This window comes from Panicum virgatum, chromosome 5K (assembly GCF_016808335.1).
Source record: "Panicum virgatum strain AP13 chromosome 5K, P.virgatum_v5, whole genome shotgun sequence".
Lineage (NCBI taxonomy): Eukaryota > Viridiplantae > Streptophyta > Magnoliopsida > Poales > Poaceae > Panicum > Panicum virgatum.
The window spans coordinates 34,349,953-34,490,567 of record NC_053140.1 but is presented as its reverse complement, the minus strand read 5'-3'; the positions used below and the strand labels follow the sequence as shown (position 1 = coordinate 34,490,567).

The following is a 140,615-nucleotide window of genomic DNA, read 5'->3' as shown; positions in this document are numbered from 1 at the left end:
AATTTAAGGTAGCTCTTTACCAGCCCATATCCAGTAGCTTCTGTTCGAAAACTTGAACCAGACCAGAAGATTTTAGGTCCTGTAAAATTTCCCTGCATAAGCACGACAGTTGAAATCTACAGACAAGAGGAAACTGATAAACCAAAGAAGGAGAAGCAGAAACTAAACAAATAGCCTCAGATAAGGCAGAAGGAGCCACAAAAAGTTCAGTTATAGGTACACTCTCCAGATGACAATGGCACAGTAAGAAACATTAGCTCCCCCACCCCACATCAGCTGAATTTGATTACATCCAAACTCCAAAAAACAAATGTTTGATTGGACAACTGCCCCATTGTTGCCGACAGGGAGACAAATTATCAAAAGCAAGAGTAACAAAATTTTGCAATAACCTAACTAGGGAACATTAGTCCCTTTATTTTGTTTCTTTGGACAATAGTCCTGATAGTGATTCTAGATGTCTAGTGACACTAACCAGGGTAAGAAATATAAAAGCCACCTGCAGCAGCAAATGGACATCATTATTTTTTATATCATTAACTTCAGAACAGCCAGTGTACCTGAAAATGACCAGAAAGGCGTCTATACTGCCCAAAAAGGTAACCCATTTCCCTTGGACCAACACCAATGTCTTCAGCGGGAAAATCCTGCAAAAATATGTTCAAGTATGAACTACTGATATAGACTAAGAACTGTCACTGATTCATTAACTAGTATAGAAATGGATAAATCTAGTGGCTGGGTATCATGTTTGATTAGCAAGTACCTGATCAGGACCCAAATATCTATATAGCTCATCCATGAAACTTTGACAAAAACGCATTATCTAGCATGAAGAAGGTTCAGATTTGCATGCGATAAAAAATATTATTGTACACAGGAAATAAAGTACAGAACACATACCTCATTATCACTTTTACCCTTTGGATCAAAATCACTTCCTCCAGCAGCACCTCCAAGTTTATACAACGACAAAGAATTCTTCAAAGTCTGTATAGAAGAAAAAGAATGTTGGAAAGGCATGTTAAAGTACTACCATAAAGAATACAAACATCAAAACTCATATAACTTGGTCCATCTGCATGCTATTGAACACTATCTTCGTTTCTAGAACTGCAGAAGTGAATTGCATGGGTTGGGAGGAACTTATGCTTCCAGGATTAAGTAAATCACACCCATGGCTTTAGAGGCAAATGTGACTTAGCCAAGGTTGCAAGTATACATTAGTGCATGCACTTGCATAGTTTTGCTATTAAGTGGTATTTCAATGCCATTCATTACGTTGATTTCAATATTGACTGTCATGTTAAAACAAAAAAAGAATCAAAATAACTAACATAACTATAATATGTTGTAGCACAAAAATTAATTAGCATGAATAGTGCATTTTAGACAAGTATAACATTACATGTTCAAAGGCCAGAAACTTTGCCACACTTAAGCTCATGGATGGGTGAAACCGGAGACCACCCCTGCATGGACCTAATGCCTGACTGAATTGCACACGGAAACCTCTATTGACATGTGCTTCACCTCTGTCATCAATCCATGGCACTCTGAAGATAAAGCATCTCTCAGGTTCCAACAAACGCTCCAAAATTTGAACATATCTGAAACATTTACCAAATCAAACCATGTTACATTCGAAGTTTAGGCGTATTATTTCTGAGGAATAGTGAGGGAGAGTTGAAAAGTTACTGAGTGTTCTTCACCAAAACTGGTTCCAAGGAATGAACCACCTCCTGGATCGATTGTATAAATTCAGCTTCATGGGGATCCCTCCTTAGGACAGATTCAAGTATTGATGCAGCTGTTTTCGACAAAGCTGGAATAGACAATGCCAAAATACAGATAAAAATTTGAGAGTAAAGTCGTATATCATGGAGTTGTTGATCATTTCAAGGGGCGAGATAGCATAGTGTTATTTTGGTTTGATAGAAAATGGAGCACACTGAGATACAGGACACAAAGAAAATGGAAGCGCAGATGATATCAGCATATAGCATGTTAGTTACTAATAAATTATAGTAACTTCAAGGAAAACTGATATTCCACTCCTTAGAGAATGGAACCTGGAAAGCATTACTTGCTTCATGCTATATGTTCATTTTCTAGTAGAACATAAAAACACTTGCCAACTGTGTATTGATGGCACAGAATCTAGCATTTCCTTAGGATTGGACATGCTACACATAACATAACATGATAAAACATGTCGCGGCAAAGTTTATCTTGAAAATCATGTTATCTACTTCTCACAATGCAGTATCCAAGATTAAAACTGCCAGTTATATATTTTGGAATATCAAAATGATAGGCTAGTTTTAGGAACAAATTTATTACGCATTGCCAAGTTTTTACGACTGTTCCCAGGTGAAACAACAGTATAATTGCAGACTGGAAGCTTATCTTTCAAATCATGTTATCTACTTTTTACAATGACACATGATTAAAACTGAAAAGTGTATTTCCTCAAATACCCAAATGATATGCTAGTTTTAGGAATAAATTTTACTACACACAGCCTAATCTTTAAAGCTGTCCACAAGTGAAACAGCAGTATAATTGTGAGCTTGAAGATTATCTTGAAATTCGTGTTATCTGCTTCTCACAATGCAGTATACACAATTAAAACTGAAAGTTCATATATTTCCTGGAATATCCAAAATTCCAAATGATAAGCTAGTTTAGGAACAAATTTTATTACACATTGCCTACGCTTTACAACTGTCCAGAGGTGAAGCAGCAGTATAATTGCAAAAGCTGAGTCAACAAGCCGACAACACCAACCTTTGACATAGACCGGTCTCTCGATCTCGGGGGGCTGCAACTTCTCCTTGGAGGCCATCTGCAACCGAAGGGCCTCCTTATGCAGCAAGCTATTGTTGTGCTCCTCAAGCGCACTCATCTGCATGTTCCTGCTTCCCTCATTGCCATACGGGTTGCGCCTGTGCTTCCGGCCATACTCCTTGCACACCGAGCAGAAGATCCTGGTGGTGTTGTCGTGCACGGCGACATAGGCCCACTTGTAGGTATCCGCCCACTCCTCCCGCCATTTCTTCACCACCTTCTTCTTCTTGGTGTGCGCTGAAGGCCGCCGGAGCTTCCCGTCATGCTCCTCCCCGTGCGCCAGTTGTGGCTGCGGCGCCGGAGGCTGCGCATGCCCATCCACGGCGCCAGAGCATGGGATAAGGAGGCTCTTGTGTTCGTCGGTGTCGTGGTGCCCGGAAGCGACGGCGACGAGGTCTGCGCCGGAGAAAGAGGGGTCGTCGCCCGGGCCGATCTCGAGGTCAATCTCCTCGCCCATGCCGCGCACCATGAGGTGGTGCTGGTGCTGCCGCTGCGCCTGCCGCAGCAGGTTGATCTCATCCATCGCAGAGTTCATGCACGCGCTCGCTGCAACATGTGGTGAGGCGAGGCGAGAGCGAGGCTCAACTCGCCGCCGGCGCCAGCCGGGAACTGAGGAAATCCGGTTCCGATTGGCGCGACCGGAATGGGGGATTTTGGCGCTAGGGTTTTGGGAATTGGCGGGTCCGGTGGACGGAGAGAAGGCTGGTGCCGAAGATGGCTTCGCTCAAGCGCGGAGGAGGAGGCGTGGGGGCATCCGACGACCGCGGCGGAGACAGCGCCCGGCGAGAGCGAGCCGAAAATGCTGCGGCGGCCGCTGGGCGAGCGGCGGGGCTAGTGTTCCGACAAGGCCGCAGCAAACGGTTACACGACAATGGCCGCGGCCGTGCGGGATCTGCGAATCCTGACCGTCGGTTGCCTCCAAACGGTCGAGATCTGCCGGTAACCTAACGGCGTGTTCTTGATGAGTTTTGATGTCAACTTATGTAAAAAAGTTTACGGAAAAGCTAAACTGAAAGGGCTCTCGGTTTACTCTTATCGTGAGACCCCTCTCAATTTGATAATCCGAGGAAGGAAACAGACGAGGAATGCCGAAAAAGGGAAAAAATAAAAAAAGTAACAACCGACGATCTCCTTCGTCTCCGGCGGGTTGTGCGCGGGGCGGTCGGCGGCGGGGTAGAGGTCGGTGGGCTTAGGATTCGTGTTAGGGTTTGAGGGTTCGGGTTGGAGGAGCTTCCATTGCTGGCGGCCTAAGAGGATGGCTGTGGGCAACGGCGGACCGTCCGATGGAGGAGGCGGGGTGTGGGCGGCGAGGCCAGCGGCGATGACACTGCCGGTCGTGTGGTGGTGGACAACCGATGGGCAGGATCGGCGGGAGGGGGGGTGGGGTTGGAGGGGAGGGCGAGCGGTGGAGGTGATCGGGGAGGGAAGGTAAGGGAGGGAGGAGGACGGGTTGGACCAAGGCGGTCCTCCCCTGGCATCGCGGCGAGGAGGCGACGCCGGCGAGGGGTGGTCGGCGGCAGGGGCGGCGGGCCGGAGGGAGGCGGAACGGAGGTGGAAGACAGAAGAGAAGAAGGGAGCGCTCTCGCGGAATGCTAACCCAGAGAGGCCCCTCCGCCGCCTAGTTGCCTCCAAAAGTTTAAGTGTGCAATTAAAAAAATTTAAGTGTGAGAAAATAAAAGGTGTTCTCGGAAAGCGCGACGGATGTCTGGATGCCTCTGCCGCCACGACTATACAACGCTTATGCCATGAAATCGTAATTCATCGCCTAAAGCACGGATTTACTCACGGCCCAATAGCCAATTAGCCTAATAAATATTGGACAACATGTTGTATTAATTTGTCGCACGCTGTAGTAGTGTGATATCCTGATTTCTTAGGATGGGATCTCAAAAAGAAAAAAGATTTCTTAGGATGGCGCTACCATCATGAAACACAAACCTAGTCGCACATGGCCGTATGCAAAGTTGTTTGAGCATACACCTAGATGTGCAAACATGCAAACCAGATGTACTTTCCTTTCCTTTTCTTTTGTTTCTTTTTCCATGATTTTTTCTTTTGTATTGATTTCCTTCCTATCCATTTTTACTATGTATTTCCAATGATCCGGTAGATTTCTCTTTTCCATTTCATTTTATATGTTGTTTATTTTTATTTTCTCCATTGTCCTCTATTTTTTGATGAACTAAGTCTATGAATACTATAAATATAGTAATACTTAATATTTTTTTCTTATATTTTCTTATGGTTGGCCCCTTATTCACTTAATGATATTTTTATTTTATTATTTTTCTTTAACTATTTTTATTTAGTTATTGTTTCTTATCTCTTTTATTTAGTCTTTTTGGCTGAGTCCACTGGTAGACTTCTTTCTCCCTCCTTTTCTTTTTTTTCTTTTAGCCCTAATAACTTTTTTCTTTTTCTATATTCATTTTGTATTCTTATTTTAATTTTAATTGAAATTTTTTATTTGGAATATTTTTCTTGAAATATTTAATTTTGATTTGATTTGTTTGTGGAATATTTGTCTGTGAAATATATCATGTGCAAACCAATCTCTCCGTGCAAACTATAGAAACTTCAATCTGGGCCATCAGATCAACATCCAAGGAGAGGAGCGTAGAAAGATGGGAGGGGGGATTTGCAAAAGTGTGATTACCCAATCTAAGGGTTGGTCTAGATTGTAAAATTACCCAATCCTCCATACCCCTTGGATGTTGATCTAATGGATTAGATTGAAGTTTTCATAGTTTACACGAATAGATTGGTTTGCACCTGATACGTTCCCATTATATATAGCATGTGTTGTTTAAAAACTTTTTCTCACAAAGCATATGTTCTACTTATGAAGTACGGTGATGAAAAGAGCTGACTAATTTATTTTCCATACCGACTCATTTGATACACGCATATGAGCATAATTCTCTATGCAAAATTATTTATCCACATGCAACAAATTTGTTCGCAATGCCAAATTATTTGTTCTTGCTCTAGACTAAATTGTTCGATGATGCCGTCTCATTTGTTCGCTATATTTATTTTTCATTGTTTGTCCTATATAATCAAATATTCATGATGTTCAATATTTTGTCCGTAATATATTATTATTTGTTCATCATGTTTAGTTTTTTATTCACTAAGAATAATTATTTTTTATGTTGTTAAAATATTTGTTCCCAGTAGTCAAAATTAATTATTTAGTATTAAAAATTTAATTTTAAAAATATCATTTAGATATAGGCAATTGTTGTCTTATTTTGAAGATCTTATCGTAATGAAGATAAACGAAGGTATCAGGCGCAGAGAGTCCGGCGCCGAGACCTCGACAAAAGGGACTTGGTGCTCAGGCTTCGACAGGACAACAGGGGGCCGCCACAAGCTCTCACCGCCATGGGAAGGACCGTACATAATCGCCGAGGTGCTCAAACCCGGCACGTACAAGCTGGCGAACGACAAAGGTGAAGTCCTCACCAACGCTTGGAACATACAACAGCTACGTCTCTTCTATCCTTAGAATTTCGAGCTATTTGTATATCGTTTGTACTCGCATTTTCAATTTCCCGAAATAATAAAAAAAAGTATGCTTTACTTGTTTATTTTTGGAAACCTTCCGGACCCTCGAGGGCTCGGATGCGCACGAACATTGAGGTACGCCTGGCTTTACCCTCGGCAAAGCCAAGCCTCCCTCGGGGGCTACTATGGGGGGAACCCCGAACGTCCCCAAAAAATTGCCAACATTTTTTCAAAATATTTCCATCTCGCCCCTAAACTTCTCGTATCCTCGGAAAAACCGACGCGAGGCGTAAGCAACTACGGTACGGGGCCGGCCGAGTCGTGGGGCCGCCTACGCCTCCGGGATACGGCACCCCCTCACCACCCCACGCCTACGTTGCTTATGAACGCGAAATTCCTCGCAGAAGTTTATCTAAGTCGCATACGAGAACACGGAAATAAAGTAAAGAAAACATAGGCTCGAACGCACAAGGCCTTGATGGGCCACACAGTCGATTCAACGAATCTATTACATGGGCTTCGAGGCCCAGTTTTCCTACATGCTACCATCCCCCCTTGCGGGTCTTCAGTGGCGTCGAACTCGGCGATGGGAGGGATGTCGGCTTCGAGCTTCTCAGTGGAGGTGGAGCTGGGCGACCATGGGGTCGGTCGGGTCGTACCGGGGTCCAGATCCAGCGGGCGGGGCCTGGTGGGAGGAGGAGGCGCCGTGCTCGGGGTCGACGGGCAGCTGGCCGGAGGAGACACGGAGGAAGTGCTCCGCTTTGTCAACCCGGAGAGCGAGGGCGTCGGCCGTGTCGCGCTTGCGCTCCCAAGTGAGGGCAGCCACGCGGACCCGTTCCTGGGCCGCCGAAGCCTCCGACTTGGCGGCGAGGAGGGCCGCGACGAGAGCGGCGTCGGCCTGCTGCCCACGGAGGGCGGCGGCGGTGAGCGACGCATCCTCGGGCGCCATCTCGAGCCCAGGGCCCCCGCGCCTGGTGGCGGAGTCCTGTCTGTAGCAGCACTGAGAGAGACTCGGTCCTGGGGAGGGAGGAGTCGACGGTCAACTTCCCCCGGGCGACAGTGGTTGGCTCCAGGCTTCGTGTTGAGAGAAAGCCTTGAGCCGACATCACGCCGCCGCCGGGGATCCCTGGCGGATGCTTGAGAGAAAACCTTGAGCCGACACTGGGATGGCGCAGGGCGACACGCAACAGGCGTCGCCCCCGTGCATCACCGTGCCGGCCCTGAGGCGTCACAGTGGCGACGCACAGCAGGCGCCGCTGCCGTGCACCGCCGCACCGAGGGCGCTGGTGCCTCAGCGCAGTGACATGCGGTGTAGGTGCCGCCATGCCTCTCTTCATCTTATCACCGCCGTTGCAGAGGATGAGCTCAGCCTTAGAAGTTTGGAGATCTAGCCAACGCCAGCTTCTTCCCCATGGACGGCGCCAAATGTCGTGGGCTTTTGGGGGTACCCACAGCCGGGTGGCGGAACGCACCCGACTTTTCCCCGAGGGGGAGTACTCGGGGAAGTGCTAACCTATTAGGCCGATCTAGCTTCGGGGCAAGAACGCAAGAACACATGAATTTAGAGTGGTTCAGGCCGCCGGAGCGTAATACCCTACATCCACTAAGTGGTGTACTGCACTAGGAATGAATGAGTCTATCCTCTGCCCCCAAGTCTCCCTTTGGACTTGAGCCTTCCTCTAACGGGCATCTCCCTTTTATAGAGCAAGGAAGGACGCGTACACAGGCGTCGGACCCCGACAGGTGGGCCCAACAAGGATGTATATTTTACTAGACAGTAGTGGTGCTACAGTGATGGAGAATCTCTTGCCGGATACACTTCATCGTCCTGTAGACTCTCTGGCCGAGGGGGGGTCTTCTCCTATCTCATCGGCGAGGCGCCTGTTGAGGCAGTGTAGGTTGCGGCGTAGACTGTTGGGTCTACCGTGTAGGCGTTATGATACTCCGTCGCCGAGTTGTCATGTCTAACTGGTGTAGCAGACTGACGTGCGTGGCATGAGTGGCGCCAGCGGCTGTACAGTGTACCTTGGTAACGCGCGGTCAACAGTACAGCCTGGCGAAAGTCTCCTCGGGCTCTGCTGTGTCAGAGCGCTCTTAACGCCTCCCGCATTGAATGTGGTAGGTGGCCAAGTCTTCCCGAGGAAGCTCGGCAGCCGCACGCGTATCTGCGTCTGCGGACACGTGGCGGCTCCGAACCCCCCAGGCGGGGTGTCTGTTCCCTCCCGAATAGGGGTCCGGATAGTTTAGGGGGTCGCGGACCCCGTGGGGGGTCCGGGGCCCTGGCCGTTTTGGCCCTGAGCGCTTTCTTCTTCAGGACACGTGGTGACACCGGACCTGTCCCGAGCGGGAAGCAGGTCCGGGGCTGTTGATCCGGTGAGACGGGGCTGGACCCGGGAGATCCGGCTGCTCAGCTCCTTAGGGCGTAGTTACGGTTAACTACACGATTCTTGACATAGCAAGAGGGGGTATTCCAGTCCTGAGGTACCGACAATGAGAGAAGAACACTGAAGCTCCACCAGAAGGATAAAAGTGAACAGCAAAGTAGGAATTATGAAGGTTTGGACTTGCTAATATCTGCTTTGGAGCAGCTCAGCGCAGATGAGCAGCTGGTGACTTCAAATTAATGTGGTTCCTGGTTATCAGCATCTTCACTGCAGTATATCCTAGAGTCGGTTCTTTTGCTCGGCAAGAGGATTGCTGTTCTGAAATTTGAAGGATTTGTTGTTTGAAGAACCCTGCCTCGGGATCAGAAGGCTCTGACAAGGGCAGTCAAGACTCAATAAATTAGCTACAGTCCTCTCATTGAACTTGTTATCGACAGTTTCTGATGAAACATACAAGGATCTTCAAACAGCAACTGCGTGGTAGATGATAACAATTCTGTAGGATACTGGTCTTGTTTATCTTTCTTTTTGCTTCGTTTCACTTGCATGAGGTGATACTTGACTCAAACAGTTGTACTGGTGTCAGGACTCCAAGGGATGTTTTGAGGGGGGAAACTTCAAGGCGGTTACAGTTTTGCCCCTGTTTTCCCATGTTTTGAGTGCCATTGGTGATTTTGCCCGTGCTTTGTGTGATTTTGCCCGTGCTTTTTGATGAAAACGAAGCTACAGTTTGCCCCAAATCTGTTAGGATTTAATAGTGTTAATTAAATATAAAACAAAAAGACAGATATGCCTTACGTGATTTTGCCCTTCTTTTAACATCAATCATTCCTAAATCCCTGACAGTCTCTAACAAGCAGGCCCCACTGGTCAAAGGAGGCCTGGCCAGCCAAAACCGAGCCATGGCCAGCCTGGGCCCTAGGGGCCATGGCCGGCGGGACGGGGCGGCTTGCGGCCGTGCGCGCCCAGGCTTAGGCGATCGAGCGTAGGGTGGCAACGGTCGTCAAATTTAATCTAAATAATTTAAAGATTGAGTTTTAATTTTATATAATTTTGAGTTAAAAAATATAATGATCAAGTTAGGCTATGAAATGACCACTAAGTCCAATCATTACCACCCCTAACTGCACGTGTTGGACCGCCGTGTGAGCCACGAGCACTGTGTGGACGTGAGAGCTCACGCCAGTCTGCCTTTGAGCGTGCCTAAGCCGTTGTCGCTGCCTGCTAGGGTTCTAACAAGGAGAGGAGGAATCATGAGAGTTTGGAGATGGAGATGAGAGTTTTTGGTAAGATTAGAGGTACTACGGTCTTTTTTTCATTGTTCTGAATATTTTCCAATTTATTTTATGTTTTTTAAGGCCATCCAACTAACTAGGTTAAAAACAAGGGTGAACACTACCTTCGATTTTAGAAAGTATGGGTAAAACACAGTAAAAAAATAAGAATAAAATCACTATTTGACTTCAAAATAGGGGCATAAACGTCAACACCCCTAACTTGTATCATATAGTCATATATGTACTTGTAGGAGCAAATTTGCAGGAAAATCTCCAATTCGAATGAGAAAAAACATATTCCAACATTTTCCCATGCATTCTTAAGGCCATAGTTACGCCTTTAGAGCATCTCCAGCAATAACTCATAAATTAGATCCTCTAAGTGCTAAATGGAGGTTGCCTATATTTCATAGGGGCTTCTAAATTTGCTTCAACTCTAGCAATAATTCTTAATTCTTACTTATAATAGAGGGCTCCCTAGAGGCCCCCATAGAAATAGAAATGGAGGGTGGATGAGAGGATTTGAAGGTCTCCGCAAAATAGAGGGTATGTTGAAGTGCAGCTTTTTTGTTTAACCCTCTAAATTTATAGGGGGGCTGTTTAGAGGATCTGCTAGAGTTGCGCTAAGTCTCAACTATTGATCTCTCTTTACCTTTCTTTATGAGGGAATCGACAGCAGCACTGCCCTTCATTAACAAAAGTTATCTAACCACCGGAGCACGACAGGACTAAACTACATCAATCGCAACTCGCAAGATGTTACAAACTTTAAGAACTCACAGGAAATGATCACAGCTCCTGACTCCGGTAAACTACTTGTCACAGGAAACCAGATAGATGTCTCCTATGTTTCTAAATTGGGGTTTTGACGTTCTTGCCTCTGTTTCTAAGTGAAAAGATGATTTTGCACATATTTTTTCAACTTTGCGAATTTACCCTTACGTTTTGGAAACGAAGGTAGAGTTTACCCCTATTCCGTGAGAGACAGGTAACGGTGTTAAAATTGCTTTGAAAGACTAATTTGTCATTGCGGATTTGTCGCTACTACTATCTGAATTTGGTGATTTTACTCTTGTTTTGAATAGAATAACATTTTACATGTCTGAAATGAACTTTCTCTAACAATTTCAAACCAGATTTTTATAACTTGCAAAAATAATAAAAATTTGATAAATTCTTCAAAAAATTTGCAGCAACATGACTGTTGACGCTCACTAACGACCATTTTCAGGTGTCAACTTGATCAGAAAATCATGAGAGTTTGTATTTCTTACACGCATCTTTATCCAAATAAATTCCTAAACCACACTTTACCTTTAGAAATATGCAAGATATATTTTTGAGCTAATATGCAGGTTGTAAGCATACTTTGGCCCGACATAAAATCGCAAAAAATATCAAAGCGTAGAATCAGGTTCAAATGGACCAAGTGTAGCCTAAGAACCAAAGCAAATCCAGTTAAGACAGGCTGTGCCACAACTTTTGAACAAGCAGAAGCCCAGACAAGCCTAACCCCCAGTAGTTGGGGGCCATTGGTGCCCTGGTCGGCCGGCCAGACCAGGGGCCCCACCGCCTCAACGTTGCCACGTGGCGCTTCCTCACTGGCTCCCAATGTCAATTATGCAAGGAAGAGCTGCATCCCGACTGTGGCTCCCTCCTATAAATACAAGGGGAGGGGGTAGAGATTACACACACACACACACACCACACCTTCCAAGAGCTCTCTTGCTTAGTCTATAGGTTTAGTGGAGTTTAGGAGAAGTCTAGGAGTCATCGAGTCCCCGGAGTTGCTTGGGAGTTCTGGTATGGGTTCATCTCTAGTTCTATCTTATAATATTCGGTCGTTTGTAATAGAATTAGACTATGGTTACCGATATCTTCTTTAAGTATGTTCAAAGTTATCGAATATATACTTAGTGATTTGGTTGCGTTATCATACGATGCTTGCATTGCATGATCACCCTGTGCTTGCGATGGTTAACATATTGGCCTTAGAACTCTGTCAACTGTTCCAGTATTCGTATGTTTGCTCTAGTGTGATGTCTGTCCATCTAGAGGGTGGGAGCTCCGCGCGGGATGCTAAAGTATCACTTACTAATGTAGACGTGGTGTCTAGACTAGATAAGTGTTGCTAGATGTCACACTTTTCCATGGATTGAGAGATAGCCGGCAGGTGGTGACAGCCATGTCGGGGCCCTAGTAATCCTCCACGTTCGCATTGGGGGTAGGAGGTATATAAAGCCGCCTAGATAAACGGGCTTCTCCCGTCTATTGGAATTAGAGGCCAATTACGATTTATTTTAATTCGAAATATGAGAGCATAAATCATGACTTTTTCATAGATAAAAACCAGAGCATGATCCAATTTGCTTGTAAAAAAAATAACAAACATGAACAAAAAGTTCAGGAAGTACCTAGTGGCGGGGCCAGTTCCGAAGGAACCGGATGCGCCGTTACCCGACATTGCTGGTCGAGCCTGTTCGATGTAGCCGATCAAAGTTGATGCCATGCAGGAGTTCGCAGTGCAGAGACGACGTCGGGAAGTAGACGATGTAGCCGTTGCAGCGAGCAGTCACGCAAGTGCGTTCCCCAAAAACTTGATCGCTCCTCTACTCCTCGAGTGCAGAGTCTCGGTGAGGGCGCAACTTCGGAGGCCTGCTCTTCCGGCGAAGTCCGTGCACTCAGATCGCCGTAACGGGGAAGCAAAAAGGCAGCACAACGGTGGAGCTTAGTGTATTGTACATGTGGAAGACAGAGAAAGGATGCCTCTCTATAGGCCCCAGGCGTGACCTTTGGCTGCCCGAGTTAATGCCATGAAAAGGCACCGTGAAAGGCCTTTGGCTGCCTAGCTTAATGCCATGAAAGGGGGCATTTGGCTGCCTAGCTTAATGCCATGAAAACTAGTAACTCCCAGCCATTGAAATGCCCGTTACTACATTTGATGACAATCTTTCAATGGCCACTATCACAATTACTAGTCACTAACCACGGGACAACACCCTTCTCAATTTCCAATGCGGTACTATTACAATTGTAACTACCCAAAATCATGTGCCTTGGGATTTATTGATCATTTTTAATAGGCTCTTGGCCTATTTATTCTAACATCATCAGCTAGAGAAGCGGTCTCCCTGTTGTACTAGTTTAATCTTTAACAATCTAATCATAAGATAGCGTAGATATAGTTAGCCTAGCACATCTGATTTGAGCTCTAACTTCTGCCTTTCTCCCTACCTATTGCATCTTTTGTTTATTTATCTCTGAGGTTAGTTTGTGTGTGTGTGTCACACTACCTCCTACCATATTATCTATCTTACCCCTATTTATGCAATTGAATATCCAATCTAGAGATCAGTTCATTAACTAGCCTATGTACTTCCATTCGCCGCCTTCCCTGCGGAAATATAAATGACACCCCGGTATACACCCGGGTAAAATGCTACAGCGGTATTCCGTGCGCTTGCGGATTTATTCGTGGTTCATGAAATACCTGCCTCCCCTTGGCATCTGCGGGTGTCATCGCTGACATTCAGTAGTGACGTTGGTAGGCGCCAACAATGACACAACATGATAAGTCCAAGTTCACATAGCTTGCATAACACACACATATATATGTCCACCAAAAGCAACAGATTACATTTCAGCATGTCCAAACATAGGCACCATCATGTTCATATCAGATTCCATCACTCAAGTCTAACAAAATCTAAGTATTGGAGAGCTTATACAGGTCAAATGACGAGCATCACATCTGAGAATCAATGCCTAACAATGCAACCAAACTCCTTGTCGATCTACCTCTTCCCCTCGCTCTTCCTCCTCCTCTTCCCCTCCATGGTTCAGTTGTTCTTGCTCTTCCTCTTCCCCATTGCTGTCGTTGCCTCCTCCTCCCCTGTCGCTGTTGTCGCTGCCTCCTTCCCCATTGCTGTTGTTGCCTGTCACCCGCTCCCCCCCCCCCACCCGCCTGCAGCCCGCTCCGCCCCCCACTCACCTGCACCACGCACCGCCTCCACGCAGGCAGGCCGTGCCGCCCCCACGCGTAGGACACACGCAGGCAGGCCAGGGAGGCCGTGCTGCCCCCTCGCGCAGGATGCAGGCAGGCTGCGCCGCCCTCACGCGCAGGCAGGCCGCCCCCCCCCCCCCCCCCCGCACAGGCGGGCCCGCGTCGACCCCCCACGTGCCGGAATCGCGCTAGCGCAGCGCCTGCTCCCTCATGTAGATCCGCCCGCCTCCTCTCCTGCTAGGGTTTGCCTGTGAAATGAGAAAGGATAGAGATAAGAACAGAGTAACGGGTATAAGCGTCTTTTCCTATAGCCATTAGTTTTTCTCTAATTTATTTTAAATGTTCTATTGGACGTAGCCCTGATGATGTTAAAAGGAGGGGCAAACGGAGCCTTCGTTTCAATAAAATAGGGGTCAAATCGCACAACTCAAAAAAGAAGGGCAAAATGACCATTCGAGTTAGAAATAGAGGCAAGAACGTCAAATCCCCTTCGAAATTATATCTTCTTTGGATTTAAAATTATTAGGACACCATGCGCTGTTGTCAAATATTAGTTTGCAGGAAGAACTCTTTCTGTGTTGTACAGTGGGTGACATCGGTTGTCCAGAAGATATGCCACGTGGTTGGAGTGGAGAGCAAAAAATGTAGTTTCTAACTTTCTATATATCAGTTAAAAATCCGTACGGGTAGAGGTGTCCTTTTTTTATATATATTTTTGGTTTTCAATGCATCAGTGAAAATTACTGTAAGTGTCAGTGGAGGAAACGGGGGTGGGGGTGGGGTTGAGGAGATCAATTTGGAATAACTGTGAAAACGTTGAATTTTTTTTAAGAAGTACTCTCCATTTTAAGTTGTAGTTCGTTTGACTTTTATTGACTCCAAATTTTGATCATTCATAGTATTTAAAAATTTGTGCAAAATATCACTTCTTTTGTTGTGGGTTATTTTATCAATACAAAATCTTCAAGAATGACTTAAATTTCATAATATTTGCATAAATTTTTTAAAGAAGATGAGTGGTCAAATTTAGAATAAAAAAATCAAACGAACTACAATTTGAAATAGAGGTAGCAGAGAGCATCCTTGTATGTGTGCATGTATGCATGGAGTCATGCAATGGCAAATTCGCATTGGAAGGAACCCAAGCCCAATCTGGCTCTATGCAGAGGCGGGTGTGATTATATATATCACCGGAGGCGATAAAACCAACAACCATCAACCGAAGAGTATGTCTCCATGGAGCGATTAGATGGGCTGTTAGCCCAATAGACTTCATGGAAAAAATAGCATTACGAGTAGTACTCCCACAAGAGGAAAGAGAATAAGAGATGCATGCATGCAAGTACAGACAAAAATTAATGACATCACGCACATACAAAGGAGTTTCGAACTAAAAAATCTATAATCTTAAAATATATACCCACATGAAATTCAGATTATATAATGCCAGCGTCCAGAACATCAGGGCCCTGGTCACCGTCCTCCTCGACCCCATGTCCTCCTACGGACGCTGGCAGGACCAGGTCCTCCTCACCCTCCGCCGCTACGCCCTCGACGACCACGTCCTCGTCGACTCGCCGATCGAGACGCGGGACATGGTGTGGCTGCGCCTCGACAGCGTCGCCCTGTCCTGGATCTTTGGGACCATCTCCCTAGATCTTCAGGACCTCGTCAGGACCCACGGCGGCACTGGGCGACAGGCCTGGGTGGCGCTCGAGGGGTAGTTCCTCGGCAACGCCGAGTTCCGCGCTCTCTAGCTCGACGCCACCTTCTGCACCTTCGAGCAGGGGGACCTCTCCGTTGGTGAGTTCTGCCAGAGGATGAAGGGCATGGCCGATGCTCTTCACGACCTCAGGTGTCCGGTGTCCGATCGGGTCTTGGTGTTCAATGTCCTGTAGGGCCTGAGTAGCACCTATGACCACCTGAAGAGCTGGATCGCCCGCTAGAGGCCCTTCCCCTCCTTCCTGCAGGTTTGGGACGACCTCACCCTCAAAGAGATCACCAGGGGTCTCGCGCCCGGATCGTTCTCGCCCACCCCCACCGCGCTCGTCACTGCTCCACCGGCTTCCTCCGCCGCTCCTGCCACCTCCCTCCTTGGTGCTGCTCCCGCCGGGCAGACCGGAGGTGGGGGGCGTGGACGTCGGCGGCGGGGGGGGGACGGGGTGGTGGTGGCACTGGTGGCCCTACTTCTGGGGGTTCTGGTGCCGGTGGGGACCGTCGGGGCGCACCGACTCCGGCTCCCGCTCCTACCCCTGCCCCTGGAGGTACGCTCTGGCCATCCTTCAGCAACCCATGGTCAGGCTGCATCTCGATGTGGCCGTTCCAGGGTCCGGGCGGGGGGCCTCATCCTCAACTCCAGCCGGCGGCCATGTTCACCAGCGCTGCTCCACTCTTCACGTCGTCCTGGACCCCACCCGCTCAGCCCAGCCAATAGCTGACCTGGCCTGGGGGGTGGGACTAGGCAGCTCTGGCGCAGTCCTTCAGCACAATGGGGCTGACGCCGCCGGTCAGCACCGAGTGTATCGCCGACTCGGGTGTCTCCTTCCACACCACCCCAGACGCCGGTATCCTCTCTTTTGTCCGACCCCCACACCCTTCTTGTCCTTCCATCATGGTTGATGATGGGTCTTGTCTTCCTGTCACCGCTGTGGGTTCTGCTCCTCGTCTTCCTAATGTTCTTATTGCTCCTCAGATGGTTCACAATCTCTTTCCATTCGTCAGTTTGCTGCTGACAACTCCTGTTCTTTCGAATTTGACTCTTCTGGTCTTACTGTGAAGGATTCGGCTTCCCGGCGTCCGCTCCTCCGATGTGACTGCCCGGGGCCCCTTTACACTCTTCGGCTTTCTGCTTTCGCTGCTCCGCCTTCGGCTTCTTCTTCTTCGTCTGTTGTTTTTGCCGTGACACCTTCTTACACCACCTGGCACCGCCGGCTTGGACACTCTGGCCACGACGTTTTGGCTCAGCTCAGTTGTAGTACCGATGTTCCATGTACTAGGGCTCCTGCTGAGCACCTCTGTTATGCGTGCCAGTTAGGTCGTCATGTTAGACTTTCTTTTTCTTCTTCTTCGCATGTTGCGCATGCTTTTGATCTTATTCACTATGACCTGTGGACTTCTCCTGTACTCAGCATGTCTGGCTACCAATATTATCTGGTCGTAGTGGATGACTTCTCTCATTACTCTTGGACTTTTCCTTTGCGCGCCAAGTGTGAGACCTTCCCCACCCTCCTCCACTTCTTTGCTTGGGTGTCCACTCAGTTCAGCCTCACCGTTAAGGCCGTCCAGTGCGACAACGGGCGTGAGTTCGATAACTCCACCTCCCGTTCCTTCTTCCTCTCTCGGGGTGTTCAGCTGCGTATGTCTTGTTCGTATACCTCTCCTCAGAGCGGCAAGGCTGAGCGGATGATTCGCACGATGATGACGCTTTGGAATAAGGTCTCTCCGGCTTTTCCCTACCTCGACGACGTCCGTTCTGGCGCCGACGATGGCAAAGTGAGAGTTAGTTCTGCCAGATCTGAAGGTTCTCTCCAGATCTTTGCAGTTGGTGTGTCAATCAGGAGTTGCAGTTGGCTGTCCTTTGTTGTGGCGATTTCGACCTCTTCTTTCGATCTATTCTGCGACAAGATCCGGTTTCTTCAACCCTCTATTTTGGTGGTGAAGGATTGCAAGCTTGTGTTGCTTGGGGTGTTCCCCCAGCCGATGTTCTTTCAGCGGTTGCTAGATCTCGTTGCAAGCAGCGAGTGGTTTTTGCGGTCTTCAAAGGCTTGTGTGGCGATGGCGTTTGCAGATGTCCCTTTCCCTTACTGCCTTTTTAGTGTGATTTTCAAGCTCCGGTGGACGACGAACAATCGGATGAAGAAGACGACCAGAGAACTCTTCGGTGTAATTTTATTTTCTTTATGTCGTCTTGTGTCAAGTTGTCCTTCTATTGTACTACCAATTGTTTTTCTTAATATGAATCAGATATGAGACACCTTTCTGGTGTCTTACTCAAATAATAATAATAATAATAATAGCATTTTTGCATAACATGATGCATGTTTTGCATAACTCTGGGTATACATTTTATTTTTGGTGAGCATATATTTCATAAATTTTTTCATAGTGGTATGTTAATCAGCACTTTTGATATTGTTACAGTTATGGGAAGATCTTAAAATGGCTTGTCAAGATATTATTCTCCTAGCAAAGAATCTATCGAGCCTTACAGAAGACTCCTATGAAAAGCTGGTAAGTATTTGATGCATGGGTTTTTTTTATTGACTTCCATTATGCTTTTCATATTTCCCTTGAAATTTCTGAATGACTTTCTCATTTTGTGCTTTTAAATTCCAATAAAAATGTCGTGAATATCAGATACATTTGTTTAATTGGTTCAGTTTTGTCTTGCTTGTACATTCATTGCATTGAAATCTGGAATCTGGTATTACATTCTCTAGGTTGGAAGAGAGAGGGGATCAACTGATGGTCAGCCCAATGTGAGTGCTTTGTTGCCAACCTTTTGCTATCTGTATTGGATCTGCGGTTTAAATAATGCCTTCCCTCACCTTGTTCAACATTACACTACCTCCATTGCAGGGAGCTACTGTGACCAGCTCAAAACCCCAGAGCTTAGTTCAATCAGATGCGTTGGTACCCTCAACCTCACAGGGCAACCAATTGGATCAACCAGGACCTTCGGATCTCTCTGATGTTCATAGTACCTGCAACCAATGTGGCAAAGAAGCAAGAGGTGGGAGCATTCTCAAATGCAGTAGGTGCATGCTGTCTTGCCACATTTCATGTATTGAGCCTCATGATCCATCCATTTCAACTGGAAGCTGGTGTTGTAAAAACTGCAGCACTACATGTATTGAACCAATTGAAGGTGACATGGTCTTAGCCAATTACGGTCCAAATTGCTTGCATGGAAATTGTGTTGTCTGCGATAGGCTTGAGGTGTGCAGGTCTCCAGAATCTGAAGATGCACCTAATGATAACTCAAGAGCAAATGGTCATTTCCAGTGTGAACTCTGTTGATGACCCAGAACAGACAGAGATTGATACAGGTGGCTCATGCAAGATATGTGGAAAACCTGAAGAGGATGACAAGAGGTTCTTGATATGCAGCCACATCCACTGTCTATACAAGTACTACCACATTCGGTGCCTGAAGTCCAAGCAGATTGCCAGCGATGCTCAGCGGGACAAACCGTGCTGGTACTGCCCATCTTGCCTTTGCCGAGTTTGTCTCTCTGACAAAGATGATGACCTGACCATTCTGTGCGATAGCTGTGATGAGGCTTACCATCTTTACTGCATAACGCCTCGGCGTACTTCAATACCCAACGGGCGGTGGTATTGCTCATCGTGTAGTGTGGAGAGAGCAAAGGAGGGAATGAGAAAGTATGAGTGTCGTGGGCTTTTGGGGTACCCACAGCCGGGTGGCGGAACGCACCCGTCTTTTTCCCGAGGGGGAGTACTCGGGGAAGTGCTAAGCTATTAGGCCGATCTAGCTTCGGGACAAGAACGCAAGAACACACGGATTTAGAGTGGTTCGGGCTGCCGGAGCGTAATACCCTACATCCACTGAGTGGTGTACTGCACTAGGAATGAATGAGTCTATCCTCTGCCCCCAAGTCTCCCTTTGGACTTGAGCCTTCCTCTAACGGGCGTCTCCCTTTTATAGAGCAAGGAAGGACGCGTACACAGGCGTCGGACTCCGACAGGTGGGCCCAACAAGGATGTATATTTTACTAGACAGTAGTGGTGCTACAGTGATGGAGAATCTCTTGTCGGATACACTTCATCGTCCTGTAGACTCTCTGGCCGAGGGGGTCTTCTCCTGTCTCATCGGCGAGGCGCCCGTTGAGGCAGTGTAGGTTGCGGCGTAGACTGTTGGGTCTACCGTGTAGGCGTTATGATACTCCATCGCCGAGTTGTCATATCTAACTGGTGTAGCAGACTGACGTGCATGGCGTGAGTGGCGCCAGCGGCTGTACAGTGTACCTTGGTAACGCGCGGTCAACAGTACAGCCTGGCGAAAGTCTCCTCGGGCTCTGCTGTGTCAGAGCGCTCTTAACGCCTCCCGCATTGAATGCGGTAGGTGGCCAAGTCTTCCCAAGGAAGCTTGGCAGCCGCGCGCGTATCTGCGTCTGCGGACACGTGGCGGCTCCGGACCCCCCAGGCGGGGTGTCTGTTCCCTCCGGATAGGGCTCCGGATAGTTTATGGGGGTCCGGGGCCCCTGGCCGTTTTGGCCCTGAGCGCTTTCTTCTTCAGGACACGTGGTGACACCGGACCTGTCCCGAGCCGGAAGCAGGTCCGGGGCTGTTGATCCGGTGAGACGGGGCCGGACCCGGGAGATCCGGCTGCTCAGCTCCTTAGGGCGTAGTTACGGTTAACTACACGAGTCTTGACATAGCAAGAGTGGGTACCCCAGTCCTGAGGTACCGACAGTGGCCCCCGGGCCCACCTCGGGAGAGGTACGAACCCGCAGGTGGGGCCAGGATCATGACGCAATGCTGATTGCGTTGGCGTGCCCATGTCGAGAGCGAGTGCTCCGGACCCCTTCAAGGTCATTGCACTTGTCGCCAGGTTCTGGTACTAGAGTGCTCTCCATAGTGCGGCGAAGATGCAGGATTAGGGTACGGAACCGAGCTAAGCGGACCTCGAACTGCCCAAGGTGCAAGCACTACTTCCCCGGACCCGGCTTCTGGCGACCGTGGCGAGCGGTCTCCGCCGGAGCGGGCCACCGGAGTGGACTTGGAGCAACCGTGGCGAGCGGTCTCCGCCGGAGCGGGCCACCGGAGTGGACTTGGAGCGACCGTGGCGAGCGGTCTCCGCCGGAGCGGGCCACCGGAGTGGACTTGGAGCGTTGCTGACGATCCCATGAATTACGTCACCGGGTCTTGCAGCAAGGTGTAGGAAACCAAGCCTTATACTAGAAAGGAGCACGGGACCACTAGGGACAGCAGACTCGGATACTAAGGGACTCGTAACAGGGCAGTGAAGTACGTAGGCTTAGGGTACATTACCAGGCTAAGCTACGCAGAACTTCTCTACCCCAGGATACGGGCACCACTTCTCCTGAGCAGGTCCCTAGGGGTCCGAACTGCCTTCCAGCTAGAAGGGGTGTCCCAACCTGACCACAAACCAGCAACTCAATTTGGATTGTTAGCAACTAAAGAAAAAACTCCGTGCGGGAGAAAGAAACATGCAGGTTGAACAAACAAGTGCTATTAGGTTAAAGTAAAGATAGGACTGAGAAAGCAAATCTCCTTTATTGCTTGACTCGTGGTGTACATTAGATGTCGGGATTACGAGGGCGGACCTCTACCGCTCTGGACCACTTGCTGGTGTCGCCTGTTTGTGCGATGAAGCCAGTGATCGGGTTTACAAGGACGGACCTTTACCGCTCTGGAGCACACGTAGGCACCAAATCATTACAAAGGAGAAACACACTCAATCTTATCTAGTGATAACCTAAAGCCGTCGCCCCGTAAGACGTGCACGTTGCTGGTCGTAGTGGAGCTGCTATCTTGGGAGCTCTTCTGAGTCGTTGGGGCGATGGCGCCCTGGACGCGCTTGTACAGCATCATCCAGCATCACCTCGGGAGCTTGCAGGGCTCCTCCCAGCACAAGAATTGTCCTACGCTCAGATGGCATGGGAACAAATTCTTTGGCTTTGAATGGGAGTGGCCCTGCCGTTGCCAGCTGTCGCCGTCTGCCGTCGGAAGCCGGCCCGATGACCGCTCATCCACTGCTGGGTGCTCGTTTGGATGAGCACGGAGCGTATAGAAGGGTGGTCGTTCGCCGGCTCGACCTTGGTGCTTAGCAAATTTAATGTCCATGACACTCTTATGACACTCCCACTGAGATTGACCTAAGGAGAAGAGAAACTTCAACTAAAGTTGGACATTATCAACCCAGCTAAGAAAGGCCTGTCGTTTGTCTTCCTTGATTCTGTGAGCTTGTAGTCTTGCCTCGTCTATAAAGTTTGTAAACCAGCCTCGGACCGTTGGTCTTGTCTTTTCCCTTCAAAGATTAGATTGTTCCTTTGCTTCCATATGTGTCAGGTGGCTATTATGAATACTATCAGCTTCCACCCTTGAACAAGCAAAAGAACCAACTACAGCTGGTAGTAAGTTCCAGTCGTATGGATAGATGATACACCCAAGAAGGTGCTACTATATGATATATTGCAAACATTGTTTGCGTGAATTCTGGTCCTAGACTCGTAATAGACCAAGAATGACCTATGCTGCATCTGTTAAGTGCACATAGCTATATATAAGTTCACATAATCTAGGGTTAGCTACCTGATATGAACTTGGTTAGGGTAGATGGATAGCTTTTATGATTTCCTCTTGCTTGCCATATACAGTTCATCCTTTAATAGCCATGGCTCATGAAACCTAACAAACTAACCGTTACGAGATAAGGCCTAATGAATACTCCCTCCGTTTCAAAATGTAGGTCGTTTTGATTTTTCTAGATTCATAAATTTTGCTATGCACCTAGACATACATTATATCTAGGTACATAGCAAATACTATGAAGACCAGGTTGCCGCCCAGGAAGACGGCTAGGTCTCCTGGTCGTCCAAGCGGCAGCCGGTTGTCTCCCGATCCAGTGCTGAGGTAGAGTACCGGGCTGTCGCTAACGGCGTGGCGGAGGCGTCCTGGCTACGACAGCTCTTGGCGGAGCTCCACAGCCCGCTCGCCAAGAGCACGCTCGTCTACTGCGACAACATCAGCGCCGTGTATCGTCTCCTCACCGGGTACCACCGCCGCTTCATCAACGGCTACGGCGCGCTCGCGGCCCCCCTCACAACGCTGCTGAAACGGGAGGCCTTCCTGTGGTTGGCTGAAGCCACGGCCGCGTTCCAGGCGCTCAAGGCGGCGCTTACCTCCGGGCCGGTGCTGCACATGCCGGACTTCTCTGAGAACTTCGTCGTCGACTGCGACGCGTCCGGCTCCGGGTTCAGTGCCGTGCTGCACCAAGGCCAGGGCCCCATCGCCTTCTTCAGCCGGGCATTGGCGCCACAGCACGCCAAGCTGGCCGCCTACAAGCGCGAATTGATCGGCCTCGTCAAGGCGGTGAAACACTGGAGGCCGTATCTGTGGGCGCGTTCATTCACCGTGCGCACCGACCACTTCGCGCTCAAGTACCTGCTGGACCAGCGTCTCTCCACAATTCCACAGCACACGTGGGTGAGCAAATTGTTCGGCTACGACTTCACCGTCGAATTCAAGCCGGGCAGCCAGAACGTGGTCGCCGATGCCTTATCGCGCCGCGAGGAAGACGCCATCGAGCTGCAAGTTCACGCACTGTCCAGCCCCGACATCGAGCTGTTCGCTGCGTTCCGCACGGAGTGCGCGACGTCGCCGAACATCCTGGCCAAGCGTGCTGAGATCACGAGCGGCACCGCCGGAGCATCATGATCCTTGGTGGACGGTTTCGTCATGCACCGAGGGCGCATCTTCGTGCCCACGTCCTCGGCGATCTGGCCGCAGATCCTGGACACCGCACATGATGCCGGTCATGAAGGTGTGGAGAAGACCCTGCATCGGCTTCGGGCGTCCTTCTACAACCCCCATGCCAACCGCCTGGTCAGGGATCATGTCAAGAGCTGCTCCGTTTGCCAGAGAAACAAAACGGAGCACCTCCATCCGGCGGGACTTCTACAGCCGCTGCCGGTGCCGACGGCGGTTTGGCAAGACATTGCCCTTGATTTCGTAGAGGGTTTTCCCAAGGTGGGCGGCAAATCAGTGGTGCTCACGATCGTCGATCGCTTCTCCAAGTATGCGCACTTCATCACGCTTGGGCACCCATACACGGCGACCTCCGTTGCACGGGCGTTCTTCGATCAGATTGTTCGCCTCCATGGAATCCCGTGCTCCATTGTGAGTGACCGGGATCCCGTGTTCACCAGCTCCTTTTGGAAGGAGCTCTTCCAGTTGGCCGGCGTCAAGCTCTGCCTCAGTTCGACGTTCCATCCCCAGACGGACGGCTAGTCGGAGGTGACTAACCGTATCCTGGGCGTATACCTTCGCTGTTTGGCAGGTGATCGCCCTCGCAGTTGGCTGCGCTGGCTGCCGTGGACGGAATTCGTCTACAACTCCTCCTTCCAGACGGCTCTCAGGGCGACACCATTCGAGGTGGTTTACGGCCGCCAGCCGCCGTCCATGGCCTCCTATCAGCCAGGCGTGGCCAGAGTCACGGCGCTGGACAAGCAACTCCAGGACCGGGATGTGTTCCTGCAGGAGATCAGGGAGCGCCTCTTGCACGCGCAGGACCATATGAAGCAATACTATGATCAGGCCCATCGCGACGTGAAGCTAGAGATCGGTGATTGGGCGTGGCTTCGTCTGCATCATCATGCAGCGTCCGGCATCGTCGACAAGAGCGCTGGGAAACAGGCGCCCCGCTTCTACGGCCCCTACAAGGTCTTGGAGCGAGTCGGCCCGGTGGCGTATCGTTTGCAGCTACCGGCTCGGGCGAAGATTCATGACGTGTTCCATGTGGTGTTCCTGAAGAAACATCAGGGACCAGCGCCTGCTGCTCCAGTACCGCTACCGCCGGTGGTCCACGGCCGCGTCGTCCCTACACCAGCAGCCGTCAAGCGCGCTCGGCTCAATCGGGGCGTCTGGGAGCTCTCTGTCCACTGGGTCAGCCGGGACGCGTCAGACTCTACCTGGGAGAAGCTGGAAGATTTCAAGGAGGCGTATCCGGAGTTTCAGCTCGAGGACGAGCTGTTTCGAAAGGAGGGAGGAAGTGTTGCCGACGCATTTGTGGGCATCACGTACAGGCGCACTCGGCTCAAGAAGAAGGATTCTCCAACGACTTCTAGTGGCTAGTTTAGTTCCTTTTGTTAGTCTTTTTCAGAGTTTGTTAAGGAAGGGATAAACATTCGTATTGATAGGAGGTAGTTTGTTATGGCCGGCTACTTAAGGAGCTCGGCAGGAACTCTTTTGGTTTAAGCAATAGATGAGATCTTAACAACTCAGATCCTCCAAGGGAGGGCGAGTTCTTATCTCTACATTGCCAATACATCTACTATATCACATTCACAAGCTCATAGTTACAATGTCGTACTTTATTTTACTGATACTATTCTTTTCACAAATGATCAACGCATTGTGGTTCAGCCAAAGAGGATAACCCTCCTTTACATTTGGCCATTTCTTTCCTTTCAAAGATTTAAATCATTTGCTACATGCATATGTTCTTAAGTCTAAGTGAAATAAGTAGCAGGCAGGTTCATCAGTCACTTATTCTAATTTGCATATATAATAGAAAAAGTGCATAGCAAATCCAGACCCCCCCCCCCCCCCCACACACACACCACCACCACCACCACCACCGCCACTACGGAACACACAAGAATCGAAGCAGTATATGACAATAAATAGAAAACAAACCAAAGAGGAAAAAGTGCTTATTGTCTGTTTGTATACCCTGGGATAAGTAGGATCCTGATGAACCATACTCGTTTGGTTAGTGACTTCAAGAACATTACTGCTCATTCCAGCTGGCAGCACTGAGTCAGAAGGTAGAATATCCTCATCAACATTTGCATCATCAGAAGAGCTCTTAGTCTTTACACTGTTCCCACCATTTTGAGCAGTTCGCTTCCTCCGCCTCTCTCGTTTCTTCTGCAAATGCTCCCTTATTTCCTCAACAACATCTGCTGGAACTTTGGGGCACATTTTGACATCTAAATCACCAGCTAGATGCCGTTTGAGTCTAGATACACCACCACCATACCTAATTAGGCCACAATACATGCACTTCCAGTGTTGTCTATTTTCATCGATCATTATGCCATACTTCCATCCCATATCCCTACTTTTCCAAAAAATATCTTTACTCTGCAAAATTATAAAGTTTCAAATCATGGTGTAGAAGAGGTAAGAGGTAATTCTAGCCATAAGTACCCGAAGTCAGCAGATCAGCCAAGCCATAGGAACTCAATGGCATAAAGTAAAATTTATAAGGCATGAGCACCTTAACAAATGATGAAGTAAAATTAACAATCGCTACAGAAAGGCTAAGACTAAGCAAATGAAAAGTTCCTACATTATAGCATTCTATTTTGCCCAAAAGCTGACTGGCAAAAGGTACCCCATAAATGCACCAGTTACAAAGCATCATTCGAAGGCAAAAGCAAAGTGTTCATCAGCAAGATGCTAGCTGAATAGAAAAAATATTACATCTTCAAAAGAAATTGCTTGTGTGACAGTGTGATATCAAAAAATGCATGGAAGGCTGACAAGAGATTTTTGCCTCAGCCCAGAGGCCAGAGCAATTCCGCTCTCTCGTTATGCTGACAAAGATAATGCAGCCATATTATAACTAACCTGCCAATACGAACCATGAGAAATTCCGTTCTATCAATGCATCTAGCTATGACAAGAAAACTAAATACTCCCTCTATCCTAAAATATAGCTATCTTTAAATTTTTTTTTCCAAGAACCTTTTAAACTTTAACTGCAGATAGTAAAAAAATCATAGAGATTAACAACATAAAATTATATTTGTTGATTCAAAATGAAACCAACTATCATAACATGTAACCTTTTCTATTTAAAATTAATTATTTTGAATATATTATTGATCAAAGATTAAAATGTTTGACTTTGACCAAGTATAAAAATTGCTATATTTTGGGACGGAGGTAGTAGAAAACTGTTTCTATATTGAAAAGGGAAAATTAGGAAAACATAAAGCCAGGAATCGATGCTAAAAAGTTGAAGACAATGTGGTTCTTTAAGAAAAAAATAACTGGGATTCTCCCAAAATAATTGAACTTATAGAATAAGTTAGTCCTATTGGAATCAAAGAATCCCTAGAAGCAAGAACTTATAGAGATCATCAATCAGCTATAGAGATTTTTTTTTAAAAAACAAATGTATTAAATAAGAAGTAGCATGTTTGATCCTTCATATCCCATTCTTAGAGGGAGGCAGAGAAAGATAGAGAGGACATGCCCTACATTACATCCAATTTTGTTTGATTCACAACAAACTAATAAGAGCTGAATGTGAATTTTAATCTACACTCCAGCGAAGGAACTACATAAATTCTCCTAAACATATCAAGATAAACAATAGAACATAGCAACATGAGGAGCACATCATGGATTGCATTTGACTGGGACGAAAATTCTCGCTTTTTCCATGCTGCTGCGTCCTGGAGGCGCCTGAAAAAATTTATCCCTTGTCTTGAACACGATGGCAATCTGTTCTTTGCCCACGATGCCAAGAGAGAGATTCTCCGTCATTATTCTCGGAGCTTGGTTAGGTTGGAAGTACCGCAACTACTGTGTTTTTGATGAAGGATCCCCTGATCTGTCCCGTGTCATTTCTGCTTTTAGGGAAGCAACTCAACAGTGGTCTGTTGCAGGGGCCCAAGGAGTTTCCTATCTCCTTGCCCTGGCTCCTACTTCCTAGTTGTGGTGGTCTGGTCCTACTCTTTCCTCTTTTTAGAAAGACAGCTTGAGTGTGTTCTTCAGGGTGTGTTACAGACCCTTTAACCCTGTAACTTTTTTCTGTTTCAGAGGCTCTTTCCCCTTTTTTCTTCTTAATATATTGATGCGCAGCTCTCCTGCGTGTTCGAGAAAAAGAGAGATATTCTCCGTGATTTTTATGTCTCCCTCCTTGGCACGGCACATGACATGACCTGGCGCTTCTCCCTTTCAGACTTGTACGCCCAACTCAACATCACCAGTCTTGTTCTCGCTGTTCCATTCTCGGCTGAGCAAATTGCTCATGCTCTGTTCAGTATGGCCATGCACTGCCGGCTTCGGCCCCTCCTTTTATAAACACTTTTGGGTCTCCGTTAAACTGCCGCTTCTTGATCTCTTCACCAACTTCCACACCGTCACGCTTCTCCTTGATGGTCTTAGGGCAATCCAAGGAGTTTCTATACTTGCCATGTCATATAGACACTACACATAGAAACTACATCCCCAATGAATGATTTCTTCATAATAAATTGCTATCCAATCATCTCTCTTCTCTCTCTTTTCTCCCTCCAATCCTCTCTTTTTTCTTGGTTTTCGTGTAGACATGGTTTCTTGCATGAGACATGGTTTCCTCATGTTTTTCATTCTCTCCTCATTAACTCTCCTGCCACCTCAGCTTTTTGCTTACATGGCAACATATTTAATGCTATGGAAACTAGCTGAGTTGGAGGGTTGGGACTGCCCTTAATAGAGCTCATCTTGTCCTGCTGCCCAAAAAGGATGGGGTCCGTTCCGCTGATGCGTTTCGTCCGATCTCTCTTCAAAATTGCCCCATGAAACTCTTTTCCAAGGTGATAGTCAACCGACTTAAACCTGTCATTCCCTCCATTGTTGACCCGGATCAAACTGGCTTGGTCCACGGGCGCAACATCGATGAAAATTTCATCTATGCCGCTGACTTACTCGGTTGTTGCCACAAAAGGATTCCTACCGTAGTGCTTAAACTTGATTTCCGAAAGGCATTTGATTCAGTTTGCTGGAGTAATCTTGACTGTATTCTTGCTGCTCGGGATTTTGATCACAAGTGGCGTGGCTGGGTATCTTGAAATCCTATCAACCGGCAAGACTGCAGTGATGCTCAACGGTATTCCAGGGAGGTGGATCACCTGCCAATGTGGTCTCTGGCAAAGAGACCCGCTCTCGCCGTATCTCTTCATTATTGTTGCCGACATGCTTCAACGCTTGATTCACCGTGCTTCGTCCCTTGGCCTCTTAGTTCACCCCATCGATCCCTCCCTTCGCTGTCCAGTTTTGCAATATGCTGACGATACGCTTATTCTTATCGGAGGGCATGTTCAGTCAATGCGTACCTTGAAGAACATCCTTGACGATTGCTCCCTTGCCACATGCCTCTTCATCAATTTTCACAAATCCACGTTTGATCCAATGAATGTTGATGACTCTGTTGCTGCTGCCATGGCGACAACTCTGGGCTGCCCTACAGCTTCCTTTCCCCAAACTTACCTTGGCCTTCCACTTTCCCCGCACAAGCTGCGAGTTTCGGACTTTCAACCTCTGATAGATTCCTTCGACAAATACCTTGCTGGTTGGAAAGCTCGCCTCCTCAGCTCTGGTGGCAGGATTGTTCTGGACTGGTTAATGCAGTGCTTGAGAGTCTGCCAATGTACTTCATGTCCTCCATCTTACTTCCAAAAACAGTCATTGAAGCTCTCGATGCTGGACGGCGAGCGTTTCTTTGGGCCAGTGAAGACAAATGTGATGGCTCCAACTGTCTTCTCGCTTGGGACAGAGTGTGATGCAGCAAGGAATGTGGTGGCCTTGGCATAAAAAATTTAGCTGACCAAAACCACTGTCTCATAGTGAAATCTGTGCACAAGCTTCATGATCCTGTCCCCCTTCCTTGGAAAGAATGGTTCCAATCTCACTCCTCGCTGCTAGATAATGCGGGCCTTGACTCATCCTATTTGGTCAAACTCCTCACGAGCGAGCTGCCTCTGTATCGTGAGCTAATTTCTGTTAGCGTTAGCAACAGCCGCCAAACCTCTTTCTAGCACAACAAATGGCTGCTCAGTGTGTCCATAGCAGACATTTTCCCTGCGCTCTTTTCTCATTGCATCCACAAAGACGTTTCGGTGCGTGATGCGCTCGATCACCCTCTTGATCGCATCCTCCGTCCCAGGTTGACTCGTGCTGCCACTGAGGAAAAACATCTCTTGCTGAATTTTCTCCAGCACTTCTGTTTTAGAGAAGAGTCTGATGCTCACTTCCTGACACTCTTGCCCTGTTATGGCAAGTGGGCCGGCCATGGGCCTAGGCCCACGAATACTGTAGCGCGTGAACAGTGCCGCGAATAGGGTTAGTTGGTTTGTTAGGAAAGAGATAAGTTAGATGGATTTGGTTAGGATATTTGCTTAAGGGTCAAGTCAGTCGTCTCTATAAAAGAGACCCTATTGTATCAATGAAAGGCAAGCAAGAAGAACCCTAAAAGTAGTCAGAGCCTCCAGAGGGAGGGCGTTGAACAGGTTCTTCGTGCTATCCCTAGTTACTCCATAACATGCCCATTGAAAATCTCAGTTCCAGTGCTACTTACTGAGCTTCACATTCCAACGACTCCCCTGACCCTGATGCTACTCGGTTTTGGAATACCAAGCTTCCCTTCAAAATTCACTTTTTCGTCTGGCTTATTCATCATGGGCAGCTGAATACTCATGCCAGCATGTTCTACCGAAACATCTGTAAACCTGAGGACTCGAACTAAGAGAGCTGCCCTAGGGTTCTCGAAATAGTTGAGCATATCTTCCCCACCTGTCCTTACGCTCGAGCTGTTTGGCACTAGTTGGGGATCACCGTGAGTAATGGCATGCATGGAATGCCATGCTGCCGCAGTCGGTTCATATGGATGCCATGCTGTTCCTGCTGTGGCAAATGTGGAAAGCTTGTAACGCCCTCATCTTCGACAGAGCAGACTCCCTCCCAACAGATATTTTTCACCGAACGATCAACAGCATGGAATTTTGGAGATGCCGCTACAAGAAACTTGGCTTTGATTTTGATAGGCGGCACTCTTTTTTCCTTTCTTGTCTCTAGCTTTTCTTTCTCCTCGGCTTCTGGCTTGAGGTCGTTGCAACCTGTGCACTTGTACTTAACAGCTCTCGAGCAATGAAATGAATGTAGGTGGAGACCCCCCACCCCACTCCACCCCACCGATATTGTTCGGAAAAAAAAAAACATGAGGACAATACATGCCAGGAACAAATGGACTAAGCCTTATGTAAACAACATATCAAGTATTGGCATTGTCATCAACCTAATTCAAGATGAACATACAAGCAACCTTACTGCAGGAGGCAACTCGAACAAGTTCATGAGGCACTAAAGGAAATACGTGTATTATATTTATAAAATACATATTACTGATGCCCTGCCTCTATGATGCACCTAGAACATCGTTATCTTGCAACCACACACCATAAAGTTCAGAATCAATCCATTCCAAACACCAATCATTTCCATGTCATTATTTGATACTATAAGGTGAACAGGGAGACCTGGAGAGCACACAAGTTACAAGTAGAGCATTTGCAAATTCAATGTAACTGTGCCAGATTTTGAGATGCAATCTCTTTCCATTTCAATGTAAGGCATTGCAAGTTTCCTGTAAAGTCGAAAAGATTATACCTGCTGCGCCGGCACATCTCCAGCCTTGTGCTCTGGCTCCGGTTCCGGCTCCGGCCGTGGCTCCACTTGCTGTTGTGGCTCTGATTGCTGAGGCTGCGGCTTCTGCAGCCGGCGCCTCTTGTAGGTAATGCGCCTCTTGTAGGTAATCAGAGGTAGAGGCACCTGGGAGGAGGAATCCCCGAAATGCACCTTCTTAATCCCCTGGCTCCCCACACCATCCATCGTATTCTCTTACCTGGGTTCTGGCCAAGAAACCAAGAACCTGCATCGGCACAAACCAACAGAAAGCCTCAGCCCAAGGCAATTCCGATAATAACACAAGAAACGAGCATCAACTCCCGGAATCCCCAGCCCAAGAATCCCGACCAGAAAGATTCAAACCCCAACCCCGAACCGAACCACCAACAAAGTTCCAACTATTGAGGGAAACAAGGCGGTCAAAAACGGCAAGAACCAGGAAGGAAAAAAAAACACGGTTTCAGGTAAGAGTACCGGAGCCTCCCTCCTTTCGACGACGCCGAGGCGATCGATGAGGTGCCAGATTCGGGGGTGGGCGAATGGCCGCGGGTCTCGGAACTCAGGCCATGGGAGGGGATGCAAATGGAGAGGAGGGGGATGTGAAACGGAACTAGCTGGGGAGGGGAGAGGAGAGGAGACTGACAAAATTCCGGCACACCTTGGGTCTGTGAGCGTCCGTTTACTGCCTTTTCTTTCTCTCTTTCTATCTCATATTCTCATGCAACAAATGTGTTATACATAGATTAAGTTTGTAATCCGGTAAGTCTCATTAATTTTATCATATGTTCGAATAGGCGAAAAGGAATTTAATCTTGGCCCGGTTTTGTGTGCATTTGGTAGGCTTCAGCACATTCATAATAGAATGACGTGTCATGATGCAAAATAAAAAGTAGTTTGCTCCTTTTTTTTTGTCTTGCAATATATTCGTGTGATGCCTGTGACACTACCTCCATTCCAAAATTTAGGTTGTTTTAGTTTTGTCCTAAGTGAAATTTTTCTTTAATATTGGCTGAGTTTAAAGAAGAATATAATAGCATCTACTATACCAAATAAATGGTTTTAGATCCTGTGGTCTGGTCCCGCCTTTTCTTCTCCAGTGAGACAGTGTTTTCTTAGGATGTGCTACAGACCCTTCAACCGTGTAACAGTTGGTATAACAAAAATATATCGGTGAAATGTGGATAGAGTTAGGACAAAATTAAAACGTTTAGTATATCTTGGAACAGAGCAAGTGTATCAAAATTGTTGTTGACTCTATTTGCTTGCAGTACTTTATGAAAGAAAGAATTAGTGATTTTATTAAATGATGGGTTCACTGCTGCATTAGTAGTAGTTGGCAAGTAGCAATTGCTGGACACCTGCTGGTTTCAGTTCATTTTTGTGCATAGTTCATAGTTTCCCGAAAAGTAAACGTGTCCTTTAGGAAGTTGCATTTCATGCAGAAATGTTCCAATGAAGATGGCTTAGGAGTCTTCTCGCAAAATTCTTGCATGTTCTCTTGGTTTCTTGCCACTGATAATCCCTTGAAAGGTTACCACTGATACTGCAAACACAGCCATGCCAAAAGGGTTCCCTCTTTCTGAATCTGTAGTTCCCTCGGTGAAAATTTCAGAAAGGCAGCTGATGCGGCCAAAATCTAAAGCTTCTTGTTTGCATTAGCCTGGAAGTGCTAAACTTTAAAGCAGGACGTCTTCGTTTTGCAATCTAGTGCATACTATAGAAGAGAAGAAAATAAAAGGAAATGAAAAGAAATTTTTGCAGAAGAAGAAAGTCTCCTATATGTTTATTTACTTTTTTTTCTCAAACGCGCGTCGTTGTATTAATAGATAGAAAGATCGGTCCAAGTTACAATGCCGAATGCACGGCCTGGGTTAGTTTTTTGTTAGAAACGCGCCTAATAAAAGGTAAACAGCCACACCCTCAACCCTGCAGCACCCCAGCTATGGCAGCAGCTCCCCCAGCGCCTTTGCCCCCTGCCAGCTTCCACAAGTTTGCCTGCTCGTTTATCTCCTGCAGCACGAGACGAGCGTCCGGGTGGCGACCATAAAAAACGCAGCGGTTGCGCATCTTCCAGATCAACCAATCCGCCGTCCAGCACCTGTTGAGAATGGCCAGCCAGAGGAACATCTTGCACCGAAGGGGCGCCCAAGACTTTCATAGGCGCTTGTACGGTTCAAATCCAGATAAGCCCACAAAGAACCTGGCGTACGCTGATCAAGCGGAGTAAGTACCCGAGCTCTTAGGTGTCCAAAGATGTTGTTCCGGTTGGTTCTCGAGCAGCTGGACATTCTCCAGAGCATCCCAAAGCTCCAGATAGTCCACGATTGCCGGCACCGACAGCCCTCCTGCAATGTCGCCCACCCAACACAACTCTTGTAAGGCCTCATGAACAGTCCTCCGAGACCGCGCCCGCTTGTTCACAAAGGGGACCAGAGCCGGAGCAAGGTCCTCGATGGACTTGCCGTGCAGCCAATGATCTTTCCAGAAGAGGGTTGTTCTTCCGTCTCCCACCAAGGATGAAACCGAAATGGCGAACATGGCTGTGATGTTGGGGTGCACCCTGATGTAAAATGCAGCCCATGGTCGCCCCGGATCCGTCTTACTAAGCCAAAGCCAATGCATCCGGAGTGCCCACCCGAGGATCTCGATGTTATGGATACCCAACCCTCCAAGCTCTTCCGGGCGGCACGCTCGCTCCCACGCCACAGGACAGTGTCCACCATTCACCAGTCGGCGCCCCTTCCAGAGGAAGGCCCGACGTAGCTTGTCAATGGCACGGAGAAGCCATTTAGGCACGCCCAGAGCAATGAGCAAATAGACCGGGACCGCTGTTAGCACAGCCTTCACTAGAACTGCACGCCCCGCAGTGGACATCAGTGCTGCCTTCCAGCCCGGGAGCATGTCGGCGATCTTATCGACAATAGGCTAGAGATCCGCTTTGGTAAGCTTCCGGATAGAGAGTGGCAGGCCTAGGTATTTGCAAGGGAAGTCAATCACCTCGCAGGGCATGGCTCTCGAGACAACCTCGAGCTGCTCGGTGGCGCAGCGGATTGGTACGATGGAGCTCTTCTGCATGTTTGTGCGAAGCCCGCTCGCCTCTCCGAAGAGTTGCGGGATCTCCTTGATGGTGGACAGATCTTCAGGAGTGGGGCGGATAAAGAGAGCCACGTCATCCGTGTACAGCGAGACACGGTGCTTCACCCGATGGGTAGCCAAAGGCTGGAGAAACGCCTCCTCGTCGGCCTTCCCAATAAGGGCGTTCAGCACATCCATGACGAGTATGAAGAGCATGGGCGACAACGGGTCCCCTTGGCGAAGCCCCCGTCGATGAGCAATCCACTGCCCCCTGGAGAAGTGTTTATTTACTTCGTTTGGTTATGCCCAAAGCCCATCCTTAATTGGGCATGTAAACGAGAAAGGACACTTCAGTTTGCAATCTAGCGGCTTGAAATTTTGCCTATATAATTTGGTCATGACTAAAGCAAATTCTTAATAGGCAACACGATGTAACATAGCATGTTTGTATTTGCTCTCGAAATGGGCTTTCTTTTTGTAGCTGTGATCTCTTCATGGCCACATCTACTCACTTCAAGCTTCACATCTCAAAACTGACAAGAAGATCAGCTCGGCAATCTCGTTTCGAGGATTACAAGCTTCACAGTGTTTGCAGCTTTAATCAGGTGTTATAGGCTTTGAACTAATTAGTTTGTCATTTAGCAGTATTTAAAAACGGAGGTAACAATAATTAGAGAATATCTTTCCTTTCCTTGTGTTGCTGTGTCTGAAAAAATCTTTTCCTGGGACATTAGTACATTACAGCGAGAACCGTGGTGGTTCAATTTGGAAATGGTCAGACAAAAGCGAAGGGAAGTTGTAGTGAGAAAAGTGACACTTTTGGCTTGGTTCCCCCTAATTCTTGGCTCCTTTTCGCACATTGGTTTCTTGCACTGACACTAAAGTTGCTTGCTTGCTGGGCCGTATTTGCCATGTAGGAGCACAGATTGTAAGGAGCGATAATGGGATATACCGGCCGTAGCCGAAGCAAATCAGTAGATGGATCAGAAAACAGTGTGGCGAGTATTGCAGTGAACTCGGTTCACATGACCGCGGCAGCCTGGAAGAAGCATCGGCTAAACAGTACATTTAAGCTGATAAAGGCCCAAGAGGCTGCACTTCATCCTAGAACGGTCTGTTCCTCAGTTTTTCCACTTCTCTTTGAGGAATTCATTTTGACCTCAAATTTTTATAGTTTCGCCCTTTTGGAGGGTTTTGAGTTGGCGGTTTGGTTTGGTAGGGCGTTTCTGAATTAGTACATTTTTCTTTTTCAGCAAAGCCAGATCTCGGAGAGCTAAAAAGTACTACTAGCAGTACTACCTGTTTGAAAAGTGAGTTGCCCATGCAAGCACATATACCTTCCACAGAGTTCTCAGCTCATAGCATGATTCCAAGGGAAGGCATGGTAGGAGGTGCAAAATCGGGACGTGTAGGACAGTCGCCGTGCCAACCAACTGAAGGTCTGAAGCGGTTTGTACTTCACTGCTCGTCATGCATGGGGTGTTTCCTCTCAACTCAGATTGGCATCCTGATCCAAAAAAAAAAACTCAGATTGGCATCCTGATAAAAAAAACTCAGATTGGCATCCTGTAAATACTGATGAGATACCTTCTTTCTGGTGGTAAATGCCCAGATTCCTGCGCTGTCGCGTTGCAGCAGTGAATTCCGTTGTGCAGTTTCCAGCGCATTAACGCTGCATTGCTGCCTTCTTTCTTCTCTGACAATACATGCCCGGGTTGCTTTTAAAAAGAACAAAAAAAAAAATGCCGCATTGCACACTGGGTCCAAGAGACGAAACAGACCGATGCTGGTGCCCGCAGTCTTAGGTGGGCCCATCCACCACTCAAATGCCAATGCTCAGGGCCCACAAGGATACATACCGCGCGCGCCGGGATAGGGCCATCGATGTCGCGTGCCTTTGATTCGTTAAAAAAGAGCTAATCACTCCAGTGATTTTGCACATATCCAATAATTGCTTCTAGACTCTAGTACTTGAATTTTGTGTCTGGTTTCTGGTTTGAGTACGAGATCATCCCATAGTTTTAGTGGGATGAAACTATCTCTATTACTCCCTCCATTCTAAATTGCCGTTCGTTTTGATAAATCTAAATAAATAGTTTTTGGTATGTATCTCTATCTCTATCTATAATATTTTTACTGTTTATGTACACGGCCGTTTAGCCCGTGTACATTACTTACCGTGTCCGTTTAATCACCTGTTTATTATATTTAAATAGCTAAACGGTAGGTGACTGTTTAAAGGTTTAGTGTAACACTGACTATTTGTAAAGCAAGCAATGATTCCTAGATCCGACAATCGAAATCCTAGTTGGAATGGTAATCTCTATCTCTACTATTTTTAAAACAAGCAACAAGCAATGATGTGTACATTAATCTTTAACTGTAACAATGCACAGGCATATTTGCAATCTAGATATAGATGTATATCTAAGTACATGACAAAAAACTATATATCTAGATCTGCCAAAACGACCTTCAATTTAGAACATAATGAGTATTATATTGGTACTAATTATATATATACTCGACAGTTGTCAGGGACCGAATGAGATCAATGACTGATGGAGATGAAACTCATCACATTCTTCAAATTAAACAAATTAAATTTATATCCGAAGTTCCAATTGAATGATCCATCACCATATCACTTTTCATACCAAACACACGTAATAAGCGCAACTACATTCGGCCCTCGAACACGACACGAACAAACAACCTATTACCTAACTAATATATTCCATCTATATAGTATAGTACTATATGGCTGCCACTTGACATTTCTGTCGATGCTGTTTCGCGCCCCCTGACCCTGAAAGTCTGAAACAGACCATGCAATGGCTTGTCGATCGTCAGCTAAAATCAACCGACCAGACCATTGAACCCCAAAGAAAAGCACTACACTACGTATGTACAAATTCTTATGCGTTTTCCATCCCATTCATTCGCTTCTCATTTCAGGAGCGTATAATCGCCATGGTCGGTTGTGGCGGCGGCATCATGGTCGCCGTCGTCGTGGTCATCGCCGGCGGCCGTCGTCGGGCCGCAGAACATGCCCCCGTGGCGCGGGAAGTGGACGAGGGCCAGCGGGAGCGTGCACACGAGGCTGGCGGCGCCGGTCAGGGAGATGGCTTCCTCGATGGTGTACCGCGACCCGCTGAAGAAGAGCCGGTTCGTCACGATCGTGGGCGCCGCCGCTCGCCGTCATCCCGGACACCATGCCCAGCGACCTGCACCCACACCCAGCAACCCAAGGCGTACGCATTTTATATATTACTAGTAACAATGCCCTCGCGGCACGCGCGTGCTATAAGTTGGTATGCTCATAATTGGAATGCCACTAAGCACTGAGCACTCTCGCGTTAGACTATGCGGAGAGCCTGGGTCCACACAAATTAACATGAGCCGCCGCCGATGGTATCGTTCTACCCAGTGCCTGCACCTTGTCTCTTCGTCTTCCCCGCGCGCTTCGTATTCCTCAGGTCGTTCCGCCCCATGCCTTCGCCCGGCGTCTATCCCGCGCCCCTACCCTCGCGCATGGGCTCTGAATTGAATAATGCAAATACAAAACTCAATGCTTCAAACAATCATACAGGGAGTAATGCTTGTTCCTTTGTATCACCCTGCGGAGTTCTAGAATTCAAAGCAGATGCTTTCCTTAATGATAATGATTATGACATAATAATGCGCTTCTTAGTTATGGCTAACATGGAGGCCATTCGAATTTAGGGATCAGTTCAGGTACCTGTCCGGAAGGCACCATGCACCCAGGCAACAGATTTAGGCTTCATAAATGTAGCCCGCCAATTGATCTAACATGTCATAAGCAACTTGAAACACACCTGTTATCGGTATTGGAGGGTCGCTGCATGACCAAGAAGGTAGAAGCATCATCATTGCCAAGCAGATAATTCACAATGCCTACCATTGCCACACCCAACTTGACACAACCATTATTTGGATACGCCAGAAACTTTGAATGGAATATATATGAGCACCTTTTAAATGGATCAGCCAGAAAACATCTGAAGGTGAAGGATGGTCACTACCCTTCGATGCAGCAGTAGCAGATTTTTCAAGGATGGCGGCACCAGTCAAGCTGGGCATGATAAATGCCGTTAGTTAAAAGCTCCAAGAATATGTTCAAAAGACTGCAACCTTTTAATTGAACAAACAAAGCAGGGGGCAATTCGTTTGTGCCTTAAGAAGGTGTACAGGTATCAAGCATGTAGAAGAATTGTAGTTTTTTACAAATATATGACAATGACAATACCACAATTGATTTGCTTAGAGAGAATGTATATAGCAATATAGAGGAAACAGTAAGGAATTGCACCTGTTCACTTGGTTGCGTATACACGTTTGGTTGTAAGACTTCAATTACAGTGATTTCTGCAGTTGTTTCTATTCCAAGCCTATCACAAAGTACCTACAAAACAGAGGCATATAATATCACTGAACTTGCAGATGGAAAACACACAGGAAGGAACTATGCTCTAAAAACAGATCGGTAGTACAGGCACAAGCTGCTGCTGTTGCAAATACAGGCACAAGAGGTGACCAAAGCCAAACCTTCATATGCTCACTAAAAGCCTGAAACCTAGAGGAGAGAACAGCAGGAGGTTTTCTACTTTGTGAAGACCCACAGCTAAAGTCTCAAACAGAACAAACAGCTTAGGTAAAGAGTTAATCAAATTTATACCACAAAATATGAAGAAAGTACATAAATGCCATATTTTAAATTAAAATATATAAATGATATGAGAAAATTCTATAATCAATAATTGAGGCGATTACCGGAATAGGCACAAGGAAGCAATGCCTCATCAGCGCCTTTGGACAAGAGAAAAAACTTGCCACTCTGACAATCCAAAATGACAACAGACATTCTTTTCCGATCAGATGTGAACTCAAGAATGTCAAGTATCTCATATCGCATCATTCGCCGGTTGAAGTGAGTTTCTTCTTAAGTAGATGTCTAATTATTTAGAAAATACAACCATGCAAAACGAAATGACCAAATTTTGGAGTCATAAACCTACCTGCATTATTTCTGTTATTGCTGACAAGAACCATATGTAAATTTGTTGCCGCATTAACAAGAGCATCCTCAGCCTGGGACTGGGCTTTATGCAAAACTGATCCGCTAGGACTGGAAGAAGTAGCACAAAGCACAAGAATAAATGATGATAAGAATGAACACAAGATGTGGGGTGAAACTGTCAGATGGATGAAGATCTAACCTATTTATAGAATTACTGTATTACAGAGTGTCACTGACAAAAATTTGATGACATGAGGAGAATTATTGGTAATAGCATTCTGCGATTTAACCCTCAGCCTGATTCTGCGATTCAACCTAAGGCTCGGAGGCTACTCCATATAGAGCGTGAGTTCATCGCGCACCATATAAAAGAAGATGATTCGGGGCTTCAGCACCTCATAGCCTCGATGCAGCCAAGGAAGTACTTGAAAGAGTATTTGAAGCACTCGACGGAACATTGGAGGATGAGGAATGTTGAGTACTCTATCCTGCTTGTGATGAGTGAATTGTCAACCGTGCGGTGTGATCGTGCGCTTGGTCTTTGGATTGCAGGTACACGGGCGTCGAGTGTCGACGGGGAGCTGCCATGGAGGTGCTGTGGCCGATGGACCGTGCGGTGGACGGCGGTGAAGGGCAGCCGGGACCGGAGCTCGGACCGGGCGGCAGCTGTGGCGTCCACTCCTGGATCGAGAGCGCAAGCGGCGACAGAAGGCGGGTTTCTTGGTTAGCGCCACAAAACCAAGGAGACAGACGGCAGTCGAAGACGTCAAGTCGTGGAGGCACGGGCGTCGGTCTCGGGACTGACGGAGGCGACGGGCGTCGACGGCGTCTAGGGCCTTGCTGCGGGCGAGGAGGTGACGGGCGTCGGGCGGCGTCTAGGGCCGTCAGAAGGCCGAGGCGGGAACAGCGTCTAGGGCCACGGCGTGGAGGCGGGAATCTTCCCGCGCGTGAGGTTTTGGCGGTTTTCTCAAAACCGGCCACCTACCCGGGTTTCGCGGACTCTTCAAAATCGCGGACCTGATCTTCATCAAGATGGTGGCATCGCGAAGAAGACTTCGTTTCGAAGAAAGAACCTCAGCCGTTTCATGGTCGTTTGATTGAGATTCATCGTTTGAATCCAAGTTTTCGGGGGTTTTCTGGGTGCCACCGGTCAGACCGGTTGGCAAGACCGGTCAGACCGGTCTGCTAGTTTTTGAACAGCCGCACCGGTCAGACCGGTCCAGCGAACCGGTCAGACCGGTCCTGGCAGATCAGTTCTGCAGTTTTCCCAATTCACTTCCGATTTGCTTCGTGGTTTCGCTCGCTCGTTCGAGGCCTTTTGTGTTGGTTTAGCTTTTCCATAGCTATTCCAAACTTTGGCCAGAACGCTTGAGGGCCTAGGTGATTTTCGGGATATAGGCCGACGGTTTGAATTTCGAAAGAATTTTTGATCGGCTCCCATTCACCCCCCTCTAGTCGCCGGCTTCGGTCCCTCAATTGGTATCAGAGCTTGGTTGAGGTTTTCAGTACCTTAACCGGTTCGAAAACCACTTGGCAACCATGACGAGTCTTGGTAAGATCCCAGTGTTTTCCGGCGAGGACTATGCCAACTGGAAGGTTCGCATGAGAGCCTTCTTGCAGAGCTTGGGAGCCGAGGTCTGGGAAATTACCACGAACCAGCTTTACGAGGTGCTGGCTGTTCGGATCACATCTCTTCAGGTGACCCAGCACGAGGCTAACGCCAAGGCCGTCAATACCTTGTTCGCTGGCGTTTCTCGTGCGGAGTTCTCACGCGTCCAGGTTTTTCAGGAAGCCCACAAAATTTGGACGTGCCTTGAGAACTACCACGAGGGTACACCTCAGGTGAAGGCAAGACTGTTCGAGACTCACCGGCGTGAGTACGAGAACTTCACACAGGAGCCGGGTGAGAGCATTGACTTGATGTTCAGTCATTTTCAGTCGATTGTGAACAAAGTCAATGCGAACAGATCTGCTGGTGCCCTTGAGTACACAGAGCACGAGAAGGCTCTCAAGTTGCTCTACGCACTTGACCGCTATGTGTGGGATCTCAAGGTGAACACGATCATTGAGTCTGCATGCTATGAGACTCTGACCGTGAACGAGCTTTTCAGCAAGCTCAAGGCCACGGAGGTGGATAACCAGACACGAGCCAAGCTCAATGGTGCCCCTCCTTCCAAGAGCGTCGCTCTTGTGATTGGCCCAGGTGGATCGAGCTCTAACGCTAACTCTGCTCTTGGCTTTTCTCTTGCCTCTTTGCCTTCTGTTTCAGATGAGCAGCTGGAGACGTTGGGCGACGACGACTTGTGCCTCCTCATCAGCAAGTTCCAGCGTGTCTACCACAACAGGCAGAGGAAGAAGAACCCCAGGTGCTACAACTACGGCGATCTGAACCACTTCATCGCCGATTGCCCCAAGAAGTCCGTCGGGTGCCAGAACAACTCCTTCGACTACTACCGCCATCGCGACCACGACGAGGGAGGCTCCAACAAGGAGCGTCGGTGCCACAAGCACCGCAGTCGTGACCGGGGAGGACGCTTCGACAAGGAGTCGCTCAAGAAGCGCTTCCAGTACAAGGCCAAGAAGTGGGAGAAGGCCTTCCTGGCGCAGCTCAGCGACCTCGACAAGAGTTCCAACACCGACTGCTCTTCTTCACCGACCTCCGACGACGACGACAAGAAGAAGAAGAAGCGGGACAAGGAAGCCACCGGCTTCATCGGCCTTTGCTTGGCGGCCGGTCGGCGCAAGAGCTTCTGCACCATGGCGGGCGAAGCCGATGGTGCTCGTGCGTCTTCGGGTAGACATGCTACACCGACGCACTCCGGCTCTTCTCCTGGATCCGAGAGCGATTCAGAGGTAAACTCCACGATCGACCTGCTTGATACTGAGGTTAGTGAGTTGTACGCCGCTCTCGACAACCAGAAGAGGCTGCTTAAGGAAGCAGCTAGAGAGCGTAGAAAGCTTAGGGCTGAGCTGGCTTGTGCTAGGGAGAAATCTAGTGAGGATGAGTGTGCTGGCTGCATATCTCACATGAATGATCTTGTTGCTCTCCGTGCCAAGCATGATGAGAACGTCGCGAACTTAGATGTTGCTAAGACTTCGCTTTCTGACGTGTCTCACGAGCTAGCCAAGGCCAAGCATGAGCTTGAACTTGTCAAGGACGCTCCCATTGTTAGTGATGTGCTTGAATGCGATGAGTGTCCTATCTTCAAGTCTGATCTAGCTTCTTTGCAGTCCAAGTTTGCTACTGTTGTTTGTGAACTAGAGGATCTTAGATCTAGGTCTGCTTTGCTTGGCACTTGTAAGCTTTGTCCCACGCTTAGGTCGGAGCTAGAGGAGAAGAACGCTTTGATCAAGTCTTTTGGAAAGACTAAGGTCATAGAGTCTAGCCCACCTATTGACTGCTCTGTTTGCCCTGGTTTGATCTCTGATTTGGATAATCTTGCGGTAGAGAAAGCCAACTTGGAGAATGGGAACACATACCTTAGGGCGATTCTGAGTTGGGTTTCTAGCAGTGAGCCGCAGTTGTGCAGGATGATTAAGCAGTTCAAGTGTGGTGATGGGTTTGGGGTCGGTTACACATACACGAAGTCAGACTTTGACAAGTTGTATGGTAAGATTGGCAAGGCTGCTGGAAACACTGCTAGCACGAGCACACAGCCTTCGCTTGTTGACCCCGCGGATGGTGTGCTTAAAGAACCACCGAAAGCACCTCCGCAGAAGCAGGTTTGGGTTCCAAAGCCCAATGAGCTGAGGAATTCCCTCGACACGCCCCCTGCTGCCGCAGCCCAGGTTGCCCAGAAGAAGGGGGATGCTCCTCCCCGTCCGCAGGCTAGGCCTCCACCTCCCAAGCGTGAGGTGAGGTATCACTGCGAGTTCTGTGACAGGGAAGGTCACCTGGAGGAGTTTTGCTTCAGGAGGAAGCGGGCTGTGAGGCGAGAGCAGGAGAGACGGAACACGGACATGTACTCTGCTCGGGTGCATTGTCCTTCTCGGCGTGGTTGTAGGCAAGATGCTAGGGCGCGCCGTATAGGTGGAGGTCAGGGAGACGGTGGTGGTTACCGTGCTCCAGCGGGTGGTCGCTTTGCCGGCCGTGCTCCTGGTCGTTTTCAGTACGGCTATGGACCATGGGATCGAGGCTTTGGAGGAGGTTTTGAGGCTCCACGCTTTCCTTGCGGTGGTGATCGTCAGCCTCGCAGTAGATGGGACAGGGGATACGCTTTACCTGACTTTGCTTACCCTTCTGTAGAGCAAATGGCTCGTCACTGGTTTGCTTCTCACTTTGCTAACCCCAGTGTCGAGACGTTTGCTCCCCCTATGTCTTGTTGGTAATGCAGGTTGGTGGCTTGGAGAACAAGTGCTCCATGGATCTTGGTCTTATGCAGGTTTGATCAAGACTTGATGGTTCTCCAAGGCTGATGGATAGCCTATGGTGGTTTTTGTATCCTATGTACATTTGAGTTTGCTCTTTGAGTTCTTTGTACATTTTTTGCTTGTGACATGTTGTAGATTCTACATCTCTACTTATTTTGCTTGCTAGGTCTGTGCTTATGCTTTGGTGGACTAGCCACCCTGTATGCTAGTTTTTGTGATTTTCATTTTGTCATGACTCTTGCTAGCTCAGGGTGTGTGCTTTGTCCAGTCTCCTCATGCTTGTATAGCTTTTGCTCCTTTGTTCTGGTTGCTAGCTCAAGTATCTTCTTCATATAGTCTTGCTGCCTTGGTTCATGTTGTTGAGTGCCTTTAGATTATTCTAGGGATATCTTTTTTCTTGATATGTTCTAGAGTGTCTTTTGGTATACCCTTGCATGTGGCTTGACTAACACCTAACCATTTGCTTGAGTTTTGCTCTGGATCTTTGGTGTTTGCTATCTTCTTGTGTCCTAGGTTCTCTTGTGCTAGGTATCACTTGTTGAGGGGGAGATCTACCTCAGGTGCTGATGATGGTCTGGAGTTACTGCACCGGCTGCAGACTCCATCCCCTTCCTACTTCGACTACATGGATTTGGTCGAACAGGAGGTGGACCCGCTGAGGACGTTGGGGAGGTGACCTCGAGCTTGCTATGCTCTAGGTCCAGCGGGATCTTCATTGAGGTATGTAAGTGTTTGACTTGTACGATTTCTTCCCAGGATAGACTTGTGGTTTTCTGATTGTTACCTTTTCATGGTACTCAGTTGGATCCATTTTGGTCTAGTCTTGTGTGTCTTTGAGCCTATGTATTTGCTGAGTGCTTCATTTGCTTAGCTTTTGGCTTGTCTTTGTCTTTCTCTTAGTTTTAGCTTGGTTAGTTGGATTGTGCATATGCATTGTACATGTTTGCATTTTGCATTGCCTCACTTGCACTAGCATTCTTGTATACATTGCTATGATCTTCTAGTGCCTGCTAGTGTGAGTTGATAAATTTGATCATGTATAGCTTGCTCCACTGTGTATATCACATCATCTGAGTTAAGCTATTTTGATTTGAAAATCTGCAAACATGATCATCCTGTCTTGGCTACTAGCATGTTAGGGCGTTTTGATATGCTTTGCTATCTTATTCATGCTAGTGTAGCTTTTCGTTCATCAATTCATACTTGAAATGATCTAAATCTGATAAAATTGCTTGAACAGCTCTTGAAATGGATTGAAAAGATCCAGGTGGGATTGCTTGTCGCATTGATCGAGCTTTCGGGACGGCTCACTTTGCACTTGTGAGAACCCGGGCAAGGCTGTGCATGACTGAAACGAGTGCTTTAAGCTTCTGATTGTCTTTTGGCATAGGCTTGGCCTCGTTGCTAAGTAAAGCATGACAAGCTTTCAACCCTTGGCATTAAGAATTGATTGCTATAATTGAAAATGGATGTTGGCAACTTGTTTTGGCTGGTTTAGCTCACCTGTATGAGTTTGATTAGCACTGCTTTCCATTCCCTACTTGTTAGTGCTAGATCATGGGTGATGCTCTTATTTCTCCTAAACTGAACTTGCCTAGCTCTAGACTGATTTGATATACCCTGTTGAGCTAGATGCAGGTCCTGTTTATGGATGCACACGTGCTTGAGACTAGATGTTGCTCATATCTTTGTATCCCTGAATGCTTTCACTTACACCTCCTGCATCGCATTCATTGCATAGAATCTGTTCAGGGGGAGTCTCAGCTTCAGGGGGAGCTTTAGGTCTTTTTAGGCTTGATGTGTGCATGTGCCAACAAGGGGGAGAATTTTGGGAGAAGTGATCGAATAAGGGGGAGACTTGTTTGATTTTTGAAAAACCTGTTGTGCACAGGGCTTTGAGAGTGCATCATTTTGGGAGAGTTAAATTTGTGAGAGGGAAAAACTTTGGTTTGGGAGTGTCTGCTTTGTTTCTGGCTCCTGGTTTTCTTTGTTTTCCCTCCACTTCCAGCATGACTGCGTCGAGCGTTACCTCTGTCTTTGAGGAGTCATGTTTTGGCTTTTGATCGATTGCGTCGAGCCGTTGCCCTTGTCTTAGGGAATCAATCTGTGCTCGAGTAAGTGACTGTTCGTGCCTTTCTGAGCTTTTTGTCACTTGCTTGAGTTCTTCGCTTTCTTGCTTCTCTTTTTATCACTTCTCTGCTTTCAGGTGGTGTGTTGACAATGCACTCATCAAGGGGGAGATTGAGGAATGTTGAGTACTCTATCCTGCTTGTGATGAGTGAATTGTCAACCGTGCGGTGTGATCGTGCGCTTGGTCTTTGGATTGCAGGTACACGGGCGTCCAGTGTCGACGGGGAGCTGCCGTGGAGGTGCTGGGGCCGATGGACCGTGCGGTGGACGGCGGTGAAGGGCAGCCGGGACCGGAGCTCGGACCGGGCGGCAGCTGTGGCGTCCACTCCTGGATCGAGGGCGCAAGCGGCGACGGAAGGCGGGTTTCTTGGTTTGCGCCACAAAACCAAGGAGGCGGACGGCGGTCGAAGACGCCAAGTCGTGGAGGCACGGGAGTCGGTCTCGGGACTGACGGAGGCGACGGGCGTCGACGGCGTCTAGGGCCTCGCTGCAGGCGAGGTGGTGACGGGCGTCAGGCGGCGTCTAGGGCCGTCAGAAGGCCGAGGCGGGAACGGCGTTTAGGGCCACGGCGTGGAGGCGGGAGTCTTCCCGCGCGTGAGGTTTTGGCGGTTTTCTCAAAACCGGCTACCTAACCGGGTTTCGCGGACTCTTCAAAACCGCGGACCTGATCTTCATCAAGATGGCGGCATCGCGGAGAAGACTTCGTTTCGAAGAAAGAACCTCGGTCGTCGGATGAGATCGTGTACAGGGGGTGCTGCAGGCCAACCGGTCTGACCGGTCCCTGGCACCGGTCTGACCGGTCCAGCGTACTGGTCTGACCGGTCCCGCGGGTATAAATACCCCTTCACTTGTGTTAGGTTAATTGTGGCTTTTGTAATCTATTCGTGGACTCCTCTGTTCTCCAGGCCGCCGCCCCTGTGTCTCCCTCCCTCTGTTCCTCTCTTTAGAGTAGGTTTTGATTATGGATTTATGAGACTTTGTATTGGATTTGATTGGGAAAGGAGGCTCCATCCTCCTTGTGCCCTCTGGGCTTTTGAATCAATCCAATTCCCTAGTTTTTGTGCCCTTGTGTGATGGATTTCTATTTCGTTTTTGGCGCACATGATTGCTAGGATTCTACGAGCTCTTTGTTGTGATTCTCGTGTTTCTGATTCTGTCCCAAACCTTCTGGAATCACGAGCTCTTTTGAATTGGATTTCTTGAGTTTTGGAGAAAACCCCAATCCTTCTTGATCTCCCCTCGAATTCTCGAGATTCTTTGATCTTTAGGACGAGATCTCTTGGGGATATGTTCACGGGGTAGGGGCGAAGCAATCCCCCAAGTTTCATCGATTTTCATGGTCGTTTGATTGAGATTCATCGTTTGAATCCAAGTTTTCGGGGGTTTTCAGGGTGCCACCGGTCAGACCGGTTGGCAAGACCGGTCAGACCGGTCTGCTAGTTTTTGAACAGCCGCACCGGTCAGACCGGTCCAGCGAACCGGTTAGACCGGTTCTGGCAGATCAGTTCTGCAGTTTTCCCAATTCGCTTCTGATTTGTTTCGTGGTTTCGCTCGCTCGTTCGAGGCCTTTTGTGTTGGTTTAGCTTTTCCATAGCTATTCCAAACTTTGGCCAGAATGCTTGAGGGCCTGGGAGATTTTCGGGATATAGGCCGACGGTTTGAATTTCGAAAGAATTTTTGATCGGCTCCCATTCACCCCCCTCTGGTCGCCGGCTTCAGTCCCTCATAGGATTCCAGAACACGAGCAGGGGCCTTCGTCGGCGATTGGCCTGGGAACACGAGCGCGGAGTTGTAGACGGATGGAGAGACGACTGGGCATTGACTGCTCCTCTTTGGTGGGGTTTTCGCAAAAAAAAAACATTGCATGGCGACGGGAATCTACAACCCATTGTACCTGCCCTTAAGGATCGTGTGTTGTTCTCGTTGTCCTAAGCACTTTTCGTTCTAACCACATGTCAAAAATAATGGTAAAACAAGCTGAATATCTCATTTTGTACCGGTGTTTGGGCCATGACTACATGGTATGTTAACACGCACGAGTGACTGACGGTGGCCTGCGGGACCGCAGTACTCCTCATCATGTGGATTGTCCAACCACTTGGGATTTAGTGTTGGGAACGAGTGGGAGAAAAGTTGACATGAGTACCCCTTATATGACTTTAGCGGGTTGCATGAGCCGTATGGTCCTCAAGTCGTGTGGGTACAGTTGGACTCCCTTGCAGGGTGTATAATCGATTCGAATCGCCGCGATCTCGGTCATGATCTTGCTTAGTGTTCATTGAGCTTCAACATAGTAATTGAATTTAATGTAATAATGTTCAAGACGGAATTTGGGACTGTTTTGATGAGATATGTACTTCTTTACACATATTTCAATTGTCTTGCATAGAGCAAACTATGTGGGTTGTTGTGCGTCTTGCCCATGTGTCCTTTCCTTTATGCTTTGTTTAGGTCTCACATTATTTACTACCGCATTTCAGCAATAAACTTGAGTAACCCCTGCATTATTTTCCTTGCTATTGCTCTCAATCATGATCCTTGGAGTCGGAATATATATACCATATGAGTAAGTCTTGCGGATTACCTCGGTACTCACGTTTGCTTTGTTGAAGTTTTGCAGGTGAGAATGAAATGGTCTTTGGCTATTTCTTCCCTGCCGATGCCGGCGAAGGGGAATAGTGGCTGTCCCGTTATGGCGCGTGTCGGTGGTGTTTGTGGGCTGAGCACCATCGTCCTTTTGTTTTATTGCAAAATTGTTTCCACTGTGTGCTTATGACAAAACGTTGTTAGGATCTGAACCAAACTTTTTCTAAGGTTTAATTCATGTTTTAGGTTGTATGCAAGTTTGAGCTACAACTTCTACTCGCAATGATGTATAATTTCAGAACCTGTACACTTTGATCTGTGACTTGTAACATGATGTTTAAGACTTGTTAAAATCTGAATTGTGGCGTCTATGTTCTCATTGTGATGTGAGCAATGTTGTATACCAATGTGCTTGTGGTCTTGGGCGTTGCTTGAGAAGCATATTGGGGGACTACCGGGGTTGCCTTCTTGTTAGTTGGATATTTTTGGCTTGCGTACCGTTTATGGACAGCAAGCTAATTCAACTAATTTGAATGCAACTTGGGCGGTTCTTACAGCTAGCGAGTATAATATAGTATAATAATGATATTTTGCTCAAAAACATTGTATATATTTTGATACTATAATTAAAATGGTTATCACAAACTGTGCCCGCAATTGTATATAGATATAACATGTATTGAGTAATAACACACCAATGAAGTAGTGTACTACATGGGTTACATGATTCAATAATACAATATATAGGAATTAAAGGACTCTATAATTAGACTTGTATACTGCTAGTGTACTTTTCGCATGCTTAATCCGAGTTTCCAAACAAAAAATATACCGATTTACATTTGCTGCGTCCAAGCACCATGTATGGGAATCAACTTTTGAAATAAATGGCATACAGTCCAGTCGTTGGAGCAACCCGAGGATCGGGAGATACATTGGAGAACTCTATCCTGTTGAGCATAAGATCACCACGATTTTTATGCACCAGGAGCAGCCAAACAAAGGCGAGAAGGTCCCCTCCGCTTGCCAGGTTCGCCGCGTGCATCTCCGGTCGCGATCTGCCAGCGGTGTAAATAACGAGCCACACCCAAAGGTCCCGTATCTCCTCCAATGTCTCCTTGCATGGTGTAGGGTCCAGACTGGGATTCCGGCCCCACCAATGTGTCATTCCAAGCATGGCCCTACGGAGCATGTCCGCTTTGTCTGTGTAGCCGGAAATCTTGTTAACGTAGGACGCAAGCAAAGCTTCGGCGCTGCCACTGACCTGCAACATGGATGGTGGGTGGGTAACTAGGAGGTAGAGCATATACCTTGATAGCTTCCGGCAGGCGCGGGCCAATGCTGGTGCTTCTGGGTCCATCCTGGCCATGCTATCAGGAGAAATTTTGCCAAGATGTGCCTCGGTGAAAATATGGAACCGGACAATGATAGAGCTCATATCCCAGCCACAGGCTGTGAGGATTCCTCTAATCAGGTGTTCAAGGTATGGCCATTTTCGGCTATAATGCCGCTCTGCTTCAGGAATTCCTGAAGTGCCCATCAACGGCGTAGGTATGTCAAACCTATTCATTGAGAAGCACTCTATTATTTCCTTGTCCACCTCTGCATCGCCTCTGTCCAATAGCTTGCTCAGCCAAAACAGCTTCTCTTCTCCAGCGCCTGCTCGCTTGGCCACCTTCCTGACCACTTGCATCACTCGTCCGGACAGATTGGTCGGGTTATCATCACAGCCCATATAACTGGCCAAGCTGTACTGCCCCATGCGGTTGGACCACATTGACTTCTTGTTCTCTGCATCAGTGCCATGGGGAAGAAGATGGAGCAAGCCGGCGATGACCCAATGGCACTGCCCTTGCTTTTGGGCTTCCAACCATGTCCATGCCCAAGGTGACGCCATGATCATCAAAAGCATGGCACAGACATCAAGAAACAAGCCACCGGCGAACAATGTATATGTGATGGCAACATCAACCCTGCTGTATCCTTGTTTGCTAACAATGGCGAAGAGCGCAGCAGAAGCCATAGCAGATACCAGGGAGACACACCTTAGTATAACACCCGTCCTTGTCCGAAGCACTGCAGCCTTGGTGTAGAGATCGTCATAGAGAATGCCAAGCTCAACATTAACCAATCTTAGCATCTGGGACTCACTGAACTTCCCATGGGCTTGCGGGGAAGGACCTGATATTTGGTCCACCGTGCATCCCTCTAACAGCTGTCGGATACCTGGAGCCACATGCACTGCAAAACTTAAAATACTAGAACAGGCAGCAGTAGCTTTCTTCTCCTCCTTTCCAGTGATGGTGCTTCTGGTTCCTTTTAGGTTCCCATACATGAGGGCCTGTGTCCTCTCGCCATATTTGAGAATCCCAGAGATGAACAAAAGGATACCAGGAACAATAAGTTGTACATTGTGCCCATCAATAGACTTCCAGAATACATATAAGGCAAGAAACACTTGGATGATCAGATTCAACAAATGTCTCAACCAGAGGTTGTTGTCCTCAAGAGCAAAAGCAGTTATAGTGTCTTGCCCGCCTAGATGGATGAGCAGGAAAGGTGCCCAGAAAAAAGCTAGTGGCTCGGATAAGCTTCTGTCCATTGATGACTGTCTTCCAGTGGGACCATCCTGCTTGTGTCGTGATAGATAACCTAGGGCATAAACAGCTACAAAGTCTGCTCCCAAATATGCCAACCAAATTGATAACCTGAGGATGGTGTTGGTACTGCGCTGCCTCAGACGACCCGAAAAGAGTAGGAATACTTGAAGTGTGAAGCTGGCAAGTAAAAGCAACTGAATCTCCCACTGATAAAACTGTTGCAAAAAGCTCGTCATTGGCCACCAGATTTCTGTACCTTCCTGTTGATGCATAAACCGAGATGAGATAATTTATAATCCAACGTTACCTAGGATGTAAATAAAGTGCACATTCATTCGGTTGGCTCATACCATAAAATGGGCACATCCAATCGTACGTATTAAACTTTCAACTGAATACAAATATTATTTTTCCTAACTGGTCCAAAAATGGGAGTTTTGGGGATAAAATAATTGTGTGTCCCATGTCCTGCACAAAACTACCATAGATCGATTGGAATTTTGTATTCTAACATTATCTGAAGTTCTTTATGTTCAGTTGAAAAGCACACACGCATCTAAATCTAAATCTAAATGATCATTTGGCATGTGCAATTATGTATTATTGCAGTACGGTCAAATCAGGAGCATTATAAAAAAGGTCTTATTACTCGTACTCATCGATTGATGTACGTTCATCTTATGCTGTAGGTTCGTAGTGTAGCAGCCCAAAATTTAGAAACAACTAAAAATTCACTAACCTAAAATTAACAATTTGCCACAGCCAATTTTCAAAGAGTTGAAAATAAAATTAAATTAGCCAAGTGTAGTCAATTGGAAATTTCTAAAATTATGAGTTTACATGCGCTTGTTCATTTCTTGGCTTTTCTTTTCCTCTGCAAATTAAAATTTTATTTGAATCCAAACAAATTTAGAAATTAATAAAGGAAATTGTTTCCTTTCCCTGTTGGCCGAGGCCTGTCTTCCCTCTCCCCATTTTCTTCTTTCTTCTGGCCTAGCCCACTCCTATTTTTTCTTCCTTTTCTCCTTCCTCCTCTGCCCACTCCACTTCGGCTCAATCCAGCGTGGCCCATCTCCACCCGTCGCCATCGTTGTCTATGATAGCGTCATCGCGCCGAAATTTGCATCGACCAATCGAACCCACTAGGAAGAACTCCTTCAGTCCCCTTCCGTCATGGGCGGAGCTAGGGGTATGCCCCTGTATTCCTTGGTATACCCAAGATTTGGAAGGAAATACTAGTAAAGATATATAGATGCATCTCCAAGAGTCTTTCTAAAACACACTATCTAAATTATCATTTGAAGAGCCTTCTACATCAAAGTTGTTTTCTATATGTTTTCACTCTCCAACAGCTTTTATATATCTTGTGTACACTCTAGAAAGCCATTTTCGTTATCTATCTTTAGTTAGCAAGAAATACAGAACAGGGGATGGCTATATTTGGATAACCACTTAGAGAAACTGTTGTAGGGTATTTTTCCATCAAAATCTGTATTCCTAGCAATGAGAGGAAAGATATAGAGAGTCTCTTGGAGTTCCTCTTATACTGTCAAATATGGTTCATTGGCTCAATACACCAAAGCTCACGAACCAAGCCTAGAAATGCAGAAATTTACGTCCCTCATGTGATCTCAACGTTGTGGAGTACCGCTCGTGTCATGCTATGCGAGTCGCGTCCAGTCGGTGCTCAGTGCTCGACGGGATGGTGGCTCTCCGCTCGGATGCTCCCCCACTCTGGTGATCGGCAACCGGAGACCTGACGGCCTCGCAACCTCATGTCCTCGCCCACATGGGCCATGGCTTGCGTCCTCTCCTGCTAGAGCGAGTTGCGAAGAATAGAAGGTGCCTACCACCAGCCCACCGGGCACCGGCGGCCAAGACAACGACGTCCAAGGTCCTCCTCTGACCGGTGGCCCTCTCGGACCACTGTTTCTGTAATATTGTTTAATTATTCATGTTTAGAACTTAAATTTTGGTTACTATTATGGATTTGTTATGATCATTATAACTTATCGTCCATTATATTGTGTATTTGCTTTGAAACTTGGCATACCCAACCGCAAATTCCTGGCTCCGCCACTGCCTTCCGTCCGAGAACATCACCGGGGAACCAAATTTTTCCCACAGATCTCCGACTGGATTTAGAGGCCAGGACAATGATCCAGGGTCCAGGCTTTGGGGATCCATTGCTCAAAAGGATCAGGAAAGATCTAGATTGGGCAGAGGAGGGACGAGGGGTCGCTACGAGGAAGGCGCAGAGCCATCTGCCGCCGCACACGATTTTGTGGGGATTATTTTTTAGAGGAATATTCTTCAATAAGTGTAATTCCTGTTATAAAAGGTGCTGTTAAAAAACCTAACCACCAAAATAGGAAATCCCAAAGAGAAAATTCCCTATTTGGCCCTAAAAAAGATGAAGGTCCCTTTCTTGGCCCTTTTGAAAACGAAATTCCCTATTTGGCCTATTTTCTGAACGTGAAAATTAAGAAAATAAGTATTTAGGCATGCAAATTAACAAACTGAATTTATTTATGATTGTTAACGAAATAAATTTTGAACACAATGTACTGTCCCTTTTTTTGTAAAAAAAACAATGTGTTGGCGTTGAGATATAAAATGAGCTTCTCAAATGCATGTAAAATTCGAAAAGAGATGTCATCCACAAATGCATACGTTTCATTCAGAATAGCTTCGTGTAGGAGTAGAATCAACATGTTTTTTCTTAGTTGGTTCCAATGATACTACTGTGACAAAACAAGAACTTAGGCATGGATTCAACTAGGACAATAAGTATATATGTGTAATTAACCATATGTGACTGGTTAGTAACTGCCTGCCTTAATTTACTCGGAAGGGTAAGTAACCAACCCCAGTGTCTCCCCTCGATTCCTTCATTTCCCCATCGCATACGCCAGTCAAACTAAGCTAACTCCCAAACAGAAGACCTATCGAGCACTCCACGGTGCGGGGCGCCCATCGCCCGCTGCGCTGCGGCATTAGCGCGAACACCTGGCGCGCGCTGCCACGAAGCGACACGCGCCCGAGAGAGCCAAGAGAAGCGAGCGAGAGAGAGAGAGAGACGCACTGGGCCCGACACTGAGGAGGCAGGTCGACCGCGCGGAGGCGGCGGAGCAGCGAGAGCTTGAGCACGCGTGGTGTCTGCATGGCCGGGGGGCTCGGGGCAGGGAGGGAGCGGCCGGGGCTGAGAGCATGACTCCGTGAGCCCTGGCCCGGGGCGAGAGAAGAGGGGCGCAGTTCGGCACCCAATCGGGACCGTCGTCGCTGGCCAGGCCGCCGTCCTCCATGGAGATCGGCCAAGCTCATCCTACTCCGGTCTCTGTTTCTCACAGTGCTTAGTAACATATCTCACGGCAGGGTCATATAGGAAAACAAATTTACAAAGAACGTTAAATAGGAAACTTCATTTTCAAAAGGGCTAAGAAAGGGGCATTCATCTTTTTTAGGGCCAAATAGGAAATTTTTTCAATCCCAAAATGAGAGCTATATTCCACACCCACAGAGTGCTATTGAGATCCAAAAGCTCTGTTTTTTTAGGAAAGATCCAAAAGCTATGTAGACCACGAGAATTACAGTATATCTTCATGCCTTTCCTATTAAATTTATGTTTAACTGCTCCCTCCGTTTTTATTATATTGACGTTTCAGACATCAAGTTTGAACTAAAACTGACTTAAACAATCCTGTCTGAACGTCATTTAAAAAAAACAGAGGGAGTATTTAGTTAGATATGGGAATTTTGGAAGTTGGAACTCGAACTATCTCCTATAGTCTTCATTATCTATGTTTCTCACTTTATGTAGTGAAAGAAATAGTTTCACAACGTTGAATAAGATGGTCGTATCTAGTGTTTTCTGCCAACCACCAGTTCGATCCATTATGCTCAGCAGTTAGATATAACACTAAAGTAATCAGACGTATTATGTTTTCATACCTTAATGTGACTTGTGTATGCCGAGACCTTTGAACCCGAATGCTCCGATTAATCTCTGCAGCTTCGAGCTACCTCAGGGAATAGGGTCAGCTTACACGCAAGATCAGAATAGTCCTCCGAGGTGTCTATTTCTCTCTCCCTCTCTCTCTCTCTATATATGTAATTTGCAGTAGGAAAAGAGAACAAAGGGCATCATTTCGTATTGCTTGCTGGAAGAAAAGCAAGAGTAAGATACATGCTCTTGTATTTCTGACCCTTGTAGTTCACTTTTTATTCCTTTCATACCATTTTATAGATAACCTCAGAAAATAGAGTTTATTTCACAGAACCATAACTATATATTTTGTCCTCTGTATCATAAACCCACAAAATTTTAAAATTAGTTTCACAAAACCATGATTTTTTTTTGTCCAGACGCACATGTCGAACGATTTATTTAGGAGGAACTTGTGTGACTTACATGTAGGATTACACAAAAGAAATTATGGTTTTGTGATACAAATGTACAAAAAGTCATGGTTTTGGGAATCATATTTTAAAATTTGCGATTTCCTGAGAGAAGGCATTAAATAGTTGTAGTTTTGTGATATATTTATTTCATAAAATATGACCTTGCTTTATCGCCACAATCCAACAATTTCGAATTGTCCCCCAATCCATGGACCTCAACTATGCACAGGTGTATAAAACATATACTCCCTCCAGATTTTTTTATTGACGTTAGGATATGATTTTTAGAGCAAATTTGAACTAATCATCATGTCCTACTATAGTATAATGCTGGGAATTATTTTTTGATGGCTACCTTTTTTATTTATGTATGTATTCTTTTCTGCAAAAGAAGGTATATATCAGGAGGATGAGATAAGCAAGGAATCGGCATGGCACGAAATAAGCAAAGCATATCACTTTTAGCTTTCCTCTTCTTGCAAGCAATGTATCGGAATAGCGTGGCCTTCCATTCAAAAAAGAAGAAAAGAATAGTACTACCTGCACTGCACCACAGCCGTCTTTACCGACCAATAATAAGCACGGAAGGTCAGTCGCTAAAACATAATCACGAACGGTTGGTCGGTAATCTATATCTATATCTATTACTACAGTTATTAAGGTTTCCACCTAAATTTTTGGTTTGGTATGTTGGTTTGGTCCGCCTGTGTTATTGATAGGTGGGCATTAGTCCGTCCCATATGCGAGTCGGACGAACCCGCTCCGTTCACGACTTGATCACGTAGATCCTTACAAATTAACACACCGGGCACCAATATGTATACAATACATATACCAACTTTGTCCGTAACAACGTACAGACATAATTACCTAGTTCTACATAAAGCGGCCAATCATTGGTCGGTAGAAACCACAATGTACAGCGTTAGTGGGTCGGTTGGTAAATCCTTGTCCGCGGGTCGGTTGGTCGGTAATATATCTGGCCTATCAATTCGCAGCCAAAACTGATATTTGCAGCCCAACTCGGAGCCGCATATAAAAGACCAACCCTAACCCTTCGACTCACTATCTCACCAGGCGGTTTTTTTATTTTTTTTATTTTTTATTTTTGTTTTTTACAAAAATATATTTTCTATTTGGAAATTTACAGGAATGTACCCCGGCCGCCCAGCTGCCGGCCGGGACCTGGCCGCCCAGCAGCGGGGCGGCAGGGGCTTTGTGCAAAAGTTTTTGCTCAAATAATTGCACATAGGTCCCTAGGGGCCGGTCGCCCGGCAGTGGGGCGGCCGGCCCCCCTGGCCGCCCGGCAGCTGGGCGGCCGGCCCTGGCCGCCCGGCTGCTGGGCGACCGGCTCTCCCACCCTTATATAAGGGTTGGCTGGTCCCCCCCTCATTTGCATCACTAAAATTCCAGAAACTAAGAAAAAAGAGAGAGGGAGGGAGAGAGGCGAAGCCCTGCCGGATTTTCGAGCCGGCGACTGCAGGTAACCAAAATTCTTCTACACTTTATAAATAGCATGATTGTGTGTTCAGATATGTCGAGCAATTATTTTTGTTGTAATTATTTTTATTGAAATAGTAAATTAGTAATCAATTTAATATCATGATTGTGTGTCCAGATATGTCGAGCAAGCTTCGTTTTCAAGTTCATTATGGTGATGGATATATTTCTCATGATGTGTATGGAGTAGATCTATCAGCTTTTGAACGAAGAGAGTGCGGAATAGATAAACCCTTAGAGAGGAGTTTTGGTTCCATACGCAAATGGCTTCACGAGATATTCAATGTGAATCCAAAGACTCATTTCCTAACCGTTCAGACTGTGACAAATTGGGGAACTGAAGGAGATTTCTGGGAGTTGATGCTTATAGTAAACACCGAAAAATGGCGGACTTACATGCAAGCAGCTCTTTACCGCGGGTGGCCTCTTGCAATGCTAATTCAGATTCACCAGAAGGCAGCCCATTTCGGTGAAGGGTCAACAAGTACATTATCTCATACGAACCAAGCAGTGGAACAAGAAAATGAAGATCAGAACATGCATGTCACAGAACCTGAGCCGCAAGGTATAGCTGATCAGGTAGGAGAAAAAGAAGATCAGAACGTGCATGTCATTCAACCTGAGCCGCAAGGTTTAGCCGATGAGGGGGAGCGGATACCTGGAATAGTGGAAGCTGTACAGAATGAAGACTAAGAGGCTCGAATGATGGAAGAATGTGGGGACTCATCAGACGATGAGGACTACCCGTTGCTAGGTGAATGGCGAGGCAAGGATTTTGGAAATCCAGTGATACAGGATATTAGGAGTAATGAGTACGAATACAGAGAGAATGAGGTTGTGCAGGGGCAAAGTATCCTAGCATTGAAGCTGTGAAAGTAGCTGTGAAGCTTTGGGCTATATCGTTGAGGAAGGAATTCAGAGTTGTGAAGTCTAGCAGCAAAGAATATGAGGTGAAGTGTGTCAATGGCGATTGTACATGGCGAGTACATGCCTACAAGGGCAAGTACAAGACACACTGGGAGTGTTCAATTGTTACACCACACACATGTAGATTAACTGCTGTTGCTCAAACTCACCGTAACATCACATCCACTTTCGTTGCCAAGAAGATGTATGGGGTGATTCTGGACAAAATTGATTATGAGCCAAAATTGATAATTAGGGACATCGACGACCGTTTTCAATACAAAATCAGCTATGCAAAGGCTTGGCGGGCAAAACAAAAGGTGTTTGAGATGAGATTTGGCATATATGAGGCATCATATGATAACCTGCCTCACATGCTGTCAGCAATTGTGCAGAGAAATCCTGGAAGCGCGGCTGATACCTATATTGTACCGAGTTTAGATGGGGGACCTGGGTTTCTGCTTCGTGCTTTCTTCTGCCTTGGTGCATGTGTGAGGGCATTTATGTATTGTCTTCCTATTTTATGTATTGACGGCACATTCTTGACAGGAAGATATAAGGGGACAATACTGACAGCGATTGGAGTTGATTGCAACAAGCAGGTGGTTCCCATCGCCTTTGTTTTTTTGTTGAGAGTGAGAACACAGAGAGCTGGTACTGGTTCCTTGAACGTGTGAAGATTCACGTTGTTGCTGGAAGGCCTGATGTTTGCCTCATCAGTGACAGACATGCTGGTCTTCTAGCAGCAATAAGGCAACTACATGAAGGAAGTCGAGGACAGCCTCCTATATAGCCAGATGTTGTGAGTAGGTGGTGCATAAGGCATATGGGTGCAAACTTTTATAAGCGCTTCAAGAATAAGGAACTTATGAATTTGTTCAACAGATTGTGCACTCAGAATCAGCAGCGGAAATTTGATGCATTGTGGCAGGTGCTAGATAACATGTGCGCCGAGCTGCTAAAGGTACAGGCCTCAACCTCCAGCCGGAGACGTTCCGGCGGCGGACCTTTCACACAGTGGATTAAGGATGCACCTAAGGAGGAAGTGGTCAATTCTATACGACACTGGTGGTCGTCAATATGGGATCGAGACAACCAACCAAGCAGAGTGTTACAATATGGTAATGCGTCATGTTCGTGGATTTCCTCTTGTTGGCATAGTTGAATTCATCATGTACGGATGCACAAGGTACTTCAGAGAGCGGTACCAGGCAGCTGCTGTCTTACTTAATGATCCAGGTGTGATTTTTTGTAATAGGGTCACTAACTACATGAAAGAAAAGATTTAAAAGACTCAATATCACAGAGTGGTATCCATGGGCACAAAGGATCAAAGGTTTGAGGTTTCATGCAAGGACAAGACAGGGCAGGGTGTCCGCAGACAAAGGGTCGTTCAGGATTGCTTGATAACACCGGAAGGCAAGGTTTTTTGCAGATGCAAGAAGCCACAGCTTCTTCACTTACCATTCTCCCATGTCATTGCGGCATGTTCAGAATTGTTATCGCCATAAATTAACAGTTTATGGGCCGAAAGCAAGCTGGGCTTAAAGCAGAAGATTAAGAAGGCTTGTAAATCGGCTCCTGCGTGAGCATTTGGGCCACATGGGCCATGTATCTTTAGATTTAGTTCAAGGTTAGAGATAGAGTCCGATCGTGACAAGATAGGATTAGATTGTTTCCCAAGTCTCCGGACTATAAATATGTACCCTATGTTATTCATGAAAAAAGGAACGTCATCACGTCTCACAAACAACAACTCTCGGCGCATCGCCACCCCTAATCTTAGGGTTTCATCCAGGTAAGCGCCATGCTGCCCTGATCGCTTCTCGCGATCAGGGCAGCGTTGTTCTTGCTTTTACCTTGGAATTACTCGTACTGAAGCGTTTTTTATGGCGAGTAATGCTAGTTATCCTGATGTTCGTAGCATGGCTTTTAGTAGATTCATCGTGCTTTCATTACCTACCATCTACGAATATCATGTTGTCTCTGTGCCGTCACGTTTCAATCTTATGCTAATTCTTGTTGCATAGAATTAGTTGCATGGAGGCAACACCTTGCTTCTCTTCTATCTAGTAGATCCAATCTGTCATGGTTTGTTCTTATTTTTATAAGGATTAGTTCATATCTGCTAGGTTAGGCCTTACAAACGGATTGGATGTTCCGGTGATGTAATAGATGCTTTGTCTTAGCCTTGATAGGGATTGTTCCGAGAATAGGCTCTTGCTAGTTCTTAGGCCTCTGTTTTCGGTTATGATTTAGTTATCTGTTATGTTCGCTAGGCCTAGTTACGTGTAGGATGTTCCGATCTAGCAGTGAGGCTTTTACTGTCGTGGATCGAATCAGCTAGATTTAATTGAAGCAAGTTTTCCATAATTATTTGTTTTATTCATCAATATCCGGACAGATGCAGATCCAATCTGACACCGGGACTCGATCGGCTCTTTAAAGCCGATGCAAGAGTCGTCCCGGGGAGCCGACCACGGCTCGGACTTATGTTTTCACGTGTTTGTGTATGCAGGCAAATCGTTGCAAGCACGTTCGCACCTTCCTGATCGGGTATAGGTCAGGTGGCACGACCTACATTCTCCGGAATCTTCGGCGTGTGCCGGATTGCGGGCTGTTGATGAGGAAGCAGTGCCTGCCAGCACCCCAGCGACCTCCCGGCTCTTCGTGTTGCCTGTCGCTACTCGCCGGTGGGTTTTGACCGACAACACATTCTGGCACGCCCGGTGGGACGTTCATCAACAACAACGCCCGCCGCAGAGATGACAGGATCTCAGGACCAAGCACCGGTTCCCCCGGTCACCAAACCTGTCACGTATGAAGAGCTGACTCCAGAACACAAGCAGAAATACGATGAGGCCAAAGCTCAGTTCGAAGCCGATCTCATCGGCTCCTTCGAGAGGACCCGCAACCATGGCATCAGGTGGAAGGGGTTCTCACCAGAGGGTGCTCTCGACAACGTTGATCTGTCCGTGCCATCAGAGGAGTGCACCAGAGCCCTACGCCAGGAGATGAACTACATGGTGGCTCATACGCTTCATCGGCACTCGGAAAGCCTGGTGAACGAGCTTGAGCACGTGGCACATTGCGTTGTCCAGGAGGTGTTCAAGAACCAGTACTCCCCATCGGGACCAATTCTGGGGAGTCACAGGGGCAAAGCTGCATTGCAATCTAGGCCGCCAGTGTCCTACTCGCTCGCGGCAGCAGGGCAGCAGAATTCGCCGATCTATGTCGTCCACAAGATCGGCGGTGACCCCGGGGAAGGACAGTTCCTGAGCGAACCGCCCAAGGAGATCCCACACGAATACACATGCGTATACATACCTGACAATATCAGTGCAACGCGCATGGGACAGCTGGTGGGTATTGGAGCCTCAGGAGTAGATGCGGAGAAACAGGCATGGCTGGCAAAGTACGCTACCGGGCCGAGTGCAGAGCCCTCGGCCCCAGGAGTTCTTAGTGTGGAGCAGGTCAGTGCAATACTAAGAGACCAATTTGGCATCCTGCCCAAGAGGAAGGCGATCGGCTATTCCAAGCCGTATCCAAGTGATTACGATTTGATCCCGTTGCCACCCAAGTATCGGCTTCCGGAGTTCACTAAATTCAGCGGATCAGAAGGGGCCAGCTCTATTGAGCACGTGAGCCGATACTTAACACAGCTTGGAATTATCTCAGTATCGGATCCTCTGAGGGTTCGTTTCTTCTCCCAATCTCTCACGGGTTCAGCTTTTGGATGGTACACATCACTGCCTCCAGATTCGATCCGGACTTGGAGGCAGTTGGAAGATCAGTTTCACACCCAGTATCATTCAGAGGCTGCTGAAGCTGGGATTGCCGACCTCGCTCAAGTCAGGCAGAAGCGAGGGGAAAGTGTTTCAGAGTACATGCAGTGCTTCCGAGAGGTCAAGAACTGACGCTACACGTCGCGCATAACAGAAAAGGAAGCGGTTGATTTGGCAGTTCTGGGACTCGCTAAGCCGATTAAGGATCTGGCTTTTCAGTTGGAATTCACCTCTCTAGCACACATGGTGCAGAAGCTTACGGCATATGAACACTACCACCCTGATCTGTACCAAGAAAAGTTCAAGCGCCATGTCAATATGGCCCAAGCTGGTGATTCCGATGACTCTGGCGAGGAACAAGAAGTGGCTATAGCAGAATGGACCCGGGGGGCAAACCCCATCCCGTGCAAATGGGTCAAACAGAAGGGGCTTGTGAAGGGCTTCGACTTTGATGTGGCCAAGGCAGAGCAGATATTCGATCTACTGCTCAAGGAAAAGCAGTTAAAGCTCCCAGAGAGACACAAGCTACCAACGGCACAATAGCTGCAGGGGAGGCTGTATTGCAAGTGGCACCACTCGTTCACCCATGCCACAAATGACTGCAAGGAGCTACGTCGGCAAATCCAATCGGCTATCGAGCAGGGCCGATTAATTCTGGCCCAACACACGATGAAAGTGGACAGTCAACCGTTCCCACAAGCTAATGTGGTGGAGCTGTCAGATTTCGGATCCGAGGGCCAGAATTTGGCATTCCAGATCAACATGGCAGAGGAAAGAGGCCGTTTCTGGCAAACGGCCGCAGGATGAACATAAGCTGGAGCATCAACATGTGACTAAAGAGCAAGTGCGTCACATCCACAATCAGCTCCCAGCTTCTAATCGGCTTCTGGAAAAATACCAGTATCAGTACATGTTGCGCCGCCGATACGAATCGGAAGAAGATGAGTACGAGCACCGCACAGGGAGGACGCTAGGGAGATGCCAGGCTATACGCGATCACTGGCATTGCCCGTTCTTCAGGTACTATTGGAACTCCGGCATGTGCCGATTGCCTACTATAGATGATTGCTTGGAGTGCAGGCCTCGGGAACGCCAGCAAGGCGAGACATCGGTGTTCCAGCGCTTGGGGCCTAGAACACGTCACGATGACCGTGTGAAGCAGCCATCCAGGGATGATCTCGAGCCAGAAGAGGAAGATAAGTATCATCGTCCACGATGGTGTCCTGACGGGCTCAGCCAATCACAGAAGCGCAGAGTGCAGCACTTGCGCAATCTCGAAGAGGCGGAAGCAAAGTACCTCGACGTGCTGAGGAAAGCGCGTCCGCTTCTCGTGGAGCAAGTCAGGCGACCGGGAAGGGAGGAGAGGCGTCCTCCAAGGAGGGAGTGGTGCCCCAAGCAGCCAAGAGCCGATGAGAAGCCATCAGCTAATGTGAACATGGTGTTCGTGCTCCCGTCGGAGTTTCAGGCACCCCAACCGGAAGAATTGGCCATCGCGCAGCTGGATCTCGGCCCACAGCCGATCATCTTCGAGAAGCCCAAGGAGAAAAGCTACAAGCACCTGAAGGGATTGTATCTCAAGGGCTTCATAGATGACAAACCTGTGAACAGAATGTTGGTCGACACTGGCGCCGCAGTCAACCTGATGCCGTATTCAGTACTACGCCGGCTGGGTCGTTCCACTGCTGATCTTATCAAGACCAATGTGATGCTCAATGATTTTAACGGTCAGCCGTCGGAGGCACAGGGTGTCCTCAACGTGGAGTTAACAGTTGGCTGCAAGACCGTTCCAACATCGTTTTTCATCGTCAACAGTAAGAGTACATACACAGTGCTGCTTGGGAGGGATTGGATTCACGCAAATTGCTGCGTTCCTTCCACGATGCACCAGTGTCTGGTCCAGTGGGATTGCGATGAAGTGGAGGTGGTCCGTGCAGATGATTCCAGCGAGGTTTCCCTTGCAGACATGAACGCCTGGGATACGGAAGGGCAAGAGCCGATCTCAGGCATCGCGCTGGAAGATTGTGATCGGATTGAGGCGACAAAAAACGGACTGAGGCTGGTCTTATCCACTGGCCTCACAGAGTAGACACATCCTGGCAAGCTACGGAATCCAGCAAGGTTAGAGAGGCCGGTCCCAGCGACCGGCCCCAAAAAATGAGTAATATGTACTTGGGGTTACAATTGTCACGTAATGTACAAACAATGGCCTTTGCTGAGCATTCAGTTCTGAATGATAACGGAAATGTGGGAACGGCCAGCCCGTGCGGTTGGCCGGAAAATTTTTCTTGTCATCTCCCTGTGTTTGCTGTCGATGTCGATCTTTCAGACGGTGGCAAGTTAGGTTACGGGTTTACGTCTGCTGACGATTTGGAGGAAGTCGATATCGGTCCCGGGGATAAGCCGCGACCGACATTTATCAGCAAAAAGTTAGACCCGATCTTGCGTGAACAAATGATAGCACTGTTGAAGGAGTACCATGATTATTTTGCATGGGTTTATACTGAGATGCCCGGTCTGGATAGAAACATCGTCGAGCATCGGCTCCCGCTTAAGAAAGGATTTCAGCCGTTTCAGCAACCAGCGCGTCAGATGAAGGCCGAAGTCCTAGAAGAAGTCAAGAAAGAGGTAGAGAAGATGTTCGATGCTGGGTTCATCAGGCCGTGCCGGTATGCAAAATGGATCTCTAGTGTGGTACCGGTACAAAAGAAAGATGGCCGATGGCGAGTCTGCGTGGATTTCGGAGACCTCTACAGAGCAACGCCAAAAGATGAGTATCTGATGCCTATTGCAGAAACATTGATCAACGCAGCAGCTGGTCATAAGATGATGAGCTTTATGGACGGTAATGCTGGCTACAATCAGATTTTTATGGCCCCAGAGGATGTACACAAGACCGCGTTCAGAGTACCAGGTGCAGTCGGGTTGTTCGAATACTTGGTCATGACCTTTGGATTGAAAAATGCCGGTGCAACGTATCAACGTGCCATGAATTACATTTTTCATGATCTCATCAGCAAGTTGGTAGAGATCTACATTGATGATGTCGTGATCAAGTCCATATCGGCTGGGGGACACCTGGAAGATTTGCGTCAGGTCCTGGAGCGGACTCAGAAGTTTGGACTCAAAATGAACCCAAAGAAATGTGCTTTGGGCGTATCGGCCGGTCAATTTTTGGGATTCCTGGTGCATGAACGGGGAATCGAGATCGGCCTGAAGAGTCAAGAAGCTGTGAAGATGATGAAGCCACCTACTACGAAGAAAGAGTTGCAGAAGCTCATCGGTAAAATCAACTTTGTCAGACGATTTATTTCTAATCTGTCTGGGCGCATCGAACCGTTCATGGGTTTAGTGAAGATCAAATCCGATGATGAGTTTCGCTGGGGGCAGAACAACATAAGGCTTTTGATGAAATCAAGGAATATCTATCGAAGCCTCCAGTGTTGGTTCCACCTCAACAAGATAGGCCGTTCTATGTGTACCTATCCGTGGGTGACACTTCCATTGCTTCGGTGTTAATCCAGAAGCACGACGGCCAGGAGAGGGTGCTTTTCTACTTCAGCAGGCGCATGTTAGATGCCGAGACCAGGTATCCTGAAATCGAGAATCTTTGCCTTTGCTTATTCTTTACATGTACAAAGCTTCGTCATATTTTGCTCTCGGCGGAAACAATTGTCATATGCAAATCGGATGTCATAAAGCACATGATGTCGGCTCCTGTTCTGAAAGGCCGGCTTGGAAAATGGATATTTGCATTGTCAGAGTTCGATATTCGATATCAGCATGCAAAAACAGTCAAAGGATAGGCACTGGCGGATCTTGTTGCAGACAAGATCAGCACTGATATTGCTGCACTATTTATTCGTGCTTGGGCAATGTTTTTTGACGGATCGGCTTGTGATGATGGGTGCGGTGTGGGAATTCTGTTGGTGTCGCCTCGAGGGGCGACTTACTCCTTTTCCATCAGGATGACTGCGCCATGCACCAATAATTTGGTGGAATATGAAGCCGTTCTCAAAGGGATGGAACTGCTCCTCGAAGCTGGTGCAGAAGCGGTGGAAATATTTGGAGATTCGAAGCTGGTGATTTCTCAGCTCACAGAAGAATATAGATGTGAGAGTGAGGCTCTTTTTCCGATATGGATGCAGTACCGTGAGTTGATGTCACAATTCAGGTACATCAATTTCCACTGGATACGCAGGACTCTGAACAATGAAGCCAATGATTTGGCACAGATGGCTTCCGGGTACAAAGAAACGGCCGATGGGGTCGATGTGGAGATTCAGTTTCTAGAACCTGGAGACTGGAGAGCCGATATCTTCAAATATTTGAAGGATTCGGCTCGGGGGGCACCCAGGAGGATAAGACTCAAGGCTATGAAGTATGTTCTGATAGGGGATGATATGTTTTACAGGACCTTGGAAGGACTACTGCTTAAATGTCTGGGACCTTCAGAGTCAAATCGGCTCTTGCATGAGGTTCACGAGGGAACCTGCGGTACTCATCAATCGGCTCATAAGATGAAGTGGCTGATTAGGCGATCGGGTTATTACTGGCCCACTATGCTTGAAGATTGCTTCAAATATTACAAGGGATGTCAGGCATGTCAGAGGTTTGGCAAAATTCAGATAGTGCCAGCATCAGTAATGAATCCTATCATCAAACCGTGGCCATTCAGAGGTTGGGCCATGGACATGATTGGTCAGATCAACTCGTCATCTAGCAAGGGTCACCAGTGTGTCTTAGCTGCTACAGATTATTTCACAAAGTGGGTAGAGGCAGTGCCCATGAGGTCAGTAGCGTCAAGAGATGTGATCAGCTTTGTCAAAGAGCACATCATTCACAGATTTGGGATTCCTCAAACTATTACAACCGATGGAGGATCGGTCTTTATATCAGAGGAATTCAGGAAGTTCGCCGATGACATGGGGATTAAGCTGATCAGATCATCTCCATACTATGCCCAAGCTAATGGACAGGCTAAAGCATCCAACCAGAGCCTCATCAAGCTCATAAAGAGAAAGATTGATGAATATCCTAGGTGCTGGCATGAGGTGTTGTCAGAAGCTTTGTGGGCGTATCGTATTTCATGTCACGGGTCCACCAAGACATCGCCGTACCATTTAGTCTACGGCCAAGATGCTATGTTGCCATGGGAAATCACGGCTGGATCAAGGCGTGTCGAGTTCCCGAACGATCTAATAACTGAACAATATGCAGCCTTGATGAATGACAATGTGGAGGACCTGACAGAGCTAAGACTTTGGTCATTGGAAAAGATTAAGGAAAACAAGGCTAAAGTTGCTTGTGCATACAACAAGAAGGTCAAGCCAAAGAATTTCCAGGTTGGAGGCTTGGTTTGGGAGGCAGTATTTCCATTGGGAACTAAAGATAAAAAGTATGGCAAGTGGTCTCCAACTTGGCATGGGCCGTACAAGATTGTTCAGGTTTTGCCTGGGAATGCATACATGCTCGAGGAGTTGGACGGCGTCAAGTTTTCTGTTGCTGTCAATGGCCAACACCTCAAGAAGTATTTCCCGAGCATGTGGGAAAGCGAGTAACAAGAGCCGATCAGATCCATCTGGCTGTACCGAGAAAGGCCAACACATTGAGTTGGCCAGTAAAAAAAATAGAAAGAGAAAGGCCAACACGTTGAGTTGGCCGGTAAAAAAATAAAAAAAAAGAGAGAAAGAGATAGGCCAACACGTTGAGTTGGCCGGTAAAAAAAATGAATGAGAGGCCAACATGTTGAGTTGGCTAGTAAAAATACATATGAGAAGCAAGATAGCCGATGTGTAACCGTCGACTTAAGGTGTTTTAAATGAGTACAAGTTTCAGGTTTAACAGGCAACATCAAATTTTTCTAAATAGTTCTACTAGTTTAGGAATCCTTCTATGGCATGGATGGCTTCTGCACGTACAGCGTCAGCTCTTGCAATGATTTCTTCGTCGTCCTTGTCATCGCCTGATATTATTTGTCGACTCAAGGTGCTTAACTCTGCAAACTCTGCCTGTATTTGTTCAGTCATTTCTTGGGCTTCCTGCTTGGAGTTTGCGATCGAAGCTTTCTCCTCTTGGATTAGTCTTTGGGTATTGCGGACCTTTTCTTCAAGTTCTGTCAGTTCCTTTTCCAAGAGGTTGAGTCGTTTTGTGCTCTCGGAGATATCAACTTTAGCATCCAGAGTTGCCTTCTTTTTGTTGAGTAGTTTGCACTTCTGAGCGATGTCAGCTTTCAGAGGGATTTGAGAATGACGCACTTCTATTCTCTGTTGTGCTGCCTTCACCTCTGCCTGAAAGAAAGGAAGATGGCCGGCTGGCCAAAGTTTGACTCGAAGTGATTCTGGAAGCTGGGATTCTATCTGCTCAAGAATTTCTTTTATCTTGCTGGAATCATCAACCAGAGCAGTGATCGGAGCAGATAGCAGATCCTTGATGAGTTGAAGCTGATTTGCCATGTTAGCCGATTGCTGCAAAGATGGTGCTTTTGCTCCAGGGGCAGTCAGACCCATTGATGCCGGGTCAAAGGAAAGCAAACTTGAAATGTCAAAGCCCTATGGACATATTTGAAGTTAGAGCAAGATGCATTTATGAAGCTATCGGCTGGTTCAGAATTGGTTCTTGTAATGTTACATGTTCTGAAGAAGAAGCGTTGGGCAGTTCAAAAGCAATCGTCCTAATAGAGCTTGTGTCGACATCAAGAACATTGACTGTGTCAGCTTGCCTCTCGCTTGCCTCTATCAGTACATTAGGATTTGTAGTCATCTCATGTTGTACTGGGCTTTCTGCATTGGGGATGTCTTCAGCTGCATCCTAGAAATAGAATTACAGTCAACCAGAGTACATATGTACACAATAAAGAAGAAGTTTTAGAAAGATGAGTTGCCTGGTTGGTGTTGGACTCTGATGGACTCGGGGAAGCTTGTGCTGATTTCTTGATGACTCGCCTCGTGATCATTTTCCTTTTCTTAGTTAGGACTCGGGGGGCAACACTTGCAGAAGTTTGTCTTCGTTTAGAAGCCGACTGGAGTAAGTCTGGCTGAACATCCATTCTTACTTTCTTCATTGATGGTGATCCCTAGCAAAAGATGATATCAGGAGCAGTTGGAAGAAAGTGGAATGGTTCCCCGTTACTGGTCACGGGTTCTGGATCATCTTGTTGCTGTAAGCAGGGTGAGTAGGATTAGTCAAGTAAAGGGATAGAGGACTTAGGAAGAATGAATGCATAAATTCAGTACCTCTTCTTCGGGGATTACGTATTCATGGTCAATTTGCTGCAGTCGAGGACCTAGAGCTTTCCTGAATATATGTGTTTTCCACATTCCCCACCATGTGCAGAAGTCGATTGACGAGGAGGTGAAGGACAGATCGGCTGGTATTGGAATGTGGAAATCATCGAACATATTGTAACATCTGGAGCTGGTGAGACCATCAGGCAGATCGGCTCTACTCTCCACCAAGTGGTGAATATGGAAGTGGGGAGGGACTTGTCCAAGGCCAAATTGCCGAGCTGCTATGACTGGTTGGTAAGTTTCGTAACCTGGTTTGATAATCCTATTGGAAGTACTCATGCCAACAGGAAGAAAGCCAGGTCGGATCATTAAAGAATACAGATGCCGAGTGTTGTTGTCATCGGCAAAGCTATCTAATCTGAAGGCAATTGGGTTCTCAAAGGCTTCAGATTCAGTGAATGGGAAAAAGAGAGGGTTGTCTAGACCTTTGTAGAAGACTTTGAACCATTTTGCTGCATCTGTCGGGTTCAGTTTACTGCCAGGAAGACTAAATAAAGCTTGGTCATAACTAGTACATCTAATTGGTTTGCCACTCTCATCAGGAAAGGAATTCTTAGTCAGGCCTTGGAAGTTTGGGATCTGGTGCTGAAAGTACAGTTGTGCCCACAACTGAATAAACCACCAAGGGCCTCTAGTTCTCAGTTTCTTTTAGTTAAGCAAGTTAGATGTCATCAAATGGAGATATCTGTAGGTTTCTCCATGGAAAAGTTTACCTAGGCCAGTGCGGTTGCCATGGGCCAGATGATAGGCCAAGGGAAGATAATTCTTAGTTGGAGCTAAAGAAGGACCACAGAAGATGACGTGTTCTAGCCAAATATTTAAGAAGGTTGTGTGTTCCTTTTCAGTCACTGGACCTTTTGTTTTCATGTGCTGGCTCATGTAAGTGCCCCAGTTTGTGCAGTTAATCTTGGATGAAAGTTTAAAGTGAACTTCTGCCATTCTGTGAGCAGCAGGATTTGGAGATTCAATGTCTAGGCAAGTGATCATGGTGACATCTAGCAGAGTAGGGGTCATGGGACTGTGGCCAAAGAGGAAACAGTTCAGAGCATCAGACCAAAAATAGCCAATGGTTTTCAGAAGGTTTTCATCTTTGTCAAGGGGTGATAATGATAAGGTAAGTGCATCGGCTATGTTCAGTTCCTGCCACAAGGGCATATAAGCTTTTGCTACTCTGCTGTACCATGTAATCCAGCTCTCAGGGGGGTTAGGCCAGGCTCTTAAGCAGTCGGCCCAGAGGTTCAAATCAATGTTTTGACTTACGAAAGGGATCCTATTTGCTTCACAAGAGATCAAATCTATGGGATTTTCGTAAGCTCGAGGGCCAAGACAGAAAGTTTTTGGATTGGAAGGATGCGGCAGAAGAATGTCTGACACCTGAAGTTCAGGAATTCAGAAGTATGCATATGGTGTCAGGGTTCAGAGTTTAATTTGTTCAGAGGCTTAATGAGCTGAAGAAAGTTAAAAGGATTGGGCTGCATGTTACCTTCAGGCCGCAGATTGCCACATCATCGATTGCAGAATTTGTTGTTTGAGCTACAGAGTTCGCCATGGTTCAGATCTGTTGATTTAGGGTTTGATTGCTATGGGTTCTGAATCGAATTCTGGATGCTTGGAGAAGTTCTTGCTCGAATTTGTAGAGCTGGGTTTTCGAATTACGCTCGGATTTGAGAGTTTGTTTCGAGTTCGGTTCAAGGTGGAAGTGATACTCTACTCTTGTGCGGGTTGCTTCTAATTTGAATTTTGTCGGCTCTTAGATATTTATAGAAACCTGATGCATTGCCATCGGCTTTTGGAAAATAAATCAAACACACAGCAATTAAAGGAAATTAACTTCATTAGAAGGAAAGTTTTTACAAGGAAAAAGCCGATTTTTACAAAGGAATTAATCCTTCGGCTTTACAATCCTACTCCTACAGTACTACGCCTACTGCTCGTAGGTACCTAGTACCTACGGCGTTTGGGGCTTCGGGCCGGTGCATCCCCGCCATCGCTGTCGTCATCGTCGTCGTCGTCATCGCTGGCGCCGTCGAAGGCGCTGCTGCCACCCTCGGACCCGAAGTCGCTGCTCCGACCACCACCGCCGCTGCTCTCTTCCTCGCTGTCCTCCACGGGGGACCCGAGGAATCGGAAGGATTTTCCTCCCATCGGTTCGTCGCTGGAGGAGGAGCCGATTTCCTTTTCCGAGGAAGAATCGGCTCCCTCCGAGGAGGAGTCTTCTTCGTCGCTCTGCAACTCCTCCTGGAACAGGAGTTGGAGGTCTTCTCCCTCGGTCCCGGGCTCGTCCTCCTCGGAGACGACCCCGAAGTCGAACTCCTCTGCATCCCAATGCAGAGGAGCCAGCGCCTCGTACGCTGCTGTCGAGTCCCACTCAGGAGTCGGCTCTCGGCTCTCCGGGATGGAGTCGATGGAAGAGGCGGAGAGGAAAGAAGAAGAAGGAGAAGAGGAAGAGGAAGAGGAAGAATCTCCGAAGGAGTTGGAGGCGGAGGAGGAAGAAATCGCCATGGTTACTGGAGGTGGGGTTTTCTGTGCTACTTGGTTTTGGAGGAAGATGAGTTTGCCATGAAGAAGAGCCGATTCGGGGTGAGATTAAATAGTAAAAGGATGGAAGACGGATCGGCAGTTTCACATTCTACGAGGAGCCAGTTGCAAAGACGTTGCGTCTTCCTTGGTGGTTGCAGTGTGTTTTTAATGAGCATTAACGGGAAGATGGAGCGACGGAGTGGTTTGGGAATTATCATTGCCAAAACCAGGGGGCATGTGTTATCGCCATAAATTAACAGCGAAAGCAAGTTGGTCTTAAAGCAGAAGATTAAGAAGGCTTGTAAATCGTCATCACGTCTCACAAACAACAACTCTCGGCGCATCGCCACCCCTAATCTTAGGGTTTCATCCAGGTAAGCGCCATGCTGCCCTGATCGCTTCTCGCGATCAGGGCAGCGTTGTTCTTGCTTTTACCTTGGAATTACTCGTACTGAAGCGTTTTTTATGGCGAGTAATGCTAGTTATCCTGATGTTCATAGCATGGCTTTTAGTAGATTCATCGTGCTTTCATTGCCTACCATCTACGAATATCATGCTGTCTCTGTGCAGTCACGTTTCAATCTTATGCTAATTCTTGTTGCATAGAATTAGTTGCATGGAGGCAACACCTTGCTTCTCTTCTATCTAGTAGATCCAATCTGCCACGGTTTGTTCTTATTTTTATAAGGATTAGTTCATATCTGCTAGGTTAGGCCTTACCAACGGATTGGATGTTCCGGTGATGTAATAGATGCTTTGTCTTAGCCTTGATAGGGATTGTTCCGCGAATCGGCTCTTGCTAGTTCTTAGGCCTCTGTTTTCGGTTATGGTTTAGTTATCTGTTATGTTCGCTAGGCCTAGTTACGTGTAGGATGTTCCGATCTAGCAGTGAGGCTTTTACCGTCGTGGATCGAATCAGCTAGATTTAATTGAAGCAAGTTTTCCATAATTATTTGTTTTATTCATCAATATCCGGATAGATGCAGATCCAATCTGACACCGGGACTCGATCGGCTCTTTAAAGCCGATGCAAGAGTCGTCCTGGGGAGCCGACCACGGCTCGGACTTACGTTTCCACGTGTTTGTGTATGCAGGCAAATCATTGCAAGCACGTTCGCACCTTCCTGATCGGGTATAGGTCAGGTGACACGACCTACATTCTCCGGAATCTTCGGCGTGTGCCGGATTGCGGGCTGTTGACGAGGAAGTAGTGCCTGCCAGCGCCCCGGCGACCTCCCGGCTCTTCGTGTTGCATGTCGCTACTCGCCGGTGGGTTTTGACCGACAACAAGAATCTGGGTTGGATCCTGGGGTTTTTATTTCACAATATTACAGAAAAGAAACCGCTGTGCACACTTGGGGCCATGAGATATATGGCATAGGCAGTCTGGGATCATTCACTACACCAAATATCTCTCCAATGTACATTCCCAATCCAGATGCTATGAGAGGGGTAGGTCGACGGCAGACACTTCGTATCCATAACGGAATGGATGAGTCTGAGGCAGGAAAGAAGAAAAAATGATGCAACCTGTGTGGAGCAGATGGTCACACTTACAAGAAGTGCCCTAAAATGCAAGAAGATAATGCTGGTGCTGAGGTTGGACCTTCTGGAAATCCCACCGATGGATTGCCTCCGGATTTTGGAGCCTGTCGCGTCTAGATTTCGTTATGTGTGCATATGTATTTGAACCAGATATATGGATATGTATTCTGACATGTATGTGATAATTATATTTCGTTATGTATGGATATGTATTTGGACCAGATTGTAGCATGTAATATTACGAAGGTATTTGTGTAGTAAGATTTCTTTGTTGTAGTTCTAAATGTGTAGGTTGGTTCAATTATATTGCTCACTGAATGTAGTGTACTGAAAATTGAAGGGTAGTTACGAATCATAAATTTTCGGTTTGCAATACAGTTTTGTAAACAATGCTACGATTACAAAGCAGAGGCCTAAGGCGTTCGTACTACTAGATACTTGAACAATGAAAAGCATGGCATGTGCAACACGATAACCTCGTGTTGTGAGTAAATCTAACATGCCTTAGGAAATGTAAAATGCCGGGATTACATGGTGGTGCTTTACTGAGTGCACTGGGGATATTTTCCCTTCCTAATAGCTTCAGACCCTGCTTCCTTAGCACGGCGGGCCCTCTCTCGCTTCCTCTCCCTATCAGCTTCACGTTCCTCTGTCTTCTGACGTTCCACTTCTGCAATCCTCTTCTGAATCTCTTCATGGTTTTTTCTTGCGCTTCTCCTCCATCTGTTCTTCATGCAGCATTCGTTGCCACCTTTGTGCAGCCCACCATGCTTGACGCTCCACGTGGTCCTTATCCTGCTGAGATTGCTCAGTGTCTAACCACTGCACGAAATCACATAGAGGCGGTGGAGTCTTTCCCCAAATCATGTTAGAAGTCATTATTAGATCTGAAAGTGACAAACTCTGATAGTGTTTTGTAGTACCTTTGCTCGGTCCTTGTCGTAATGCTTGGGTGGGTCGTACTCGTAATTCTTGCACATGAAGAATCTCTTGCCAAAGTCGTCCCCCAAAACCCTTGATTTCATTAGTTTGCACAAGGATCCGCAAAAACACATAGGCACCTGGACTCCTTGGGGGACTGTTTCCGTCACCTTATTCCATGGAATGTAGGTGGATCCTGAGGATGCTATGGTGTTAAGCCCTGACAATCACAAGTGAGCAATCAGATTGCTAATATACTATATCAACGCTAATCATTATCAGTAACTACACCTAAATGTACCACTAATCTCTCCTAATAATAATTAAACTGATTGCTAAACTATTTTCTAACATTTTCTAAAAAAAATTCTAACATTTTCTAAAATTTTCTATAATTTTCTAACATTTTCTAAAAACTTTTAATATTATCTTCTAATTTTTAAGACTTTCTAATACTTCTCTAACAATTTTCTAGTACTTTCTAATACTTAATTTAACACTAAATGTACTGTATCAATGCTAATCATTACAAGTAACTGCACCTAAATATACCACTAATCACTCCTAACAATAATTAAATTGATTGCTAATCTACTATTTCAATAAAAATAATTACAACATAATCTATTTGTAAAGCGTAGAAGAATTTTGGTTACCTGCAGTCGCCGGCTCGAAAATCCGGCAGGACTTCGCCGCTCTACCTCCCTCCCTCTTTTTTCTTGGTTTCTGGAATTTTAGTGATGTAAATGAGGGGCGGGGAACCAGCCAACCCTTATATAAGGGTGGGACAGCCGGTCGCCCAGCAGCCGGGCGGCCAGGGCCGGCCGCCCGGCTGCCGATCGGCCAGGGCCGGCCGCCCGGCTGCCGATCGGTCGGGGGGGCGGCCGCCCCGCTGCCGGGCGACCGGCCCCCAGGGACCTGCGCGCAATTATTTGAGCAAAAGTTTTTGCACAAAAACCCCTGCCGCCCCGCTGCCGGGCGGCCAGGTCCCGGCCGCCCGGCAGCCGAGCGGCCGGGATATATTCCTATAAATTTCCAAATCGAAAATATATTTTTGTAAAAAATGAAAATAAAAAATACAAAAATAAAAAAACCGCATCTCACCAGTCACCGGCCGCCGGCCCCATCTCTTCTTCCTCTCAAGAAAGACTGCACACTGGGATGACGAAACAGGCCGATGCTGGTGCCGTAGTCTTACGTGGGCCCATGGGTCGGCTGGGCCCATCCAACACTCAAATGCCAATGCTCAGGGCCCACAAGGATACATACCGCGCGCGCCGGGCTAGGGCCATCGATGTCGCGTGCCTTTGATTCGTTAAAAAAAAGCTAATCACTCCAGTGATTTTGCACATATCCAATAATCGCCTCTAGACTCTACTACTTGAATTGAATTTTGTATCTGGTTTCTGGTTTGAGTACGAGATCATCCCATAATTTTAGTGGGATGAAGTATCTCTATTACTCCCTACGTTCTAAATTGTAGTTTGTTTTGATCAATCTAAATAAATATTCTTTTGCTATGTATCTCTATCTATATCTCTTATTACGATTTGCGCAACAAAAGAGGGCACCACATCGTGCCACGTCATCGAAAAAAATCGTGGCCGTCGATCTGGCGACCAACGGCCAGCAGCTGGCCGAGCCCCTCTTCCCCGCGGCTCGCTCCTCGCAGCCGCTGGCCGAGGGCACCCCCCGCCGGATCCTCGCGGCGCCGGCCCGAGCATCCTCGCACCCGCAGAAAAAGGGGCAGCGGCCACGCGCAGCCTGCATGCCGCCACCGGCCGCCGCCCTCGCCCGCTGCGCCCGCGCCGCCCTCCGCCGCCGCCCGACCCGCACCGCCCGAGCTCCGTCCGCAGGGGAATGGGGGAGGGAGGGAAAGGCCCGGTGCCGCCGCACGCGGAAGGGCGGAGCTCGACACTGCAGCTCGCCGCCGCGACCGCGCTCACGCAACGCCCCACAGCGTCGACCGTGCCGCGGAGGGAGGCCGCCAAGCTCGAGGCGCGCCGGTGAAGGAGGAGGTGGGAGGAGGAACAGGGAGGACCCGCGCTGTGCCGCGGGAGCTCGGAGCCCATTCGACGCCGTCCGGCCCCGATCCGCTCGAGGCAAGAGCGAATTCGGGCCGGGCCGAAGCCGAGGCAGCGGCGACGGAGCACCGAAGACGGCGCGGAGTGGACGACCTGCGGGGGCGGCGCCGCATGGATGAGCCGTGGGGGCGGCAGAGGCCAGATCCGGCTGCCGCCGCCACGGCCCGAGCTCGAGGCCACCGGATGTGGCCAGCCCCCCTCCTGCCCGCGCCGGCCACACCCGCCTCCACCCGTCCGGTCGCCGGGCTGGCCTCGACTGACGCGGCCCGCCGGAGCCACCCTCGCCCTGCCCACCTCGCTGGGGTCCGCTAGCCCGGCCGCTGGCCTAGCCTGGCCGGCGCCATGGCAGAGGAGAGCGGAGGAGGAGCCGCCGCCGCGTCGAGCTACACGCCGGCCAGCCGCGCTGAGCAACCAAGCGCCCCCGGCCCCCGGAGCGCCGTGCCATCCTGCCCAGGGCGGGGCCTGGGCTCGGATGGGAGCCGCTCGACGCCGCTTCAGACAAGCTCTGGTGCGCTAGCTCTTGATTTTTCGGGGAGCGGAGGGAGCCATGGGGACACTGGCTCTAGATTTTTTGGGGGAGCGGAGGGAGCAATAGCCATAAGCAGCGCTTTTCTATTTTTAAATGATAATGTGGGTCCGTATGTCTCCATATTCTCTGTATTATAATGCACCGTATATCATTTTCAATTAAAGAATTTATTGTTCTTTCACAAATCTCGAGACAACCACTTTACCGCGCGGAAACAGTACGTCGTCCATATATGCGGCGGAGTATCTAAATATTTGACCGTTGACTTGAAGCACTTACAAAATGCTCGGATTTTAATTACTCCCTCCTTCCCTGTTTATAAGGCATACACGTATATCAAGATTCAAACCTTGTCATCTTTGACCAATAATTTGACTATTAAAATTTTATTTTTATAATGCAAATTTCATATGATTGGATTCATAATCAAATATATTTTACAATGATTATAAGTTTATAATCAAAAGTGATATAATATATGATAAATAAATGGTCAAAATGTTGTTTAGAAGACCGTGTCATGTTCCACCATGCCTTATAAACGGGGAAGGAGGGAGTAAATCAAATCACAACATGTTTCATAAAATCAACATTATATGTTCAATTTGAACACCAAACGAACTAAAATCAAACGTTGTCCAAAATGAAATTTGATAAAAAAAATTTAAATACTAGAACATAATTGTATACCAAATTTAAAATGCAAATATAGACCATGACAATATGAAATTTAAATATATACCAAATGCAAAAACAGGCCGCAAACCATGACACCTACGTGAAAATAACGAAGCGACAGATTTGCCTTACCTATGTTGCGTACAAAAAATTATAGAGCTACCTGCATAAAATAACTATTACTCTATATATTAGTTTATGTAGCATCAAAGTTGTAAGTAATAATTATAATATCAGAGTTCACTAAAAAAATTACTAACATATGTGAGAGATCTCAAAATTAACGGATAAGAATCTGCAGTACCCATCCGACTCATAGCTACCTCAACTCACCATAGCATACGAAAAATCATGGAGCCATCTGCAGTGCAAGCAACCCACACACTGCCCATACGCGGCAACGCCGCTGGCATTTCTAGTCTATATACTATTTGCATTGTTCGCATACACGGCTATTTAGCCCATGTACACGTTGCACAGTGGTTTACCATGTCCATTTAATCACCCATTTATCCTGTTTAAATGGCCGTTTAGCCCAAATAAATAGCTAAGCCCAGTTTAAATGGCCATTTAGCTCGAATAAATAGCGAAATGATAGGTGTCCATTTAAACGTTTAGGGTAACACTGACTATTTGCAAAACAAGCAATGATTCCTAGATCCGACAATCGAAATTCTAGTTATAATCCTAATCTCAATCTCTATTATTTCTAAAACAGACAACAAGCAATAATATATGCATTAATCTTTAACTGTAGCAATGCATGGACATATTTGTAGTCTAGATATCGGTGTATATCTAAATACATGAAAAAAAAACCTATATATCTAAACCTATCAAAATGACCTGTAATATAATCAACTCATTCAACTTCTCGGGTAGCCCAGCTGATATTGATCCCTGATATAGTAGTCAAATATTGAGACGGAAATACCCGGCTTTACAAGAAAGGCCCAGCACTTTTGCTAGCCGCTGATAGTACGGGTGCATGATCTGACTTGCACTCACGTTTGCTTGATATTAGTATAGCTGCGGGTCTCATAAGCATGTATTGCTCTGGACTTAATCGTCACAACAATAAGACATGCTGATTTTCTATTTTTCATAGAACACACGTATGTTCTGGATTTTAGCTTCTTATTTTGTCACAATATAAGACGTGCACAAACTCTTACTCAAAAAAAAAAGACGTGCACAAACTCATAATTTTCTAGATCAAGAGACCGCCATGGCTGCTGGGCCTTCATTATATTGGGCTGCCCATGAAATGAAGAAGATCATCGCCGGGCCGTAGGATGTGTGACTGCCGAGCTTGCCGCACTCGCCGCCCGCCGGAATCATTGCCGTGGTCGCCGTCGTGACTGAACTAAGGTTGCTGCCGGCCGCCATGCTTGTTGCCGGAGTGCCGTCGTGGCCGTGGTACGTGGGACTGCCGGGCTTGCCGAACTCGCCGCCCGCCGGAACCATCGCCGAGGCCGCCATCATGACGTTGCTGCCGGCCGTCATGCATGTTGCCGGAGTGCCGCCGTGGCCGTCGTAAACAGCCGCCGAGTTGAACAACAAAATTATGATTGTGGCCGCCGTTGGACGTCGTTATGCATGTTGTGCCTTTGCCGATGGATTTGCCGTGCCTTTTGATCTTGATAGGCATCTAAACAGGGGCCATGCACCCATGCATGCAACAAATCAAACGTTAGTTAAAATAAAATAAAGAATCTCACCGTGAGCATGAGCAGCCATGTCGTTGACGGCGAGGTCGACGGTGTGCTTGACGAAGGTGGCCGGTGGTGTCGACGTCGTGCGCCGAGAGCTTTACGAGAGGTTGCCGGCAGCGAAGGTGATGATGCACTACTACAAAAACAACCTTTTGTCCCGGTTCTATAGGGCCATTTGTCCCGATTTTGGAACCGGGATTCGCCTTCCGGGACAAAATGTCCCACACGCTAATTTTTTTTCACCCCGCGGGATTCGATCCCAAGACCTCTTGTATAGTGCATGGTTTTCTTGCCAATTCACCTAAGTAGTACATGTGACTCAGTATAGAATAACTTTATTTTGAACTGTCACATGGAGGGGCCTTTTATCCGAGTTGGTAACACCAACCGGGACAAAAGGGTCCTTTTGTCCGGGTTGGTGCCACCAACCGGGATAAAAGGGTCACCCTTTTGTCCGGGTTGGTGTTACCAACCGGGACAAAAGGCTCTTGTCCCCCCCCCCCCCCCCGCTGGCCCGGCAAGCTATTGGACCCGGGACAAAAGTCACCTATTGTCCCGGGCCCAAAGGCAATTGGAACTAATGGCCTGGAACAAAGATCTGTTCTGTAGTAGTGGGAGCACCAGCGAGGACGGAGAAGCTTGTGCTTGCGGATGGCTTCAAGCTTTTGCGTGGAAGGGAATGTGTGCGTGCGTGCGTGCAAATGCCAATTGCGGCTGTGTGTCTCCTCCGTGAGGGTGGAGGGGCCTCCCTTTTATAGGCTAGCAGTGGTAGCTTGGGCCTCAGGTTGCCGCGGATTCGGAGAGCATTCCGTTGAGCGCCGCCGCTAGTTAGTTTGAACAAACAAATATCTAGTTTTGCTTGCCGGCCAAGATCAACGATGCATATCTGCTATTTAAACTTGAAGATAATCATTGGTGTACAGATATATCTCTCAAATGCCGATGGAGATAAGTACATGAATATTGCTTCTTGCTTGTGCTCAAAGATTCCCAACGGCATCCATCTTTATCTCTCGCTTCCACACACAGGTGGAAGCTTCTAGAACCTTCCAACCATCTAAAATTATGTGGGCCACGTTGGTCATCTGTGGGCCCAGCCGTATCTCAATACGTGTTACCGTACGCCCACTACTACATAATACATCATCGCCAACGCCCCATCACCGCCGGTTTGTTTTGAACCGGCGGTGATAGTCTATCACCGCCGGTTCCAAATGGACCCGGCGGTGATGCTTACGGATCACCGCCGGTTCGTAATACGACCCGGCGGTGATGCTGTCGAGAGCATCACCGCCGGGTCGTATTACGAACCGGCGGTGATACGTAAGCATCACCGTCGGATTGTAATATGATCCGGCGGTGATGTGTTCTCCACCTATTTTTTTTATTCTCCCCTCCCTCTCTCTCTCGTGGCGTCCGCCCACAGCCCTCCCTCCCTCGTGGTGCCGCCCTCCTCCCAATTCCCATTCCACCTCCCGCGCCCTCCCATGGCGGCGGCGCCGGCCCTCCGCCCTGTCCTCCTCCCTCGTCCCGCGCCCTCCCATGGCAGCAGCGGCTGGCCCTCCGCCCAATCCTCCCTCCTCCCTCGCCCTCCCATGGTGGCAGCGCCCGGCCCTCCGCCCCCTCCTCCTCCCTCCACCCTCCTCCCGCCCCCTCCCGTAGGAGCTTCAGGTGCTACGAGTCGCACGACACGAGCCCCTCCCATCTCCTCGGGTCTCCCCCCTCTCGTGCTCCGCCGGGCCTCTCTACTCCTCTCTACTTTGCCTGCGCGTTCGTCGCCCGCCGCCTCCGCTTCAATTCACCCACGCCCACCTCCCGCCGGGCGGACGCCACGCCCGCTCCCCTCCAGATCTCCGGCCGCCGGCGCGCGGGCCGGCTCTATTGGACTCGGTCGTCGCGCTTGGGGCGAGCGTAGGTGTCCGCGGTGATGCGGTGGGGCGGCGCGCTGCTCCTGGTGGCCGTCCTCGCCGTGGCCGCCGTAGCAAAGGTGAGCCCGGACCCGGATTTCTCTGTTCTACGGTCTGCCCCCCTTTCCCTCCCGCGTTGTCTGGCCGGATGGTGAGCTGCACTGCTGCTCACGCGATCTGGGGCATGCGCTAATCACCGCAGTTCCAGTTGCCTTAGGTGCTTGTCTCTGAGGAGACTTCTGCTTAATCGGATTTTAATGGTTTTGAAGCGCGTATGTAGACCGCGCGTGATTTGGCACTGAGGTGGACTAACTTTGATCTAGCGTTTTCATCAACACAAATACACCATGTAGACGAGGTTGGTGTTCCAAATCTATGTGTCCAGATAAATAGCCATTGCTTTTGCTTTCACCGATCCCAAATAGGTTCCCCAATTCTCGGCACGATTCTGCAAATTCAAATAGCCACTGAGAATACTGATAGCTTCAGGTGCTGTGTGTCCAATGCTCATTCCCCTAGGAGCGGATTGGCTGGTGATGATGCCATGGAGTCGGAGGAAATGCTCGCGATGCTGTACAGTATGGCAATCATGAGGTGAGGAAATTCTCACTGCAATTATCATCTTGTGTGTAACACATGGTTTCGTTTTATTTTCCAGAGTTAAACTTCCACAAAGTACAACAAATATTAATTCTCTCCCCTTTTTTTTCTACTGTCAGGCTTGTAAATGGTTTTGTGGAGAATCAACATAAGAAAACTGGCCGTTCAATATCTGAACTAGCTGAGGCTATTGGAATACCACGAGTTCTGGTGGACATTCGCCATGGTTAGAAGATTTTGTTTCCCGTGTCTTTTTACATCTGGTTATATTTGATTACTTGTTTAAACTGGTTTTCATATGGTCATTTGTGTCCTGGTGATTGTTTATGCTGCATGTAGAAAGTTCCCATCGCAACCTTCCCTCCCTGCGACTGTTACGCCTGGCAAGTATTAAGGTAAAATGAGTTTGCTATCGTCTATGAGATCTCGTCATATAGTTCTTTCACTTTGCTACCAAGTGCTGTTTGGTGGTTCTCATATAATTTTGTTAGTTCTGAGAATTTTGATTTGTTCCGTTGTTTCTAGTCATGATATTTTACTTTCTAAGATAAAATTACTTTCAGGCATTTGATTGGTTGAAGTGTATTTACTGGGATCGCCAGACTAATTCCATTCCTGATGTTCAAGTGGAACTGAGGTCGAGATTGCATGAGATTTCTTCCTTTCTGAAGGAGAATGATTCAAAAGAATCAAAATCAGGTTCCAAAAGGAAACGTGAGTATCAGAAGCTTATAGATAGAACTGTGATTGAGCCAGCCACTTGATCTTCTCTGGTGCCGTAGGACCTTCTGGTAGGCCTGGTTAGAGATGCATTACTACATGGAACCCACTTTCCATGAATATGCAAATCTAGAAATATAGATTGTCAGTCCACAAAATACAGTTCTCAACTGACTTCTCCAGTTTGGATGGTTTGCTTTGGTCAACATGCATTGCACTTTGCAAGGAAGCTTAATGAATTTTATATGCACCTTATGATAAATTTTGATTTTACTTATCTCTTCCATTAATCTGAACCTTTTCCTGCAGTTGTATAACTGTATAGTTAAGCATCCTCATTTATTTGTTACAATCGCATCATCTACTTTCTGTATATTCTTATTGCGAATGTGTGATGGCTACCATCTGTGCATGTCAATTCTTCTTTAGTAGTATTTACATCCAAGATATGAATAGCTGTCAAGGGAATATATTGTCACAACCAAGACATCTCACTGTTTGTGTGCTACTTCTAAATTGCAGGGTCTGAGAAACTAATTATCAAAGCCATAAAGTACACTCGACAGCTATACTATGCTTGTCCCTTTGAGGTTGTTTCTATTCTACTGGATCATATGCAACTGGATGCTCCAGAGTCCCCTGAAAGCATTGACATGCAAGAAATTCATAGTTTGGGTGTTTATCAGTCATCTGACACTCAAATATCAAAAAGTGATATGAAAACTATCACTGGTTCCTCATATCATGTATCTGAAAATATTTTTTTTGATGGGAAAAAGGTCTTCACCGCCGGTTCGTGTCTTCAACCGGCGGTGTTGATGTCCCCATCACCAACGGTTCTGGAACCGGCGGTGATGGCCCCGCTATCACCAACGACTTAAATCCAACGGTACCCAAAACCGTTGGTGATGCACTTTTAGAACCGGCGGTGATAGGGGTGGCTGTAGTAGTGGCCGGCCGGAGTTGTTTATATGCATGTGTATAGGGATGAAAACGGTCGGAAACGGTAATTATTCGGTAATCAGTTTTTTTGTCGTTTTTCTTTGATTGCGAATAAATAGGATATAGAATCTTGTATACAAATTTGTATTCTTGTTTTGAGCATTGAGCTTGTAAAGATTCATAAAAGGTAAACCTTAAATTCATCCTATATTTTCTCAAATGATAGATATAAAATTCGGTATGAATTCGGAAACAAATTCGGTATTTTTTTCACTTTTTGTTGTTGTAGGGAGCAAATAATGCATAAAATAATTTATGCAAAATTTTATTCTTATTTGTAATAATATGCTTGATAATATAAGAAATGATCACCATCAAATTTTATACATATCTATTTTAAAATATTAAATTTATTATAACAGTTCAGATTACCACTTTCATCCCTGCATGTGTAGCTAATAAACTTATACGTAAAATAGAGATGCATGTGGCCATGCACAATTATATTGACGTGATTAATAGTCCAAAACTGACATTGTAATTATATGATATATAACTGCCGAGAGTTCCATCATAATTATGTGGGCTTAACAATGTTAAAGTCACAAAGCAAATAAGCCATATATATGGGCTACGTGTCCATTATGAGTAACTATGATTCTACGAATCATTTCATCATTTTAGATGCCAAAATTTCATCGTACAAATGCCCCCCACCAAGTAGAGTCCATGTGACGAGGGAACATGGACTCGACTTGGTGCAACCCTGATACTTGATCGGTAGGGTCGTTTAAAAGGTGTCGACCCGTTTGCAATTGTCAATCTCGTAACTAACCTTGACTCAGCAAAACGGACTCTGCTTTCAGAGTCCTAACTGCGCACCCATCACACCAGATATCTCTCTTTTTTTTAAATTAAACAACGACCTTTCCAGATCAGGTACGACCTGGGCATGTCCAGACTATAAATACAGGGCGATTGCATGTACCCTCGCCCCACATACGATTCAACGCCTTGCCTTGCACTGGTAGCCCCCAAGCCAGAGCGAATCTTTCGTTGAATTTGTTTGTACACCATCTTCTCGCCCGATCGGTACGTTTCTACTATATGTATGTACGTAGCTTTTCCTGTTGTCGTTTTGATTCTCAATCAACTTGCTTCCATACCATGCATGTCAACTTGCTTCCATACCATGCATGTTTAGATGGCATCAAAAGGCTTCCCTAACAACTCGATGGTGAGGCCTAGGCGTGCGTTCTCGCGCTGGCGATTTTTATGGCAACCGTCGTCATACTGCCGCGAGCCGCGGCGTGGACCAACGTGAGGTTGACTGGCGGCCACCAGCTGAAGAACCTCCGCGCCGGCAGGATGACGACATCAGGAACAGCTTTCCCAGGACGGCTCTCGTGAGCGTTCCTTGCAACACCCACCTCGCCAGGAAGTACCCCGGCAGGCTCCTGATAGCAATGGAGAGGGGTCATCCTCAAAACTACAAGAGCCGCGACGAGCCCAGGCGGGCCACGACTGAAATTCGGACCCCCTCGTCCTTCAACTGGTGACAACCAGAAGGACCGTGTCCGTGAGACAAGCACTCGCCGGAACATAGCTAATCCGTTGCAGGTAAAGATTTTTTTTATTTTTTACATTATGCGAGTGGCCCTGACGCTCGTAATAATTCTCGTGATCAGGCAAGCCATCACCAAGAGCCTGCACGTCACGATTGCCTGGATGCCCATGCGCCGGCTATAGACAGGAGCCCTGGAGATCAGACCCGCCGAGGCCACTCAGCTCGTGACGACCAGGGAGTTCTTTGCGAGGCTCGGGAGAGATGCACCAATCTGAATACTTCTTCTCCGGTAAGAAAAAAAAAACCTCATAATACGTGACAACAAAGCTGACACCACAACTGTCCAGGCACCGTTTACTGGGACTTGTTCCTCTCCACAGGGTGCAAGTCTCAATTCAGCCCCAGATATCAAGGACGCTGCTGAATCAACTCAAGTGCATGCGCAGAGCACTTTATTTGCAGCTGTCGATCGATGCATCAACTCGGCCCTCGCTCTTGACGGTTTAGTACGGGGGCAACCATTGGTGATTGGCGAGGGTCCGATTGCTAACTCGGACCTTCCTACACCACCGTTAGCTCTCACATCAGTCTTCCATCGCCGCCCTGCTCACCACGACAACTTCGGCACTGAGGTTATCAAAGAGTCCTCTCAGAAGACCTTCATCTGCTTAGAGCCGACTGTTAGCGGGTATCTTGTTGATGAGAAAGGGGATCCCTACCCGCAAGTCTCTACAATGGCTCAGGAATTTATCTGACATCCTTACAAGTCATGGTGGAACAAAGAGAATCCCCGGATCCGCACTGGGGCGCCACATTGCCCTAAGTTCCTGATTTGGGCAAGAGCAGTACTGATTTCAAAGTTTGAGAAGGGCCTTCTTGAGCGGGCCGGCATTGTCAAAGGAGTATTGGCCTCACTGTACCAAGTTGAAAACCGCTGGCCGCTGCTAGAGGCCTTTATATCTTATTGGAATTCCGACGGACATACCATCGTGACCTCCCAGGGGGAGATGGGCTATCCGTTGTTGGCCCTTCAGGATGCTATGGGGATTCCCATCTCTGGCCGATTAGCAAAGAACCCCAAAGTACCGTATCCATTGCTGAGTGGGTGGATTACTTTCTTGGTGATATGGAGGGCGTAGATGGTCAAATTTTTATGCGTCAGTGGAGGATCCCCTTCTTCAGGAGTTGAAATTCCGTGTCAGCAGCTAAAATACACAGAGCCCCATGAGCATTTATTTTTCAGATAAGGTCATGCAATTTAGAAGTGAGTGCACAAGGGCTCAACTGCTAGCCACGTTCATATCTGTCTGGCTCTGTTCTTACTACGTCCCTATTGGAGAGGGGGCCTATATACGGCCCGAAGTATTTACGGCTGCAGCTTCGATTGCACAAGGGACACGATGGAGCATCGGAGTTGCTTCCATGGCTCATGTATACAGCAGTTTGGACAATATTTGCCATTACATTACTGAGCACGATGTTTCGGCCAGGGAGTGTGAATTGCCACTACCGGCACATTTTCTAATGGGGTGGTACTCGTGCTATTGGAGAACGTTGTTTCCTAGTGAGGCCACTTCCAGCTCTCCAATTATGGAGAACCCACCATTTATTATTGACGTGTGCAAGTCATCAAAGATAATGATCAACTTGGAGGGTGCACACCGTATCTTCTTGGGTATTGTGAAAGACAGCACTTCTCTGGAGGAGTTAGATTTCATTGGCCCTTTGCAAGATCGCTTTCCTGAGCGCGAGCCGAGGTTGATAACAGATCAGCGTGGTGAGCAGCAACGCCTTAGTCTTTCAGATGTTGATATGCTAGTGAGCAGTAGTGTTGGCGGACTTTCATATCGTCGCTGCCAGTTTTATCAGAATGTTGTGTACGCTCCACATAGATTTGCTCGCATGCACAATTGCGATCAGGGCGTCCCAAATTTTACCATGGGTGATAGCCTTGGCTAATTTGCGGCGGATGTGGTTGAAACTCTTGGCGTGCTGAGTCGCCGTTTACTAGCGCATTGGCTCCCTCAAGGGCATGTGTTTGATATGCAACCCCGGAACAGGGCTCTCCACTGCTCAGGTGGCTATGTTCAGTGGTGCGTATTTTCTCTGAAATTTCTGCTAGATGGTGCGCCCTCCTCCATCTCAGGTATTAGAGCTCCTCGTGGAGCAGGTAAAAGAATTTTACCCGCAGGTGTGTAGTATTTTTATTTATATAGCCTGGCCATCAAGCTTTATTGATTTGTTTTTATAGGGTGGCTGCTAATTCTTTTGCATGTGTGCAGATCATCAAGACGTGGTTCTCATGTCCCTGGAGCAGAATCAGCAGAGGCCAATCGTGCTTCACGTTCCTGAAGCCACCCATCAACTCGATCCCCATCGTACTGAAGATGAAGTACCAGTTGTTGCTGAGGATTTGCCAACCCCAATGGACGTGGACTGTACTGCGGCTCAGGTGACAAGGATTGAAGAGAGGGCCGGTGAAACCGAGGTCATCGACAGTGCCGCGACAACTTGCCGGACCGAGAAGGCTGGGCGCAAGCGGGTTTCTTTTGCCGACATCGGTGACGCTGGAAAACCAGTGTTGCCATCGCGTGTGATCGAGACCGAGGCTGTTGTTGGCCAAGACGAATCTAGCCAAGCCGAACGCAAGAGTATTGATAATCCCGAGAAGGCGCCGACGGCGGGCATGGCCAAGCGCAAAGCTACAACTGTCCACGATGATCCAGGCCAATCCAAACCCAAGAGGACTCGTGTTACGAAGAAGCAAGGTAAGTATCTTTTTTTTTCTCTAGCAAAATACTCCCTCCTTCCACATTTGTAGGGCGGGTGAGCAAAATCAGCTTTTCTACAAATAAAAGGCGCAGCCTCGGAATAGTCTCGGTCACCCAGCAGCCCTCGCCTCGGTAACCCATAAAATTAAGCGTAGAACCTTGCATGCCCAATAGGGATGGGATTCAAGGGGGCGCTGCATGCCTTCATGCAAATCTCGTGCAACGTGGCATAGCTGCATAGGATGGGAGTAAATGCTAGCTCATGACCTAGCTACTGCCTTGGTCTCTGGAGTAGGAGCTCATCCGCCCTACAAACGGGGAAGGAGGGAGTATGCTAGCATTACACGCTCTTTCTTTCATTGATGCTAACAACTTGTATGATTGTATCTTGATTGCAGAAATTGATACTTGGATCTCTTCGGCTGGCCTAAAAGAGGTACAAGAATTAGGTGACGAGGTCAAACGTCTTCTCGAAAAATTCAGAGCAGATGCGGGCGACATGCCCCCCGGCGCCTCGTTCCTCTGTCTTGGATGCTGTTACGTTACAGGAATCCGATATTCTTGATCCCTCCAAGCGGAGCATGTTCAGATATGTTGAGATGGACGTGCAGAAACTTAAAGATATGCTGCACTCATAGACAATTGATGAGGCCTCACTTGTTAAGGAAATCAACGATGTTCTAAGCCGCTGGACAGGACTGTTCTGCAGCGCTGGGTTATCTGCTGGTTTGGAACAGTTCATGAGGGCTCTAGAGAAGCTTTCAGGGCTCCTTGGCGTATGTGGATCTTCCGTGACTTCGGCCGCCCGGGATCATGCAGGCGAACTTAAACAAAAGGCTGCAGAAGTTCAGCGAGCCGTGCCTACGGCTCTGAAAAAGTCGAACAGCCTCAGCATCGCCAAGAAGAAGCATCATCAGACTTTGAATGGTCAGACTCAGGACTGAATGAGAGATCAATGACTGGTGGAGAGGAAACTCATCACATATTCTTCAAATTAAACAAATTAAATTTATATCCGAAGTTCCAATTGAATGATCCATCACCATATCACTTTCCATACCAAACACACGTAATAAGCCCAACTACATTCGGCCCTCGAACACGACCCGAACAAACAACCTATTACCTAACTAATATATTCCATCTCTGTCGATGCTGTTTCGCACCCCCTGACCCAGAAAGTCTGAAACAGACCAAGCGTGGCTTGTCGATAGTCTGCTAAAATCAACCGACCTGACCATGCATTGAACCCCAGAGGAAAGCACTACGCCACGTATATACAAATTCTTATGCGGTTTCCATCCCATTCATTCTCTTCTCATTTCAGGAGCGTATAATCGCCATGGTCGGTTGCAGCGGCGGCATCATCGTCGCCGTCGTGGTCATCGCCGGCGGCCGTCGTCGGGCCGCAGAACATGCCCCCGTGGCTCGGGAAGTGGACGAGGGCCAGCGGGAGCGTGCACACGAGGCTGGCGGCGCCGGTCAGGGAGATGGCCTCCTCGACGGTGTACCGCGACCCGCTGAAGAAGAGCCGGTTCGTCACGATCGCGCCCACCGCGCCGCCGCTCGCCGTCGTCCCGGACACCACGCCCAGCGACCTGCACCCACACCCAGCAACCCAAGGCGTAAGAATTTTATATATTATCAACCAAGCCACGCATGTTTCCACTTTAATTTCTGGCAGTAATCTCTTTTCCTCTGTTGTTTAGTTCTCTATACTAATAACTTCTGTTCTACAATAACTAACACTATACGTGCTGTGATGTTTTTTTCTAGAAACATGCTATATATGAATCATATTCCCCCCCCCCCCCCCCCCCCCAATGCAAAATCCTTCGTATTTTAGAGCACAAAACATAACGGCGTCTACTTTTGAGGTGACTGCTTTCCCACAAAAGCCGCATAAAACCACATGAATATATAGAACAAAAGCAGCAAAGTGCCACAAACATTTCGCTGTCTACTGCATGTTTCGGGATTTTAAAATTCCTCCGTGTTTCTTTCTCTTAGATAACCAAGAAAATTTGCACTTCGCATTCTATACATCGGTACGTATATGTTTCTTCGTCAATATACTATATCTTTGTTCAAATAAACTAACGGTGCTACAAAAGCTTCATGGTTTGGGACCACACTCTATTTTCCATGGTTTTAATTTCCTGATTTATTCTGTTTTGGTTTCCTCTTTTCTCCTGAGGAGAATCTCTCATGATTATTTTCGTCCATAAATACCAGAAAATATGTCCACATCAGCAACAGTACCTAAGGATTCTATGCTAGATTCTGTTAAGATCCTTGATTAGGATGTTTTTTTTTTGACAGTGCTTGTTGTGTGCTAGTAGATTGTGGCCACCTTTCAATTGAGAGGTACGCATCAGCTTCAGTCTTATGGTTCTTATTGCTCTCACCTCACGTCTTTTAAAAAAAACAAATCTCTATGTTAATTCGTAAAAAAATTCAAGATCATATATCTAGATAATCAACAAAAACTATCTATGGTAATCAAATAGAATCTATTCAAATAACTAAGGATGCATCTGAATAATAATCAAACAAAAAAGAATCTAGCTAGCCAGCCAATCGAGTTGAAATACAGATAATTGCACCATGCATGATGTTTTTTTAAGAAGAAAGAAATTTTTTCACCTCTTGGAGACGAAGGGGACGATTCCAAAGGTGTGGCCGGACGCGGCCTGCACGAACGCCGCGCACGCCACCATCACCGCCATGGTGGCGGCCAGCGACGGCGCCTCCGCGGCGCCCATCCTTCCGACGAGCACGCACAGCGCCGCGCCGGCGGTCTGGACGGCCCAGAGCACCCACAGCCTCCCGCGCATCCCGAACAGCCTCGCGACGGCGTCCGACGCCACCCCTCCCGCCGGGCGCGCCGCCGCGTTCATCGCGCCGAAGCACGCCGCCGCGGCGCCCGCGGCCTCCATGGGGAGGTGGAACCGTTTCCGGAAGAAGTCGGCCGCGACGTTCTCCATGATGAGCTCGACGCCGTAGCAGTAGCCGTAGGTGAGCGCGAGCACCCAGGCGCGGTAGTCGCCGACGCCGCCCCGCACCACCATCCAGAAGCTCTTGCTGGTCTTGGCCCCGCCGCCGGCGCCGGCGCCCCGCGGGAGGTCGTAGGGGAAGGAGAGGACGGCGAGTCCCGTGGCGATGAGCAGTGCGCAGGGGAGGAGGAGGTAGGTGACGCGCCAGGCGACGGTGACGGGGACGCCGAGGCGGCGGAGGACGAGCTCGTAGGCCAGCGGCATGACGAGCTGCGCCGCGGCGCTGCCGACGTTGGCCCATCCGGCGGCGACGGCGTTGGCGAGCCCGACGGCGGAGGGCGCGAAGATGCCCGACATCCAGTGCTGGCTGGCGACGAAGTTGGCGAGGGAGAGACCCGCGGCGAAGCGCAGCGCGAGGAACCCCGCGGGCGACGACGCGGCGAGCGCGGCCGCCGCGACGGCGAGCGCGGCGAGGAGGCTGGCGAGCCCCGAGGCGCGGCGCGGGCCGAGCAGGTCGCAGGCGGGGCCCATGGCGAGCCTGCCGACGAGCGCGGCGGAGAGCGAGCCGGCGGCGGCGGCGGGGGCGTCCGTGGGCGCGAGCACGAGCGCGGGGCGCAGCGCCGGGAGGATGGGCGGCGCGGCGAAGGCCGCGAAGAAGCAGGCGAAGAGGGAGAGCCAGGCGAGGTGGAACGCCTGCGTGTGCGGCGACGACAGCGCGAGCGGGCGCAGCTCCGTGGCCCTGCCCTGCGCGTCGACGCCGCCGGCGCCGTAGCCGCCGCAGCAGGCGATCTCTTCGTCGGCCAGCTGCTGCCTCTCTCCCATGGTCGCCGTCACCATGGCTGGCCAGGCAGGAAGAGATCTACCCAGGCCAAGCCGCCAGCTGGGGGATGGAGCTAGTGGTTCTAGCGGCTTTCCAAGCCTGCGGGCGACCAATGGGGTGAGAGGTTTAGATCCGGGAGCGCGGTTTTTAAGCGTGCGCGGCGGGTGTGGGCTGTGGATGCAGGGCGCCGCGTTGCATGAGCGAGTGGCTTCTGTACGTACGTACGTGCCGACCACTGGCTCCCCGGTGCCACGAAAAGGGACTTGGCGCCCTCATCACATTAACATCTAATTAATCACTGCTGGCCATATATATCATCGATGCATGTGATCCCAAGAAACTTACATCATCACCGTCCAAATGTAATACGTGGATCGATAGATCAAGCGACTGTGCACGTCCATCCCCCGTGAGCTGATGATCCGGTCACTCGTTGCCACGCCGTTCATCATGGCTAGCCTCTCGCACAACAAGCTGGGCCGAACGATCAATGCGACGACAAAAACACCAGAAGATGCTGGCGTAGTCATGCCCCCATGCAGGCGTGCACCATGTGGCAGGGCCGCCGGATCCAACCGATCGAGACCGTCGTCATGGTCATTATACTAAACCAATTATATTCAAGCTCATTAAGTACATGATGATATAGTGCTATATTGAACCCGAACATATTTGCAAATATATATCGTTGTCAGGGATTGCTGGCTGATCTCTATATATAGGGGTGCCAATGGGTGACCCTTAGAGGCACCTCCAACCCTTTTTAGTTTAAAATATTGTATTAGTTTTTTAAAATAGAATCTCATTTTGAAGAAGTAGTATAAAATTTTGAACTAAAGAGATCCCCATATATAAACAGGGGGTACGCACTCAGGCTGTTTATTTAATTTCTACCAGTACGTAGTCGATCGATTTAGTAAACTCAAGAGTACGTGTTGGTTTGTAACCATAGTTAGTTGGACACACAAGTTAATCATCTTTCTTCGACTGACGATATGACACTAAACATACACATTAGCTAATCTTGATGTGTAAATTGTGGTGACAATAGGATGTTATCAAGTAACCTTTTGGGATCAGATGGAGTTATTAACTCACAAACAACAAAACCTTGAGGCATTTATACTTATTGTGTATACTTGTGGACACTTGATCTCATTTAGTAATTAGATGGGCACACACACACACACACACACACACACACACACACACACACACACACACACACACACACACACACACACACACACACACACACACACACACACACACACACACACACGTGTTTGGCACGCGTGGTAATGGTATGCATAGATTCCATGCACACTCCTTGAAACGTTCTAGAGGTTCTACTACTGCCAAAGCCGGCTGCTGGTGGCTACCTCATGCATGCATGCAGAACAAGAGTAAATTACGGACGGCACTAGCAGCTGCACTCATACCATTGGTTGTTACATTGTCACCATTAAGCAAGTTGCCTTTAGTTAAAAGCACATAAGCTAAGCTTCCAGAACTCTCTAACCTCGCAAGGTGATTACTCTACTAATCCAACGTAGCGGGTAGCGGCCGTGTTGTCGCATCCCCCTCTTCTCTATAGTCCCGGGTTTGCGGCATTTGATTACGTGGGCTGGAGCGGGCCCGCGGCTGGTGACTCGACTCTCGAGAAGGCGGCAGGTGGGCCCAGGAGCGGCAGGAACCACTACTTGGACGCCTGCGGTGGGCCGGCGCGGGGCCCGTGTGACGGGGAGGGGTCTCTCCGTGAGGCCCCGGGGCTGCGCCCGTGTTCCCGCGTAGCAGCGAGGTTGACCCCAGGGGATCTCGGCCGGGCAAAGCCTGTGTGTGATTCCGATTTCGGAATATTCTATAGTTCTACCGCTCCTCCCGTCCAATTATTGGGTTTGCCGGAATTCCTGAATCTTTTACTCCTGTGAATCTGTTCTGCCTCCTTGGGATCGCATTTGGGCAATTTTAAGCAGGAATGGCACTTCATCATAGAAAAACGGTGAAAAATATATAGAACTTTCTCTACGCATGGTTCTACTTCTTACGAGGTTGCCACGGCTTAGAGTCGTCGTTGCCACGTAGGATAGATTCACACCATTAATTAAGAGCATGCCTAGTGTCGTGTCAGATCAGACTCCACCAGTGCGGCCTTGTTAAAAAGTGCTTTCGTCTTAGTTCAACCGCTTCTGCGTTGCGTTGGATCACTAGCTAGGACCAGTTGGTAAACCGTGATTATATTACTCTGAATCAGTCGAAATTAGCCAAATTTTTTCAGCGGATTCCCTTTCACAGAACACTATTGAATCTACCAAAACTTGCCAGTTTTTCCACCAGCCGAACAGAGTATAATCACAGTTTAAAACGCCTAGCGCACCTGAAGATTGTTGAATTAAATTTTTTGCTTGGAGCGCGAATCGACAGCACGGAGAAGTTTTTGCTCGATAATCCTAGTTTAAACATATATGTTTATTAGTTACCAGTAGCATCATACTACGGAAAAAATTAAAACGTTTCCATCTGTTTCACAAGAAAAAAAAAGACACACTTCCAGCTGGACGTGATTGACCTCAGTTCAAACTCCACCATGTTATACCTGAGAATTTTCATCGTTGGAAGTGGACACGTAGTATAGTTCAAGGTGCATAAGTGCATTACATGAAGAGGCAAAACGAACAGTTTCAACGTGACGGCACCTCAGATCGGGTAATGTGCATTCAGATTCAGAAAAAAAAACCCATAAAAGCATTGTAGGTCCAGCAATCATCTGAATACTACTGAACTCAGAATACGAACACCGGAGACACAGCTTCAGGGCAACAGCGTGGACGCTTCATCTTCATTGCCGCCGCCACCTCCCGCGACGTCGACCTCGAAGAACGGCGGGCCGCCCAGGACGAACCCCGCGTCGCCGCGTGCTCCGTCCCTGTCCCTCAGCAGCCCGATCTGCACGACGCGCGTGATTTCTTGCAAGGCGCCCACCTGCTGCCGCAGGCTCGCGTCAACGATCTTCTCCACCGTGTTAGCCGTGTAGTTATGCCAAACCTGCAACAATCCACAAGAGCTAGCGCGTGATTTATCGTCCTTGCTGGTTCAAAACTGCATTCGGCAACAACGTAAATGATATCTCGAAATATAATGTAAGGGTTATTACTACTTTAGTTAGCTGTTTAGCATTTTGATGCTGGAAAAAAATCCAGGATTTTACCAAATACAAATCTCACGTTAGCCAAATCTATGCTTTTATTATGTCAAGAGAATCAGTGATGGTTCAAACCTCTGCTAAAAGTGAATGCCCAGAGTGAGACCCCGTCGACCCACAACACCGCTTCCCGGTGACGATCTCGATAACCAGCACGCCGAAGCTGTACACATCTGCCTTCTTGGTGAGATGTCCGTGCACAACATACTCTGGAGCCATGTAACCACTGCACATTGAGCCATCTCACTTGGTGAGATCTTGTGCAGTTGCCCCTTGGACAGCTCGTCGTACAACTGAAGATGAAGAGGACACAACAGAAGATAAGCAGGCGGGCTGGTGTGGTATTACTTACACTGTCCCGGCGATTCCTGTCGTCAGATGTGTTCTGTCACCGCAGAGGACTCGAGCAAGCCCAAAGTCGGTGATTTTTGGCTTCAGCTTTTGATCCAAGAGGACGTTGCTGGCTTTGATGTCCCGGTGAATGATCCGAGTTTCTGATTCTTCGTGGAGGTAGCATAGACCCTCGCTATGCCATAAATGATATCAAACCTTTGTTTCCAATCCAAATGCATGTTCTGGTCATCAGCTGGATAAGTAGAAGAAGAATTGTAGTACTTCAGTTCAGTTGCTTTGCAGCATATATTGGGTTTCAATGTGGCGATGATATATCACCAAAGAATAAATCGTATATGAAGCTCCCTTCTTAGGGAGTCAGAAGTTATGTACAATGCTATTATTCTAGTAGGCATTGCAAGTGGCAAAAGTCGTCATGCTCAAATTGTCTGAGGGTCAATGAAAAAGGAGACGATTGTTATCTTCTTGAAGATATGGTGTGGGTTTGTTATCTTCTTGAATAATAAAAAGCTTCATTTCATACTCAGAACTGTTTCTACATATCATGCTCAAACTATACTTCGTGAAACTCCTAATTCAACAGGAAATCAATGTCCATGCAGTAAACGTATACATGAGCACGAAGCTACAATGAAATGAGCTTTATATTTATTACCGAATATGAACAGATCTAAGCTCCTGTTGAAGTGGTATTCATATATCAAGAAGCTTTCTGGGCCATCGACACTGCATCCAAGCAATTTCACCAAATTTTTGTGACGCACTTGGCTTATCACATCAACTTCATTGAAGAACTGATCGATACACTGTTTTGTGTTCAGGAACAGTCTCTTTGCAGCGACTTCATTCCCACCAGGAAGAATAGCCTGTAGGTCAAATAATTACTACCTCTGAGTGCAGGCCATTTGGAGTCTTGCAGGATGCAACATCCTTGTACAGTTGTACTGCAAAAATGTACAGCTAAAATGGGAAAAAAAATGCAATGTTCTACTTCCATGTATGTACCTTGTACACAGTACCATTGCTGCCTTGGCCTATCTTGTTCGCTAAATCGAACGAACATGTTGCTTTCTTTAAATCCTTATAACTGAAATTCAGACCTGATTGAGAAATACTCGCAGGAAGTTCAGAGCCATACAAATCTGCAGTTGCTCAAGTACTATAAGCAATTGGAGCAAATAAGAAATGGATCCAGTTACGACTAAAGGAAGATTAGAACAAGCCTGTAACACTAACCTCTCAGTGATCTTTCTCTTGACTGACGAGCTTTCTTCTTCTGCCAAGCCAATACCGAGAAGATAAGTACAAGAATGACACCAACAGAGGAATTCAGGACTGTCCAAAGAACAACCCGTTTCTTTGAGCTGAACCTTGATACAGAATCCTCTGAGTTCCAAAAAGGTGCTGTTGAATATCTGATGAAGCAGCCAGCAAAGAGTGCACGGCCTTCCCACTGCCGGTGCACACTTGGCCACCGATGCTGCAGCTGCGCTGAGGCAGGCTGCACAGCTCGAAGTGTTCAGGTTCTCCCAGCACTGACCAAGTGCATAAGCTGCAACTTCCATTGATCTAAAAGCTGAACTAACTGCAAATCCTCTGTTGCTCTTGACAGCCAAGGTAGTGACATTACTCAACACAGTATTCACAGCAGAACTATAACCCTGCTGGTCTGAGCTGTGGTTATTGGAGGAGCACACACTTGTGTCCAACGAGTCCATGACCTCGTCAAAGAAAGAGTAATTTGCATACCTCATGAAGCAGCCATCAAGATATATCCGGCCTCCAATTTCAGGATAGCATTTTGGTAGAAGAGACCTTATTTCTGAGTAGCAGAGCGTGCAGTCGACCTTGCTGAGATCTTCAAGACATTGCACAAGCGCATAGAATGTAATAGGATCCTGCCCAACCGAAGTTATCCCCCATCCCTTTTGCTCAAGATCTGAGTTCAAGTTGTCAAAGGCAACGACAAAGTTGTTGGCCCAAACTGCTCCAGGACCATCATCTCGGGTTTTGTTGCAGAACTCACGAACCACCGTTGCCCGAGGATCAAACAGGGTAGTGGTTGTTGTCCAGGAGGACAAACAAGCAATCATGACAAGAACAAGAAAATAACAGTAACATCTCATTGTGGAGCCTCTGAACCACTCTATTCCTTGCTCATGTCAGAATTTCACGGCGATAAAAAGCCTTAGAAATTAAGATAACGAGACTGATTCAGCAAGCATCAGTTTGCACTAAATAAATCTTCATAATCTCTGTGATGCATGCAAGTAAGAACTTAAAGCTTTGTGAGCTCATACATGAAAATCAAACCTACAAATAAACTAAGTATGAGCTACTGATACTCTTAGCTGAAAGTTGAGGGTTGAGAGGTAACTTAAGGGCATAAGAAAGGATACCTTCAATTACCTGTCCTCCACTGAGTTCCAGACTTCCTGCAAACCTCCGTGAGATATTTGTGGTACATTTTTCTTCCCCCATTTTTTAGTGAGAATTGCGATACATTGGTGACAAAGAGAAGAAGCAATTTCATATGCACTTGACTTTGCCACACTTTTCCTGAATCTAGAAGAACCCTAGTAGCATTTTTCAATCTTGCAGACAACTATCTGGAATAACAATCAGCATACAGGTTCAACTGGCCATGGAACCTTACCATGAATGAGACTGTCAGCCAATTTCAACGTGACACCTCACCTTATTTCAATTGACATTTTGGACTCAGTCAAACTGAATGCTTTGAACATCAATTAACTATGTGTGGAATCATTTATCCATTTTGACCAGTACAGTTTTCCAGTCATCAAATTTGAAAACTAGTAGCATGATGAAGACTCGCCCTGTTCATGGTTTGGGTTTAGCGGTTTCTGGTTTATTTCCAACCCAAGCCAAAATAAAATCATTGGTCCAGTACGGGCTGGGTTCCAACGGGTTCTAATGGTTTAATTAACACATTGGCTTGGTTTGGGCTGCCGGTTTCACTGGTTAACACAACAGTTTACAAGACAGGTATGCGTCCACACGAAGCGGCCTACAGGCTGGTCTACAGCGGCCCACAGGCAAGCATGCAGAGGACGGAAGCATGCATGCGGAGGATAACTGTTGGACGCTCTTGGCCTGCTAACCACATATGATTATCAAAAACTGAAAAATTGCAATGATTCAAATGTTTTCCAAATAGAAAAAATTAAGATTCTCAAAAATAAGTAATATCATGTCTCAAAAATTATCAAGCTCTTGGTAAACACTCCGATTCAATCCGAAATTGCAATGACTCAACAAAAATATCTCGGAAAGAGAATAGCATTCCCAGGAAGTGATCATGTTCCATACAATAGATTTCTTAAATCCAACAATAATTTAAGTTAACCAAAATATAACAAAACTCCCGAGTGCATTCACATAAAGTTGACGTATTGCACCAAGAATACTATCATACTTGCATACCCGTAGTGTATAATAAAGAAATCTGCAGCATATGAAAAATAAAAGAATAGTCAGGATCAATGAATGTCTAGATCATAACAACAAAGTTTGCAGCATATGAATATTAAGGATCATCAATTGTCTACAGCATAATAATGAAATCTGCAGCATAAATCCTATGTTTCAGAGTTGCGCCCTATAGAATCAATCACCTTACCTTGACAGAAAGAAAATATACACCTTGTTAGAAATTGCTATCATTCAAACTCGGTGAAATCTGCAACCAAAAAGACAAATTACATAAGTTTGTTTTAAACATAACTGAAGGCAAACTTAGATTTAGCACAAAGCTACCAAGCTGCTATCCAATTCAGAAGTTCAAGCACTAATATGTTGGAGAAAATTGAATCACCACTGTTCCGTTCACTGATACAACAAAGGGACATACCAGTTTGTTGTTGCTTATCTATGCAGTCCTTAGAAAGAAATTCTGGATAAAAAGAAAAGAATATTGTTAGCAATTGTGACACACATAAGAAGCACTTCTACTCAGTTACCAAAACTATACCTTCTCCAATGTCCTCATAGATTTGAATGTCTTCAGCAACCTCTCTTGCACCCACTTTATCTTGAGATGTATGCAGCCAACTTTGCGTGCAAATCAAAGCTTCAACTGTGCTAGTTGATAAACTGCAGCGAAGAAGATCTATAATGCGTCCACCCGTGCTAAAAGCTGACTCCGAAGGAACCGTGGAAGCTGGAACAGCAAGGACATCCTTTGCCAAAAGGGAGAGACCAGGATACTTATTCGAGCTCACTTTCCAATAATCTAAAATGTCAAACTCTTTAGTTCTTTTCTCTCGCTTATCAGCTAGATACCTTGACAACTCTGACTCATTTGGTTCACTCTCAATCTCCTCCATGTGTCGCTCAAATTGAGATGCTAACATGTCCCATGGATTCTCTTCATCCTCCTCATCTACGTTGATGTGAACTGGGTATTGATTTGAACATCTATTTCTAGAAGAAGAGGCATTAACAGATTCAACATAGCAACCAAACAATTCATTAAGAGCTGATTCAATTTTCTCAACTAGTTCCTTGCCTTCATCTGGTCCGTACATAAGTTCTAAGCAAAATCCCAAATATTGAAGCTTGTATCTAGGATCCAAAATGACAACAACAAATAATAAGTAGTTCAGATTGCCCTCTTGTTTCCTGTACTTGTCAAATTTTATTTTCATGAGATATGCCATTGAAGATAATGTTGGATCTTCACCTCCAGCAATCTCAATTAATTTTGCACGCATCAACATTATGTCATGGAAAACAATGCTTGAAGTTACATGTAAAGAGGCTGAGAGACGAGTTGTAACCTTCTCAAATAGTTTCAAGAAACACAGTATTCGCCTTGCAGTTTGCCAATCATCTGGATTGGGAGTATCTCTGTTTGGGAAGTATTCTTTGAATGGCTTGCACACTTTTGCCAGTCTTGCAAAAACTTTTTCAAACTTTTCAGCATTCTCCAATATTAAATAAGTACCATTCCATCTTGTCTCCAAATCCAAGGTCAAAAGTCTTTTGCTAGATATTTTCTCTAATTCTGCATATTTCTTGAACATTTTCAATCTTGATGGTGAAGACCTCACAAATCTTTGTCACGGCCGCCGTGCGTCGCCGCCGTCTGCCGCAGTTTCCCTGCAGCAACGTTCCGTCGTAGCCGCCGTGCGTCGCCGTCTGCCGCGGCTTCCCCACAGCAACGTTCCATCGTAACCGCCGCGGCCGCCGCTGGCGCCGCAGCCCCTTTTTTCCCCTTCGATGGTTCGATCTATCCTGTCTCGTGGTTTTCACGGGTGCAGACCGCAAACCAGGAGACTACATCTGGTTCGTACCGGTCCGGCTCCAACCCGTGCTACAAACCGGCACGACGGGTTCAGCTGGGTCTGGTGCGGGCTGGTACCCACATTTGCCAAACCGACGAACAGGGCGAATGAAGACGTTTCATTGAATTTTTAGTGATGGCGATAGCTTCCTAGCTTGACATAGCATGCCCTCACTCTGAACAAGCCAAGTTCTAAGTTGGCTATTTCTTGGTTCTACTCTACTCATTGAAACCAGAGAATTAGTGTTAGTCTGCCATGTTATATGTCTGAATGTGGAGAAAATTAACTGACTTGAACACATGACAACTATTTAGCTGATCTAGTATGATTAAGACCACTCTGATAAAATCCATAACCAACTTTAACTTCAACATGGGATCTTCCCTGCGATATGCCTATAATTAATATAAAATAAGGAAATAATATTGACAATTTGACGTAACCACCTTTTTATTTTATTCAAGTTATAGTGACGTTCAGTTTTGTACCATATACAAAAGAGTGGCATGCCCTTGTAGAATTTACATGAAAGAACACCCTAATCACGGTTCTGCAATCATCAGAAAAATATTGCTTCACTTAAATCAAAGGTATGTCTGTTTTCTTACTTCACCAGGCCCAAGTCATTTGGTAAGTGTCAGGAGCCGCTAAAATTATCGTCATAGCTACCTTGATCTGATCTGGATCTTTTTACACTTGGGTCTTATTGGTCGGAAATTCGGAATAACTATCTAAAGATATCCCACCTATCATAACATGTTCAGATGATCAACAATAAACATGACAAAGAAAATTACCACTTGAGTGATTACAAGTGTGATGCTATCCAATCTCTATAACAGTCTGAAGTCTGAACCATGATGCTTATTTTAATGTGCATCAGAGAAAAATAATGTAAAATATTGTAAATCATGGAAGACTACCACCTAAGGCAAGTCAGATTTAGTAGGAGAGTTCACATAAAATCAATAAGATCAGACCCATGTGCAACACAAAGAATACACTAAACAGATTTGCATGCAAGACCTACATGCCTGTAGCTTGAGTCTGGAAACCTGTTCTGAATTAAGATACTGAAAAACACTAGTCTATGTAAAATTCATCGATGTGTCTTCATTCACTAAGAGTGTCAAATGAATGTATACCGCAAAAGTCATGTGATCACTTGTATTATGTACATTTGTTGTATGACAAAACATTAATTACAATTATAGTGGTGCCCTCCATTCTAGCATTATTTCTAATTTATATAGGCTGGTGGATTTCTTTCAAAATATCTACCTGCTAATACGATCACTTTACATCACCCAGAACTGTACAAACTCTTAAATATGTTCCTTATAGGAACTCAAGAAAAACATTGCTGAGATTATCTCCCACTTAAGTAAGATCGAGATGAGCCTGACAGTGAAGGAGCAGAATTTGTGGACAACAATCGTGAATGCTCCCCTTCTTGCATGTTCTCGACAGGTTCGACATTCAGAAATGGAGGATCACATAAGACAATCACCAAATCATTCCTGTGGTTTCTTAGCAACTCCACCACCTTCCCCATTGTAGGCCTGTCATCAGGATTTGCCTGGGTGCATAGCAGTCCAATCTGCAGTATATGCATGACCTCATCCCTGATATTGTCTTCATAGATGCTTCGATCAACAATCATCTCAATTGTTTTGTCCTTGTAGTGTTTCCATACCTTGAATTTTGAAAAGGTATTCATATTAAACACATTATATGATAGTATCTTAGTGGCTGACTGGAACTTGGAATGGTCAGGTAACAAAACTGTGTACTCACTACTCACTCGTATAATACATCTTATTGGTGTATATGTGAGCCCATGTATAGAGGCCCATCTAGAGGCCCATGTATAGGATCTATATATCCCACCCTTCTAGGGTTTGGAGGAATACAAGTCATTATTCTCTCCTACATGGTATCATAGTCTCCTCTCCTCCCTCTCTAGCCGCCGGCGCCGCCATGGCTGGCCGCCGGCCGGCGCCTCCTCCTCTCTCCTCCTTCCCTCCCCTTCCCTCCTCTTCCTCTGCTGCGGACGCCGCTCCTGCGCCCAGCACCTGGCCCGCTGCCTTCTCTGCTGGCGCCGCCGCCTGGCCATCTCCGGCCTAGCGCGCCGCCCTGCAGCAGGCCGCCGCTGCAGATCCAGCCGCTGCCGCCGCCCTGCAGCCCGCCCCGGCCGCCGCTCTGGTCCTCCTTGAGCCGGCGCCGGATGCCGCGGGCGCAGCCGCCGCCCTGCAGCAGGCTGCCGCCGCAGATCGAGCCGCTGCCGCCGCCCTGCAGCCCGCCCCGGCCACCGCCGCCGCCTGCCCCTGCCCCTGGAGGTACGCCCTAGCCATCCTTCAGCAACCTATGGTCAGGGCGCATCTCGATGTGGCCGTTCCAGGGTCCGGGAGGGGGGGGCCTCGTCCTCAGCTCCAGCCGGCGCCCATGTTCACCGGTGCTGCTCCCCTCTTCGCGCCGTCCTGGACCCCGCCCGCTCAGCCCAGCCAGCAGCCGACTTGGCCTGGGGGGTGGGACCAGGCCGCTCTGGCGCAGTCCTTCAGAACTATGGGACAGACGCCGCCGGTCAGTACCGAGTGGATCGCCGACTCGGGTGCCTCCTTCAACACCACCCCTAATGCCGGTATCCTCTCTTCTGTCCGACCCCCACACCCCTCTTGTCATTCTTCCATCATGGTTGGTGATGGGTCTTGCCTTCCTGTCACCGCCGTGGGTTCTGCTCCTGGGTCTTTTCGCCTTCCTAACGTCCTTGTTGCTCCTCGGATGGTTCACAACCTTCTTTTCATTCCCCAGTTTACTGCTGATAACTCTTGTTCCATTGAATTTGACTCTTCTGGTCTGCAGGCGCAGGGGGCGCTGTCGCCGCCCCGCAGCAGGCGCTGCAGCTGCAGCCTGGGCCGCAGCAGCCCACGGCCGCCGCCTAGGGCGCAGAAGGCGCTGCTGCCGCCGCCGCTGCCCAAGCCGCCGCCGCACAACGTGCCGCTGTCGCCGTCGGCAAGCAGCCCGCCGCCGACGCCGCTCCCGATCCCGCGTGGTCTAGGCTTGGGATGTCTCCCGCGGATGCGCCGCTCGTCGCCGCCGCCCTCCGCGGGCAGCAGGCCGACGCCGCTCTCGCCGCGGCCCTCCTCGCCGCCAAGTTGGAAGCTTGGGCGGCCCAGGAGCGGGTCCGCATGGCTGCCCTTGCTTGGGAGCTCGAGCGCGAGCGCGCCACGGCCGATGCCCTCGCTCTCCGGGTCGCCAAGGCGGAGCACTTCCTTCGTGTCTCCTCCGGCCAGCTGCCCGTCGTCCCCGAGCACGCCGCCTCTTCCTCCCACCAGGCCTCGCCCGCTGGATCTGGACCTCGGCACGACCCGACCGACCCCATGGTCGACCAGCTCCACCTCCAGGCCGCCGGTGTCCAGAACATCAGGGACCTGGTCACCGTCCTTCTCGACCCCACGTCCTCCTCCTACAGACGCTGGCGAGACCAGGTTCTGCTCGCCCTCCGCCGCTACGCCCTCGACGACCACGTCCTCCTCGACACGCCGATCGAGGCGCGGGAAGAGATGTGGCTACGCCTCGACAGCGTCGCCATGTCCTGAATCTTCGGGACCATCTCCCTAGATCTTTAGGACCTCGTCAGGACCCATGGCGGCACCGCGCGACAGGCCTGGGTGGCGCTCAAGGGGCAGTTCCTCGGCAACGCCGAGTTCCGCGCCTTCCAGCTCAACGCCACCTTCCGCACCTTCGAGCAGGGGGACCTCTCCGTTGGTGAGCAGGGGGGCCGTCGGGACGCGCCGACTCCGGCTCCGGCTCCCGCTCCTGCCCCTGTAGGTACGCCCTGGCCATCACCCATAGTCAGGGCGCATCTCGATGTGACCGTTTCAGGGTCCGGGAGGGGGGCCTCGTCCTCAGCTCTATCCGGCGGCCATGTTCACCGGTGCTGCTCCCTTCTTCGCGCCGTCCTGGACCCCGCCTGCTCAGCCCAGCCAGCAGCCGACCTGGTCTGGGGGTGGGACCAGGCCGTTCTGGTGCAGTCCTTCAGCACCATGGGACTGACGCCGCCAGTCAGTGCCGAGTGGATCGCCGACTCGGGTGCCTCCTTCCACACCCATCTTGTCCTTCTTCCTATCACCGCCGTGGGTACTGCTTCTGGTTCTTTTCGCCTTGCTAACGTCCTTGGTTCACAACCTTCTTTCCATTCGCCAGTTTACTGCTGATAACTCTTGTTCCATTGAATTTGACTCTTCTGGTCTTATTGTGAAGGATTCGGCTTCCCGGCGTCCGCTCCTCCAATGTGACAGCCCGGGGCCTCTTTACACTCTTCGGCTTCCTGCTTTCGCTGCTCTGCCTTCGACTTCTCCGTCTGCTGCTTTTGTCGTGACGCCTTCTTCCACCACCTGGCACCACCGGCTTGCTCACCCCGGCCGCGACGTTTTGACTCAGCTCAGTCGTAGTACCGATGTTCCATGTACTAGGGCTCCTACTGAGCACCTCTATCATGCGTGCCAGTTAGGTCGTCATGTTAGACTTCATTTTTTCTCTTCTTCTTCGCATGCTGCGCATGCCTTTGATCTTGTTCACTGTGACCAATGGACATCTCCTGTACTCAGCATGTCTGGCTATAAATACTATCTGGTCGTGGTTGATGATTTTTCTCATTACTCTTGGACTTTTCCTTTGCGCGCTAAGTCTGAGACCTTCCCCACCCTCCTCCACTTCTTTGCCTGGGTGTCCACTCAGTTCGGACTCACCATTAAGATCGTCCAGTGTGACAACGGGCGTGAGTTCGATAACTCCACCTCCTGTTCCTTCTTCCTCTCTAGGGGTGTTCAGCTGCGTATGTCTTGTCCGTATACCTCTCCTCAGAACGGCAAGGCTGAGCGGATGATTCGCACGACGAACGACGTCGTGCGCACCCTTCTGATCCAGGCCTCTCTGCCCCCGCTCTTCTGGGCTGAGAGCCTCCACACCGCCACCTACTTGCTCAACCGTCTTCCGTCCACTGCTTCTCCTGCTCCCACTCCACACCACGCTCTTTTCGGTACCCCTCCTCGCTACGACCACATTCGGGTCTTCGGGTGTGCGTGTTACCCTAACACCTCCGCCGCCGCTTCTCACAAGCTGGCACCCCGCTCGACTCGTTGTGTGTTCCTTGGTTACTCCCCTGACCATAAGGGATACCGATGCTTTGACCTCACCTCTCACCGCGTTCTGATCTCCCGACACGTCGTCTTTGACGAGTCGGATTTCCCCTACTCCACCTCCTCCACACCTTCTCCTGACCCCGAGTTGGATTCACTGTTTTCGACTGACCCGGTGGTTCAGCCACCGTTACCTGTCTGTCCTTTCCCTACAGGTTTTCCCGGTACACCGGCACCGCTTCCGGTGATCCCTGCTGCGCCGAGCGCGGCCCCGGTGCCCGTGGTCGCGCCACACGCGGCCCCCGGACCTCCGGTCGTGCCACGCGCGGCCCCGGTGCCTTCCCCTGCACCTGCGCGGTACGCTCAGCCGGTGCAGGTGTACCGGCGTCGTTCGGCGCCGCCTCTGGCTCCAGAGGCTCCTGCGACACCTACACCGGAGCCGTCGCCGTCGCCGCCGCCGCCGCCACCGGCTCCCTCTCGAGCCGAGCCGGCGGTGTACCACCCGCCAGTCATCCATCGGGATCCTCAGCATATCTATCCCATGGTGACTCGGCAGATGGCGTATCAGGCCGCGACTCTCTCCGCCACCGAGGGAAACCGCGGGTCTCTCCGATGCCCTCCTTTGTCCGCGACGCCTTGGCGGATCCTCACTGGCGTCGCGCGATGGAAGAGGAGTACGCGGCTCTTCTCGCCAACCAGATGTGGGACCTCGTGCCGCGTCCGTCTGGTTGCAATGTGATGACTGGCAAGTGGATCTGGACGCATAAGTGTCGGGCTGACGGCACACTGGAGCGCTACAAGGCTCGCTGGGTTCTTCGGGGGTTCACCCAGCGGCCTGGTGTGGACTATGATGAGACCTTCAGTCCAGTGGTGAAGCCTGTTACTGTGCGCACGATTTCTCGCTTGCGCTCTCTCGCTCTTGGCCTGTGCACCAGCTGGATATGAAGAATGCCTTCCTTCAGGACACTCTGTCAGAGACAGTCTACTGCTCTCAGCCAGCCGAGAGTTGCATATCATTATATTAAGAAGAAAGGCAATAACTGCTGTACATGCCACCATGCCAGTATGAAAGCTGCTATGACACAACTCTCTTGTCCAGATCACTATTATCCCTTTTTTCTAATCATTAGATTTTGAAAGAACTTCAACATATTTTTAGAATTAAACAGACTATTAGATTGATTACTGGCACGGTTTTGGAAACATACAGACCCAGTGTCAAGCATATGATTACAGAACTATGAGAACAAAAATCAAGCAATTTCAAGAGTGAGGTTAGTAAAGATCACAGTAGTACCTTCGTTAACAAGACCTGTCCTCCATGTGAACCATTTGAGCTGCTACATCTTTTCCCTGTTACAATCTCGAGAACAAGAACACCATAGCTGAAGACATCAGCCTTCTCTGTCAGATGACCATGCACTATGTATTCAGGAGCCATGTAGCCTCTGCAAGAAACTTGGTTTGTGAGTTTAAAATCTCAGATTGCACTGTTGCCCATACAGGACAGTGAAATGAATAATTCCGTGAGATCCTTGGCTGTAAATATGAAAAAGGGATCTTACAATGTTCCGGCAACACCAGTGGTAAGATGAGTAACATCTTCTCCAAAAGCTCTTGCAAGGCCAAAATCTGTTATTTTGGGCTTCAACTTATCGTCCAACAGAATATTACTAGCTTTGATGTCTCGGTGGATAATCCGTGTTTCTGACTCCTCATGGATATAAGAAAGTCCCTCGGCAATGCCTTGAATGATATCAACCCTGATATCCCAGGTTAAATTTATTCTACGACTTGTATCTGAGAGAATGATACAAGATAATTGGTAATTGTAATTTTGAAATGCCAATGTAATCTTCTATAGAAAACAGCAAAGGCAGAAGAGCATGTTCTAAGCAGAACATCGAACGATTAGATGAATTATTTTATATAAAAACATGAAGTAGAATAGCTTATTCAAATATGAATTATGCTATATAATTATTTTTTTTTAATATTAATATGCGAAGAAGGATAGCTTCCAAGTCAGCTAGCAATAGCTTCTGTAGCTTTTCCTGGACCTTGCCACGGAAGTCATAATTTAGAAGATTGGCAAGAAGAGACTTTGTAGGCAGACAAGTCAATTGTGAGTGAAATCTATTATTACATGGGTGATAAGAATGACAAAATTCACATTTTTTAGAACTATCGAACAAGATACTACTGAAAATAATTCCAATCCACGAGTTGAAAAATTCTAAGCCAATGCTAGTCATTTTTTCATATTGTGGCACTCTTAGAAGAATGGTACCTAAAAATAAATAGAAAAAATAGTGACAGACAACCACAGTGTGGTCTTACCAAACAAGAATAGATCAAGGCTCTTGTTGAAGTAGTATTCATAAACAAGCAAACTCTCTGGACCATTCATGCTGCAGCCAAGCAACTTAACTAGATTCTTATGACGAACTTGACTTATTAGCTCAACTTCATTGAAAAACTGATCAACCCACTGCCGCGTATTTAGGAATAGTCTCTTGACAGCTACTTCCTTACCATCCAGAAGAACCGCCTACAGATTTGGGATCAATATGTGTTCATGTTTATTTTTAACCCATTGATGGCAAAATAAAACTAAGATTTCAGTTTAGGTTTTATACCTTGTACACAGCTCCGTAGCTTCCTTGACCGAGTTTATTTGATGGATCAAAATAATTTGTTGCTTTTCTTAACTCTTCATATTTGAAATTCAAACTAGACTGTACAATTCTCACGGAGAGTCCATCTCCATACATATCTGTAGTCCGTTACAAATATATCAGATATATCAAGAAGAAAATGCAATGAAGAGTGAAGATCAAACAATTTTAAACCTCAAACTGACCTATAAATGAGTTGCATCCATTTTTTCTCCTGAGAGTTCTTTTCTTCCATGCCAGAAAAGCAATAATGAGGACGGCAGCAAAAGCACCAAGAAAGGAACCCACCAATATCCAAGCCACACCATTGTTTCCTACATATTAAAGATAGGCAATTTCAGCAAAAACAAAAAAGAATGAAAAGAGCAGAAGGACAATAAGGTTAGGAGGGCTCTGTTCTGCTGTGTCATTAGTCAAATCAAGAAAATGTCAAGAAAAAAGTAACAACAAGATAAACATGAACTGTTCATGGGTGAGAAACTGTCCATTTTTTTCTTCATCAAAAGAAAATGAGGGTTTCACACTGGTCAATGGACAGACAATGCTATGTAATGTAACAAGACAATTCAATACATTATACATATGCACTGACGTTGTGGTAACTTTGTTGGCCTTCTTTCTAGCTCAGTATAACCACCTAAACTATTGTTTCAAACAGAGACACTGCTTAACGCCTTCACGGTACCAGTGAGAAAACCAGCAAATGCTTTGGTCAAAGGTGATCCAAAACAGGTCTGTTAGTTGCTGGTTTTGACAAAGTTCCCTGAGTTCTAGTAGACGCCAAAAGTGAAACATCTTTGGGTTTATTTATTCCTACACTTGCAGTAAACAAAGTGAGGTTGACTAACCATGGTGGAAACATTCTTCCGTTTAATCTATTTCGACGGGCCATACACATACAGAATAACTGAATAACGTGATCAGCCACTGAATATAGTCAAAATTGGGCGGCATTGAATTAAATTCAGCAACACTCGTCAGGCGTGAAAAGGTCAAGAAAGTATCCCCTAGAGAGAAGGCGGAGCAAGCAATTCCAAGCATACCGTAGCAGAGCAGAGCAGGCAAACCATTGAATGAATAAAGTGGTTTGCGGATTTGAATTGTCGTACCTGACGAACTGGAGCCCGCGGTGGCGTTGACATTCCAGAAGCGCCGCGTGGAGTAGCGGAGGTAGCAGCCGGCAAAGAGAGCGCGGCCCTCCGCCGCCGGCGCGCACGGCGCCACGGCGCCGGACGCGGCGCGGAGGCACTGGGCGCACGCGGTGGCGTTGAGGCTCTCCCAGCACTGCGCGAGCGCGAACGCCGTGGCGCCGCCAGCCGCCGCCGACCCGGCCCCGAAACCCAGGCTCCCCGGCTCCGCCGCGGCCGCGGTGACGTTCGCCAGCGCGGCGCGCACGGCGGCCGCGAACGCCCGCGGGCCGGCGGGGCCCGTGTAGTTCCCCCCCTCCGCGCAGACGGCGGCGTCCGCGGCGGCGTCGAGGGCCTCCCCGAAGAAGGAGTAGTTCCCGTACCTCCCGAAGCAGCCGTCGAGGTAGAGCCGGCCCCCGACGCGCGGGTAGCACTTGGGGAGCAGCAAGCGCACCTCGGCGAAGCAGAGCTTGCAGTCGACGGGGGAGAGGTCGCGCAGGCACTGGCCGAGGCCGAAGACGGTGTTGGGCCCCCCCGAGCCGCCGACGGCGGAGGTGCCGAAGCCGTGCGCGCTGACGTTGGTGTTGAGGTCGTCCATGGCGGGCACGAAGTTGTCGGCCAGCGCGGAGCCGGAGACGGCCGTGCCGGGCGCGCAGGCCTGCCCCGCCACGGACGTGCGCGGGTCGGCGGACGCCGCGGGGCAGAGCGCGAGGACGAGCGCGAGGGGGCGCTCGGGCGGCGGCGCCATGGCTCGAAACGGGACGGCTGGTCGCGGACGCGGCGTGCCGAGTGGGTGCTTTTTATCTGGGGCTCTGGCGCGACCGGACCTGGACCGCCGGATGGTGAGGTTGGCTAGCGGGGGTTGGACACGTCAAGGGCGTGGGCGAGCTGAGTTCCTGACTTGGAGAGGTGGATGTGGATGTCGCCGTCGCCGTCGCCGTCGCCGTCGCGCCGCGCGCAGAAAGTCCTCCTGGCGGCGACGCGCGGTGGAGTGAACGTGATCGAACGCACCGGCGGCGGCGAGCCGTTGCCGACCAGCGCGAGCGTGCCGGGCCAATTAATGAGCCACGATTGGGGGGGCGCCGGGCGCCACCGTGACGGCGGGAGCGCGGGTCCACCCGCCGCCGTGACTGGGTTTCCGATGGATACCGCGGCAGCGCAGGTCACCCAACGTCACGTCACGTGGCAAAAGAATACTCCCTGGTCCGTACGCGCGCTTACGATTGGAGCGCGCCTCCTTGGCGCCGGGCGGGAACCTCGCCGGCGGCGTGCCACGCCGGCCGCCGACCTCACCAACCGCCGCCCGCAGCCGCTGTCCGCGCGCGCGTCACCTGTAGCGGTAGGGCACCCAACGTCTACCCGCGAGGGGAAGACGGAGCTCAAGACGTTGGCACGTTTAAATTTCGTGCCAACCATCGACACGTAACGCTGCTGGTGTAGCATGTACTACTACTGGTTAAGCTCTCCGCTCCACTAGAAGGCTCTCCGGCTGCGGCACCGGCAGGGCTGCGGGTGCGTCCGAGGTTTCTCCGTGCAGACGTGCTCGTCCTGGTCAAAGAAACCCTGAGCAAATAGGTCCGGTTTCATTTTTCTCGTTTCTGTACAAAAGAAACGGCTGCTCAGGAACGGTTCCTGAGGCTGAACCGTTGCAAAGCTGAATCCAGTGAAACCGGGTGATGCACTCATTTCTATTTCCTGATCATATTCCAGGACAGGATCAATTCCTGGACATGATCAATACCAAGTAGCTCGTTCCTGCCAATGATCCGTCGTTCAGCAAGAACATGTTTCCATCCATGGTTCAAACAAAGCTAAGCGTAAACAGCTAAAGATCTAGTTTGCCGAGCATCATAACAGTCGAAAACTTTAACATTACAATCGTTTGCCGAGCAAAATTGAAAACTCTAGACCCTCAAAGAGTTTTTTCACCATCTAGTCTGCCAGAGTGTGCTTCAATCCACGCTCCAGCTCAAGCTTGTTCAGTGCAGGATCTAAACAAGGACAACAAAAGCAGACAAACTATCCGTTATATAAAGAATATAAGATAAATGCAACTAATAAGATGCTAGTAACAACAAAAGCAATACAGGGACATGCCAATACATCTAACTAAAAATATCACAAGGACCAATATCTACATATCTCCACTGAAAATATCACAATTCAATGACCAATATCTACATATTGAATCAACAATCTCAATAGAAGTTACTGTTGCTTTTATTTATCCCCATAACACAAAAGAATCCATAAGGCAGATGTGATAACTACAAATGCATAGTTTGCAATGTTTTAAATCTCCTGCTATAGCTTCCGCTATAGCCCGCTACAACTATTTGAGGCATGGCACCACTATTTGAACTCGTGTAATTTAGCCGCTATAGCATCATTTAGCCCGCTATTAACTGTTTTTAGAGTCCATCCGCTAAACCTCTTAGCCTGCTATTTAGAAACATGATAGTTTGTAACTAACCAGGCTTCAATTAAAAAACACATTCCGGACAATTCATCAACGAAGCTATGTTGTAATAAACCATAACTAGAAGAAACATAGAACAACGATCCAAGAAATTAACAAGTTACAAGCATCTATTCTCCTCCATTAACTAGATACAATTTGCCAGGAGGTATTTGGAATCCCTTGTTCATAGCTTATCTTAGAACTCTGGAATCTATAGAAAAAACAGAACTGTCGCACCCACATTGTCCCGAAGGGCGACACGAGCGGCGTCGTCATCTGGCCAGCCACTGGCCCTCCTTCTCCACCACCGTTGGTCCCCCTCCCTTCCTACCTCCAGCATCTCGCTGGAGGCTGGAGGGAGTGGGGATCCATCTCTCCCAATAGATTCTTGTAGATTGAGTCTCGGTTAGGGTTAGGGTTAGGGTTCCTAATGCTAAATTTTTGGTATTAGGGATTTGTATTCCTCTTCTTTCTTCCCGGCAATGGCAAGGAGGTAGGGTGGATTTGGTTTCTCCATGGCGATTCTAATGAAGTAGATGGTGGCGTCTATGGCACCAGCAACTTTCTTGACATGAGGACATGGAGATTTAGGTTTCCGGATGGTGACATCGAGGCGGGAATGATGGCTTCGTTGTTGAATAATTTTCTCCGGCCACTTCTCCATTTTGTCGTGGCAGATCCAGCCACGATAAAACGCTTGTGAGATCAATTTTGCCCCCCGAGCTGATTTTGATTAGTCTTGGGTTGGGTAAATTGGGATCAGTCTTTCTTCTCCATCTGTGGCAGACAGAGGAAGAAGAAATATGCAAGAAGGAAGAAGAAGATTGTGCTCATCCCAACCTACAGGGATGTTGGTCGCTGTTCTTTCGGCGCCTATTCTCAGCCTACTTGCTGAGCGTATGCTTGTGGGGCCTTCTATTTTTTATATAGGTTTGAGATTGAGATTTGGAGCTGCTTAGTGTGTGAATACTTTAAGAGCGTTGTGTGTAACTTGATGATGTACTCGGCTTTGATATAATACAATTCTTCCTTTGATCTCAAAAAAAAACTCTGGAATCTATAGCCGATCCCTCCTACCACTAGAAATGATGTTGAGATCAAAATCACATGCCACCGTCACGTTAATGCTTAGTGTGCCCTTCCTATTTCTAAAAGGAGAATGTTTCTCAAGGGCTACAAAAATAGGAATGTGAGTTCTATCAATGGCACCGACACAATTCTTGAATAATGGATAGAATCTAGGGTTGTCTTTGATTTTAGGATACACTTGATTAGGATGACGAGGCTGAACGAAACAGTCAAAGAGTATGAGAATGACCTTATTAAACCTTATTAAAGAAGTGGTTGACGTGATAGTGGAAGGTGTGATTGTTGTGCCCAAAGAACACTTGAAGATTCTCATACGAGGCGCATTGTGACTTAACATGTATAGGAAGAAATTCAACTTCTCCTCCACCTTGATCATTGTATCAACGATAATCCTTTTCCTTCTAAGATAGGTTGTCACTTCTTTGAAGATGTGTGGTTCCATCCTAAATGTAATTTGACGGTTCTTGACACATCCCTCGAGGAGTCAACGAACCTTAATCTTTCCTGTTTCTTCTGATGTATGCCATTTCTTCTTTTCACCCCTCCAGTAGAACCCATATGATATATGGCAGTGAAAATCCGAAATCCATGGGCCTCTTTCTAATATGATCTCGCAATGACATACCCATTCTAGAACTAAAGCACATAAATTTATAATCAGATAGTAAAATAAAAAAACATCCAAAACTGATTGATCAACCAACATTGTAGTAAATTAGTGATAGTGCAAATTCAGAAATGAGTGTCGGTGTCCGGACCTCACGGTCTACCACCAACTAGTAATAATGTTGCGTACCCTAGTCTCTAGATGGTTGATGCAAGGGAAAACACGGTGACTCTGGGGTTATCCTGGTTTCGGCCGATGAGGTCGTACGTCCAGCAGGGGAAAGGGGTACTGTATTTTCTTGCACCGGGGTGCTTGTAGTAGGGGGTACAAGCTTGTGCGGGAGAGGGAGAGAGTCTCCCAAGTCCCTGGGGCACTAGAGGCGAGTGAGGCGAGTGCCAATATCGGGAGAGGTGAGTGTGCGTGTCCGCGTTCTTGACTTGTCTGGATCTGTCCCCGTGTTCGGGCGTCTGCCTCCTCCTTTTATAGACTAAGGAGGGGATAGTTACACGTGTAGGATGTCTACGGGGTCATCTCTCCCCCCCCCCCCCCGATCCGGGGGAGAACAGTTGGTCATTCCTGTCGCCGAGTGCTGTCGAGCATGGCGTCGGGCGTGGTCGTCGTCCTTGTGAATTCTTCGACTGTGCCCAGGGCGTGTCCGTGTCCTGTGGCGCTAGTCGACAGTGTGGCGATTGCTGCCGAACGTGCAGTGCCCTGCGTCCGATGAGGTAGGGCATCGAGGGTGCTGTGGACCTCGGTCTTACCCCGGTCAAGGGCCGTACCGCGTTCGAGGGTCGTCGCCCATGCCCGCCGAGGGTCCTGCAGGGGAGGAAAGTACAAAGGGAAGGCGGTACAGTGGCGAGGCGGTGTCAAGCTAGCCTGCACAGGGCACCGCAGACCTGCACCACACCGGCAATAGCGGCACAGGGGCCGGAACAGGCGGACAGGACGCCGGTCACGTCCGCTGTGCGGCGTGGTGGTCGACGCCGCCTGACTCCGTCTGACTCCCACCCCATGCCGTGGAGTGGTTGGCGAATAAATGCGTCCCATCCCATCGGGTGGTTGGGCCGCTGCCATAGTCTGCCGAGGGTGGTCTTGAGCGAGGCGGAGTCCCCCCCCCCCCACGCCGAGGCCCAGCGGAGGGCTTGGCTAAGGGGGTCTCGAGCGAGGCGGAGATTGCCTGCACCTCGAGGGGCCTCGGTGGGGAGCCCTCGAACAAGATGGAGTTCACTCTACGGCTGGCAAGGCCTTGAAAGGACCGTACCGTAGTGTTGGGCCATGGGCCGAGTGTGACTTGGGCTTCCCATACCTGAAGGGGACTTGGGCCAAGTGTTTGGTTGTGTTTGCGTTTTGATAGTAGCCCCCGAGCCTCTGGGCGAGTCAGAGACTCGGGCAGAGGGTCATATTGACAGCCTCTGTTCCTTGACGCGACCGATCGATGCGGTCTTTTTTTGCTGTTGGGTTTACGCGAGCGCACCTGATGATGTAACCCCCCGAGCCTGTGCGTGACCTGACAACTCGCGCAGAGAGTGACACGCTTACTGCAAAAGGGCTCCGGGGCGCGCACGCTCTTGTTTTATTTTGGTGACGGGACTCATCAGCGCGCTGGGGCGCCAGAGCCATGATGGCGTTTGCTGCCCCGCGGCCAGCGCTGGCGCCGCACTGCATGGCGTCCAGGGGTCCAGTCTCACCCCGTCTGGTCGCATCGCGACACACTGACCGAGGACAGCAGCCAGTGCCGATACCGCGCCACTCGGTGCCCAGGGGGCTCGGTCTTGCACATCTGGTCGCACCGTGACACGCCGACTGAGGGCATCTTGTGCTTGTTGGTCGTTGCGCCTTCACGGGCGCTCCAAGCTCTGCCCCCGCAACGGGTTAAACTCGGTGCCCTTTCTTGGCTATAAATAAGGGTCTGGGGACTCCCTTGCTTCTTCAGTTCTCCCCGCTCCTGTCTCTAGCTTTCCCCTTGCTCGCAATGTCTCCTCCCATCTTCCATGGTCGACCCCCAGACTGGGTGGTCCGGTTTCCTTAGGTCTTGAGGCTAGAAGAATGCTTGCGAGCGGCGGGCGATAGCTGGAGAAGGCGTTCTCACCATCCCTCAGTTTCAGTGGAATCAGCAGAAGAACATCGGGCCCGTGAAGGCCAGCTTCCACGATGTCCCCCAGCCTGAAGGGGTGGCGAGGTGCCCGGGCATGACGTTGGCGCCAGGCTTCGTCACTGTTCTTCGCACCGTCCCTGTCGGCGACAAGGTCGCTCTCAGGGAGATGGCGTCGAGGGTGCTATCCGCCAGCCTGACCTCCCGCAAGGTCTTCGGAGGAGGAGAGGCTAGAAGAAAGCTTGCGAGAAGGGCATCCCTTCGGTACTGTACGGTCTGGAGATTGCTTCTCGTTCTTTCCTCGTAGCCCAGCCAAAATATCCGCCAAGGACTCAGTGTCCTTGGTCGGTGGTCGCTCCTCCCCAAGACAGGGAAGATTGCCACCTAGGTGGCAACGCGTTTGTACCCTTTAACGGCTTCGAGCCGGTAACCCTTTGGAATCTTTTACTTGCAAAAATCAATAAAGCCTCCTATTTCTTTGGCGTAGGTTGTCTTCTTGCTTGTTGACTAAGGGTTTAGCCCCTTGAGTTTGTGAAGTTTCCTCCATGTGGGCACGTCAGCGCACCCGCGGGTGTAGCCCTCGAGGCCTTAGAGGAGTGGAAACACTCGTCCAAGGGCTGTGAGCATAATGTTTGTATGGTTGATCAGGTGGTTTGGTCATTCAGCATTCGTTTCAGCCGGCTTCGGCGCTCTTTTCAGCTAAAAAGGCGACCCTTGCCCCTGTTGAACCAACTCAAACAGCTCGTCGAGCATGCGTAGGGACACATTTGACATATGGGACTTCACCACCGGGCAGCAGCCGGTTCACTTGAGGGTACTACTCTTGCCGTGGTCTTGCGAGGAGCTCCCGAGCCCAAGCCCATGTGAGGGCGATCAGGGGAACCCTCGTCTTGTTGTTACGACCCTCGGTCTGCCTTTCCGCAAGGAGGAGGGGTGAAGCAAACCATTCTACCCTTGCCCGGGTTGCGAGTCATGGATGCTTCGGTGAGCTATTAGCGGGTAGTTCGAGTGAACGCCCGTGCCCCGTTCGGTGAGGGTCGACTCGTGGTCCGGAGACACGTTCCATAAAGCGCTTGCAAAGGTTCGCTAGGCAGGGCTCGGACTCGTCCAATTGTGTCTGAGGGCTCGATGCTCTCCCTCGATGGGATCCCTCATGCTAGCCCCCTTTGGCTGGACTCGAACACAACGTAGGGCATCTCGAACTCGCATTCGAGGCTTAGGCTTTGTGTGAGCATGCCCATGTTGCCCCTGAGTCTGTCGATCTGGGGCGGCTGTCGAACCCTCGGCGGGCCAGCTCTCGAACCCCTAATTAGTCGGGCTCGGAATAGCGGTTCCTTTGTTGGTAGGGGACCCCCCCTCGCAGGAGAATAATCCGTCACTTTTTTCAGCGCAAGTTGCGGAGTCGTGGAGTAAGGCACGTCGTGGCCTGACGCATGTGGAGCAGGCGCGCCTTTTGAGGCGGCGTCCTCGGGCAGACGGAACGGCGCGGGCGGCCGCAGAGCGATGGGATGCTAGTGACAGGGCGCCTGCGCAGCTTCGAAAGCCGCCCTGCCACAGTTACTATGCTTGCGCGCGGGTTCCCGCGATCGTGGGGACCGGTTTGCAGGGACAGCGGTATCTACCACATTTAATGCGGTAGATTTGGAACCGCCGCGGCGAATCTGCCCGTCTGTTGTGGTTAAATACGGAGGCACGGGTGAGTGCGCTCGGCTTACCTTTGCCATTGCCTTCACACACTTCCGCCGCTCTGCGTCAAAGCTCCAGAGCAAACAGGTGAGAGAGAAGAGAGAGTAGCGAGCGCACCTTCTTCCCGTTCAAGTCTCCTCGCCCCCTTTTTCTTCCGTCCTCGCCATAGTGAATCCGGTGAAGATGGTCGATCCCGTGTCCTGGGGCCGGTCCACTACCGACACGCCATACCTGGAGACACTGGTCGCCGCCGGGCTCTTGCCAGTGAACACCGACCCGACGCGCCCGGTGTGGATTGCACCGGGGTCGGAGACCGAGCCGAATGCCCCGAGCGGCTACGTCGTCAGCCTAGCGTGTCTGCACGAGCGGGGATTCAGCTTTCCCGCTGGCCGATTCGTCCGTGCACTATGCCACCACTACGGGGTGGAGCTGCATAACTTTGCCCCCAACGCCATTTCGCAGGCGGCGGTCTTCGTCGCCATCTGCGAGGGCTATCTGGGGATCCCGGCGCAATGGGATTTGTGGAGGCACCTGTTCCGGGGTAAGCTCTACACCGAGTCCATCTCGTAGGGGGTGAGGAGGCCCGTTCACGCCAGAGGCCTGACGCTCCTTCTGCGGGGATCGAGGAAGGACCTCTACATCCCCTGCACGATGACGACAAACAACCGCGAATGGGACAGGTCGTGGTTCTACCTCCGCAACGACGATGGGCGGCTTCCGGCGTACACCGGAAGGGTCCTGACGGAGAAGTCGAAAGCCTCGGGGTACGGGGTGTCGCCCCCCGAGTGTTAGACTAGGCTCAAGGTGTACACTGACGTGGTGTGTCGCCTGGCGGACAAGGGGCTGACCACGGCCATCGTCATCACCAACTTTCATCGGCGGAGGGTGCTTCCTCTCATGGAGAGGAAGCTTCCTCTCTTCAAGATGACAGAGGTGGCCCCATCTGAGGGTACCCAGACCATGGCGGAATTACTCTCCCATGAGGTTGCCACTCAGAGAGCGGCGCGAGCGGTGTGCCTGCCTCCAGGCGGCCTCGGCGATCTTTGGGGAATCGCGATGTGCCCCGACGAGGGGTACATGCAGGTGGTAAGTGTCGTGTCTCGATGTTGGTTGTTTCGCATCGTCTTCCTTTCCTAATCCGAGCCTCGTTCGCAGGGATTGCGCCACAAGGGGTATACCTCGGACCCTCCGCTCCCTGAGGTCCGAGCTGTGAACCGCCATTTCGCCGAGGCACAGAAGGAGCGGAAGGATGCGGAGAAGCGGCGCCGCGACGGGAAGAGGAACGATAAGGAAGACAGGGAGAACGAGAATCGGGCACGAGCGAGTCGCCGCTCGCCATGCCCGAGTCCACGTCGGAGCCGGGGTCCTCGCCGTCGGCACCGGGCGACGTCGATTACTCGATGCTGCCCGATCTCGACATGGAAGCGATCGGCAGTCAATCACCGATTCGGCGAGGAGCCGGCACCGAGCCCCCGTCGCCGGTGGGTGAGGGCGTGCACGTGCAGACGACTGGCGAGGGGTCGCCTGCGCAGGCGGATGCGGGGACCCACGGGCGGGTGTTCCTGCCGAGGCCTCTGGCTGCCCTGAGCGCGCCGCCCGTCGGCCACCTGGCAGGGGCCGGCGGGCCGGTACGGGCTTCCAGGAGCAGCTCGAGGAAGCTTAAGCTATACACTGCCTCGGGGTAAGTATTTCTTCGCCTATTCTCCCGCTTACAGTTGACATCTCTGTTTCAGCTGGTTTTGACCTCCCCCCTTTTTTCTTGACTTAGCTTGAAGGTTACCGCGACTCCTCCACTCAAGTCCCTCAAGTCGAGGAGGACCGCTACGCCGCGCACGGCATCACCACCCCCAGCTGGAGGGTCTTGGACGGTGGAGGAGATCGCCGAGGAATACCGGGCGGCAATGGCTCGGAGGATCGCGACGGCCCGAGCGCAGTCAGGTACTGACGACACCAGTTGGCGTGCCGCGGAAGAGGGAGCATGGCCGAGCACCGAGGAGGAGGGCGGCCGAGGTTGCGTGGAAGACGCCGCCCGGCCGGACGCCAGTGAAGAGGAGAGGACCAACGGGGCTGCGACGGAGCGGCCCGTCGGCCAGTTGGAGAGAGCGGGCCCCATCCCAGAGCCCGCGGAGGCCAGGGGAGACGGAGCAACGACGGTGGCGGAGAAGCCGGTGAGAGAGGCGGTGGTGATGCCGGCGGCGGAGCCGGTGGTGATGGTGGTGCCGCGACCCGAGGGCTCTGGCGTGGTTGCCTCAAGCACCGCGCTCGGCGAGGCCGGCACCAGTGGCCAGATTGCGGCTAGTTCCGGGGGCGATCTCGGGGCTGGTCCTTCTGGGCCGCCCGACGGAGGGGCGAGCTGGGCGGTCATGTAGCGAGGCGTCCTCGAGGATTTTGTCCTTGCCGAGCATGAGGATGAAGAGATCTGGCAGGAGCAGCTTGATCTTGGCGGCGTGATAAACGCCGACCTCCAGCGCATCGTGCAGCTCCATTGGTAGGAGCAGCACCACATCAACCGGGTAAGTACTCTTCCTGCTCCTGTTCATTTTCAGTTGCAATTGTTCGCCCCTTGCCATCGTTGTTTGCTCACGTCCCTTGTTCACAGCAGCTGATGACCTTGTTGAGGGACAAGAGCGTCAAGCTGGCGCAATTGTACACCCGAGTAGACTGGCTCGAGAGGTCCAACGCCAGCGTGGGCTTACGGCTGAATGAGGCCACAACCCAGGCGTCCCGGATGGAGGTACGGGCCCATGATCTGGAGCTCACGCTCGCCCGCGCCAACAACGAGCGCAACGCGTAGCGGGCGGCGGCCGAGCAGAGGGCCCAAGAGGCCCAGTAGGAGATCGCCGCTCCGCGCGAGGAAGTGAGGGCGCTCATGGCTCAGGGCCAGCAGTAGGAGGGGACCCTCAAGGCGCATGCCATTAGCCTCACGCTGAACGACGCACTTATCGAAGGGCAGGGGAATGCCCTCCTTAGCGCGGAGGCTGCCCTCAAGGCTGTGCGGGCAGAGATAGACCAGGGGAGGAAACGCATCGTGGGTAAGTGCTGAGATTAGGTTCAGTTTGCTTAGTTTTGTCGAGACTTATCTTTGTTTCTGCTCAGAGCTGCGGAAGGATGTAGCGGAGGAGACCACGGCGAAGGAGGCCCACCAAGTCGCATATACGTCCGCGCAAAGGGACTATGAGGACTTGGAGGAAGCCGCCGTAGCCCCGTGCCAGGGAGCCGATGTTGTGGGCGGCCTGTCGGGCAGCTCAATGGTCAGTCGTCTGCGGTTCTTGGGGACCAGGATGCCGAGCGACTCAAAGGCGCCCTCCGCCTCGGCGTCCAGAAGGCCCTTGGCGTGGTCTCGACGCACTACGTCGTCAACTTCGAGCAGTTGGCCACAGGCTACATCATCCTTGATGGTGATGATGACGCCAAGGTCGACGCTATGGAGCAGTCCGACGCAGGTGCTGAAGGTGCCGCCTCCACCTTGGCCGGGCTTTTCAAAGGCGACCTTTTCCCTGACGCCGCGGTCAACGAGGAGGACCGGCTCAATGAGGAGGAGGGCGAGCCGTAGATAGCCTGGGCCCTGGGGCCAAAGTAGATTGGTTAGGATTTTGTCCAGATTTTGTTTTCTGTGTAATGAACAGAAATGCAATCTTAACAGTATGGCCGTTCGAGGCCTTCGTGTGTATTTATGTGTCGTTTTTTCTCTACTTATTTTTTCGCGCTCTTGCGTGCGGCTTTGATAAACTTCTACAAGGATTTTTCGTGTTTGTAAACTACTTAGGCGCAGGAGGTGAGTGGGGATGCCATATTCCTGAGGCGTATGCGGTCCCACGGCTCGGCCGGTCCCGCACCAGAGTTGTTTACGTCTTGCATCCATTTTTCTAAGTGTTCAAGAGACTTGGGTGCGAAAAATTTTTCGGAAAAAACGTGACTTTTTGGGACCATTTGGGGGTTCCCCCCGTTGTAGCACCCGAGGGAGGCTCAGCTTTGCCGAAGGTAAAGCCGAGGCTCTCTCAGTGTTGTGCGCACATCCGAGCCCCCCGAGGGTTCGAATGACTCCCAAGGATTTTGTAAGTAAAGCATACTTCTTTATTATCTCGGGAACTTAAAAAGCGAGTATGCAACATGTACAAATAGCTTGGAATTTCAAGGATAGAAGTGATCTAGCTGCTGAATGTTCCAAACGTTGGTGAAGACTTCACCCTTCTCGTTAGCTAGCTTGTAGGTGCCGGGCTTGAGGACTTCCGTGATGATGTATGGACCTTCCCATGGCGGGGTGAGCTTGTGGCGCCATCGGTTATCTTGTTGAAGTCTCAACACGAAGTCTCCCTTGTTGAGGTCTCGACGTCAGACTCTCTGCGCCTTGTATCATCGCAGAGACTGCTTGTAATGTGCTGAGTGTAGAAGCGCCACGTCTCGAGCCTCGTCCACCTGATCCAGCGAGTCCTCACGGGCTTGCTGGTTCTGCCGCTCTTGATAGGATTTCAGCCTTGGGGACCCGTATTCCAGGTCAGTGGGGAGGATGGCCTCGGCGCCGTAGACTAGGAAGAATGGGCTGAAACATGTGGCTCGACTCGGGGTTGTTCTTAGGCTCCAGATGACCGAGGGTAGCTCCGTAAGCCATCTCTGGCCAAACTTGTTCAGTTTGTTGAAGATTCTTGGCTTGAGGCCTTGTAGGATCATGCCATTGGCACGTTCTACTTGGCCGTTCGTTTGTGGGTGCGCTACAGCCGGCCAATCCACCCGTATGTGGAAGTCATCGCAGAACCTCAAGAACTTTTTTCCCGTGAATTGGGTGTCGTTGTCCGTGATGATCGAGTTCGGGACTCCGAACCTGTAGACTATCGGTGAAGAACTGTACGGCTTGCTCGGACTTTATCTTAGTGATAGGTTGAGCCTCGATCCACTTGGAGAACTTGTCCACCGCCACCAACAAGTGGGTGTAGCCCCCGGGCGCTCTCTGCAGTGGTCCGATGAGGTCCAGTCCCCACACGGCGAAAGAACATGAGCCGGAAGGTGCATTTGACGGGCGTAAAACTGGCAGCCTTCGCAAGTCCGCACGATCTCCATGGCGTCGGTGACTGCAGTTGGCCAGTAAAAACCCTACCGCATTACCCACGAGGGTGCGCGGCGCCGCGTGATGGCCACATACCCCAGCATGGATGTCTCGAGGCAGCTCCCAACCCTCGAGGATGAGGATGCAACATTGCAGGACTCCCGAGGGGCTACGCCTGTACAGCTCCCTATCGATCATGACAAAGGACTTGGCCCGCCTGGCGACGCGTCGCGCCTGTGGGCGGTCCGAGGGCAAAACCTCTCAGTTGATCCAGTCGAGATACTGGTCATGCCAGTCTTGCAGGAGCGGAGACTCATCAATCTGCATTGCTTCGCCCTCGTCCGCCGAGGGAGTCTCGGTCTTGATTTCCATGTCCTCGGTCTTGGTTGCTGAGGGGTTCCCGTCCGAGGGCTCGGCGGGCGAGGCACCCGGCTCCACTGGATCCTTGAATTTGACGGAGGGTTTGGCAATGTCGCGGGCGAAGATGTTTGGGGGTACGGTGGTCCGCCCGGATGCAATCTTAGCTAGCTCGTCCGCATCCTCGTTGTACTTGCACGGGACGTGATTAAGTTCTAGACCGTCGAACTTGTCCTCGAGGCGGCGCACTGCATTGTAGTACGCCTCCATTTTAGAGTCATGACAGCTAGATTCCTTCATCACTTGGTCAATGACGAGTTGAGAATCGCCCCGCACGTCGAGGCGCTTGATGCCAAGCTCGATGGCAATGCAAAGGCCGCTAAGGAAGGCCTCGTACTCCGCCATGTTGTTGGATGCCGAGAAATAGAGACGGATCATGTAGCGCATGTGTACTCCAAGGGGCGAGATGAAAAGGAGGCCGGCGCCCGCGCCGGTCTTCATCACCGACCCATCGAAGTACATAGTCCAGCATTCTGCTTGGATTTGTGGTGGGGGCAGCTGAATGTCAGTCCACTCAGCGACGAAGTCGGCCAAGATTTGGGACTTGATTGCCTTGCGAGGCGCGTAAGTGAGAGTTTCTCCCATGAGTTCCACTGACCACTTGGCGATTCTACCTGAGGCTTCCTTGTTGTGGACTATCTCTCCCAAAGGGAAAGACAAAACCACGGTGACAGGATGGGCCTCGAAGTAGTGGCGCAATTTGCGCCGAGCCAGGACCACTGCGTATAGCAGCTTCTGGATCTGTGGGTACCGTGTCTTGGTCTCGGACAACACTTTGCTGATGTAGTACACTGGCCGTTGGACAGGCAGAGCATGTCCCTCCTCCTGTCTTTCCACAACGATCACCGCGCTGACATCTTGGGTCGTCGCAGCAACGTATAGGTAGAGGAGCTCGTCGTCTATCGGTGGTGTCAGAATGGGGGTATGAGTAAGTGACGCCTTTAGCCTGTCGAGGGCTTCCTGAGCCTCGGGGGTCCATAAAAAGTGCTCGGTTTTCCTTAGGAGTTGGTACAGAGGCAAGCCTTTCTCACCGAGGCGTGAGATGAAACGGCTGAGGACTGCCAGGCAGCCCATGACCCTCTGTACCCCCTTCAAGTCTCGAATCGGCCCATCCGTCTGATGGCCTCGACTTTCTCAGGGTTGGGTTCGATGCCTCATTGAGAGACAATGAAGCCCAAAAGCATTCCTCGAGGTACCCCGAACACGCATTTTTCCGGATTGAGTTTCAACCCCTTGGCCCTTAGGCAATCGAACGCGATCTTGAGATCGATTACCAGGTCGCCTGTCTTCCAGGATTTTACAATGATGTCGTCGACATATGCTTCTACATTCAGCCTGATATGGTCCCCGAACACGTGGAGCATACATCACTGGTATGTAGCCCTGGTGTTTCTAAGGCCAAATGGCATCATGACATAGCAATACATGCCGAAGGGAGTGATAAAAGAAGTCGTGAGCTGGTCGGACTCTTTCATCTTTATTTGGTGGTAACCGGAATAAGCATCAAGAAAGGATAAAAGTTCACATCCCGCAGTTGAGTCTATGATTTGATCAATTCGTGGCAAAGAAAAGGGAACTTTAGGACATGCTTTGTTTAAACTTGTATAATCTACGCACATCCTCCAATTTCCATTCTTTTGCTTAACTAATACAGGATTAGCTAGCCACTCGGGATGAAATACCTCCTTGATGAATCCGACCGCCAGAAGCTTCTGCAGCTCCTCGCCGATTCCCGGTGCTTGAGCTCGTCAAAGCGTCGCAGGCGCTGCTTCATCGGCTTGGAGTTAGGTCGGATGTCAAGGGAGTGCTCGGCGACCTCCCTCGGTATGCCAGGCATGTCCGAGGGGCTCCACATAAACATGTCTGCATTGGCATGGAGAAAATCGACAAGCACCACTTCCTATTTGCTGTCGAGGGCGGCGCTGACCTTCAACGCCTTGTCATTGGGGTGGCTCGGGTCGAGGGGCACCATCTTGATACCCTCGGCAGGTTCGAAATTGCCTATGTGCCGGTGCGTGGAGTCCATGGCTTCTCTTGCCATCTTATCCAGAGTGGCTGTGAGGGCCTCGTCCTCCGACTGAGCCTTGGCATGCTCGACGCATTCGACGTCGCACTCGTAGGCATGTTCAAACGACGGGCCGACGGTGATGACGCCCTTCGGACCCGGCATCTTCATCTTGAGGTAGGTGTAGTTGTGGACCGCCATGAACTTGGCGTAGCATGGCCGCCCTAGTATGGCGTGGTACGCTCCGCGAAACCCCACTACCTCAAAGGTGAGCACCTCCCTTCGGAAGTTAGCCGGCGTGCCGAAACAAACAGGCACGTCGATCTGCCCGAGGAGATGGACTCGCTTCCTTGGTGCAACGCCATAAAATAGTGACACGCTGGGACGCAGCTTGTCCAAGCCGATCCCCATGAGCTTCAACGAGTGGGTGTACAAGATGTTGAGGCTGCTGCCTCCGTCCATGAGTACCTTGGAGAACCGGGTGTTGCCGATGATGGGATCCATGACAAGCGGGTACAGACCTGGATCCGAGATGTAGTTGGGGTGGTCTTCACGGCTGAAGGAGATCGTGTCCCCCGACCAGTCGAGGTAGGATGGCGTAGCCTTGTTGATGGAGAAGACCTCTCGGCGCTCTCGCTTGCACTGCCGAGCGGTCATGTTCGCCGTTGGCCCGCCAAAGATGAAGAACATGTTCTCGATCGAGGGGTAACTGTCGCCGCCCTTGCCTTCCTCTTCCTTCTCCTTCTTGGCCTCGTCCTTACGGCCGAGACGGTTGAAGTACTTGCAGAGCATGTCACTCATCGAGGGTGTGATCAACCTTGCCCTTATGATAAGGACACGGTTTCTTGAGCATGTCGTCGAACAGGCCGCCGCCTCGAGGGGGCTCGAGGACCTTTGCTGTCAGGGGTGACAATGAGGCCATCATTGGAGTCCTCCTCCTGCCCCTGGCCGTGCTGGTTTGGCGGACCCTTCTTTTTGCCCCTCTTGCCCCGTTTGGGCTTCTTCGGGTTGTTCTTGGCCTTTTTGTCCTCCGCGGGTGCCTCCCCCTTGCGCTTGCCCATCTCACCGTCGAAGATAGCACTGACCGCCTCTTCGCCAGAGGCGAAGTTGGTTGCTATGTAGAACAGCTCGTTTGCGCTAGAAGGAGGGTTCCGTCCCAACTCGCGCACGAGATCCCTACATGTCGTGCCCAAATAAAAGGCACTAATGACTTCGAAGTCCTTGACACTAGGGAGCTCAGTGCACTGCTTGGAAAAGCGTCGGATGTAATCCCGCAAGGGCTCGTCGGGTTGCTGACGGCACCCTCAGAGATCTCAAGAGTTCCCAGGACGCATGTACGTGCCCTGGAAGTTGCCCATGAAGGTCTTGACTAGGTCAGACCAGTTGTGGGTCTGGTTGGCAGGAAGATGCTCTAGCCAGGTGCGTGCGGAATTCGCGAGGTGTAGAGGATGGTTGCGGATGATGACGGCATCATCAGTCGCGCTGTCCAGCTGGCATGCTAGGCGGTAGTCATTGAGCCAGAGCCCGGGATCCATCTCTCCCGGGTACTTGGTGAGTGTGGTGGGCTGCCGAAAGCGTGGGGGGGAGGAGCAGCGCGGATCTCCCGGCTGAACACATGGGTGCCCGGAGGCTTTGGTGATGGGCTCATATCCTCCTTGCAGTCGTAGCGTCCACCACGTCGAGAGTGGTAGCTGTGAGCGGCACCGTCCTTCTTCTTCTGGTTTAGGATGTTGCGAGCGTCGCCGTCGTGGGCATAGCCGCGCGTGTCCCGAAGTCGATCCTTTACGGGAGTCAACTTGACACGATCGTGCACCGTGGGTGCCCTCGCCTCGTTCACCGGTGGCTTGTGCACTGAGGCCTCATGGGGCTGATGTGCCGCCCCATCAGCTCTCGCCGAGGTCACCAAGCGCATTCGAGACGTAGAACTCTCGGCCTGCTGCACTGCAGCATCCTCGAGGAACACTTGTGCCTCTTTGCGCAGGCTGCGACCCTCGGGCATAGATGGCTCGGGCATGGCACGGATTAGGAGTGCTACAGCGGTGATCTTCTGGCTGGCCCTGGGCAATCCCAGGTGCTGCAGTTGCTCCTACCATGGCCGTCGCTGCGTGAACTGCGTCTGCCGCGGCATCATCGTCATCTTCGCCGTTGTGCTCTCCTAGCACAGCGACGAAGCACTCCCGAGTCGGGTCGTAGTCCCCCTCGCTAGAGTCGTCGGAACAGGTGAGGCAATAGTCTGCCGTTGCCTGAAACGACAAGAAAGCTCCAAGATCTCGGATCCCGGAGTAATCCCACTCCGGGCTCACGCGATCCTGTACGAGGACAGACCCCTCGTTCGCAGAGTCGGGGTATGAGCTGTCAGGTGTTGATGTGATGAGGTTGCGAGCCGAGAGCAAGTGATGCCTTGACAGGTCCTCGTACGCGCTCATGTTGGTGCTGACAGTGGACGCATAAGTCGCGGCGGAAGATGACATCCCGTAAGGGTAGAGCGGCGGCCTAGACGCGCCTCCCCCTGTCAGCGTCGCAGGTGGCTTTGATGATGAAGTGGTGGCGTTCCCCACCGCGGCGTCGGTTTGTGGCACGCTAGCTTCGACCCACGTGGGGGAGCTAGGGCGTGCCACCCTGCGCCATTCCATGCAAGCTTGTCGCGCGCGCTGACCCGAGCGCCTTCGGTGCCGGGGTTGTGGCGCTGGAGCGTCGGGGTTGATCCTGGGCGAGAGGAGCTCCATGAGGTAACCATTGCCGGTTGCCCTGAACTCAAGACTCCCGAACCAGATCACGGTGCCTGCCGGGAAAGGGTCCGATGTGCCCGCCGGGAACCGTCTTGACATGTCCGCCATCTAGAGATCGAACAGGAATAGAGGATGATTGTCACGCAGCGAGTCCCTACCTGGCGCGCCAATTGTCAGTGTCCGGACCTCGTGGTCTAGCACCAATTAGTAATAATGGTGTGTGCCCTAGTCTCTGGATGGTTGATGCAAGGGAAAACACAGTGACTCCGGGGTTATCCTGGTTCCGGCCAATGAGGCCGTACGTCCAGTAGGGAAAGGGGTACTGTATTTTCTTGCACCGGGGTGCTTGTAGTAGGGGGTACAAGCTTGTGCGGGAGAGGGAGAGAGGCTCCCAAGTCACTGGGGCGCTAGAGGCGATTGAGGCGAGTGCCAATAACTAGAGTCGTGACTTGTGGTTTTTTAGATCCCTCCGGCACCATTTAAAGTTGGAAAGGTGAACCTCCGCCTTCTTGAGATCCGGTAGCAACTCCAAAAGGTATTGCATAGTAACAGCTAGTAATGGCTCTCTTGAGTGGGTGACCTATATAAATGGCATCCCCCAGCCATTTGAAACTTGCTGGAGTTACTAGAAGCCTCATACACATCCAAGAACACCTCCAAGCCATCCAAGTACAAATATATCACATTCTTAGGCTTAGCACAAGCTTTGTGAGTGTTAGTGCTAAGATTAGCTCTTTAGAGAGTGTGAGAGCAAGTTGTTGTGTCTTGTGACTGGTTCTAGAGTGAACCAACAAATATTTCGGTGTGCCAGCCCCTTGGAGCATTTGGTGGCTCGCCGACATGTCATCGACCCTCCGTCTTGGTGTGGAGCGGTGACGACAACCTTGTACGGGGGACGTGAAGACCCCCTCTCCTTTGTGGGCAAGCTTCTTAGTAGAAAGCGAGATGAAGGTGACCGTGATTGTGTTCACGGAAGAGACTTGGTTGCCGGAAGCAATACTCTTCGTGAGTGCTTCGACAACGTGGATGTAGGGGCGCCTTTGTGTCAATCTGAACCACGGGATAAATCTTCGTGTCGAGAGTTTGCTTCCTCTCATCCCTCCTTTAAGTTTCCGCATTTCATATTGCAATCCTTGTATCTTTACTTTCATAGAGTAGTATCCTGATAAAATTGGCTATAGGTTGCAAAACTCCTTTGGGATGGGAGTTTCACACTAGAAGAACCTTAGTTGCACATCTAAATAGCTTGTTTTAATTTAAGTTTTGTGCAAATTAGTTGGAGCTATAGTTTAAGATTTTTAGAGTGCCTAATTTATCCCCTCTCTCTCTTAGACTAGAGAACCGACCACTTTCACATTCACAAATGGATGGAGGAGCTACTAGTAAAGAATTGATCGATCATTGCCAACCTATACATGATGAGGGTAGTTCAGTCAATCAGAACTAGATGGAACCCAAGACAATCAGAACTAGATGGAACCCAAGAAACTGAATGCAACTGCTGTTCCTAAACCTTGATCCACCGCACTTTATGGATTTGAGCTCAGAGGACTAGTACTAGACTACTACTAGCTAGACACGGAAGGCATGGAGGTCGTTAGGTCCAGAACTTGGACTTGGCATTGCAACTGAAGTGGAGCACGGTGCCCGGCGATCTTCCACGCCGTGCTGGCCTGCCAATCCACTGTACCCTGAACGGCTCCACGTCGTCCCGAAGGCAGCCTCCACGGTCATGGGTCTGGGTCTACGAGCATGCCACCGCCGGCAAGATCCAAGAACCCAGAGGAGGGAGAGAAGATGAGGGCGAAGGGGAGAGAGAGGGAATCACCGGCGAGAAGCTCGCGTCTTCGTCGTCACCTCGCGACTGAGCTGCCACGCTGCCGTGAAGCTGCACCATCACCTCGCATTGTCGTTGCACCGTCTCCTCTCTCCCTTGCTCGTGTCACCTAGCAGGATCTGTTTCGGAGGGTGGGAGCTCCGGCTCCGTTCCAGGCCATGGTGGGGGCGAAAACGCCGATCCGTGTCGGTTTCCATTCCGAGCTAGGCCGAAATGAATGGGCCATCCAAATCGCACCCAGTTTCGATCCAGGCTGGCATCATCCACCTGGAACATCCTCGGAATGGCCCGATCCAGCTGCAACTGAACGAGGCCTAAGCTGGAATGAAATCCAACTGGAAGCAAGAATGAGCTGGCATCACTGATGGAGAGCATCTCCCATCCTCCCTGCTCCCAATTTCAAAAGGCACATCAAAATGTGCATGAAAAAATAATCCAAAAATATTAATAGGTAGATGATGGGAACTGCATGCTCATATAAAATTTGAGAACAAACATAAGTTTGTGCAAGGAAAAACTAAAAAGAAAAACCATATGTTTATTGGGTTGGGTGCACTGTTTATGCAAAATTCACACCCCACACCTATTAACAGGATGATTTTTGTCCTTTTTGTTTCTTCTTGCACAAAATTCTTTTCATCCCTAAATTTTGCATGAGCATGCATCTTTACATCTTCTATCCATTCATAGTTTTGGTTGACCTTTTTTGTGCACTTTTTTTTGGAAATGGGAGCATGGGAACACGGGAAGGGGTGGAAGCACATGAACGTTCTCAGCACTGATGTTCATCACCACAATATAGAAAAAGGCTAGAAAAGTATACAAAACTCACTGCACTGACGGTCCAAGGTTGGCCCAATGTCAAATCTGATGGGCCCATGGAGAAGTCTCCAGAGCCTACGGTTAATTGAGGGTCTGTCAGTATGCCGGAGTAGTTTAAGGCCGGACGGCATGTAATGACTTGAAAAGTTTACTAGGACTTTCCTAAAAAAAGTTTACCAGGGAATATTCCAATCTTTTTCTTCTCCTTCAGTGCGTTTGGTTCTCTGGTTTAGGCCTGAATAGGCTTGCGTAATGCAGCCTCGTGGTGTTTGGTTACCTGCCCAAGCACCTAAGCCAGGCCTATCTCAGCTAGGATCCTTTAGCCTAGCTCCACTACTGACCCATGTGAGCACCGTCTGTGCGTGAAGGGCGGCGGCCAAGACAAGTGGTCCATTCCCATAAAATGGGTGGTTTGGTTGTTGATCCATTAATCAAATAATTTAGGTAAGAAGATCAAATCAAAAATTTCATTATATCCCTTTTTTCTGTTAGATAACTAGGTAATTTTCGGTATATTTTAATTCCAAATATTACTAGCAATTTCATGGCATAAATGAGTGATAATGTGTGAATAAGATATGTGCATGTGTTCATGTTATTCTTACTAATAAGCATGAACAAAAAGTTAAACCAGAATAGGTTTAGAGTGTACCCCAAGGCGGGACCAGTGCCGGAGGCACCGGTTGCGCCGTTACCAGCTGGAATGGACATGCTATTCGACTGGCCTTGCCTGAAGTAGCCGAACGATGTCAACGCAGGAAGAGGTTCGCAGTGCAGACCCACGAACGGTCACCAAGAAGCAGACGAAGTAGTCGTTTGTTCACGCCAGGAAGTAGACGAAGTAGTCGTTCGTTCACGCCGGGAAGTAGACGAAGTAGTAGTTCGTTCACGCCGGGAAGTATACGAAGTAGTCGATCAGGGAGCGAGCAGTCGCATCAAGACGCTCCCCAAAAATCTGATTGCCCGCGTCCCGTGCAGGACCTTCAGCCAGCAGAGGTTCCAGAGGCCTTCTCTCGCTAGAGCTGTGCGTGCAGCATTAGCGATGGGAACGGCAGAAAGCAGCAGAGGGAGAAGGGAGAGGTCTCCTAAACAGGAGTACCTGGATCAAGTGCTGAAGTGTGTGTTGATGAGAGGAGGAATGGATGGTTTATATAGGCGTGGAGGTGCCTCAGGTTCAACTAACCTGGACGTCGTAAAGAGCTTTGATGAGTGGCAGTTACTGGTGTGATTCTCCAGTCATTACTGTCAACGTTTATTCTCTGTTTTAATGCTCTTAACAGCAAAATGTTCTTCTCATCTCAGCACATCACGTCGCACCGCACCTGCATGTCATGTCCGGCCGCGCACGTGCACCGCACCGCCCGTCCGGCCGGCCGCGCCTCGCCATGCCCACGGCCTTGGCCTTGGCCTTAGCCTCGGCCTCGGCGAGGCGAGGCGAGCGAGCGTGCGCGCGTGGTTCACCGACCTCCTCTTACCGGCTTCACAAGTGGTGTACATGAAGTCCACCCTTTAAGTCGGTTGAGATCCTCCTCAAATCCCGGTACGGAATTAAGCAATTGATTCCCTAGCATTTAATAGTGGGCTTTAAATTATTTTATTGTATTGATTAGAATAAATGGGTCAAGCCCATAATTCCAACAATCCCCACCAAGAAATTCAAGCCACACTAGAAATGCCCTCATTCCCTCATTGATGTACCAGTATTTGACAGAGACTATCGGTTTGATTGTCACAGTTCATTAGAATTGCCGGTATCGGTTTTTCAACTATCGGCAAGTCCATAAGGAGCTCACGAAGCCACTCAGCCTCAACATTGGAAGTATCTAATGCTGTGAGTTTTGCTTCCATAGATGACCTCGTTAAGATGGTCTGCTTGCAAGACTTCCAGGAAATAGCTCCACCACCAAGTGTAAACACATATCCACTTGTGGCCTTTATCTCATCAGCATCAGAAATCCAGTTTGAATCACTATACCCTTCTAGTACCCTTGGGTACCCGGTGTAGTGAATTCCATAGTTCATTGTCCTCTTTAGATAGCGCATTACTCTTTCAAGAACCTTCCAATGATCATCTCCCGGGTTTGAAACAAACTAGCTTAGTTTGCTTACAGCAAACAAGATGTCAGGTCTTGTAGCACTAGCTAAATACATCAATGAACCAATGATCTGAGAATATCTCAGCTGATCTCGCATTATCCTTTTGTTCTTCCTAAGAATTAAACTGGCATCATACGGTGTTGAGACAGGTTTATAGTCGCTATAACCAAAGCGACTTAACACCTTCTCTGCATAGTGAGACTGTGTAAGAATCACCCCACCATTGCTCTCTTTTACCAGCTTTATATTAAGGATAACATCAGCTTCTCCCAGATCCTTTATCTCAACACTTTGAGATAAAAACTCTTTGACTTCCTTAATCACATTAAGGCTAGTGCCAAAGATCAGTATGTCATCCACATACAAGCACAAAATCACTCCTTCAGCCCCACCATAGCGATAGTACACACATTTGTCAGCTTCGTTCACAACAAAGCCAGCAGACGTCAAAGTTCTGTCGAACTTTTCATGCCACTGCTTAGGCGCTTGCTTGAGACCATATAAAGATTTCAACAACTTACAAATCATTCCTTCTTAACCCTTTGATACAAACTCATCCGGCTAATCCATATAGATCTCCTCTTCTAATTCTCCAATGAGGAAAGCCGTCTTAACGTCCATCTGATGAACGAGAAGACCATAAGAGGCTGCCAGGGAAAGTAACACTCGAATTGTGGTCAATCGGGCAACTGGTGAATAAGTGTCAAAGAAATCTTCTCCTTCTTTTTTGGTATAACCCTTGGCCACAAGCCTAGCCTTGTACTTTTCAATAGTACCATCTGGCCTAAGCTTTTTCTTGAACACCCACTTGCATCCAACCGGTTTATATCCATAAGGACGTTCAACGACCTCCCAGGTTCCATTAGACATAATAGAATCCATCTCACTCCTCACTGCTTCCTTCCAATAGTCAGCATCAGGAGATGAATATGCCTCTTCAATGATTCTTGGTATATCATCTATGAGGTATACAATGAAATCATCACCAAAAGACTTTACAGTCCTTTGTCTCTTGCTCTTTCTTGGAGCATCATTGTTATCCTCCTCAGGATTTTCCACAAGTGTGTTTTCATTGTGTTCTATCGGCTCAGCAGAGCTATCATCCTCGATGAATTCTTGCCTAGATGAACTTGTTTCATCTCTCATATGAAAAATGTTCTCAAAAAATATAGCATCTCTGGACTCCATTATAGTACCAACATGCATGTCAGGTACTCCAGATTTTACTATTAAAAATCTATACCCAACGCTATGAATAGCATAACCTAGAAAGATACAATCCATAGTTTTAGGTCCAAACTTACGTTTCTTGGTTATTGGCACACTCATTTTGCCAAACAACCCCATGTACGTAAGTATGAAAGTGTTGGCCTTTTCTTCTCCCATTCCTCGAATGGTGTTATCTCTTTATTCTTTGTAGGAACACAGTTTAGGACATGACATGCAGTCAATATAGCCTCACCCCACCATTCCTTGGAAAGTCCCGCTGTATCTAACATGGCGTTAACCAAATCCGTTAGAGTGCGGTTCTTTCTTTCGGCAACCCCATTTGACTGAGGTAAATAGGGAGGTGTCCTCTCATGAATAATACCATGTTCCTCGAAGAATAAAGTAAATAAATTTGAGAAGTACTCACCACCACGATCTGACCTAACACTTTTGATCTTTCTCTCAAGTTGGTTTTCTACTTCAACTTTATAGATTTTAAAGTAGTGTAGAGCTTCATCTTTTGACTTCAACAAATAGATGTAACAAAATCTAGTACTGTCATCAATCAAAGTCATGAAATATCTTTTACCATCTTTTGTCAACACTCCATTCATTTCGCACAAATCAGAATGAATTAATTCTAAGGGTGCCAAGCTCCTCGCCTCCGCAGCCTTATGAGGCTTGCGAGTTTGTTTTGATTCAACACATACATGACACTTAGAATTTTTGACAAAAGTAAACTTTGGAATTAAACTCAAATTAGCTAAGCGCATCATACAACCAAAATTAACGTGACAAAGCCTCGAATGCCAAACATTTGTTTCATCAACGTTAATAACATTGTATGCAACTTTATTACAAATATCTGACAAAGAAAGACGGAACAAGACTCCGCTTTCATAACCTTTTCCAACAAAAGTATCAAATTTAGACAAGATACATTTATTGGACTCAAAGACTAATTTAAAACCATCTCTACACAGTAGAGAGCCGCTGACTAGATTCTTCTTGATGGTGGGGACATGCTGCACGTTCTTCAGCTGCACGGTCTTCCCCGAAGTAAACTTCAGATTTACCGTACCAACACCAAGAACACACGCATGCGATCCGTTCCCCATCAGCAAGTAGGAAGTTCCGCCGTCTTGGTAAGAAGAAAACAAAGAAGCATCAACACAAACATGAATATTAGCACCAGTGTCAACCCACCATTCAGGTGAACAAAAAACTGAAAGAGCTGTAGGTAATAAATTACCGTACCCCGATGTTCCTCCAGGCTCGCTAATGACCATGTTGGCGGAGTCGTTGCCTTTGCGGTTCGGACACTTTGTAGCAAAGTATTCCGTACTAGCACACACATAGCAAGCTCCTTTCTTCTTCTTCTTCTTAAAGGTGGTTGTCTGTTTAGTCTTTGGTTAGTTTTGCGGTGGCTTTTTCTTGTTCTTGTGGGAGTTGTTCTTCTGAACAAGATTGGCGCTAGAAGCACCAACAACTCCTTTCCTATGCATGTCCTTTGCTCTCGCCTTCTCCTCAACATCAAGAGTCCCTATGAGTCCATTTATGGTGAATTCTTGTCTCTTGTGTTTTAGAGAAGTAGCAAAGTCTCTCCAAGAAGGTGGCAGCTTAGAGATAATACCTCCGGCCACAAACTTATTGGGTAACACACATGGGGACTCTTTACTACAATTTTTGAGATATTTTGCCAGATTATGTATTTCATGAGCCTGTTCCACCACAGAACGGTCTTCGACCATCCTATATTCAAGGAACTGCTCCATCGTATACAACTCACTGCCGGCGTCAGACACTCCATATTGAGCCTCAAGAGCATCCCACAACGCTTTTCCAGTTGGCAGCCGGACATAGGAATCCACTAGGTTTTCACCGAGAACACTAATGACCAAGCCTCGAAAGAGGGTATCAGCCTCATCGAACACACTCCCTTCCTCTGGAGTGAACTGTTCAGGCTTACCCTCTTTTACATGGAACACTCTCGATATTGTTAACCATAGTATAAGCCACTCTTGCCAACGTTTGTAATTTGAACCATCAAAAGGTGGTGATTTGATTGATGCAGCAAAGCTACATACCGAAAGCCTATTAACAAATTCAGGTTTTTGGATTGTTAGATAACTAGGCAATTTTCGGTATATTTTAATTCCAAATATTACTAGCAATTTCATGGCATAAATGAGTGATAATGTGTGAATAAGATATGTGCATGTGTTCATATTATTCTTACTAATAAGCATGAACAAAAAGTTAAACCAGAATAGGTTTAGAGTGTACCCCAAGGCGGGACTAGTGCCGGAGGCACCGGTTGCGCCGTTACCAGCTGGAATAGACATGCTATTCAACTGGCCTTGCCTGAAGTAGCCGAACGATGTCGATGCAGGAAGAGGTTCGCAGTGCAGTCCCACGAACGGTCACCAGGAAGCAGACGAAGTAGTCGTTCGTTCACGCCGGGAAGTAGACAAAGTAGTCGTTCGTTCACGCCGGGAAGTAGACGAAGTAGTCGATCAGGGAGCGAGCAGTCGCGTCAAGACGCTCCCCAAAAACTTGATTGCCCGCGTCCCGTGCAGGACCTTCAGCGAGCAGAGGTTCCGGAGGCCTGCTCTCGCTAGAGCTGTGCGCGCAGCACTAGCGATGGGAACGGCAGAAAGCAGCAGAGGGAGAAGGGAGAGGTATCCTAAGCAGGAGTACCTGGATCAAGTGCTGAAGTGTGTGTTGATGAGAGGAGGAAGGAGTGGTTTATATAGGTGTGGAGGTGCCTCAGGTTCAACGAACCTGGACGTCGTAAAGAGCTTTAATGAGCGGCAGTTACTGGTGTGATTCTCCAGTCATTACTATCAACATTTATTCTCTGTTTTAATGCTCTTAACAGCAAAACGTTCTTCTCATCTCAGCACATCACATCGCACCGCACCGTTCGTTCGTCCGTCCGTCTGTCCGTCTGCGCCTCGCCCACGGCCTCGGCCCGGTCTGGCTAGGCGAGCGAGCGCGCGCGCATGTGGTTCACCGACCTCCTCTTACCGGCTTCACAAGTAGTGTACATGAAGTCCACCCTTTAAGTCGGTTGAGATCATCCTCAAATCCCGGTACGGAATTATGCAATTGATTCCCTAGCATTTAATAGTGGGCTTTAAATTCTTTTATTGTATTGATTAGAATAAATGGGTCAAGCCCATAATTCCAACATTTTCTACCTTCGATTTTAAATCATTGGTGAAACTGAATACTTAAAATTCAACAGAACCCTGTTTTCTTGTTTTTCTTCTTTAACCATAAATCAAAAAAAATCTACCTCCTTTCTTTTTCATTTATTTTTCTGTTCAGGAAAAATAAAAAATTATGTCAGTTATTTTGAAGGAGAAATAGTGCTAAAGAGAGAGCCAAAAAAGGATTTTTTGTGTATAATCCTGCATAATCTCGAATGTTATCAGTTCCGGTACGTAGACCAAATAATACAATTTGCAAATTAATAAAATCAGCTGGACAAATTTTCCATCTCTAGGGGAATACATCATAAAAAAAAGCAATGTGATAAAACATCAATATAATAAAAAATAAAAAATAAGAGAGAATTCGAAATCGTAACTTTCGAAACAATAGATAAAAATTTAAAGAAATAAAAAAGAGCAGCCCGTTGAGAAAATTGACTCGGAAAGAAATTTTTGGAAGCTCCATTGCAGAATTCAAACCTCTACAAAAAGACCCAGAACAAATGAAAACGCTTCTTTGTATTGTAGTATCAAAAATTCAAAAGGTTTCGTTGCAGCAGATGTGGCATTTTCGTGGTCTCGCGGTCAAGCGTCTCTTCTCTCTTGGCTTTCGTTAACCCAAAGTCAGGGCGAGAGGTGACTTGCATCGTGTTGGTTCCATGATGCCAACTACCACACGCGGCGGAGGAGGGGTCACGCGCGGCCGAGGCAGCTCCCTCGCGGGTCCCGGTGCAGCCACGCGCGGTGACGAAGCGGTTATGCACGGCCGGGGCAGCTCCCTGCTGGTGGCCCGACGCACGGGACTCGTTGCGTCCTTGGGAGCTTGCGTCCGTGTGTGTTGTGAAGGAGAGGGGAATTTGAGTGCCTGGTACTGAAGCGGCGACGCGCCCCCGCAGGCGAGTAGGTGCAAAAGCAGGGCATAACGTTCGCGCTAGGCTGATGCATGGCACTAATATGGCAGCATCTTAAAATTCTCCTATGTGATGCAAAGCGCATGTTCCTTTGTTGCAACGGAATTTGAGTCTCTGTTTCTCGATCGAGCATCGGTGAGCTTTGCTTGAAAGCACCGCCGGTGATGCATGTGGACGTGGTCTTCTTCCTCCGTTGGATTCGAGAAATTTGCAAAAATGGGGCCGCAAACATTGGCCCTTACAGTTTTGCCATTGGCCGCACATTTCATAGGCACAGATAGTCCCACCGTGTTATTCACTGAGAGTAGCAAATTCACGAGTGGTCAGTGTTTGCAGTCCTAATATTGCAATTTTTTCGTTGGATTTGTGCTCGCCGTGCCGTTCTCGGCAGCTCCATGTCAAAGCCCATTGAAACGGCTGCCCCCAGAAATTTTTTTTTTAGATTCTGCCACCAGAAATCAAATCTGCGTGCGCAAAGCAACGGGCGTGGCAAACTGGCAACGGGCTTGCTGGCAACTCGGCATGCGCCGCACCAACGGCCCAGCCTGTGTTGTCTGCTGTGCCTGCAGTCTGCCACACGGGTAAATTTGCTATTGGACATTCTTTAATGTTGATATTTGCTGATGGACAGTACTAAAATATGTATTTATCAGTGGACACCCTTCAAATTTGTATATTTGCTACAAAACACTATATGCATTATAATATTCATTTTCTAATTAAATAAATAGTAGAATTAAAAGAAAGACTAAACTACCCGGATCTTATCCTATCCATTCGATCCCTCCCTCCCGTTCCACCTGTCCCCACCCACTGCCAGCCACCCCCTGACCGCCGTTCGCCACCTGCGACAGGCTGCCGCGCCGCCGGGCAGGTTGAGCTGCCGCGACAGCTGCTGCCGCCCCCCCCCCCCGTTGTGCGGCGCCGGGTCGGAGTCGTGAGGGCGCTTCGCGCCAACGTCGTCGTCGTCTCACCGATTGCTCATCCGTCCGGGCGCCAGACGAGCCGCCCATTGGGTACGTCGGGATGGCGCTGGAGCCCTGCATCGCTCCTCGACGACCACGCTACGCGCGACACACGTTCCAGGACATCCGCGTGCAGTGGACGTCGCGGAGCACAAAGGCACCGGGCGGTGGCGGCACCGTGCACTACACGCCGTTCAGCGGGCCGCGCGACGGGTTTGGGGCCCCGGGAGGCGGCACCGGATGGCAGCAGTGGTGCCTAACACTTGAGTTCCCGGCGTTCTGCGATGGCATCTGCGCCGACCTACTCCGCTTCGTGCGCCGGCGGGAGCACTACGCCTTGGGTAGTTGCTCCGCAGCCCGCCGGGCACCGGCAAGACCAGCCTCATCGCGGCCATCGCCAACCTCCTCGAGTTCGACGGCTACGACCTCGAGCTCAACACAGTGGGCTCAACTGGCTGTTGCGTAGCCTCTGCACCGGCGGCGCCATCATCGTCACGGTGTTGTGTATATCCAGCAATTCAAGGGCTGGAACAGGGGGTTCGGCGCCGGCGCAGGCGCAGGCGTGATGGGCCTCGCCGTCATCGTCTTTATTGCCGGTATGCCAAGGTACTGCCTCACCACTGTGCATGGCGGCTTCGAGGGAGGAGGCGGCGGCGGGCGCTAGGTGTCGAGGGCGGCGGCGGCGCTACTTGGGTCGGGCGGGTGTGGGGAAGCGACGGGTGGGGCCGTCTGGGTTGAACAGGTTAGCGTTATGAGTCGGGGGTAATTTGGTCATTTTAAAACTTTTCTCCGTCCTTTCTCTTCAAAATAAATATTATAATGACTGTTGTGTCCGGTAGCAAAGATGTACACTTAAATAGTGTCCAACAATAAAGGAAAAATTAAATAGTGTCCAGTCACAAAAGTCTAACATCGTAGGGTGTTGAGGAGCAAAATTACCCCTGCCACACCTGTGCGTCGGTGGTGGGTCTAGCTGGCCACACCGTGTGGCCCGCCTAGCTGTCCGCCGCCGCCGATCCGATTCGGCTGGGTCCGCTGGTCCCCAACCCACGCGCTCTCCTTCTCGTCGAAGCGGTCAAAGCCTCGCTGCGATCCAAACAGAAACCACCTCCCTTCCCCTGCTCTCCCGCTCTCCGAGGACTCCAACCAATCCCATCTGCCCATCTCCCTCCTTCCCAATAGGAGTAGACGGCAAGCGCGGCGGCGGCCGCGGTGGAGGGCCCGATAATCATCTCGCACTCCCGCACTCCTCCTAAATCCTCGCCGCATTGCATCGCATTGCCCCGCGCAGATCTAATCTACCAGCATTGCATCGTCCGCTGCTGGGGATGCGCGGCTGCTGATTAGATTGGTTGGTCGTGAACACATCGTGAGCCGTGATCGGGGCGGCAGCGGCAGCGGCAGCAATGGTGGCGGTGAATGGCGCCGCCGACAAGCAGGCGAGCCCGGGAGGAAAGGCACGTGACGTCGGCGGAGATGGCCAAGCACAGCTCCGAGGGCGACCTGTGGGTGGCGGTGCAGGGGAAGGTCTACGACGTCACGGCGTGGCTGCCGCGCCACCCGGGCGGCGACCTCCCGCTGCTCAGCCTGGGCGGGCAGGACGTGACGGACGCCTTCGTCGCGTACCACCCGGCCTCCGCGTGGCGGGTCCTCGACCGCCACCGCGTCGCCACGCTCGCCGACTACCGCGTCTCCGAGGTGTCCCGCGACTACCGCCGCCTCGCCGCCGAGCTCGCCCGCGCGGGGCTCTTCGACCGCAAGGGCCACGGCTGCGCCGCCTCGCTCTGCGCCATGGCCGCGCTGCTCGCCGGCGCCGTCTGGCTCGTGCTCGCCACCGCCAGCGCCGCCGCGCACATGGCGGCCGCCGTCATGCTGGGCTTCCTCTGGATGCAGTCGGGCTTCCTCGGCCACGACTCGGGCCACTACGTCGTCATTCGGAGCAAGGCGCTCAACCGCGCCGTGCAGCTCGTCGCCGTGCAGCTCCGCGCGGCGGCCAAGAGCGATGCGCGGCGGCCGGGATAGCTCCATGCAGCGGCCGGGAGAGCTCCGCGCGGCCCCCGGGAGCGAGCGCACGGCGACGGGAGAGGGATGCACGGCGGCTCGGAGAGCTCTGCGCGGCGGCGGAGGAGCGACACGCGGGCGGCGCGGTGGCGGGGGAGAGACATACGCGTACATGGTAGTCTGCTCAGTCCAATAGCATTTGAATTATTCTCTCTCTTCTCTATCCAATAGAATTCAATCCTAATTGATCTAAAGCAAATGGATATCCATATCCAAATGGATCCAAATTCAGTTGAATCCAAGAGCAAAAGTCTAATTGGATTTGGATCTAATCCAATCCATTGCCAGGAATATCCGTGACAATCACCTCCACGAACCACAACAACTCCCCTCAAATAAAAGGAGTGGTGGCGGTCACGTGGCCGTTCGCA

The 140,615-nt window shown here is 49.0% G+C and overlaps 8 protein-coding genes, 1 long non-coding RNA gene and 1 pseudogene across 11 annotated transcripts in view; 3 read left to right on the top strand and 7 right to left on the bottom strand.

Annotated features, from left to right (window-relative positions):
• LOC120709540 (NADP-specific glutamate dehydrogenase-like) overlaps positions 1 to 3,704 on the bottom strand; it is a 6,069-nt gene extending 2,365 nt beyond the window's left edge. The window contains exons 1-7 of the mRNA XM_039995212.1: positions 2,791 to 3,704; positions 1,699 to 1,825; positions 1,409 to 1,610; positions 904 to 990; positions 767 to 826; positions 561 to 647; positions 21 to 92 (exon numbers count right to left, since the gene is read on the bottom strand). Coding sequence (XP_039851146.1) covers positions 21 to 92; positions 561 to 647; positions 767 to 826; positions 904 to 990; positions 1,409 to 1,610; positions 1,699 to 1,825; positions 2,791 to 3,385 — 1,230 coding nt within the window. The 5' untranslated portion in view covers positions 3,386 to 3,704. The remainder of the gene's footprint in view (positions 1 to 20; positions 93 to 560; positions 648 to 766; positions 827 to 903; positions 991 to 1,408; positions 1,611 to 1,698; positions 1,826 to 2,790) is intronic.
• Positions 3,705 to 17,446: 13,742 nt separating this feature from the next.
• Positions 17,447 to 19,163, top strand: LOC120709539 (PHD finger protein EHD3-like). The gene is made up of 4 exons (XM_039995211.1): positions 17,447 to 17,906; positions 18,165 to 18,254; positions 18,464 to 18,502; positions 18,603 to 19,163. The coding sequence occupies exons 1-4, from the start codon at positions 17,724 to 17,726 to the stop codon at positions 19,041 to 19,043; spliced, it is 753 nt and encodes a 250-aa protein (XP_039851145.1). The 5' UTR covers positions 17,447 to 17,723; the 3' UTR covers positions 19,044 to 19,163.
• Positions 19,164 to 25,211: 6,048 nt separating this feature from the next.
• On the bottom strand, positions 25,212 to 31,879 carry LOC120709869. Its single transcript, XM_039995505.1, has 4 exons — positions 31,665 to 31,879; positions 31,173 to 31,434; positions 25,355 to 25,877; positions 25,212 to 25,240 (listed from the first exon to the last, which is right to left on the bottom strand). Exons 2-4 carry the CDS (start codon positions 31,392 to 31,394, stop codon positions 25,212 to 25,214), a joined length of 774 nt encoding a protein of 257 aa, XP_039851439.1. The 5' UTR covers positions 31,395 to 31,434; positions 31,665 to 31,879.
• A 5,640-nt stretch (positions 31,880 to 37,519) lies between these two features.
• On the bottom strand, positions 37,520 to 39,219 carry LOC120709538. Of its 2 annotated transcripts, XR_005689718.1 has the most exons (4): positions 39,060 to 39,219; positions 38,599 to 38,691; positions 38,261 to 38,361; positions 37,520 to 38,127 (listed from the first exon to the last, which is right to left on the bottom strand). It is a non-coding gene; the product is annotated as an uncharacterized LOC120709538 (long non-coding RNA). The 2 variants fall into 2 exon arrangements; XR_005689717.1 differs by lacking the exon at positions 39,060 to 39,219 and having other exon boundaries at positions 38,599 to 39,041.
• A 9,855-nt stretch (positions 39,220 to 49,074) lies between these two features.
• On the bottom strand, positions 49,075 to 55,117 carry LOC120709535. The gene is made up of 2 exons (XM_039995206.1): positions 54,945 to 55,117; positions 49,075 to 51,253 (listed from the first exon to the last, which is right to left on the bottom strand). The coding sequence occupies exon 2, from the start codon at positions 51,227 to 51,229 to the stop codon at positions 49,265 to 49,267; it is 1,965 nt and encodes a 654-aa protein (XP_039851140.1). The 5' UTR covers positions 51,230 to 51,253; positions 54,945 to 55,117; the 3' UTR covers positions 49,075 to 49,264.
• Positions 55,118 to 80,552: 25,435 nt separating this feature from the next.
• Positions 80,553 to 83,135, top strand: LOC120709537. Of its 2 annotated transcripts, XM_039995210.1 has the most exons (6): positions 80,553 to 80,850; positions 81,290 to 81,364; positions 81,490 to 81,596; positions 81,710 to 81,765; positions 81,934 to 82,084; positions 82,613 to 83,135. In XM_039995210.1, the coding sequence occupies exons 2-6, from the start codon at positions 81,315 to 81,317 to the stop codon at positions 82,969 to 82,971; spliced, it is 723 nt and encodes a 240-aa protein (XP_039851144.1). In that variant the 5' UTR covers positions 80,553 to 80,850; positions 81,290 to 81,314; the 3' UTR covers positions 82,972 to 83,135. The 2 variants fall into 2 exon arrangements, with proteins under 2 accessions (XP_039851144.1, XP_039851143.1); XM_039995209.1 differs by lacking the exon at positions 80,553 to 80,850 and having other exon boundaries at positions 80,867 to 81,364.
• Positions 83,136 to 88,353: 5,218 nt separating this feature from the next.
• LOC120709536 (probable high-affinity nitrate transporter 2.4) lies at positions 88,354 to 91,322 on the bottom strand. Its single transcript, XM_039995207.1, has 2 exons — positions 90,017 to 91,322; positions 88,354 to 88,968 (listed from the first exon to the last, which is right to left on the bottom strand). The coding sequence occupies exons 1-2, from the start codon at positions 91,201 to 91,203 to the stop codon at positions 88,689 to 88,691; spliced, it is 1,467 nt and encodes a 488-aa protein (XP_039851141.1). The 5' UTR covers positions 91,204 to 91,322; the 3' UTR covers positions 88,354 to 88,688.
• A 2,459-nt stretch (positions 91,323 to 93,781) lies between these two features.
• Positions 93,782 to 98,659, bottom strand: LOC120709534 (annotated as a pseudogene).
• Positions 98,660 to 101,142: 2,483 nt separating this feature from the next.
• Positions 101,143 to 109,776, bottom strand: LOC120709533 (cysteine-rich receptor-like protein kinase 2). Its single transcript, XM_039995205.1, has 7 exons — positions 108,980 to 109,776; positions 108,056 to 108,184; positions 107,832 to 107,968; positions 107,533 to 107,743; positions 106,758 to 106,992; positions 106,490 to 106,640; positions 101,143 to 101,747 (listed from the first exon to the last, which is right to left on the bottom strand). The coding sequence occupies exons 1-7, from the start codon at positions 109,743 to 109,745 to the stop codon at positions 101,421 to 101,423; spliced, it is 1,956 nt and encodes a 651-aa protein (XP_039851139.1). The 5' UTR covers positions 109,746 to 109,776; the 3' UTR covers positions 101,143 to 101,420.
• Positions 109,777 to 139,659: 29,883 nt separating this feature from the next.
• On the top strand, positions 139,660 to 140,205 carry LOC120709868 (delta(8)-fatty-acid desaturase 2-like). The gene has a single exon (XM_039995504.1). It carries the CDS (start codon positions 139,660 to 139,662, stop codon positions 140,203 to 140,205), a length of 546 nt encoding a protein of 181 aa, XP_039851438.1.
• Positions 140,206 to 140,615: the final 410 nt, after the last annotated feature.

What these genes read in the sequence shown, in the direction of transcription:
- LOC120709539 (XM_039995211.1), top strand. Translation starts at nt 17,724, where the DNA reads ATGTTCTTTCAGCGGTTGCTAGATCTCGTTGCAAGCAGCGAGTGGTTT. An exon ending in CGACCAGAGAACTCTTCGGT is followed by an intron (nt 17,907 to 18,164) that starts GTAATTTTATTT and finishes ATATTGTTACAG; the next exon opens with TTATGGGAAGATCTTAAAAT. An exon ending in CAACTGATGGTCAGCCCAAT is followed by an intron (nt 18,503 to 18,602) that starts GTGAGTGCTTTG and finishes CCTCCATTGCAG; the next exon opens with GGAGCTACTGTGACCAGCTC.
- LOC120709869 (XM_039995505.1), bottom strand. Translation starts at nt 31,394, where the DNA reads ATGGATGGTGTGGGGAGCCAGGGGATTAAGAAGGTGCATTTCGGGGAT. An exon ending in GAGATGTGCCGGCGCAGCAG is followed by an intron (nt 25,878 to 31,172) that starts GTATAATCTTTT and finishes ATAATTTTGCAG; the next exon opens with AGTAAAGATATTTTTTGGAA. An exon ending in TGGCGGTGGTGGTGGTGGTG is followed by an intron (nt 25,241 to 25,354) that starts GTGGTGTGTGTG and finishes TATTTCACTTAG; the next exon opens with ACTTAAGAACATATGCATGT.
- LOC120709535 (XM_039995206.1), bottom strand. Translation starts at nt 51,229, where the DNA reads ATGACGAGCTTTTTGCAACAGTTTTATCAGTGGGAGATTCAGTTGCTT.
- LOC120709537 (XM_039995210.1), top strand. Translation starts at nt 81,315, where the DNA reads ATGGAGTCGGAGGAAATGCTCGCGATGCTGTACAGTATGGCAATCATG. An exon ending in TCTGGTGGACATTCGCCATG is followed by an intron (nt 81,597 to 81,709) that starts GTTAGAAGATTT and finishes TGCTGCATGTAG; the next exon opens with AAAGTTCCCATCGCAACCTT. An exon ending in ATCAGGTTCCAAAAGGAAAC is followed by an intron (nt 82,085 to 82,612) that starts GTGAGTATCAGA and finishes TCTAAATTGCAG; the next exon opens with GGTCTGAGAAACTAATTATC.
- LOC120709536 (XM_039995207.1), bottom strand. Translation starts at nt 91,203, where the DNA reads ATGGTGACGGCGACCATGGGAGAGAGGCAGCAGCTGGCCGACGAAGAG. An exon ending in GTCCCCTTCGTCTCCAAGAG is followed by an intron (nt 88,969 to 90,016) that starts GTGAAAAAATTT and finishes GTGTGGGTGCAG; the next exon opens with GTCGCTGGGCGTGGTGTCCG.
- LOC120709533 (XM_039995205.1), bottom strand. Translation starts at nt 109,745, where the DNA reads ATGGCGCCGCCGCCCGAGCGCCCCCTCGCGCTCGTCCTCGCGCTCTGC. An exon ending in ACTGGTGTTGCCGGAACATT is followed by an intron (nt 106,641 to 106,757) that starts GTAAGATCCCTT and finishes AGTTTCTTGCAG; the next exon opens with AGGCTACATGGCTCCTGAAT. An exon ending in GACAGGTCTTGTTAACGAAG is followed by an intron (nt 101,748 to 106,489) that starts GTACTACTGTGA and finishes TCAAAATTCAAG; the next exon opens with GTATGGAAACACTACAAGGA.
- LOC120709868 (XM_039995504.1), top strand. Translation starts at nt 139,660, where the DNA reads ATGGCCAAGCACAGCTCCGAGGGCGACCTGTGGGTGGCGGTGCAGGGG.